The sequence below is a fragment of the Taudactylus pleione genome, unplaced genomic scaffold (genome assembly GCF_031769625.1).
Source record: "Taudactylus pleione unplaced genomic scaffold, aTauple2 ptg000407l, whole genome shotgun sequence".
NCBI lineage: Eukaryota > Metazoa > Chordata > Amphibia > Anura > Myobatrachidae > Taudactylus > Taudactylus pleione.
Genome location: NW_028284809.1, coordinates 361,281 through 505,459, shown reverse-complemented (window position 1 = coordinate 505,459; position 144,179 = coordinate 361,281). Strand labels below are relative to the sequence as shown.

Here is a 144,179-nt window from a genome sequence, read left to right as displayed (position 1 = left end):
ATGCCTGTTACTGACTGTCTGCTGCTCTTCCTGATCTCATCCTGTTACTGACTGTCTGCTGCTCTTCCTGATCTCTGCCTGTTACTGACTGTCTGCTGCTCTCTGTCTGTTAATGACTAGCCCTGTCTGCTGCTCTTCCTGATCTCTGCCTGTTACTGACTGTCTGCTGCTCTTCCTGATATCTGCCTGTTACTGACTGTCTGCTGCTCTTCCTGATATCTGCCTGTTACCGACTGTCTGCTGCTCTTCCTGATATCTGCCTGTTACTGACTGTCTGCTGCTCTTCCTTATCTCTGCCTGTAGCTGACTGTCTGCTGCTCTTCCTGATATCTGCCTGTTACTGACTGTCTGCTGGTCTTCCTGATCTCTGCCTGTTACTGACTGTCTGCTGCTCTTCCTGATCTCTGCCTGTTACTGACTGTCTGCTGTTCTCTGTCTGTTAATGACTAGCCCTGTCTGCTGCTCTTCCTGATCTCTGCCTGTTACTGACTGTCTGCTGCTTTTCCTGATATCTGCCTGTTACTGACTGTCTGCTGCTCTTCCTAATATCTGCCTGTTACTGACTGTCTGCTGCTCTTCCTGATATCTGCCTGTTACCGACTGTCTGCTGCTCTTCCTGATATCTGCCTGTTACTGACTGTCTGCTGCTCTTCCTTATCTCTGCCTGTAGCTGACTAGCCTTGTCTGCTGCTTTTCCTGATCTCTGTCTGTTACTGACTAGCCATGTCTATTGCTCTTCCTGGTCTATGCCTGTTACTGACTATCTGCTGCTCTTCCTGATCTCTGCCTGCTACTGACTAGCCCTGTCTGCTGCTATTTCTGATCTCTGCCTGTTACTGACTGTCTCTGCTCTTCCTGATCCCTGCCTATTAATGACTGTATGCTGAACTTCATGATCTTTGCCTATTACTGTCTACTGCTCTTCCTTATCTCTGTCGCTCTTTCTGATCTCTGCCTGTTACTGACTAGCCTTGTCTGCTGCTCTTCCTGATCTCTGCCTGTTACTGACTAGCCTTGTCTGCTGCTCTTTCTGATCTCTGCGTGTTACTGACTAGCCTTGTCTGCTGCTCTTCCTGATCTCTGCCTGTTACTGACTAGCCTTGTCTGCTGCTCTTCCTGATCTCTGCCTGTTACTGACTAGCCTTGTCTGCTGCTCTTTCTGATCTCTGCGTGTTACTGACTAGCCTTGTCTGCTGCTCTTCCTGATCTCTGCCTGTTACTGACTAGCCTTGTCTGCTGCTCTTTCTGATCTCTGCGTGTTACCGACAGTCTGCTGCTCTTCCTGATCTCTGCCTGTTACTGACTGTCTGCTGCTCTTCCTGATCTCTGCCTGTTACTGACTGTCTGCTGCTCTTCCTGATCTCTGCCTGTTACCGACTGTCTGCTGCTCTTCCTGATCTCTGCCTGTTACTGACTGTCTGCTGCTCTTCCTGATCTCTGCCTGTTAATGACTGTCTGCTGCTCTTTCTGATCTCTGCGTGTTACCGACTGTCTGCTGCTCTTCCTGATCTCTGCCTGTTACCGACTGTCTGCTGCTCTTCCTGATCTCTGCCTGTTACTGACTGTCTGCTGCTCTTCCTGATCTCTGCCTGTTACTGACTGTATGCTGCTCTTCCTGATCTCTGCCTGTTACTGACTGTCTGCTGCTCTTCCTGATCTCTGCCTGTTACTGACTGTCTGCTGCTCTTCCTGATATCTGCCTGTTACTGACTGTCTGCTGCTCTTCCTGATATCTGCCTGTTACCGACTGTCTGCTGCTCTTCCTGATATCTGCCTGTTACTGACTGTCTGCTGCTCTTCCTTATCTCTGCCTGTAGCTGACTGTCTGCTGCTCTTCCTGATCTCTGCCTGTTACTGACTGTCTGCTGGTCTTCCTGATCTCTGCCTGTTACTGACTGTCTGCTGCTCTTACTGATCGCTGCCTGTTACTGACTGTCTGCTGCTCTTCCTGATCTCTGCCTGTTACTGACTGTTTGCTGCTCTTCCGAATATCTGTCTGTTACAGACTGTCTGCTGCTCTTACTGATCGCTGCCTGTTACCGACTAGTCCTGTCTGCCACTCTTCCTGATCTCTACCTATTACGACTGTCTGCTGCTCTTCCTGATCTCTGCCTGTTACTGACTGTCTGCTGCTCTTCCTGATCTCAGCCTGTTACTGACTGTCTGCTGCTCTTACTGATCTCTGCCTGTTACTGACTGTCTGCTGCTCTCTGCCTGTTAATGACTAGCCCTGTCTGCTGCTCTTCCTGATCTCTGCCTATTAATGACTGTCTGCTGTACTTCCTGATCTCTGCCTATTACTGTCTGCTGCTCTTCCTGATATCTGCCTGTTACTGACTGTCTGCTGCTCTTCCTTAAATATGCCTGTAGCTGACTAGCCCTGTCTGCTGCTCTTCCTGATCTCTGCCTGTTACTGACTGCTGCTCTTCCTGATCTCTGCCTGTTACCAACTGTCTGCTGCTCTTCCTGATATCTGCCTGTTACTGACTGTCTGCTGCTCTTCCTTAAATATGCCTGTAGCTGACTAGCCCTGTCTGCTGCTCTTCCTGATCTCTGCCTGTTACTGACTGTCTGCTGCTCTTCCTGATATCTGCCTGTTACTGACTGTCTGCTGCTCTTCCTGATATCTGCCTGTTACCGACTGTCTGCTGCTCTTCCTGATATCTGCCTGTTACTGACTGTCTGCTGCTCTTCCTGATATCTGCCTGTTACTGACTGTCTGCTGCTCTTCCTGATATCTGCCTGTTACCGACTGTCTGCTGCTCTTCCTGATATCTGCCTGTTACCGACTGTCTGCTGCTCTTCCTGATATCTGCCTGTTACCGACTGTCTGCTGCTCTTCCTGATATCTGCCTGTTACTGACTGTCTGCTGCTCTTCCTTATCTCTGCCTGTAGCTGACTAGCCCTGTCTGCTGCTTTTCCTGATCTCTGCCTGTTACTGACTAGCCATGTCTATTGCTCTTCCTGGTCTATGCCTGTTACTGACTGTCTGCTGCTCTTCCTGATCTCATCCTGTTACTGACTGTCTGCTGCTCTTCCTGATCTCTGCCTGTTACTGACTGTCTGCTGCTCTCTGTCTGTTAATGACTAGCCCTGTCTGCTGCTCTTCCTGATCTCTGCCTGTTACTGACTGTCTGCTGCTCTTCCTGATATCTGCCTGTTACTGACTGTCTGCTGCTCTTCCTGATATCTGCCTGTTACTGACTGTCTGCTGCTCTTTCTGATATCTGCCTGTTACTGACTGTCTGCTGCTCTTCCTGATATCTGCCTGTTACTGACTATCTGCTGCCTTTCCTGATATCTGCCTGTTACCGACTGTCTGCTGCTCTTCCTGATATCTGCCTGTTACCGACTGTCTGCTGCTCTTCCTGATATCTGCCTGTTACCGACTGTCTGCTGCTCTTCCTGATATCTGCCTGTTACTGACTGTCTGCTGCTCTTCCTTATCTCTGCCTGTAGCTGACTAGCCCTGTCTGCTGCTTTTCCTGATCTCTGCCTGTTACTGACTAGCCATGTCTATTGCTCTTCCTGGTCTATGCCTGTTACTGACTGTCTGCTGCTCTTCCTGATCTCATCCTGTTACTGACTGTCTGCTGCTCTTCCTGATATCTGCCTGTTACTGACTGTCTGCTGCTCTTCCTGATCTCATCCTGTTAATGACTGTCTGCTGCTCTTCCTGATATCTGCCTGTTACCGACTGTCTGCTGCTCTTCCTGATATCTGCCTGTTACTGACTGTCTGCTGCTCTTCCTTATCTCTGCCTGTAGCTGACTAGCCTTGTCTGCTGCTTTTCCTGATCTCTGTCTGTTACTGACTAGCCATGTCTATTGCTCTTCCTGGTCTATGCCTGTTACTGACTATCTGCTGCTCTTCCTGATCTCTGCCTGCTACTGACTAGCCCTGTCTGCTGCTATTTCTGATCTCTGCCTGTTACTGACTGTCTCTGCTCTTCCTGATCCCTGCCTATTAATGACTGTATGCTGAACTTCATGATCTTTGCCTATTACTGTCTGCTGCTCTTCCTGATATCTGCCTGTTACTGACTGTCTACTGCTCTTCCTTATCTCTGTCGCTCTTTCTGATCTCTGCCTGCTACTGACTAGCCTTGTCTGCTGCTCTTCCTGATCTCTGCCTGTTACTGACTGTCTGCTGCTCTTCCTGATATCTGCCTGTTACTGACTGTCTGTTGCTCTTCCTGATATCTGCCTGTTACCGACTGTCTGCTGCTCTTCCTGATATCTGCCTGTTACTGACTGTCTGCTGCTCTTCCTTATCTCTGCCTGTAGCTGACAGTCTGCTGCTCTTCCTGATCTCTGCCTGTTACTGACTGTCTGCTGGTCTTCCTGATCTCTGCCTGTTACTGACTGTCTGCTGCTCTTACTGATCGCTGCCTGTTACTGACTGTCTGCTGCTCTTCCTGATCTCTGCCTGTTACTGACTGTCTGCTGCTCTCTGTCTGTTAATGACTAGCCCTGTCTGCTGCTCTTCCTGATCTCTGCCTGTTACTGACTGTCTGCTGCTTTTCCTGATATCTGCCTGTTACTGACTGTCTGCTGCTCTTCCTGATATCTGCCTGTTACTGACTGTCTGCTGCTCTTCCTGATATCTGCCTGTTACCGACTGTCTGCTGCTCTTCCTGATATCTGCCTGTTACTGACTGTCTGCTGCTCTTCCTTATCTCTGCCTGTAGCTGACTAGCCTTGTCTGCTGCTTTTCCTGATCTCTGTCTGTTACTGACTAGCCATGTCTATTGCTCTTCCTGGTCTATGCCTGTTACTGACTATCTGCTGCTCTTCCTGATCTCTGCCTGCTACTGACTAGCCCTGTCTGCTGCTATTTCTGATCTCTGCCTGTTACTGACTGTATGCTGAACTTCATGATCTTTGCCTATTACTGTCTGCTGCTCTTCCTGATATCTGCCTGTTACTGACTGTCTACTGCTCTTCCTTATCTCTGTCGCTCTTTCTGATCTCTGCCTGTTACTGACTAGCCTTGTCTGCTACTCTTCCTGATCTCTGCCTGTTACTGACTAGCCTTGTCTGCTGCTCTTTCTGATCTCTGCGTGTTACTGACTAGCCTTGTCTGCTGCTCTTCCTGATCTCTGCCTGTTACTGACTAGCCTTGTCTGCTGCTCTTCCTGATCTCTGCCTGTTACTGACTAGCCTTGTCTGCTGCTCTTTCTGATCTCTGCGTGTTACTGACTAGCCTTGTCTGCTGCTCTTCCTGATCTCTGCCTGTTACTGACTAGCCTTGTCTGCTGCTCTTTCTGATCTCTGCGTGTTACCGACTGTCTGCTGCTCTTCCTGATCTCTGCCTGTTACTGACTGTCTGCTGCTCTTCCTGATCTCTGCCTGTTACTGACTGTCTGCTGCTCTTCCTGATCTCTGCCTGTTACCGACTGTCTGCTGCTCTTCCTGATCTCTGCCTGTTACTGACTGTCTGCTGCTCTTCCTGATCTCTGCCTGTTAATGACTGTCTGCTGCTCTTTCTGATCTCTGCGTGTTACCGACTGTCTGCTGCTCTTCCTGATCTCTGCCTGTTACCGACTGTCTGCTGCTCTTCCTGATCTCTGCCTGTTACTGACTGTCTGCTGCTCTTCCTGATCTCTGCCTGTTACTGACTGTATGCTGCTCTTCCTGATCTCTGCCTGTTACTGACTGTCTGCTGCTCTTCCTGATCTCTGCCTGTTACTGACTGTCTGCTGCTCTTCCTGATCTCTGCCTGTTACTGACTGTCTGCTGCTCTTACTGATCGCTGCCTGTTACTAACTGTCTGCTGCTCTTCCTGATCTCTGCCTGTTACTGACTGTCTGCTGCTCTTCCTGATCTCTGCCTGTTACTGACTGCTGGTCTTCCTGATCTCTGCCTGTTACTGACTGTCTGCTTCTCTTCCTCATCTCTGCCTGTTACTGACTGTCTGCTGCTCTTACTGATCTCTGCCTGTTACTGACTGTCTGCTGCTCTCTGCCTGTTAATGACTAGCCCTGTCTGCTGCTCTTCCTGATCTCTGCCTATTACTGTCTGCTGCTCTTCCTGATATCTGTCTGTTACTGACTGTCTGCTGCTCTTCCTTAAATATGCCTGTAGCTGACTAGCCCTGTCTGCTGCTCTTCCTGATCTCTGCCTGTTACTGACTGTCTGCTGTTGTTCCTGATCTCTGCCTGTTACTGACTAGCCCTGTCTGCTGCTCTTCCTGATCTCTGTCTGTTACCGACTGTTTGCTGCTCTTCCGAATATCTGTCTGTTACAGACTGTCTGCTGCTCTTCCTGATCGCTGCCTGTTACCGACTAGTCCTGTCTGCCACTCTTCCTGATCTCTACCTATTACGACTGTCTGCTGCTCTTCCTGATCTCTGCCTGTTACTGACTGTCTGCTGCTCTTCCTGATCTCAGCCTGTTACTGACTGTCTGCTGCTCTCTGCCTGTTAATGACTAGCCCTGTCTGCTGCTCTTCCTGATCTCTGCCTATTAATGACTGTCTGCTGTACTTCCTGATCTCTGCCTATTACTGTCTGCTGCTCTTCCTGATATCTGCCTGTTACTGACTGTCTGCTGCTCTTCCTTAAATATGCCTGTAGCTGACTAGCCCTGTCTGCTGCTCTTCCTGATCTCTGCCTGTTACCAACTGTCTGCTGCTCTTCCTGATATCTGCCTGTTACTGACTATCTGCTGCTCTTCCTTAAATATGCCTGTAGCTGACTAGCCCTGTCTGCTGCTCTTCCTGATCTCTGCCTGTTACTGACTGTCTGCTGTTGTTCCTGATCTCTGCCTGTTACTGACTAGTCCTGTGTGCTGCTCTTCCTGATCTCTGTCTGTTACCGACTGTTTGCTGCTCTTCCGAATATCTGTCTGTTACAGACTGTCTGCTGCTCTTACTGATCGCTGCCTGTTACCGACTAGTCCTGTCTGCCACTCTTCCTGATCTCTACCTATTACGACTGTCTGCTGCTTTTCCTGATCTCTGCCTGTTACTGACTGTCTGCTGCTCTTCCTGATCTCAGCCTGTTACTGACTGTCTGCTGCTCTTCCTGATCTCTGCCTGTTACTGACTGTCTGCTGCTCTCTGTCTGTTAATGACTAGCCCTGTCTGCTGCTCTTCCTGATCTCTGCCTGTTACTGACTGTCTACTGCTCTTCCTGATATCTGCCTGTTACTATCTGTCTGCTGCTCTTCCTGATATCTGCCTGTTACCGACTGTCTGCTGCTCTTCCTAATATCTGCCTGTTACTGACTGTCTGCTGCTCTTCCTGATATCTGCCTGTTACTGACTGTCTGCTGCTCTTCCTGATATCTGCCTGTTACCGACTGTCTGCTGCTCTTCCTGATATCTGCCTGTTACCGACTGTCTGCTGCTCTTCCTGATATCTGCCTGTTACCGACTGTCTGCTGCTCTTCCTGATATCTGCCTGTTACTGACTGTCTGCTGCTCTTCCTTATCTCTGCCTGTAGCTGACTAGCCTTGTCTGCTGCTTTTCCTGATCTCTGTCTGTTACTAACTAGCCATGTCTATTGCTCTTCCTGGTCTATGCCTGTTACTGACTATCTGCTGCTCTTCCTGATCTCTGCCTGCTACTGACTAGCCCTGTCTGCTGCTATTTCTGATCTCTGCCTGTTACTGACTGTCTCTGCTCTTCCTGATCCCTGCCTATTAATGACTGTATGCTGAACTTCATGATCTTTGCCTATTACTGTCTGCTGCTCTTCCTGATATCTGCCTGTTACTGACTGTCTACTGCTCTTCCTTATCTCTGTCGCTCTTTCTGATCTCTGCCTGTTACTGACTAGCCTTGTCTGCTGCTCTTCCTGATCTCTGCCTGTTACTGACTAGCCTTGTCTGCTGCTCTTTCTGATCTCTGCGTGTTACTGACTAGCCTTGTCTGCTGCTCTTCCTGATCTCTGCGTGTTACTGACTAGCCTTGTCTGCTGCTCTTCCTGATCTCTGCCTGTTACTGACTAGCCTTGTCTGCTGCTCTTTCTGATCTCTGCGTGTTACTGACTAGCCTTGTCTGCTGCTCTTCCTGATCTCTGCCTGTTACTGACTAGCCTTGTCTGCTGCTCTTTCTGATCTCTGCGTGTTACCGACTGTCTGCTGCTCTTCCTGATCTCTGCCTGTTACTGACTGTCTGCTGCTCTTCCTGATCTCTGCCTGTTACTGACTGTCTGCTGCTCTTCCTGATCTCTGCCTGTTACCGACTGTCTGCTGCTCTTCCTGATCTCTGCCTGTTACAGACTGTCTGCTGCTCTTCCTGATCTCTGCCTGTTAATGACTGTCTGCTGCTCTTTCTGATCTCTGCGTGTTACCGACTGTCTGCTGCTCTTCCTGATCTCTGCCTGTTACCGACTGTCTGCTGCTCTTCCTGATCTCTGCCTGTTACTGACTGTCTGCTGCTCTTCCTGATCTCTGCCTGTTACTGACTGTATGCTGCTCTTCCTGATCTCTGCCTGTTACTGACTGCTGCTCTTCCTGATCTCTGCCTGTTACCGACTGTCTGCTGCTCTTCCTGATATCTGCCTGTTACCGACTGTCTGCTGCTCTTCCTGATATCTGCCTGTTACTGACTGTCTGCTGCTCTTCCTTATCTCTGCCTGTAGCTGACTAGCCCTGTCTGCTGCTTTTCCTGATCTCTGCCTGTTACTGACTAGCCATGTCTATTGCTCTTCCTGGTCTATGCCTGTTACTGACTGTCTGCTGCTCTTCCTGATCTCATCCTGTTACTGACTGTCTGCTGCTCTTCCTGATCTCTGCCTGTTACTGACTGTCTGCTGCTCTCTGCCTGTTACTGACTAGCCCTGTCTGCTGCTCTTCCTGATCTCTGCCTGTTACTGACTGTCTGCTGCTCTTCCTGATATCTTTCTGTTACTGACTGTCTGCTGCTCTTCCTGATATCTGCCTGTTACTGACTGTCTGCTGCTCTTCCTGATATCTGCCTGTTACTGACTGTCTGCTGCTCTTCCTTATCTCTGCCTGTAGCTGACTGTCTGCTGCTCTTCCTGATCTCTGCCTGTTACTAACTGTCTGCTGGTCTTCCTGATCTCTGCCTGTTACTGACTGTCTGCTGCTCTTACTGATCGCTGCCTGTTACTGACTGTCTGCTGCTCTTCCTGATCTCTGCCTGTTACTGACTGTCTGCTGCTCTCTGTCTGTTAATGACTAGCCCTGTCTGCTGCTCTTCCTGATCTCTGCCTGTTACTGACTGTCTGCTGCTTTTCCTGATATCTGCCTGTTACTGACTGTCTGCTGCTCTTCCTGATATCTGCCTGTTACTGACTGTCTGCTGCTCTTCCTGATATCTGCCTGTTACCGACTGTCTGCTGCTCTTCCTGATATCTGCCTGTTACTGACTATCTGCTGCTCTTTCTGATCTCTGCCTGCTACTGACTAGCCCTGTCTGCTGCTATTTCTGATCTCTGCCTGTTACTGACTGTCTCTGCTCTTCCTGATCCCTGCCTATTAATGACTGTATGCTGAACTTCATGATCTTTGCCTATTACTGTCTGCTGCTCTTCCTGATATCTGCCTGTTACTGACTGTCTACTGCTCTTCCTTATCTCTGTCGCTCTTTCTGATCTCTGCCTGTTACTGACTAGCCTTGTCTGCTGTTCTTCCTGATCTCTGCCTGTTACTGACTAGCCTTGTCTGCTGCTCTTTCTGATCTCTGCGTGTTACTGACTAGCCTTGTCTGCTGCTCTTCCTGATCTCTGCCTGTTACTGACTAGCCTTGTCTGCTGCTCTTCCTGATCTCTGCCTGTTACTGACTAGCCTTGTCTGCTGCTCTTTCTGATCTCTGCGTGTTACTGACTAGCCTTGTCTGCTGCTCTTCCTGATCTCTGCCTGTTACTGACTAGCCTTGTCTGCTGCTCTTTCTGATCTCTGCGTGTTACCGACTGTCTGCTGCTCTTCCTGATCTCTGCCTGTTACTGACTGTCTGCTGCTCTTCCTGATCTCTGCCTGTTACTGACTGTCTGCTGCTCTTCCTGATCTCTGCCTGTTACCGACTGTCTGCTGCTCTTCCTGATCTCTGCCTGTTACTGACTGTCTGCTGCTCTTCCTGATCTCTGCCTGTTAATGAATGTCTGCTGCTCTTTCTGATCTCTGCGTGTTACCGACTGTCTGCTGCTCTTCCTGATCTCTGCCTGTTACTGACTGTATGCTGCTCTTCCTGATCTCTGCCTGTTACTGACTGTCTGCTGCTCTTCCTTATCTCTGCCTGTTACTGACTGTCTGCTGCTCTTCCTGATCTCTGCCTGTTACTGACTGTCTGCTGCTCTTACTGATCGCTGCCTGTTACTGACTGTCTGCTGCTCTTCCTGATCTCTGCCTGTTACTGACTGTCTGCTGCTCTTCCTGATCTCTGCGTGTTACCGACTGTCTGCTGCTCTTCCTGATCTCTGCCTGTTACCGACTGTCTGCTGCTCTTCCTGATCTCTGCCTGTTACTGACTGTCTGCTGCTCTTCCTGATCTCTGCCTGTTACTGACTGTATGCTGCTCTTCCTGATCTCTGCCTGTTACTGACTGCTGCTCTTCCTGATCTCTGCCTGTTACCGACTGTCTGCTGCTCTTCCTGATATCTGCCTGTTACCGACTGTCTGCTGCTCTTCCTGATATCTGCCTGTTACTGACTGTCTGCTGCTCTTCCTTATCTCTGCCTGTAGCTGACTAGCCCTGTCTGCTGCTTTTCCTGATCTCTGCCTGTTACTGACTAGCCATGTCTATTGCTCTTCCTGGTCTATGCCTGTTACTGACTGTCTGCTGCTCTTCCTGTTCTCATCCTGTTACTGACTGTCTGCTGCTCTTCCTGATCTCTGCCTGTTACTGACTGTCTGCTGCTCTCTGTCTGTTAATGACTAGCCCTGTCTGCTGCTCTTCCTGATCTCTGCCTGTTACTGACTGTCTGCTGCTCTTCCTGATATCTTTCTGTTACTGACTGTCTGCTGCACTTCCTGATATCTGCCTGTTACTGACTGTCTGCTGCTCTTCCTGATATCTGCCTGTTACTGACTGTCTGCTGCTCTTCCTTATCTCTGCCTGTAGCTGACTGTCTGCTGCTCTTCCTGATCTCTGCCTGTTACTGACTGTCTGCTGGTCTTCCTGATCTCTGCCTGTTACTGACTGTCTGCTGCTCTTACTGATCGCTGCCTGTTACTGACTGTCTGCTGCTCTTCCTGATCTCTGCCTGTTACTGACTGTCTGCTGCTCTCTGTCTGTTAATGACTAGCCCTGTCTGCTGCTCTTCCTGATCTCTGCCTGTTACTGACTGTCTGCTGCTTTTCCTGATATCTGCCCGTTACTGACTGTCTGCTGCTCTTCCTGATATCTGCCTGTTACTGACTGTCTGCTGCTCTTCCTGATATCTGCCTGTTACCGACTGTCTGCTGCTCTTCCTGATATCTGCCTGTTACTGACTATCTGCTGCTCTTTCTGATCTCTGCCTGCTACTGACTAGCCCTGTCTGCTGCTATTTCTGATCTCTGCCTGTTACTGACTGTCTCTGCTCTTCCTGATCCCTGCCTATTAATGACTGTATGCTGAACTTCATGATCTTTGCCTATTACTGTCTGCTGCTCTTCCTGATATCTGCCTGTTACTGACTGTCTACTGCTCTTCCTTATCTCTGTCGCTCTTTCTGATCTCTGCCTGTTACTGACTAGCCTTGTCTGCTGTTCTTCCTGATCTCTGCCTGTTACTGACTAGCCTTGTCTGCTGCTCTTTCTGATCTCTGCGTGTTACTGACTAGCCTTGTCTGCTGCTCTTCCTGATCTCTGCCTGTTACTGACTAGCCTTGTCTGCTGCTCTTCCTGATCTCTGCCTGTTACTGACTAGCCTTGTCTGCTGCTCTTTCTGATCTCTGCGTGTTACCGACTGTCTGCTGCTCTTCCTGATCTCTGCCTGTTACTGACTGTCTGCTGCTCTTCCTGATCTCTGCCTGTTACTGACTGTCTGCTGCTCTTCCTGATCTCTGCCTGTTACCGACTGTCTGCTGCTCTTCCTGATCTCTGCCTGTTACTGACTGTCTGCTGCTCTTCCTGATCTCTGCCTGTTAATGAATGTCTGCTGCTCTTTCTGATCTCTGCGTGTTACCGACTGTCTGCTGCTCTTCCTGATCTCTGCCTGTTACCGACTGTCTGCTGCTCTTCCTGATCTCTGCCTGTTACTGACTGTCTGCTGCTCTTCCTGATCTCTGCCTGTTACTGACTGTATGCTGCTCTTCCTGATCTCTGCCTGTTACTGACTGTCTGCTGCTCTTCCTTATCTCTGCCTGTTACTGACTGTCTGCTGCTCTTCCTGATCTCTGCCTGTTACTGACTGTCTGCTGCTCTTACTGATCGCTGCCTGTTACTGACTGTCTGCTGCTCTTCCTGATCTCTGCCTGTTACTGACTGTCTGCTGCTCTTCCTGATCTCTGCCTGGTACTGACTGCTGGTCTTCCTGATCTCTGCCTGTTACTGACTGTCTGCTTCTCTTCCTCATCTCTGCCTGTTACTGACTGTCTGCTGCTCTTACTGATCTCTGCCTGTTACTGACTGTCTGCTGCTCTCTGCCTGTTAATGACTAGCCCTGTCTGCTGCTCTTCCTGATCTCTGCCTATTACTGTCTGCTGCTCTTCCTGATATCTGTCTGTTACTGACTGTCTGCTGCTCTTCCTTAAATATGCCTGTAGCTGACTAGCCCTGTCTGCTGCTCTTCCTGATCTCTGCCTGTTACTGACTGTCTGCTGTTGTTCCTGATCTCTGCCTGTTACTGACTAGCCCTGTCTGCTGCTCTTCCTGATCTCTGTCTGTTACCGACTGTTTGCTGCTCTTCCGAATATCTGTCTGTTACAGACTGTCTGCTGCTCTTCCTGATCGCTGCCTGTTACCGACTAGTCCTGTCTGCCACTCTTCCTGATCTCTACCTATTACGACTGTCTGCTGCTCTTCCTGATCTCTGCCTGTTACTGACTGTCTGCTGCTCTTCCTGATCTCAGCCTGTTACTGACTGTCTGCTGCTCTCTGCTTGTTAATGACTAGCCCTGTCTGCTGCTCTTCCTGATCTCTGCCTATTAATGACTGTCTGCTGTACTTCCTGATCTCTGCCTATTACTGTCTGCTGCTCTTCCTGATATCTGCCTGTTACTGACTGTCTGCTGCTCTTCCTTAAATATGCCTGTAGCTGACTAGCCCTGTCTGCTGCTCTTCCTGATCTCTGCCTGTTACCAACTGTCTGCTGCTCTTCCTGATATCTGCCTGTTACTGACTATCTGCTGCTCTTCCTTAAATATGCCTGTAGCTGACTAGCCCTGTCTGCTGCTCTTCCTGATCTCTGCCTGTTACTGACTGTCTGCTGTTGTTCCTGATCTCTGCCTGTTACTGACTAGCCCTGTGTGCTGCTCTTCCTGATCTCTGTCTGTTACCGACTGTTTGCTGCTCTTCCGAATATCTGTCTGTTACAGACTGTCTGCTGCTCTAACTGATCGCTGCCTGTTACCGACTAGTCCTGTCTGCCACTCTTCCTGATCTCTACCTATTACGACTGTCTGCTGCTTTTCCTGATCTCTGCCTGTTACTGACTGTCTGCTGCTCTTCCTGATCTCAGCCTGTTACTGACTGTCTGCTGCTCTTCCTGATCTCTGCCTGTTACTGACTGTCTGCTGCTCTCTGTCTGTTAATGACTAGCCCTGTCTGCTGCTCTTCCTGATCTCTGCCTGTTACTGACTGTCTGCTGCTCTTCCTGATATCTGCCTGTTACTGACTGTCTGCTGCTCTTCCTGATATCTGCTTGTTACCGACTGTCTGCTGCTCTTCCTGATATCTGCCTGTTACTGACTGTCTGCTGCTCTTCCTGATATCTGCCTGTTACTGACTGTCTGCTGCTCTTCCTGATATCTGCCTGTTACCGACTGTCTGCTGCTCTTCCTGATATCTGCCTGTTACCGACTGTCTGCTGCTCTTCCTGATATCTGCCTGTTACTGACTGTCTGCTGCTCTTCCTTATCTCTGCCTGTAGCTGACTAGCCCTTTCTGCTGCTTTTCCTGATCTCTGCCTATTACTGACTAGCCATGTCTATTGCTCTTCCTGGTCTATGCCTGTTACTGACTGTCTGCTGCTCTTCCTGATCTCATCCTGTTACTGACTGTCTGCTGCTCTTCCTGATCTCTGCCTGTTACTGACTGTCTGCTGCTCTCTGTCTGTTAATGACTAGCCCTGTCTGCTGCTCTTCCTGATCTCTGCCTGTTACTGACTGTCTGCTGCTCTTCCTGATATCTGCCTGTTACTGACTGTCTGCTGCTCTTCCTGATATCTGCCTGTTACCGACTGTCTGCTGCTCTTCCTGATATCTGCCTGTTACTGACTGTCTGCTGCTCTTCCTTATCTCTGCCTGTAGCTGACTGTCTGCTGCTCTTCCTGATCTCTGCCTGTTACTGACTGTCTGCTGGTCTTCCTGATCTCTGCCTGTTACTGACTGTCTGCTGCTCTTACTGATCGCTGCCTGTTACTGACTGTCTGCTGCTCTTCCTGATCTCTGCCTGTTACTGACTGTCTGCTGCTCTCTGTCTGTTAATGACTAGCCCTGTCTGCTGCTCTTCCTGATCTCTGCCTGTTACTGACTGTCTGCTGCTCTTCCTGATATCTGCCTGTTACTGACTGTCTGCTGCTCTTCCTGATATCTGCCTGTTACTGACTGTCTGCTGCTCTTCCTGATATCTGCCTGTTACCGACTGTCTGCTGCTCTTCCTGATATCTGCCTGTTACTGACTATCTGCTGCTCTTCCTGATCTCTGCCTGCTACTGACTAGCCCTGTCTGCTGCTCTTCCTGATCCCTGCCTATTAATGACTGTATGCTGAACTTCATGATCTTTGCCTATTACTGTCTGCTGCTCTTCCTGATATCTGCCTGTTACTGACTGTCTACTGCTCTTCCCTATCTCTGTCGCTCTTTCTGATCTCTGCCTGTTACTGACTAGCCTTGTCTGCTGTTCTTCCTGATCTCTGCCTGTTACTGACTAGCCTTGTCTGCTGCTCTTTCTGATCTCTGCGTGTTACTGACTAGCCTTGTCTGCTGCTCTTCCTGATCTCTGCCTGTTACTGACTAGCCTTGTCTGCTGCTCTTCCTGATCTCTGCCTGTTACTGACTAGCCTTGTCTGCTGCTCTTTCTGATCTCTGCGTGTTACTGACTAGCCTTGTCTGCTGCTCTTCCTGATCTCTGCCTGTTACTGACTAGCCTTGTCTGCTGCTCTTTCTGATCTCTGCGTGTTACCGACTGTCTGCTGCTCTTCCTGATCTCTGCCTGTTACTGACTGTCTGCTGCTCTTCCTGATCTCTGCCTGTTACTGACTGTCTGCTGCTCTTCCTGATCTCTGCCTGTTACCGACTGTCTGCTGCTCTTCCTGGTCTCTGCCTGTTACTGACTGTCTGCTGCTCTTCTTGATCTCTGCCTGTTAATGACTGTCTGCTGCTCTTTCTGATCTCTGCGTGTTACCGACTGTCTGCTGCTCTTCCTGATCTCTGCCTGTTACCGACTGTCTGCTGCTCTTCCTGATCTCTGCCTGTTACTGACTGTCTGCTGCTCTTCCTGATCTCTGCCTGTTACTGACTGTATGCTGCTCTTCCTGATCTCTGCCTGTTACTGACTGTCTGCTGCTCTTCCTGATCTCTGCCTGTTACTGACTGTCTGCTGGTCTTCCTGATCTCTGCCTGTTACTGACTGTCTGCTGCTCTTACTGATCGCTGCCTGTTACTGACTGTCTGCTGCTCTTCCTGATCTCTGCCTGTTACTGACTGTCTGCTGCTCTTCCTGATCTCTGCCTGTTACTGACTGCTGGTCTTCCTGATCTCTGCCTGTTACTGACTGTCTGCTTCTCTTCCTCATCTCTGCCTGTTACTGACTGCTGCTCTTACTGATCTCTGCCTGTTACTGACTGTCTGCTGCTCTCTGCCTGTTAATGACTAGCCCTGTCTGCTGCTCTTCCTGATCTCTGCCTATTAATGACTGTCTGCTGTACTTCCTGATCTCTGCCTATTACTGTCTGCTGCTCTTCCTGATATCTGCCTGTTACTGACTGTCTGCTGCTCTTCCTTAAATATGCCTGTAGCTGACTAGCCCTGTCTGCTGCTCTTCCTGATCTCTGCCTGTTACTGACTGTCTGCTGTTGTTCCTGATCTCTGCCTGTTACTGACTAGCCCTGTCTGCTGCTCTTCCTGATCTCTGTCTGTTACCGACTGTTTGCTGCTCTTCCGAATATCTGTCTGTTACAGACTGTCTGCTGCTCTTACTGATCGCTGCCTGTTACCGACTAGTCCTGTCTGCCACTCTTCCTGATCTCTACCTATTACGACGGTCTGCTGCTCTTCCTGATCTCTGCCTGTTACTGACTGTCTGCTGCTCTTCCTGATCTCAGCCTGTTACTGACTGTCTGCTGCTCTTACTGATCTCTGCCTGTTACTGACTGTCTGCTGCTCTCTGCCTGTTAATGACTAGCCCTGTCTGCTGCTCTTCCTGATCTCTGCCTATTAATGACTGTCTGCTGTACTTCCTGATCTCTGCCTATTACTGTCTGCTGCTCTTCCTGATATCTGCCTGTTACTGACTGTCTGCTGCTCTTCCTTAAATATGCCTGTAGCTGACTAGCCCTGTCTGCTGCTCTTCCTGATCTCTGCCTGTTACCAACTGTCTGCTGCTCTTCCTGATATCTGCCTGTTACTGACTGTCTGCTGCTCTTCCTTAAATATGCCTGTAGCTGACTAGCCCTGTCTGCTGCTCTTCCTGATCTCTGCCTGTTACTGACTGTCTGCTGTTGTTCCTGATCTCTGCCTGTTACTGACTTGCCCTGTCTGCTGCTCTTCCTGATCTCTGTCTGTTACCGACTGTTTGCTGCTCTTCCGAATATCTGTCTGTTACAGACTGTCTGCTGCTCTTACTGATCGCTGCCTGTTACCGACTAGTCCTGTCTGCCACTCTTCCTGATCTCTACCTATTACGACTGTCTGCTGCTCTTCCTGATCTCTGCCTGTTACTGACTGTCTGCTGCTCTTCCTGATCTCAGCCTGTTACTGACTGTCTGCTGCTCTTCCTGATCTCTGCCTGTTACTGACTGTCTGCTGCTCTCTGTCTGTTAATGACTAGCCCTGTCTGCTGCTCTTCCTGATCTCTGCCTGTTACTGACTGTCTGCTGCTCTTCCTGATATCTGCCTGTTACTGACTGTCTGCTGCTCTTCCTGATATCTGCCAGTTACCGACTGTCTGCTGCTCTTCCTGATATCTGCCTGTTACTGACTGTCTGCTGCTCTTCCTGATATCTGCCTGTTACTGACTGTCTGCTGCTCTTCCTGATATCTGCCTGTTACCGACTGTCTGCTGCTCTTCCTGATATCTGCCTGTTACCGACTGTCTGCTGCTCTTCCTGATATCTGCCTGTTACCGACTGTCTGCTGCTCTTCCTGATATCTGCCTGTTACTGACTGTCTGCTGCTCTTCCTTATCTCTGCCTGTAGCTGACTAGCCCTGTCTGCTGCTTTTCCTGATCTCTGCCTGTTACTGACTAGCCATGTCTATTGCTCTTCCTGGTCTATGCCTGTTACTGACTGTCTGCTGCTCTTCCTGATCTCATCCTGTTACTGACTGTCTGCTGCTCTTCCTGATCTCTGCCTGTTACTGACTGTCTGCTGCTCTCTGTCTGTTAATGACTAGCCCTGTCTGCTGCTCTTCCTGATCTCTGCCTGTTACTGACTGTCTGCTGCTCTTCCTGATATCTGCCTGTTACTGACTGTCTGCTGCTCTTCCTGATATCTGCCTGTTACCGACTGTCTGCTGCTCTTCCTGATATCTGCCTGTTACTGACTGTCTGCTGCTCTTCCTGATATCTGCCTGTTACTGACTGTCTGCTGCTCTTCCTGATATCTGCCTGTTACCGACTGTCTGCTGCTCTTCCTGATATCTGCCTGTTACCGACTGTCTGCTGCTCTTCCTGATATCTGCCTGTTACCGACTGTCTGCTGCTCTTCCTGATATCTGCCTGTTACTGACTGTCTGCTGCTCTTCCTTATCTCTGCCTGTAGCTGACTAGCCCTGTCTGCTGCTTTTCCTGATCTCTGCCTGTTACTGACTAGCCATGTCTATTGCTCTTCCTGGTCTATGCCTGTTACTGACTGTCTGCTGCTCTTCCTGATCTCATCCAGTTACTGACTGTCTGCTGCTCTTCCTGATCTCTGCCTGTTACTGACTGTCTGCTGCTCTCTGTCTGTTAATGACTAGCCCTGTCTGCTGCTCTTCCTGATCTCTGTCTGTTACTGACTGTCTGCTGCTCTTCCTGATATCTGCCTGTTACCGACTGTCTGCTGCTCTTCCTGATATCTGCCTGTTACCGACTGTCTGCTGCTCTTCCTGATATCTGCCTGTTACTGACTGTCTGCTGCTCTTCCTTATCTCTGCCTGTAGCTGACTAGCCTTGTCTGCTGCTTTTCCTGATCTCTGCCTGTTACTGACTAGCCATGTCTATTGCTCTTCCTGGTCTATGCCTGTTACTGACTATCTGCTGCTCTTCCTGATCTCTGCCTGCTACTGACTATCCATGTCTGCTGCTATTTCTGATCTCTGCCTGTTACTGACTGTCTCTGCTCTTCCTGATCCCTGCCTATTAATGACTGTATGCTGAACTTCATGATCTTTGCCTATTACTGTCTGCTGCTCTTCCTGATATCTGCCTGTTACTGACTGTCTACTGCTCTTCCTTATCTCTGTCGCTCTTTCTGATCTCTGCCTGTTACTGACTAGCCTTGTCTGCTGCTCTTCCTGATCTCTGCCTGTTACTGACTAGCCTTGTCTGCTGCTCTTCCTGATCTCTGCCTGTTACTGACTAGCCTTGTCTGCTGCTCTTTCTGATCTCTGCGTGTTACTGACTAGCCTTGTCTGCTGCTCTTCCTGATCTCTGCCTGTTACTGACTAGCCTTGTCTGCTGCTCTTCCTGATCTCTGCCTGTTACTGACTAGCCTTGTCTGCTGCTCTTTCTGATCTCTGCGTGTTACTGACTAGCCTTGTCTGCTGCTCTTCCTGATCTCTGCCTGTTACTGACTAGCCTTGTCTGCTGCTCTTTCTGATCTCTGCGTGTTACCGACTGTCTGCTGCTCTTCCTGATCTCTGCCTGTTACTGACTGTCTGCTGCTCTTCCTGATCTATGCCTGTTACCGACTGTCTGCTGCTCTTCCTGATCTCTGCCTGTTACCGACTGTCTGCTGCTCTTCCTGATCTCTGCCTGTTACCGACTGTCTGCTGCTCTTCCTGATCTGTGCCTGTTAATGACTGTCTGCTGCTCTTTCTGATCTCTGCGTGTTACCGACTGTCTGCTGCTCTTCCTGATCTCTGCCTGTTACCGACTGTCTGCTGCTCTTCCTGATCTCTGCCTGTTACTGACTGTCTGCTGCTCTTCCTGATCTCTGCCTGTTACTGACTGTATGCTGCTCTTTCTGATCTCTGCCTGTTACTGACTGTCTGCTGCTCTTCCTGATCTCTGCCTGTTACTGACTGTCTGCTGCTCTTCCTGATCTCTGCCTGTTACTGACTGTCTGCTGCTCTTACTGATCGCTGCCTGTTACTGACTGTCTGCTGCTCTTCCTGATCTCTGCCTGTTACTGACTGTCTGCTGCTCTTCCTGATCTCTGCCTGTTACTGACTGCTGGTCTTCCTGATCTCTGCCTGTTACTGACTGTCTGCTTCTCTTCCTCATCTCTGCCTGTTACTGACTGCTGGTCTTCCTGATCTCTGCCTGTTACTCACTGTCGGCTGCTCTTCCTGTTCTCTGCCTGTTACTGACTGTCTGCTGCTCTTCCTGATCTCTGCCTGTTACTGACTGTCTGCTGCTCTTCCTGATCTCTGCCTGTTACTGACTGCTGGTCTTCCTGATCTCTGCCTGTTACTGACTGTCTGCTTCTCTTCCTGATCTCTGCCTGTTACTGACTGCTGGTCTTCCTGATCTCTGCCTGTTACTGACTGCTGGTCTTCCTGTTCTCTGCCTGTTACTGACTGTCTGCTGCTCTTCCTGATCTCTGTCTGTTACTGACTGTCTGCTGCTCTTCCTGATCTCTGTCTGTTACTGACTGTCTGCTGCTCTTCCTGTTCTCTGCCTGTGGGTGTATCTGCAAGTGAAATGCTACGCTACAGTGTCAGCGGCTGTAAGACTGTAACGTAGTGTTTAGCATGCATATACACCCGCAGACGCACAGAGAACATAGACATGCAGCATATCATTTCACTCAGCAGAAGCTACTTGTGCTAGATATTCACATCACTGTGAATAAGACGCATTTGAAAGTAAGAAGTCGCACAAAAGATTAGAAGGGCTGTTTAATGCGCAAGAAAGCTAGATGTATAAGGACTAGGGATGTGCGCCGGAGCATTTTTGCTGGATTTGGATTTGGTTCTAATTCGTCGTCCGGCTTTGGATTTGGATTTGCCAAACTGCGGTGACTGGCTTTGGATTTGGATTTTTTTACAAAAATTTACAAAAAAAGCTAAAATACATAAATTGGTCTTTTTTTTCTTCCTAGAGTATTATTAAGCTCAATAACAGGCAGTCTGGCAGATAACTTCTTGAAGTTTACTCTTGAAAATCTGCATGAGACTCTCAAATCAGGAATTGCTAGGAAAGCCTGAGCACACGAGGCGGCAGAAACTCCCGATTCCGGCTCGTCACATAGAGCCAGGGAGAAAGTACAGCCCGGACCAGCAGAAGCAGGATGTTCATAGCGCACAGCTGAATGAACCTGCTCCGAAAGCTGCCAGGACACCTCAGCCCTTGCTGCCGTTAGGGTAAGATAGGGTGAGTAAACCGGTGCTCCGGATCCAGTCTAAAGTTTACAGATGCGGGACTCCAGAAGTGACACTTGCATCTATCTAAGGAGCTATAAACATCTTTTGATTTTATGTTTCACATTTAGTCCACAGTTGGTCAGACATTGCCGGTCTTTAATTTTTATCACTGTATTCGTTTTAATTATTGTTTCATTATCATCTCTAATTTATTATCTCTAATTAAATTTTATATGCATTATTTTGAACCATATTTTATTGAACAATTAAGGATATTCTCTCAAAAGGTATATTTTTACTATACTGGTAAATACAAGAGCGTCTATTCACACACAAAAATGCTCCCATTAGCAGGCCCCCCAGTAGTATGCCCCCAGTAGTATGCCCCCCCCAGTAGTATGCCCCCCCAGTAGCAGGACCCCTGTAGTATGCCCCCCCAGTAGTAAGCCCCCCATTAGCAGGCCCCCCCCAGTAGGATGCCCCCCATTAGCAGGCCCCCAGTAGTATGCCCCCCCAGTAGGATGCCCCCCCAGTAGTATGCCCCCCAGTAGCAGGCCCCTTGTAGTATGCCCCCACAGTAGTAGGCCCCCCAGTAGTAAGCCCCCCATTAGCAGGCCCCCCCCAGTAGGATGCCCCCCATTAGCAGGCCCCCAGTAGTATGCCCCCCCAGTAGTATGCCCCCCAGTAGCAGGCCCCTTGTAGTATGCCCCCCCAGTAGTAGGCCCTTCATTAGCAGGCCCCCATACACACATAAAAAAAAAACTTACCTGTATCCCCGCTCCCGCGCCGTCCGCTCTGCTGCCACGCGGCGAGGAGGGAGCCGGAAGACGGAGCTCATGAGTGAGCTACAGTCAGCTCCCTCCGTGCAGCAGCCAATGAGAGTCTGTGTGACTCTTATTGGCTGCTGTAACAAACACACAGCTGCCGCTGGCGGCTGTGTGTTTGTATCTGTGTAGGGCAGAGCGCTATCACTGCGCTCTGCCCTACACAATAGGAGCCCTGATGTCGGATTCTCTAGCGAGAATCCGACATCAGGCGGCCGCCGTTCGGCCCCGAACGGGGATCCAAGTCAGGTGGGGGTGGACTCGGATCCCCTATGTTCGGAGCGGTTCGGATTCCACAGAATCCGAACCGCTCATCTGTAATAAGGACGCATCTGTATATTTACAATTGTTTGCTAAACTGTATTTCACACTTTCACTGCTGCTGCCATTGTTAGATGTTGCATGACTGTGGCCTATAAGTTCTCCTATGAGGTTTTTAATGAATTGATATTTGCCGTTCCGTCGCCTTTGAACTTAATAATGAAAACATTACATGTGCTGCAGCTTCATAGCCTATGAGCGTAATGCAGATATTCACCTGGGATGTTTGCTTATTGTTCACTAACAAGTAGTACAATAAATTATTATTATGACACATTTGTAATGTTTTTATTTACTTTTTACTCATAGAATGGGGATTTATTAACCATACTTTTTATAAATTATCATAAACACGAGAATGGTCCCTGTATTGTATACCAGTCACTGCAATAGTCCCTTATATTATATACCTGGTACTATAATTGTGCCTGTATTATATATTGGTCACTAGAATGGTCCATGCACTATATGTCGGTTACTAAAATGGTCTCTGTATTCTATACCAGTCCCTAGACTGTCCCCTATTTTGCATATCAGTGACTAGAATGATCCCTGCATTCTATATTAGTCACTAGAATGGTCCCTCTATTGTACATCTGTCACAAGAATTGTCCCTGTATTGTACAGTATATTGGTCACGAGAATAATCCCTGTATTGTAGAATGGTCACAGGAATGGTCCCTGTATTGTATATTGGTAAGTAAAATGGTTCCTGCATTGTTTATGCGTTACTAGGGTGCTGTGAGCATTTTGTAAGGGGTCACTAAAATGGTTTCTGATTTGGGATGGGGCTGGTCATTGTATTTGTTTATAGCTCTTTGACATAACAATTTTTCATATATTTCATTGGCTATTTAAAGCAAACCTTACCGACAGAGGCTATTATCATGTGTCTTTTCCCCATTGCAATGCACTGGTGAAGAAACCGGGCCACTTACTTGTGTCTGGCTAAAATTTGCCAGGCAGCCCCTGGACCGTAAACAGTGCAGTCCAACAATGCGAACTAAACAACCAAACACTGCATTGCTGTACTGCAAAATTTTCTTCAGGAAATTTGCCTAAAGCCTGCAATCTAGAGCTTAAGTAAACTCTGCAAAAACCACACCCCTAGCTGTCTGATAGGTTAACTGAACTGCATGTGATCACCACCCAGGCCAGCCCCCAGGGCCTCCCTTTCTTTCTCCACATTCAGGGTCAACTCTATCCATCTCATCTACCCCATTCACCTCTGTGTTGCAGTCATCTATCGTTCCCCTGGCTCCTCCTCACAATCCTCGACAACTTCGCTGCCTGGCTTCCTCACTTCCTCTCCGCTGACCTCCCCTCTATCATCCTTGGCAACTTTAACATCCCTATTGACATCACTAATCCCGCATCCACCAATCTTCTTGCCCTTTCCTCCTCCTTTGGATTTTCTCCATGGAACCCCCACCCACTGTCTCGGCCACTCCCTTGACCTTGTCTTCACCCATCCGTGTGCTCTCTCTGATTTCTCCAACTCTCCCTTCAACCTCTCTGACCATCATCTACTCTCCTTCACTCTCTGATCTCCTCCACTCCTCCCCTCGCCCAAAGCCACAGTCACCAGGCCGCAATCTCGAGACTCTCGACCTTGTTGTCCTCTCCTCCTCACTTGATACTCTCCTCACATACAAGGCCCTCTCTGACTCCACTGCTCCCTACATCTCCAACCTAATCTAACATACTCCCTCCAGCCCTCTCCGATCGGCCAATGTCCAATGCTTCTCCTCTACCCTGGTTATACACCTCACGCTTAAATCCAAGATTTTGCCTGTGCGGCCCCCCTTCACTGGAATGAGTTCCCTCGCTATGTCAGGCTCTCCCCGTCCTTGCATAGCTTCAAACATGCACTGAAAACCCACCTGTTCATCAAAGCATACCCTTCCACCACAAACTTGTCACCAAGCCGCTGAAACCCCCCTCCTACCCCATCCACATGCTCACACCTCATGTCATCTGCCTGTCTCCCCTAGATTGTAAGCTCTTAGGAGCAGGGTCCTCCTCCCTCCTGTTCTCACAGCCCTATTTTCTAGCACTTCGAGGACAGTATTCACCTACTCATTGGCCATTTAGCCCAGTATTCCTCTTGCTCATAGCCGTTTGTCTGTTCCAGCAGCTCTACTCCTGCTAGTCGTGCCGTCACTATTGGAGACAGGTTCCACCCCTCACAGATTACTCCCTCGCTCACCTTGCTTCCCAGCTGCATTGTGTACTGAGAATTGTGGTGCTAACTGGTACTTGTGTTCTCCTTATATTTCGGTTACTGTATTGTAATGTAATGTTCTGTGTACCCTGCACTGTCCTAGTGTTGCCAGAAGTACGGCGCTGCGAACCACTTGTGGCGCCTTATAAATAAAATGTAATAATATTCTATTAGCCACCTGCCCCGACTTTGGATTGTTACATATCCATTTCTTGCCATTCTTTGGGTTTGCTGCTGTTGTCCCTGCCAGTATACCTTGTTATACACCATGTTATACTTCTCAGGCTCATAATTATATATATCCCTGTATGGACCACTCCCTATGTCATTGATACTACCACACACATAGACCCTGGGAGCAACGGAGTACTGTACCAGTGAGCACACATTACTCTATGAGAAAGGGGAAAGCTATAGGGAGAAACTGGAAACAGGTTCTATAGGTTTACTAGAAGGCTGGAGACAAATGGGAATATGAACCCTCTTTTTAAATCTCCGCGGAATTTAATCTCGTACATTTCAGTATAAATTGTGTATTTATTAAATGTATATTTATATATATATATATATTTTATATATATATATATATATATATATATAAATAAAAATACCAAAAATTCTCAGCTGGGTTTCTGATCATGTCAGAAGTACAAAAATACCTGGTATGAAAACTTTTGAAAAAGAGAGCAGATAATATTTCCCTCATTCCACATTTGGCCTTAAAATGTTCCCAGTCTTACCTCAAACTTTGCAGAATGAACTGACCATCGTTGATCCGACACAAAATGCAAATTTGCAAACACGCTGTGGATTGGCCATTCCATGGGAGAACTAAACAAAACAGGGAATTAGAAAACTGTGCCACCGAAACTTCGCACCTCCACGAAACACAGATGTGTTCTGCTGTGATGTAATTTGCACTAGATTTTACACAGCTGTACTATGCTGATTCCTGTACTAAGACACATCAGGTGATATATGCTATATCGTCCATATTGCTCAGTGCATACCCTCGGTGCGTACCCTCAATCGAGCGTTCACATGTGTCGTCAGCGGGGTCGGCCCATCTGATGTGCTGCAAGACCGCATGCAGGTAAATGCGGGATGGAAGGGTATATCGCATGGTCGTACACCGGATCGTGAAGTGTGTGAGGCGGCCCGATATATCCTTCGGGCGTCAGGTCGGCTGGGATACACGACTGTCTGATGTGGTACCTAGCCTTAGAGGTGTATTTATGGGACCACTGCCCCAATGCCATCACAATATACACTGACATGGCAGGTTACAAGGGTTTTATAGCCTTGCCCACAAAGTTTTCTTTTCACTCCAGACCAAATTACCTTCCATCAACACACACAGAGGCAAAGCTACAAAAACAGGGATATTTATTCACAAGACTTATGTAAAAGGTAGGGAGCGTGACCCAGAGGGGGTCCTATTCACTGCTAGATTCGCTACAGAGTGCAGCTTGAGATGTTTGGTAGTGTATATGGCTTCTGCAGTCGGGGGGGTCCTCGCTTATCATCGGATGTCAAGTGGAGAGACGCCAGGGGTCAGCGTGACATCATTCGCACAAACTCTGCAGAGAAAGAGGGGGTGGATGTATTCTGAGAGATACAGTGTAACAGGGCAGTAGGGGACAGGTCTCAGGTCAGTGGTGAGCATGGCATCGTAACATAGGTAAGATCTTACCTTCAAAGTCCACAGTCCCATCCCCATTCATATCGGCCTCCCGCACTACGTCAGCAATCTCGCTGTTGGTCAGTTTCTCTCCCAGAAGCCTTTGCATGGCCTGCTGCAGTTCATCCAGAGTGATCTCGCCATCACCATTGGCATCAAACTGTGAAGTCACCATAGAGACAGAAGTGAACAATTGCGTTTTCAGCTCACACTATAAAGACCAGTGTTGTCCAATCAGTGGCCTCCAAGGCCGACCGTGACCCTCCTGTTCCATTTCCCACAACTTTCATGAGAGCTGTAACTCTCTGGGGCCCAAAGTGATCCCCAGCCCACATTTCATGGCATAAGCAGCCTAATGGGTGACACAGTAGCACATTCCAGGCCTACTAAGTTTCATCTGCAACTCAATAAATGTATTTTACTGTAATACGATTTATTTAGTGTCTACAGTGATCATCTTCATTGTTATCATGTTTAAAAATATTGTAATATAATAGCTACAATTATTTTATCTCTCACCGGTGTTCTATAAACTGCACTCCATTCACTATGGGGTCTATTTACTAAGCCTTGGCTAGAGATAAAAGTGCCAACCAACCAGCTCCTAACTGTCACTTTTCAAACACAGCCTGCGACATGGCAGTTAGGAGCTGATTGGCTGGTACTTTATCTCCATCCAAGGCTTAGTAACTAGACCCCATAGTGTCTCTGGATGAATTATTCCAACTTGGTTTCTCTCCATGGAGTCCTCTAACCTCTTTGAAGGCATCTCTGAGTTCTTTCACCCCGATCATCCCGGCCGTCTCTTCCAGCAGCTTTGGAGTCATCAGGTCGACAAAGTCCTGGAAATCCACCCGACCTCCAACTGGAGCAGAAAGGGGGTAAAGAAGAGAGATCACTATGGGGAGAGAACAGAGCGTACAGAAGAGAGGTACGGAAGAGAGGAACGAGCATAAGCTGGCATAAAGTAATAAAGTCAAACGCAATGAAATATAAAGAACCAGCCCTCGTTACCCACTTCATCCCACTGAACACCATTAATATATATGACTTTCTTCTACAATCAATACCCAGGATCTTTCTGCTGCAATGGGTCATTCTGGACCTGGCCGAATGCTCTGCCGCTTGGCGCATACAGTACTCACGGTTCATGTTGATCTGCTGAGACAGCTCTATCAGTTCCATCTCGGTGGGCATGTAGCCCATGATCCGCATCAGGTTTCCCAGGTCCTTGCAGGTGATGTACCCATCCTTGTCCTTGTCAAACTCCACAAAGGCATCGCGTAACTCTACAGGGAGCAGATGGCCGTACAAGACACAGATATTAGTGACCATAATGAAATAGAGCAGATACGCACGCTACGAAGTCTGTCTATTATATTTCTTACTCCTACACTGCCTATCCTCCCAGTGTGGTCACCTATATGCGAGCACAGACATATGTTGGGACAGGCACCCCCTACTGGTCAGCATAGGGATATTAGAAAGTACTGATTAGTTTTGTGCCTATTTAAAAGTTAGAGGCCACGTGCTTTTATTACACGTAGCACAGATGGTGATGAAGACGAGGGTATCCATCAAGGCTGTCTATACAAGCAGTCCCAGCACTCACGTGTTACACAATATGTGTCTGACATATTGTAGGATTATGGACATGTGTTTCCAAGATGGAAAGTCTGTATCGTACCATCGAAAATACTCCTTATTGAGGTTGACACGTGTCTATAAACAACTGACGCATTCAGCTGGGAAGACTCAATAATCAGCAGCTTGTTGAGTACACAGCCAGCAGTTAGTAATAGGATGACTGGCAAATATTCTGTATAATGTTTATGTTGCATTTTTAGGCTTAAAAAGAGACATATTTCAATCGGCAGCAAAAAACTAACAGTAGTTAGGAGCCGACGTTACGTTGTAGTAAATTCGAAAATGACCTCTGGCTACTGTATTTACAAACTTATTTGATACAGGTTGACTGAATTCCCTGACTCACAAGTACATAGGTCAAAAATAACTTTAATATGTTCTCATCTTCCACCAGAAGGCCGTAGAAACTTTGGTACAGTGCCGTTAATCTGCAAACCATTTGGATATGATATAAAGAACGACTGGAGCTTCATTGGAGACAATGGCTGGCACACAGGGCGAGTTACAAGTCACTGTGCACCCACCAACCTCTTACACAAACCATTATTTCTCATAAATGGATAATTGGCCCCATATTCTTCTGTAACACCATAGATGCGGAACCTTATAGTGACGCGAGAGTGAACCCTATCATAGGTCATATAACTGAGAATTATGTTTTCTGAGGCTATGTCCAGCAGGATACAGCTCGTAACTCCATGGTGCTATCGCGCTGTGCTCGGAGACAGATTACTCTTAAAGCACATATGGCCAACACACCCGCACAATCTCGCACCCCACAGATTATTCTCCTACAAGCAGAGGTGGCAGCTGCAGCAAAGTCCACTATTCAAACAGTAGAGCCACACCAACTGCCACCCCAAGCACTGCCAAGCATCGCAGTCAGAACTCGCTGGCAGTTGGTGTGGCTCCCTTCTATAAATGTTGGGCTTTGCTGCAGTCCAACCTCTGGAGCCGCCACTGCCTACAAGGACAACCCTCACACACTGTCCCTGACCTTCAGGAAGCAATCACATCATCCGTACACTGGGCCTGATTCAGAGCCGCTCGTAAGCGGCCGCTCGTTCGCTCCGAGCGATGTTCGCACATATGAGTATGGGTCGTAATACGCATGCGCCAACCAGTCATTGCGGTCGGAAATCGTGCGCTCGTAAAACAGCGAGGGGCTGCTAATTTGAGTGACAGAATGAAGCGTTTGTGGGTGGCAACAGGGGAAGGTGCTTGAAAACGGGGAGTGGAGATCCGAACGCAGGCGTGCCTAACGGTCAAAACGGGCGTTTAATGGGTGTGCATAATTAACAAAGCAGCGTCATCGACCACGTCACTTGGTTGTCTTTTAGGCTGAACTGCTCGCAGTGATTGCGGGAAGTAAATCCTACCACAAGCACTGCGAGCAGTTCAGACGCCTTTCGATGTACTCGATTAATCTAATAAATAGCGGAGATGACGTATGATGCGAACGGCCAAGGGGCGTCTTTACAAAATAGCGAGCGCATGTTTTGGACGCTCGCTCAGGCATAGAGGAGGCGTCCACAGACCGCAAAGAGCGAGCGCTCAATTTAAATATCCGGACCCTTTTTCTGAACGAGCATCTGCAAATAGCGTCCGGCTCTGAATCAGGCCCACAGTGCCCCCCTCCCCGCTTGCACAATCCTAGGTCTTTGACAATAATATAAAACGTTAAATGCATGTCTACCAGCACACGGGGACTGCCAACATATCCTGTAACAGGTAACAATGTAGCTACTGTATGTATATTGGCATCACTGGGGGCAAGTTGACTTCTGGTTCACTCAGTATAGTACATATACAATGAATGTTTAATAAAAAAATATACTTTATCTAACGTACACTGATATACAGTAAACGCTATATAGCTCTACGTGTGTGTATATATATATATATATATATATATATATATATATAGTCTGTCTCCCTCTCTACAGAACAGTAATATTTACCTTCAATCTCATCAGTTCCCAGTTCCCGGTACTGTGTAAAGAAAACAGAAGAGATAATGAGAAGTTTCACTCCAGTATAACTAGTTTTATGACCAGCAACATCCCACACCCTTCATGTGCTGCTCCCATTATATATCTCTCACCTCTGCTCTGCTCAGTACTGTGTACAGGTAACATTATTGGGATATTCTTACGTAGCATGATGTCTCATTAGCATACCAAGAGGTTCAGTGCCATGCAAGCTATATCTTACACAGGGACGTGCGGTCAGGGGAGGCAGAGCTGTCATACCTCCTCCCCTATCATACTCCCTGTCATGCTCCAGGGTTTTGATATAAAAACTGTGTTTTTATACGTGTACCTCCCAGCCATTGACCACACCGCACATCACTGATCTTAAAGTATCCTCAAACAAGGCGTATCATATATCCCGAGTAATAATATTCTTTAGTCAGACAGAGACATGTACAAATGGATCTTTTTATGCCCTCATGTGTCTACTTTTGCGCAATTTCACTTTTGTTTAACAGAGAATAGCATGGATTTGAGAGCCAGGGCGTGAAATTTGCAATGGCAGATGGGACGCTACTCAAGTTGCGAATTGCGGTGAATTTTACTTGGATTGGGAAATGGCTCCTAAACAGCAATGCTTGGGCTCTCTCATAAGGAAACTCTGCCAGCTCTGGTCCATTGTGCAATTTAATGAGCTGAATGTTATAAAATAAATGCACGAAAGTGCTCCCAATCTTATCTTGACTTTGACATGGGGTGGTGCCATTCCTTATACCCATTACTGAATACTGATGTAACTATATTGTAAAAGTAATCTTAAACACATATTATGTATAACATAGGAAATCTTTAGTCCCAGGATCACGGGGGCGGATTGCCCTACTTACCCCCTGCTTCTCGGCAATGCCCTTGCGCAGAAAGATACAGGCTGGACCCAAACCCTGCATGCCAGGACTGACAGTGAGAACTGGTAATGCCAGCTCGGGATCTGTTACTGTCAATTTCCGGCGAAACCGTGACACCGCGCCCACCGCCTTGTGGAAAAGACAGGAAAATCTAAAATTTAATCTGCATTTCAAAATATAACTATTAAAATGTAAAGAACAGACCAGGAATCTGTTACATGTGAGATACCGCTAACAAGAGTAACAATTATTGGCGCAGGTTTATACTAGCAGAATCTGACAAAATACACAATTATAAATATATATATATTTATATAAATTAACAATTTCTAAGAACGTTGTTGGTATTTACTTAGTTATCACGTATCCCAAATTTATTTGTGAAAAATTAAAATACCCCTAGTTAACGATACTGACCAAATGCATCATACAATTTTGCAGAGTATATTTATGATAAGTTATTAGTAAATAAACCAGAATTATTATTTAGCCATCGTCAGCCAGGTTTCCCTATATAACATTATGGTTGTCTGACGAATGTTTCACTATTCCAGGGTGACACATCTTTCATATATCTGCATTATAAGTTACAGTCTAAGCTTCCAGCCAGGATCATTTCTACGTGCAGCCCACAAACTTTGCACCCACCTTTCTGTAGAAGCGTGACACTTCTCCCCTGGACGGGACCCCCAAATAATCCGCCTGAGAGAAACCAGAAACTGGACTGTGTGGCCCAGAGAGAGGCCAGAAGGAATGACTGCAGACTGGGCGAGGGGGGGGCTCAGTGCTAGGGAATCGGGGTCACAGACTGAGTAGTGAGGAGGGAAGGTGGGGAATGAGATACTGAAGGGGGATGATGATGGGGGACAGCTATGTAGGTGGTGAGCAGAGAAGGAACTAGTACAAGGAGGCTATCGTACTCTGGAGGTCAGAATGGAGAGCAGAGGAGGCTGAGAGAACCTGCAGGTGACTGATGCCAGAGGAGGGATGGGATCAGCACTGGGTATCACAGATCATCAGACAGAGGATAATACAGATTATATCACATGTCTCATTCCTGACTCTAAACATCTGCTGAATTAATACCCCCTCCCCTCCTTTGCTCATGTTTATCTGTGAATTTATAGCCCCCTTCCTCCTGGGCATCTGTGAATTAATAGACCCTTCCTTTGTTGTTAAAAGCCCTCCTTCCTGGACATGTACAGTATAAGACATGCATAGGGGTACAGTAGGTATAATTCCTGTATATGACATGTACAGTATAAGACATGCATAGGGGTACAGTAGGTATAATTCCTGTATATGACATGTAGAGTATAAGACATGCATAGGGGTACAGTAGGTATAATTCCTGTATATGACATGTACAGTATAAGAAATGCATAGGGGTACAGTAGGTCTAATTCCTGTATAGGACATGTAGAGTATAAGACATGCATAGGGGTACAGTAGGTCTAATTCCTGAATAGGACATGTAGAGTATAAGACATGCATAGGGGTACAGTAGGTCTAATTCCTGCATGGGACATGTACAGTATAAGACATGCATAGGGGTACAGTAGGTCTAATTCCTGTATAGGACATGTACAGTATAAGACATGCATAGGGGTACAGTAGCTCTAATTCCTGAATAGGACATGTACAGTATAAGACATGCATAGGGGTACAGTAGGTCTAATTCCTGAATAGGACATGTACAGTATAAGACATGCATAGGGGTACAGTAGGTCTAATTCCTGCATGGGACATGTACAGTATAGGACATGCATAGGGGTACAGTAGGTCTAATTCCTGTATAGGACATGTACAGTATAGGACATGCATAGGGGTACAGTAGGTCTAATTCCTGAATAGGACATGTAGAGTATAAGACATGCATAGGGGTACAGTAGGTCTAATTCCTGCATGGGACATGTACAGTATAGGACATGCATAGGGGTACAGTAGGTGTAATTCCTGTATAGGACATGTACAGTATAGGACATGCATAGGGGTACAGTAGGTCTAATTCCTGTATATGACATGTAGAGTATAAGACATGCATAGGGGTACAGTAGGTCTAATTCCTGTATAGGACATGTACAGTATAATACAAGCATATGGGTACAGTAGGTCTAATTCCTGAATAGGACATGTACAGTAAGACATGCATAGAAGTACAGTAGGTGTAATTCATGTATAGGACATGTACAGTATAAGACATGCATAGGGGTACAGTAGGTTTAATCCCTGCATGGGACATGTACAGTATAGGACATGCATAGGGGTACAGTAGGTCTAATTCCTGTATAGGACATGTACAGTATAAGACATGCATAGGGGTACAGTAGGCATAATTCCTGTATAGGACATGCATAGGGGTACAGAAGGTCTAATTCCTGTATAGGACATGTACAGTATAGGACATGTATAGGGGTACAGTTGGTCTAATTCCTGTATAGGACATGTACAGTATAGGACATGCATAGGGGTACAGTAAGCGTAATTCCTGTATAAGACATACATAGGAGTACAGTAGGTCTGATTCCTGTAAAGGACATGTACAGTATAGGACATGTATAGGGGTACAGTAAGCGTAATTCCTGTATAGGACATGTATAGGGGTACAGTAAGTGTAATTCCTGTATAGGAATTGTACAGTATAGGTCATGCATAGGGGTACAGTAGGTCTAATTCCTGAATAGGACATGTACAGTAAGACATTCATAAAAGTACAGTAGGCATAATTCCTGTATAGGACATGCATAGGGGTACAGAAGGTCTAATTCCTGTATAGGACATGTACAGTATAGGACATGTATAGGGGTACAGTAGGTCTAATTCCTGTATAGGACATGTACAGTATAGGACATGTATAGGGGTACAGTAAGCGCAATTCCTGTATAAGACATACATAGGAGTACAGTAGGTCTGATTCCTGTATAGGACATGTACAGTATAGGACATGTATAGGGGTACAGTAAGCGTAATTCCTGTATAGGACATGTATAGGGGTACAGTAAGTGTAATTCCTGTATAGGAATTGTACAGTATAGGTCATGCATAGGGGTACAGTTGCTGTAAATCCAGTATAGGACATCTAAATTATAAGACATACATAGGGGTACATTAGGTGTAATTCCTGTATAGGACATGTATAAGGGTACAGTAGTGTAAATCCTGTACATATATGACATGTATAGGAGTGCAATAGATGCAATTCTTGTATAGGACATGCATAGGGGTACAGTAAGCGTAATTCCTGTATAGTACATGTATAGGGGTACAGTAGGTGTAATTCCTGTACATATATGACATATATATGTGTGTGCAATAGGTGTAGTGGCTGTATAGGACATATACAGTATAGAACATGTATGGGGGTATGACCTGGAGTAGGTACCAGACTAGATGACCAGAGGCACAGACATAGGGGAAGCAGAGTCCAGTCCTCAGTTCCTATGAAGGAATGAGCGGATGTCACTCATGTATAAGCAGCTGGAAGGTCCCGGTACATGACACGGGAGGTGCTGAAGACCAGCAAGGGGCACATGCTGCATATTCCTATTCATGTGCCCCGGCGTAAGGTGATATGCAGAGCACTGCTAGTAACTGCTGCCTTATGGTGGGCGGGCAGGCGGGCAGACATTAGGGGGTCTATGTACTAAGCCTTGGAGAGAGATAAAGTGGACAGAGATAAAGTACCAAACAATCAGCTCCTAAATGTCACTTTACAGGCTGTGTTTGAAAAATGGCAGTTTGGAGCTGATTGGTTGGTACTTTATCTCCATCCACGGCTTAGTACATAGACCCCTCGAGCTGACATTGATCAGTGTGACAAGTCCCTGACATCCAGCTCCTTCTATAATCACCACAATAACCAGTTACACTAAGGGCTCATTCATATACATGCAGAATAGAAGGGGGTACAAATACTGTACCCCATTCTATGTATATATTTAGTAATGTGGTTTATATGCCTTATACCAATCTACTGTACTGGCAGCATGGATTAACGCATGGGCAAAGGGTGCGCTGGGGTGTTTATGACACAGTGGTGGGAACGCCAGCATCAACTCTGAATGCGCTTTTCATTCGCTTAGTAATGTCTGGAAGAAGTAACAATGTCGGAGAAGTGTGAATGAGCAACGGGTGCAGCAGGGAAGGGGTCTGGCCAAATGTACTAAATTGCCTGCCAGGTCCGCCAAGTGTCAAGATTTCGTCTATTTAGCTGTGAGTATCAAAAGTTGCAATTTTAAATCTCACGGCAAATTTGCCAGAAATTATCAATTAACTACAGGTGAAACGGATCACTTTATAATACACTAGATAACATAAACGTCTCCGCTCATAAGGACCTACAGGACAGATGAAGACCTGATGTGGATGCGGAAAAGGCAAAAAGTTTCAGTAGAGTCTATGGGCCTATTCATGATGTTAATTATCGGGGTCCGAAACAGACCCTGATAATCAACAGTTTAACTCGCTGCGGCTGCTGGAGCAATTCATCATTGCTCCGACACAGAGACAGCTGAAGAGAAATCAGCTGTCCCCGCGAAGCGGCTTCACTGCTCCTTTTCGGAGCAGTGAATCTTTTAACTGCTCCTATCGGAGCAGTGACGGAAGTGCGCAATCGCGCAGAAGACCCCCAGACGGCCGGACAGGGGTGGAGGGATCCAAAAGGATCCCTCATCGCAACCTGGACCTCCTTCCCATAGGGAAGGAGCAGGTTGTGATCCCGAAGCAGGAGCATTCGCCAGCTGAAAATGTGGAATGCTCCCGCAGTCAAGCTCCAAAAATATATTTTCGGAGCTTGATTAATTCTGTCCCCATACATACTTCCGCAAAAGGAAGGTAAGTAGGAGATATCTGTGATACTAGTGTATGGGGACAGCGGGCCATTCCGGGAGAGGAAGGTAAGCAGGAAATATCTGTGATACTAGAGTATGGGGACAGTGGGCCATTCCGGGAGAGGAAGGTAAGCAGGAGATATCTGTGATACTAGTGTATGGGGACAGCGGGCCATTCCGGGAGAGGAAGGTAAGCAGGAGGTATCTGTGATACTAGAGTATGGGGACAGCGGGCCATTCCGGGAGAGGAAGGTAAGCAGGAGATATTTGTGATACTAGAGTATAGGGACAGCGGGCCATTCCACAAAAGGAAGGTAAGTAGGAGATATCTGTGATACTAGAGTATGGGGACAGCGGGCCATTCCGGGAGAGGAAGGTAAGTAGAAGATATCTGTGATACTAGTGTATGGGGACAGCGGGCCATTCCGGGAGAGGAAGGTAAGCAGGAGATATTTGTGATACTAGAGTATGGGGACAGCGGGCCATTCCACAAAAGGAAGGTAAGTAGGAGATATCTGTGATACTAGAGTATGGGGACAGCGGGCCATTCCGGGAGAGGAAGGTAAGCAGGAGATATTTGTGATACTAGAGTATAGGGACAGCGGGCCATTCCGGGGGAGAGAAAGGTAAGCAGGAGATATCTGTGATACGAGTGTATGGGGACAGCGGGCCATTCCACAAAAGGAAGGTAAGTAGGAGATATCTGTGATACTAGTGTATGGGGACAGCGGGCCATTCCGGGAGAGGAAGGTAAGTGGGAGATATCTGTGATACTAGTGTATGGGGACAGCAGGCCATTCCGGGAGAGAAAGGTAAGCAGGAGATATATGTGATACTAGTGTATGGGGACAGCGGGCCATTCCGGGAGAGGAAGGTAAGCAGGAGATATCTGTGATACTCGTGTATGGGGACAGCGGGCCATTCCAGGAGAGGAAGGTAAGTAGGAGATATCTGTGATACTAGAGTATAGGGACAGCGGGCCATTCCACAAAAGGAAGGTAAGTAGGAGATATCTGTGATACTAGAGTATGGGGACAGCGGGCCAGTCCACAAAAGGAAGGTAAGTAGGAGATATCTGTGATACTAGTGTATGGGGACAGCGGGCCATTCCGGGAGAGGAAGGTAAGTGGGAGATATCTGTGATACTAGTGTATGGGGACAGCAGGCCATTCCGGGAGAGAAAGGTAAGCAGGAGATATATGTGATACTAGTGTATGGGGACAGCGGGCCATTCCGGGAGAGAAAGGTAAGCAGGAGATATCTGTGATATTAGTGTATAGGGACAGCAGGCCATTCCGCAAGAGGAAGGTAAGTAGGAGATATCTGTGATACTAGTGTATGGGGACAGTGGGCCATTCCGGGAGAGAAAGGTAAGCAGGAGATATTTGTGATACTAGAGTATGGGGACAGCGGGCCATTCCGGGAGAGAAAGGTAAGCCGGAGATATTTGTGATACTAGAGTATGGGGACAGCGGGCCATTCCACAAAAGGAAGGTAAGTAGGAGATATCTGTGATACTAGTGTATGGGGACAGTGGGCCATTCCACAAAAGGAAGGCAAGTAGGAGATATCTGTAATACTAGTGTATGGGGACAGCGGGCCATTCTGCAAGAGGAAGGTAAGAAGGAGATATCTGTGATACTAGTGTATGGGGACAGAGGGCTATTCCGGGAGAGGAAGGTAAGTAGGAAATATCTGTGATACTAGTGTATGGGGACAGCGGGCTATTCCGGGAGAGGAAGGTAGGAGATATCTGTGATACTAGTATATGGGGACAGCGGGCCATTACGGGAGAGGAAGGTAAGTAGGAGATATCTGTGATAATAGTGTATGGGGACAGCGGGCCATTACGGGAGAGGAAGGTAAGTAGGAGATATCTGTGATACTAGTGTATGGGGACAGCGGGCAATTCTGCAAGAGGAAGGTAAGTAGGAGATATATGTGATATCTCCTGCTTTACCTTCTTCATGAATGGCCCAATAACTTAGGGCCTGATTCAGAGCCGGACGCAATTAGCGCTCGCTCGTCCTGAAAATAGGGGTGGCTATTCAAATGAACCGTTCGCTGTTTGCGGTCTGTTCACACCTTTAGGTCTGAACGAACGAACAAAACTTGCGATCGTTTTTTGTGAAACTACGCCCCCTGGCCGCTCGCATCCTACGTCATGTCCGCGATTTATTAGATTAATCGAGTACATCGACCAGGGTATGAGCTGCTCGCTATTCTTGTGGTTGGTTTTTCCTACCACAATTTTGCGAGCAGTTCTGGCTATAAAATAACCCAGTGACGTGGTCAATGACGCTGCTGTTTTAATTATGCACACCCATAAAACGCCCGTTTTGACCTTTAAGCATGCCTGCGATCGGATCTCCACTCCCCGTTTTCAAGCACCTTCCCCTGTTACCACCCACATACGCCTCTTTCTGTCACTCAAATTATCAGGCATTCGATATTTTGCGAGCACATGAATTTCGGCCGCACTGACTGGTTCGCGCATGCGTATAACGATCCGTACGCATGCGCAGTTGGGCAAACATCGCTCGGAGCGAACGAGCGGCTGCTTACGAGTGGCTCTGAATCAGGCCCTTAATTTTTACAATTGCAGGTGAAAATGTGCATTTTAACCTGCTTTTGTAAAAATTAAGTGACGATGAATAGGCCCCTATGTAACTTAAATAATTGATAATAGTTGCTATAGCTTCAAGTAAAGTGCTCATTATATAGAGTCCAAAAGAGATGATGAAAGGTGACATAATTGGTATGTTCTATAATATATTATATAGAATTTTGTATACTTGGATGACACATTGGACCTGATTCAGAGCCGCTCGCAAGCAAGCGGTCGCTCATTGCAGACGATGTTCACTAATGTGTGCATGTGTGTAGTTCGCAGTGTGCGTGTGCAAACTAGTACCAGCGATCGGAATGTGCTCGCTCGACCTGCCATGATTTTTACACTGAACTGATCGCAGTGCTTGCGGTAGGGTACAGTCAAACGCAAGCGCTGTGGTCTGTTCCGATGGTTCCCGAAGTACCGATGGTTGTATATACTTCCTGGAGTTGACGTACGCTAGTGGGCGGCTTAAGGCAGGCTGGTGGGCGTCTATAAACACAGAGTGATCGCTCGCCAAGACATATTGGGCGTGCTTATACCTTGCCGTGTGAGCGGCTGACTTGACATCACTTAGCTGAATTACCATACGCTGGGAGCGGGCGGCCGCATCTAGCGAGCGGGCCTGAATCAGGTCCATTGTGAGAATACGTGTCTTGTTTATGAGACCTATAGAATATAATGTTCCGTTTGTTACACTCCTGTATTGGAGATTATATTGCATATATTATGTCGAGCTACGGATACTTGTGATGTGTCTTGTTTATGAGACCTACAGTATAGGATATAAGGTTCCATTTATGACACCCCTGTATCTCAGGTTATATGATGTGACCTCAGATACAGGGGTGTAATAAGTGCAGGATCTCTAATGAACAGGTCCTGGAGGACGATACATATGGCATAGTTTGGTGGGGCAGAAATATACAAAACAAATACATGCTAGATTGCCAGCTTCTTGGCAAGCTACAACACTTACGTTTGGCATCCCCTCCATGTTAGTGCATTGGCTGTGGTTCCCTGTATTTCCCATTCCGGCACTATCAGTCTTCACCCCATTGGATGGTTTGTTTCCTGGAAGCAAGGCATGCTGGTCTTCTATCTAAGCCCCAACGAGTGAGTCTCCACTACACTCCTGCACGCTTGGCTGAAGGCATGGGAGAGTGGGCTAATGAACGTCACCACTAGAGAGTGTGAGGGGACATCTGCTGGGGTCCGCATCTGCTAGTCTATGACATTCACCCTGGGACAAAGATGAGGCAGAAAGTAGGGGAGGGTATAGTGAGAGTGACAGATGGACAGCCAAAAGCTAATGCAAGCGCCGTGAGGATAAGAGGATAACTGTTCACAGCTTCATATAATAACCTGGCTTGGTCAAACCAATTAACTTATTTGGACCGTGCATTGCATGCTACAGTCAACAGCTGGTAACCTTGCTCCAGCTGGAGCTTCTGCTGGTGTAAGAATTAATGAGGTCACTCAGCTAGCAGGTAACCAAAGGGCGATCACTCTCTGTAGAAACCTAGCCTGGGATTATTTCAGTCTATTCCAGTTACCTGATTTTTACAGAAGTGACACTTTCACTTCCAGGACACAGGAACCTGTCCGAGGCTTCTCCCTCTCTCAGGGTCAATATTGTCCCAAAACCATATGGAGGATGTACAATCACTAGTTAGCAGACTATGACGCCTCAGTGATTGGGCTGGATTTTTATTTTTAATCACTTATAGTGGCAATGAAAAAAAACCCCAACTGACGCAATTAATCAAAAATGTATATAAAGTCTGAAGCACAACGGAACTTGGAGTGAAATAAAAAAAAAAAGCCACTGCAGCATAGCACTTTGTATACAGATTCAGACTCAGCCGCACACAGATATACAATGTAGCAGAGGATTTGGCACACTGAGAGGATCTGTTTGCCAAGACTGAACAACAGTGTATGAGGACACATCTGTAGGAGTGCTTGCAAAAAAATGTGTGAATCCTATCCAAAGCAAGAAATGCAATGATAAAGATGAGTCAGCATTGAGTGGTAAGATTACCACAGAAAAGACTGTTGGTATACTGATTCAAGTGCATCAAGGCATTTCAGCTGCAATGAGGAGTGGTTCACAAAGTTTACCAAATGTGACCCTATAGCAATCAAAAGGAATTGGTAATGCTCACAACTACAAAAGTTGGAACAATTAAAGCCTGCCTAAAAGTTGAGACAAGATTTAAAGTAAAAAAATTACAAGGTGTGCTTTATGTACAAAAATGGAAAAAAAAATCTTATAGCCATCAGTGTCACTGAACAGAGAGGTCACAGAGTTCACTTCACTAAAACAGAGGCCCTGATTCAGAGCCGGACGCTCTGACAGAGTGCTCGCTCTGAATCAGGGCCGTCCCTCTTAGTTTTTAGAGCGGCCTCCTGGCCGCTCGCATAGCTGTGGGTGACCACCCACAGCTATAGCGAGCAGCCAAAAAGATGGTCGCGATGGTCAAGACCATCGAGACCATCGGGCTTGCGAAGAGACCCTTGTGGTAGGGTCTCGTTGCCGCAAGCCCTGGAGTGCCAAAAGCACTCCCACTGACATCACTTGTGATGTCAGTGGGGCCAGCCCCAGACAGTAGGCGTTCCCATGGGAACGCCTCCATCTGGGCAGCAACGCCCCCGGCACGCCCACCAAAGGGGACATGCTGTCACTCACCATCGACAGCACGCCCCCTTTGGTGCGAGACCCATAGCGACGGCTTGCCCGTCGCTAAACGTGGCTCGCGCAGGCGCACGACAGAGCCGGCTCCCTCGTGCGCATGCGCACTGGTCCAACATCGACCCGCTCAGCGCTCACGAGCGGGTCTGAATTAGGCCCAGAGTGCATTGTGAGAAACAGAAGAGGGACAGTAATAGTTGCAGACCCAAGATGTCAGCAATTGTACATTCCTAGATATGCAGCCTTTTTACGCAATGATGACAACTGAGTCACAGGGCCTGGTTCAGCAAGGATCGCTGATGTGACCGCGTACGCATACTGCTGATTGTTGCGTACTGTGCATGCGTATGTATCGCAGTGCGCATATACGTAAATGCCTAATTGCGGTTGTGCTGCGATCATGGAGACCATGCAGAGCAATCGCAGAGTGATTGACAGGAAGTGAGCGTTTGGGGGTGGTGACGGGGGTGGTCGGAGGACCGCAGGCATGCCAGTGCGTTTGAACGCCGTTACAGGGGCATGCATAAATTAGCCACTACGATGGCATACGCAACTTGAGTGCTCACTGCGTGCAGGAAAGTTAGTAATTTATAAGTGAGGTCTGACTTGCTGTAAATGTGCGAGTGACTCCGATGTACTTCGATGTTACCGATGTTTTGGCTGGAATTCAAGTTATGTGCGAAAGGGGAAGTGGGTGTCTGCATGTTGTCCGTGCGAGTGCTTTCCGATTGCATATATTAGCATACTTTCGCATCAGACCTGCATACGCGATTGCAGCCGCAATCGCATCAGCGATCCATGCTGAATCAGGCCCACAGTCACTAGGAGTTATATTTACTATGCAGGTTTTTAGAAGTGGAGTTGTTGCAGATAGCAACCAATCAGATTCTACTTATTTATCTAGCACCTTCTAGAAGATAATAGCTAGAATCTGATTGGTTTCTATGGGCAACAACACCACTTCAAAAACCCACACTTTAGTAAATATATCCCTAGAACTCTGGCATAATAGATTTGGTCACCTTTGATAAGACTGTGTTCAAAAGCTACATAATAGTATGGTCACAGGAATGTCAGTGACTAACGCAGATAAATCCGTATGTAAGAGTCATTTCCAAAGTCAGCAAGTAGAGTTCCAAAACCACTTGGGATAATACATTCAGTACATATGTGGTCCAATGGAAGTAAATTCAGAAAGTGGGTACAGATACTTTGTGACATTCTTTAATTACTTCACAAGAATTACACATTTCTTTCATAAGAGAAAAATCTGCAGTAGCAAATAAAATTGTAGAATACAAAAGACTTAAAGGAAATCAAACTGGTCACAAGACACTGAAATCTGACACAGACACAGGTGAAGAATACCTAAACAAAGAGGTGGAATCTTTCTTGAGAAAATATGGAATAGAGCATCAATTGACCATTGCCTATATTCCTGAGCAAAATGGTGTGTGAATGAGCAAACCATACACTAGTGGAGAAAGCAGGATGTATGCTGAAGGATGCATCCCTGGCAAACAGTTTTGGGCAGAAGCTGTGTCCACAGCAGTTTATCTCAAACATTGTTCTACCACAGTTGCCCTAAAGGAAATAACACCTATTGAGGTCTGGTCAAAGAGAAAACCAATTGTAACACATCTCAGCACTTTTGGTTTGGGTTTAAAAGTTAGTAAAGTGCATCATTCTTAGCCAATGCCATGAAAACAAAGGCTACAGATTATGGAATCCAAGTACCAAAATGCTTGTCAAGTCTAGAGATGTTATATTAAAGGAAACAATTGAATTTGCAGAAAAGCTGGAAGTTGATGTGCAGAACAAGCATGTGTCACTGGACATACCAGCAGCTGGAGATGGATCAGAAGCTACCAGCATGGAAGTTCAGCCACAGAAAAGATCTTCTGCAAGATCCAATATCAGCAGACCACCTAAGAGGTATGATCAGGAATTAGCAAGTATTGCATTCAGTGAGTCTCAGGATATCCAGAAGCCAAAGTCAAGATCCAATTGATTCAGACCCGCTCGTGAGCGTTCGCAAGCGGGTCGATGTTGCCCAAGTGCGCATGCGCACGACGGAGGCTGCTCCGTCGTGCGGATGCGCGAGACCCGGTTTGTGACGGGGTAGCCGTCGCTCCAGGTCTCGCACCAAAGGGGGCGTGCTGTCGATGTTGAGTGACAGCATGCCCCCTTTGATGGGTGTGCCGGGGGCGTGGCTGCCCAGACGGAGGCGTTCCCATGGGAACGCCTACAGTCTGGGTCCGGCCCCACTGACATCACTAGTGATGTCAGTGGGAGTGTTTTCGGCTCTGATAGAGCCAAAAGCACTCCAGGGCTTGCGGCAGACGAGACCCTACCACAAGGGTCTCGTCGCAAGCCTGATGGTCGCGATGGTCTTGACCATCGCGACCATCTTTTTGGACGCTCGCATAAGCTGTGGGTGGTCACCCACAGCTATGCGTGCGGCCAGGAGGCCGCTCCAATATTTGGTAGGACGGCCCTGATTCAGAGCAAGCGCTCTTGTCAGAGCGTCCGGCTCTGAATCAGGCCCTTTGCCAGATCTAACAGTCACAAGTGAATCATGAATCGTGACAGTGAAAGCAGGGTAGCATCCAGATGCCCTTCACCGAACGGACCTTGACGTCATCAGTTACTATCCAGGTGGGCATAGAGGGGGAATATAAACCTGTGGCAAGGGTACAAATTTCCACTATCAGGGGTCAGATACTCTAGCTGAGACAAGATAACAGCGCTGTGAGGGCATGCAACCGCACTTCCGCCCTCACTCCACGTCACGTCCAGGTCCATAGGATGGAGGGGAAATAGAACCAACCGTGACAAGCGTCCTGAGTTTGTGAGTGGAAAGACTGTTGTTATGGCCCAGGCTGTCATTGAGGGGACTCTTGCTGATAAATCTACCAAGAAGGCCAAATTAAAGTCACGTGATATGTGGACGCCTTTGTATGTGTTTAACCGAATAACCCTTTCAAGTTGCTACAGAAAAGCTGAAATTGAATGTTTGTGAAATTTGGAGAACTTTGTAGTGAGGAAGGGTGTTGATAAGGGAGTGAGATACTGCGCGGGCTCCATGCCTAAAGAACCTCCAGGGAGGATTAATTTCCTGATCCAAGATGGCCGCAGAGGTCAGTACTTGCCATGCGTGGCGCCATCTTGTTACTGTGAGGGAGTGACACAGTGGGAGACGGACTTAGCTCTGAGAGACCCGGTGTATTAACCAGCAATTACCGATGTTCCAGCATCTTGCACCGCTACCCACAAGCTGTATACAGTCACCGGCTGGTGATCTATATCATACACCTCGCGGCTCAAGCTTCGCTCCATCACAACCAGTGTATCACAGTGAGTACACATCACATATCTTCAAATAGACCATCTTACTGGTTCAGCAGCTGGGCTGTCTGTAGTGATATGGCATCCGCTGGCATGTACATATCTCTGCCGTACCACCGCACCTGTACACAATTTCCACCCATATACACAGATATCTGCGCTGGTCGGCAACAGCAGAATATGTGTCTGCGTTACGCCAGGCACAGGCCTACATGTCCCACTTTCACACATGTTTTAAATACCAGTGGTATGTCAAGCAAGGCTAGGTGGTACTATGCATACTGGATGGCCGTGCAGCTGCCTGGGGCGCCTATCACAAGTGGGCAACACCCAGTGGCACCAAACTGTGAGCAACAGTCTCTACGCTGAATCCCATCCACTAGCAGACATGAAAACGACTGCATGATTATGACATTGTAATCGTGCAGTGGTTTGTCAGTCTGTGATGAGCCTGCACTGAACGAGTAGCCGGTCAGTGCAGGCTCATCAATCATCTGCAAACATGCTCAACCTGACGTTATCGTCAGGTTGACCAGCATGTTTGCACGATGACAGATGTCTAAACGACCAGCGGGCACGTGCATCGATTTGCAAATTATTTGTGAACGATTGAACAATCGTTATCGTTCAATCGCTCAACTTAATCGTCTGTACGCCTATTGATTTTCCATCAATGCCGTTGCTTGTTAATAAGCAGCCACCAACTCCTCTCTAAAGGTGCCCATCCTGCAGAGTCACTAAAGAGCAGTCAGGTAGGTGGTGGTCAGTTATCTCTGTGACTGCCACATATTTTGCATGAAAAGATTGACATATTTACTGAGGGAGCATGTAAGGGGCATTATATGGTATAGAAATGGCATTTGGTGGAGGCTGGTGGCATAAAATGGGCATGTGGAGGAATTTGGCAGATAGATAGATAGATAGATAGATAGATAGATAGATAGATAGATAGATAGATAATGAGTTAGATAGATATGAGATAGATAGATATGAAATAGATAGATATGAGATAGGATATGAGATAGATAGATAGATAGATAGATAGATAGATAGATAGATAGATAGATAGATAGATATGAAATAGATAGAAATATATTTTTAATGGATAGCATGGTAAGCCTCTCTCCCTCTACCTTATATATTATACTGTATAACCTGCATGTTTTGACTCTAAAGTGACAGAGAAACAACCTGGCAACACCTCATGTCCCACTAACAGTGACAGTGTCACACAGAGCCCTGGGAGAGGGAAGAGCTCAGCACACAGCACAGAGAGCTCCCACTGACAGTCACTACCACCAATACACACACACAGTGACCTAGGTTACATCTAATGCTCCCAGAGACCACGCCCTGGCTCCGCCCCCAAATGTCTGACCTCACTTCCCCCTTGTTTCCTAGGTGATGACCAGACGCTGCAGGGGGAGAGACCTGGATCCACAGCCTGGTATATATATATCCCCCTGTCCTGTAATACACATGTATACTCTGCCAACCCACTGTTACTGTAACGTACATGTACTGTGTGTGATCCCAGTGTACACGCTCTGCCCCCTCACCGTCTCTGTACTGTAATATACATGTATGTGATCCCAGTGTACACGCTCTGCCCCCTCACCGTCCCTGTACTGTAATATACATGTATGTGATCCCAGTGTACACGCTCTGCCCCCTCACCGTCTCTGTACTGTAATATACATGTATGTGATCCCAGTGCCCACGCTCTGCCCCCTCACCTTTCCTGTACTGTAATATACATGTATGTGATCCCAGTGTACACGCTCTGCCCCCTCACCGTCCCTGTACTGTAATATACATGTATGTGATCCCAGTGTACACGCTCTGCCCCCTCACCGTCTCTGTACTGTAATATACATGTATGTGATCCCAGTGCCCACGCTCTGCCCCCTCACCGTCCCTGTACTGTAATATACATGTATGTGATCCCAGTGTACACGCTCTGCCCCCTCACCGTCCCTGTACTGTACTATACATGTATGTGATCCCAGTGCCCACGCTCTGCCCCCTCACCGTCCCTGTACTGTAATATACATGTATGTGATCCCAGTGTACACGCTCTGCCCCCTCACCATCTCTGTACTGTAATATACATGTATGTGATCCCAGTGTACACGCTCTGCCCCCTCACCGTCCCTGTACTGTAATATACATGTATGTGATCCCAGTGTACACGCTCTGCCCCCTCACCGTCTCTGTACTGTACTATACATGTATGTGATCCCAGTGTACACGCTCTGCCCCCTCACCGTCTCTGTACTGTACTATACATGTATGTGATCCCAGTATACACGCTCTGCCCCCTCACCGTCCCTGTACTGTAATATACATGTATGTGATCCCAGTGTACACGCTCTGCCCCCTCACCGTCGCTGTACTGTAACATACATGTGTGTGATCCCAGTGTACACGCTCTGCCCCCTCACCATCTCTGTACTGTACTATACATGTATGTGATCCCAGTGTACACGCTCTGCCCCCTCACCGTCTCTGTACTGTACTATACATGTGTGTGATCCCAGTGTACACGCTCTGCCCCCTCACCTTTCCTGTACTGTAATATACATGTATGTGATCCCAGTGTACACGCTCTGCCCCCTCACCGTCCCTGTACTGTAATATACATGTATGTGATCCCAGTGTACACGCTCTGCCCCCTCACCGTCTCTGTACTGTAATATACATGTATGTGATCCCAGTGCCCACGCTCTGCCCCCTCACCGTCCCTGTACTGTAATATACATGTATGTGATCCCAGTGTACACGCTCTGCCCCCTCACCGTCCCTGTACTGTACTATACATGTATGTGATCCCAGTGCCCACGCTCTGCCCCCTCACCGTCCCTGTACTGTAATATACATGTATGTGATCCCAGTGTACACGCTCTGCCCCCTCACCGTCTCTGTACTGTAATATACATGTATGTGATCCCAGTGTACACGCTCTGCCCCCTCACCGTCCCTGTACTGTAATATACATGTATGTGATCCCAGTGTACACGCTCTGCCCCCTCACCGTCTCTGTACTGTACTATACATGTATGTGATCCCAGTGTACACGCTCTGCCCCCTCACCGTCTCTGTACTGTACTATACATGTATGTGATCCCAGTATACACGCTCTGCCCCCTCACCGTCCCTGTACTGTACTATACATGTATGTGATCCCAGTATACACGCTCTGCCCCCTCACCGTCGCTGTACTGTAACATACATGTATGTGATCCCAGTGTACACGCTCTGCCCCCTCACCGTCGCTGTACTGTAACATACATGTGTGTGATCCCAGTGTACACGCTCTGCCCCCTCACCGTCTCTGTACTGTACTATACATGTATGTGATCCCAGTGTACACGCTCTGCCCCCTCACCTTTCCTGTACTGTACTATACATGTATGTGATCCCAGTGTACACGCTCTTCCCCCTCACTGTCCCTGTACTGTACTATACATGTATGTGATCCCAGTGTACACGCTCTGCCCCCTCACCGTCTCTGTACTGTAATATACATGTATGTGATCCCAGTGCCCACGCTTTGCCCCCTCACCGTCCCTGTACTGTAATATACATGTATGTGATCCCAGTGTACACGCTCTGCCCCCTCACCGTCTCTGTACTGTACTATACATGTATGTGATCCCAGTATACACGCTCTGCCCCCTCACCGTCCCTGTACTGTAATATACATGTATGTGATCCCAGTGTACACGCTCTGCCCCCTCACCGTCCCTGTACTGTACTATACATGTATGTGATCCCAGTATACACGCTCTGCCCCCTCACCGTCGCTGTACTGTAACATACATGTGTGTGATCCCAGTGTACACGCTCTGCCCCCTCACCGTCGCTGTACTGTAACATACATGTGTGTGATCCCAGTGTACACGCTCTGCCCCCTCACCGTCTCTGTACTGTACTATACATGTATGTGATCCCAGTGTACACGCTCTGCCCCCTCACCGTCTCTGTACTGTACTATACATGTATGTGATCCCAGTGTACACGCTCTGCCCCCTCACCGTCCCTGTACTGTACTATACATGTATGTGATCCCAGTGTACACGCTCTGCCCCCTCACCTTTCCTGTACTGTAATATACATGTATGTGATCCCAGTGTACATGCTCTGCCCCCTCACCGTCTCTGTACTGTACTATACATGTATGTGATCCCAGTATACACGCTCTGCCCCCTCACCGTCCCTGTACTGTACTATACATGTATGTGATCCCAGTGTACACGCTCTGCCCCCTCACCGTCCCTGTACTGTAATATACATGTATGTGATCCCAGTGTACACGCTCTGCCCCCTCACCGTCTCTGTACTGTACTATACATGTATGTGATCCCAGTATACACGCTCTGCCCCCTCACCGTCCCTGTACTGTAATATACATGTATGTGATCCCAGTGTACACGCTCTGCCCCCTCACCGTCCCTGTACTGTAATATACATGTATGTGATCCCAGTGTACATGCTCTGCCCCTTCACCGTCTCTGTACTGCACTATACATGTATGTGATCCCAGTGTACACGCTCTGCCCCCTCACCGTCGCTGTACTGTAACATACATGTATGTGATCCCAGTGTACACGCTCTGCCCCCTCACCGTCCCTGTACTGTAATATACATGTATGTGATCCCAGTGTACATGCTCTGCCCCCTCACCGTCTCTGTACTGTACTATACATGTATGTGATCCCAGTATACACGCTCTGCCCCCTCACCGTCCCTGTACTGTAATATACATGTATGTGATCCCAGTGTACACGCTCTGCCCCCTCACCGTCCCTGTACTGTAATATACATGTATGTGATCCCAGTGTACACGCTCTGCCCCCTCACCGTCTCTGTACTGTACTATACATGTATGTGATCCCAGTATACACGCTCTGCCCCCTCACCGTCGCTGTACTGTAACATACATGTATGTGATCCCAGTGTACACGCTCTGCCCCCTCACCGTCGCTGTACTGTAACATACATGTGTGTGATCCCAGTGTACACGCTCTGCCCCCTCACCGTCTCTGTACTGTACTATACATGTATGTGATCCCAGTGTACACGCTCTGCCCCCTCACCTTTCCTGTACTGTAATATACATGTATGTGATCCCAGTGTACACGCTCTGCCCCCTCACCTTTCCTGTACTGTAATATACATGTGTGTGATCCCAGTGTACACGCTCTGCCCCCTCACCTTTCCTGTACTGTAATATACATGTATGTGATCCCAGTGTACACGCTCTGCCCCCTCACCGTCCCTGTACTGTAATATACATGTATGTGATCCCAGTGTACATGCTCTGCCCCCTCACCTTTCCTGTACTGTAATATACATGTATGTGATCCCAGTGTACACGCTCTACCCCCTCACCGTCGCTGTACTGTAACATACATGTGTGTGATCCCAGTGTACACGCTGTGCCCCCTCACCTTTCCTGTACTGTAATATACATGTATGTGATCCCAGTGCCCACGCTCTGCCCCCTCACCGTCCCTGTACTGTAATATACATGTATGTGATCCCAGTGCCCACGCTCTGCCCCCTCACCGTCCATGTACTGTAACAACCATGTGCTGTATGTGATCCCAGTGCCCACGCTCTGCCCCCTCACTGTCTCTGTACTGTACTATACATGTGTGTGATTCCAGTGCCCACGCTCTGCCCCCTCACCTTCCCTGTACTGTACTATACATGTATGTGATCCCAGTGTACACGCTCTGCCCCTCACCGTCCCTGTACTGTAACATACATGTGTGTGATCCCAGTGTACACGCTCTACCCCCTCACCTTTCCTGTACTGTAATATACATGTATGTGATCCCAGTGTACACGCTCTGCCCCCTCACCGTCGCTGTACTGTAACATACATGTGTGTGATCCCAGTGTACACGCTCTGCCCCCTCACCGTCTCTGTACTGTACTATACATGTATGTGATCCCAGTGTACACGCTCTGCCCCCTCACCTTTCCTGTACTGTAATATACATGTATGTGATCCCAGTGTACACGCTCTGCCCCCTCACCGTCGCTGTACTGTAACATACATGTGTGTGATCCCAGTATACACGCTCTGCCCCCTCACCTTTCCTGTACTGTAATATACATGTATGTGATCCCAGTGTACACGCTCTGCCCCCTCACCGTTGCTGTACTGTAACATACATGTGTGTGATCCCAGTGTACACGCTCTGCCCCCTCACCGTCTCTGTACTGTACTATACATGTATGTGATCCCAGTGTACACGCTCTGCCCCCTCATCGTCCCTGTACTGTACTATACATGTATGTGATCCCAGTGTACACGCTCTTCCCCCTCACTGTCCCTGTACTGTACTATACATGTATGTGATCCCAGTGTACACGCTCTGCCCCCTCACCGTCCCTGTACTGTAATATACATGTATGTGATCCCAGTGTACATGCTCTGCCCCCTCACCTTTCCCGTACTGTAATATACATGTATGTGATCCCAGTGTACACGCTCTGCCCCCTCACCATCGCTGTACTGTAACATACATGTGTGTGATCCCAGTGTACACGCTCTGCCCCCTCACCGTCTCTGTACTGTACTATACATGTATGTGATCCCAGTGTACACACTCTGCCCCCTCACCGTCTCTGTACTGTACTATACATGTGTGTGATCCCAGTGCCTACGCTCTGCCCCCTCACTGTCCCTGTACTGTACTATACATGTATGTGATCCCAGTGTACACGCTCTGCCCCCTCACCTTCCCTGTACTGTACTATACATGTATGTGATCCCAGTGTACACGCTCTGCCCCCTCACCGTCTCTGTACTGTACTATACATGTGTTTGATCCCAGTGTACACGCTCTGCCCCCTCACCGTCCCTGTACTGTAACATACATGTGTGTGATCCCAGTGCCCAGGCTCTGCCCCCTCACCTTCCCTGTACTGTAACATACATGTGTGTGATCCCAGTGCCCAGGCTCTGCCCCCTCACCTTCCCTGTACTGTACTATACATGTGTGTGATCCCAGTGTACACGCTCTGCCCCCTCACCGTCTCTGTACTGTACTATACATGTGTGTGATCCCAGTGCCCACACTCTGCCCCTCACCATCCCTGTACTGTAATATACATGTGTGTGATCCCAGTGCCCAGGCTCTGCCCCCTCACCGTCCCTGTACTGTAACATACATGTGTGTGATCCCAGTGCCCAGGCTCTGCCCCCTCACCTTCCCTGTACTGTACTATACACGTATGTGATCCCAGTGTACACGCTCTGCCCCCTCACCGTCTCTGTACTGTACTATATATGTATGTGATCCCAGTATACACGCTCTGCCCCCTCACCGTCGCTGTACTGTAACATACATGTGTGTGATCCCAGTGTACACGCTCTGCCCCCTCACCGTCGCTGTACTGTAACATACATGTGCTGTATGTGATCCCAGTATACACACTCTGCCCCCTCACCGTCTCTGTACTGTACTATACATGTGCTGTATGTGATCCCAGTATACACACTCTGCCCCCTCACCGTCTCTGTACTGTACTATACATGTATGTGATCCCAGTATACACGCTCTGCCCCCTCACCGTCCCTGTACTGTAACATACATGTGTGTGATCCCAGTGCCCACGCTCTGCCCCCTCACCGTCCCTGTACTGTAATATACATGTGTGTGATCCCAGTGTACACGCTCTGCCCCCTCACCGTCTCTGTACTGTACTATACATGTGTGTGATCCCAGTGCACACGCTCTGCCCCCTCACCGTCCCTGTACTGTAACATACATGTGTGTGATCCCAGTGCCCAGGCTCTGCCCCCTCACCTTCCCTGTACTGTAACATACATGTGTGTGATCCCAGTGCCCAGGCTCTGCCCCCTCACCTTCCCTGTACTGTACTATACATGTGTGTGATCCCAGTGTACACGCTCTGCCCCCTCACCGTCTCTGTACTGTACTATACATGTGTGTGATCCCAGTGCCCACACTCTGCCCCTCACCATCCCTGTACTGTAATATACATGTTTGTGATCCCAGTGCCCAGGCTCTGCCCTCTCACCGTCCCTGTACTGTAACATACATGTGTGTGATCCCAGTGCCCAGGCTCTGCCCCCTCACCTTCCCTGTACTGTACTATACATGTATGTAATCCCAGTATACACACTCTGCCCCCTCACCGTCTCTGTACTGTACTATACATGTGTGTGATCCCAGTGTACACTCTGCCCCCTCACCATCACTGTACTGTAACATACATGTGTGTGATCCCAGTGCCCACGCTCTGCCCCCTCACCTTCCCTGTACTGTAATATACATGTATGTGATCCCAGTGCCCACACTCTGCCCCCTCACCGTCCATGTACTGTAACAACCATGTGCTGTATGTGATCCCAGTGCCCATGCTCTGCCCCCTCACCTTCCCTGTACTGTACTATACATGTGTGTGATCCCAGTGTACACTGTGCCCCCTCACCGTCCCTGTACTGTAACATACATGTGTGTGATCCCAGTGCCCACGCTCTGCCCCTCACCATCCCTGTACTGTAATATACATGTATGTGATCCCAGTGCCCACGCTCTGCCCCCTCACCGTCCATGTACTGTAATATACATGTATGTGATCCCAGTGCCCACGCTCTGCCCCCTCACCGTCCATGTACTGTAATATACATGTATGTGATCCCAGTGCCCACGCTCTGCCCCCTCACCGTCCATGTACTGTAACAACCATGTGTTGTATGTGATCCCAGTGCCCACGCTCTGCCCCCTCACTGTCTCTGTACTATACATGTGTGTGATTCCAGTGCCCACGCTCTGCCCCCTCACCTTCCCTGTACTGTACTATACATGTATGTGATCCCAGTGTACACGCTCTGCCCCTCACCGTCCATGTACTGTAACATACATGTGTGTGATCCCTGTGCCCACACTCTGCCCCCTCACCGCCCCTGTACTGTTATATACATGTATGTGATCCCAGTATACACGCTCTGCCCCCTCACCGTCCCTGTACTGTAACATACATGTGTGTGATCCCAGTGTACACGCTCTGCCCCCTCACCGTCTCTGTACTGTACTATACATGTGCTGTATGTGATCCCAGTATACACACTCTGCCCCCTCACCGTCTCTGTACTGTACTATACATGTGCTGTATGTGATCCCAGTATACACACTCTGCCCCCTCACCGTCTCTGTACTGTACTATAGATGTATGTGATCCCAGTATACACGCTCTGCCCCCTCACCTTCCCTGTACTGTACTATACATGTATGTGATCCCAGTGTACACGCTCTGCCCCCTCACCTTCCCTGTACTGTACTATACATGTATGTGATCCCAGTGTACACGCTCTGCCCCCTCACTGTCCCTGTACTGTACTATACATGTATGTGATCCCAGTGTACACGCTCTGCCCCCTCACCGTCCCTGTACTGTAATATACATGTATGTGATCCCAGTGTACATGCTCTGCCCCCTCACCGTCTCTGTACTGTACTATACATGTATGTGATCCCAGTATACACGCTCTGCCCCCTCACCGTCGCTGTACTGTAACATACATGTATGTGATCCCAGTGTACACGCTCTGCCCCCTCACCGTCGCTGTACTGTAACATACATGTGTGTGATCCCAGTGTACACGCTCTGCCCCCTCACCGTCTCTGTACTGTACTATACATGTATGTGATCCCAGTGTACACGCTCTGCCCCCTCACCGTCCCTGTACTGTACTATACATGTATGTGATCCCAGTGTACACGCTCTGCCCCCTCACCTTTCCTGTACTGTAATATACATGTATGTGATCCCAGTGTACACGCTCTGCCCCCTCACCGTCCCTGTACTGTAATATACATGTATGTGATCCCAGTGTACATGCTCTGCCCCCTCACCTTTCCTGTACTGTAATATACATGTATGTGATCCCAGTGTACACGCTCTGCCCCCTCACCGTTGCTGTACTGTAACATACATGTGTGTGATCCCAGTGTACACGCTCTGCCCCCTCACCTTTCCTGTACTGTAATATACATGTATGTGATCCCAGTGTACACGCTCTGCCCCCTCACCGTCGCTGTACTGTAACATACATGTGTGTGATCCCAGTGTACACGCTCTGCCCCCTCACCGTCTCTGTACTGTACTATACATGTATGTGATCCCAGTGTACACGCTCTGCCCCCTCACCTTTCCTGTACTGTAATATACATGTATGTGATCCCAGTGTACACGCTCTGCCCCCTCACCTTTCCTGTACTGTAATATACATGTATGTGATCCCAGTGTACACGCTCTGCCCCCTCACCGTCGCTGTACTGTAACATACATGTGTGTGATCCCAGTGTACACGCTCTGCCCCCTCACCGTCTCTGTACTGTACTATACATGTATGTGATCCCAGTGTACACGCTCTGCCCCCTCACCGTCCCTGTACTGTACTATACATGTATGTGATCCCAGTGTACACGCTCTGCCCCCTCACTGTCCCTGTACTGTACTATACATGTGTGTGATCCCAGTGCCTACGCTCTGCCCCCTCACTGTCCCTGTACTGTACTATACATGTATGTGATCCCAGTGTACACGCTCTGCCCCCTCACCTCCCCTGTACTGTACTATACATGTATGTGATCCCAGTGTACACGCTCTGCCCCCTCACCGTCTCTGTACTGTACTATACATGTGTGTGATCCCAGTGTACACACTCTGCCCCCTCACCGTCCCTGTACTGTAACATACATGTGTGTGATCCCAGTGCCCAGGCTCTGCCCCCTCACCTTCCCTGTACTGTAACATACATGTGTGTGATCCCAGTGCCCAGGCTCTGCCCCCTCACCTTCCCTGTACTGTACTATACATGTGTGTGATCCCAGTGTACACGCTCTGCCCCCTCACCGTCTCTGTACTGTACTATACATGTGTGTGATCCCAGTGCCCAAACTCTGCCCCTCACCATCCCTGTACTGTAATATACATGTGTGTGATCCCAGTGCCCAGGCTCTGCCCCCTCACCGTCCCTGTACTGTAACATACATGTGTGTGATCCCAGTGCCCAGGCTCTGCCCCCTCACCTTCCCTGTACTGTACTATACACGTATGTGATCCCAGTGTACACGCTCTGCCCCCTCACCGTCTCTGTACTGTACTATATATGTATGTGATCCCAGTATACACGCTCTGCCCCCTCACCGTCGCTGTACTGTAACATACATGTGTGTGATCCCAGTGTACACGCTCTGCCCCCTCACCGTCGCTGTACTGTAACATACATGTGCTGTATGTGATCCCAGTATACACACTCTGCCCCCTCACCATCTCTGTACTGTACTATACATGTGCTGTATGTGATCCCAGTATACACACTCTGCCCCCTCACCGTCTCTGTACTGTACTATACATGTATGTGATCCCAGTATACACGCTCTGCCCCCTCACCGTCTCTGTACTGTACTATACATGTGTGTGATCCCAGTATACACGCTCTGCCCCCTCACCGTCCCTGTACTGTAACATACATGTGTGTGATCCCAGTGCCCACGCTCTGCCCTCTCACCGTCCCTGTACTGTAATATACATGTGTGTGATCCAAGTGTACACGCTCTGCCCCCTCACCGTCTCTGTACTGTACTATACATGTGTGTGATCCCAGTGCACACGCTCTGCCCCCTCACCGTCCCTGTACTGTAACATACATGTGTGTGATCCCAGTGCCCAGGCTCTGCCCCCTCACCTTCCCTGTACTGTAACATACATGTGTGTGATCCCAGTGCCCAGGCTCTGCCCCCTCACCTTCCCTGTACTGTACTATACATGTGTGTGATCCCAGTGTACACGCTCTGCCCCCTCACCGTCTCTGTACTGTACTATACATGTGTGTGATCCCAGTGCCCACACTCTGCCCCTCACCATCCCTGTACTGTAATATACATGTTTGTGATCCCAGTGCCCAGGCTCTGCCCCCTCACCGTCCCTGTACTGTAACATACATGTGTGTGATCCCAGTGCCCAGGCTCTGCCCCCTCACCTTCCCTGTACTGTACTATACATGTATGTAATCCCAGTATACACGCTCTGCCCCCTCACCGTCTCTGTACTGTACTATACATGTGTGTGATCCCAGTGTACACTCTGCCCCCTCACCATCACTGTACTGTAACATACATGTGTGTGATCCCAGTGCCCACGCTCTGCCCCCTCACCATCCCTGTACTGTAATATACATGTATGTGATCCCAGTGCCCACGCTCTGCCCCCTCACCGTCCATGTACTGTAACAACCATGTGCTGTATGTGATCCCAGTGCCCATGCTCTGCCCCCTCACCTTCCCTGTACTGTACTATACATGTGTGTGATCCCAGTGTACACTGTGCCCCCTCACCGTCCCTGTACTGTAACATACATGTGTGTGATCCCAGTGCCCACGCTCTGCCCCTCACCATCCCTGTACTGTAATTTACATGTATGTGATCCCAGTGCCCACGCTCTGCCCCCTCACCGTCCATGTACTGTAATATACATGTATGTGATCCCAGTGCCCACGCTCTGCCCCCTCACCGTCCATGTACTGTAACAACCATGTGTTGTATGTGATCCCAGTGCCCACGCTCTGCCCCCTCACTGTCTCTGTACTGTACTATACATGTGTGTGATTCCAGTGCCCACGCTCTGCCCCCTCACCTTCCATGTACTGTACTATACATGTATGTGATCCCAGTGTACACGCTCTGCCCCTCACCGTCCATGTACTGTAACATACATGTGTGTGATCCCTGTGCCCACACTCTGCCCCCTCACCGCCCCTGTACTGTTATATACATGTATGTGATCCCAGTATACACGCTCTGCCCCCTCACCGTCCCTGTACTGTAACATACATGTGTGTGATCCCAGTGTACACGCTCTGCCCCCTCACCGTCTCTGTACTGTACTATACATGTGCTGTATGTGATCCCAGTATACACACTCTGCCCCCTCACCGTCTCTGTACTGTACTATACATGTGCTGTATGTGATCCCAGTATACACACTCTGCCCCCTCACCGTCTCTGTACTGTACTATAGATGTATGTGATCCCAGTATACGCGTTCTGCCCCCTCACCGTCTCTGTACTGTACTATACATGTGTGTGATCCCAGTATACACGCTCTGCCCCCTCACCGTCCCTGTACTGTAACATACATGTGTGTGATCCCAGTGCCCACGCTCTGCCCCCTCACCGTCCCTGTACTGTAATATACATGTATGTGATCCCAGTGCCCACGCTCTGCCCCCTCACCGTCCATGTACTGTAACAACCATGTGCTGTATGTGATCCCAGTGCCCACGCTCTGCCCCCTCACTGTCTCTGTACTGTACTATACATGTGTGTGATTCCAGTGCCCACGCTCTGCCCCCTCACCTTCCCTGTACTGTACTATACATGTATGTGATCCCAGTGTACACGCTCTGCCCCTCACCGTCCATGTACTGTAACATACATGTGTGTGATCCCTGTGCCCACACTCTGCCCCCTCACCTTCCCTGTACTGTACTATACATGTGTGTGATCTCAGTGTACACGCCCTGCCCCCTCACCTTCCCTGTACTGTACTATACATGTGTGTGATCCCAGTGTACACTGTGCCCCCTCACCATCCCTGTACTGTAACATACATGTGTGTGATTCCAGTGCCCATGCTCTGCCCCCTCACCATCCCTGTACTGTAATATACATGTATGTGATCCCAGTGCCCACGCTCTGCCCCCTCACCGTCCATGTACTGTAATATACATGTATGTGATCCCAGTGCCCACGCTCTGCCCCCTCACCGTCCATGTACTGTAACAACCATGTGCTGTATGTGATCCCAGTGCCCACGCTCTGCCCCCTCACCTTCCCTGTACTGTACTATACATGTATGTGATCCCAGTGTACACGCTCTGCCCCTCACCGTCCATGTACTGTAACATACATGTGTGTGATCCCTGTGCCCACACTCTGCCCCCTCACCTTCCCTGTACTGTACTATACATGTGTGTGATCTCAGTGTACACGCCCTGCCCCCTCACCGTCCCTGTACTGTACTATACTTATTATTATTATTATAATTTATTTATATGGCGCCACAAGTGTTCCGCAGCGCCTTTCAAAGTACTTAAACAAATTGTAGACAAGCAACGTACAGAACAATACAATACAGGACCAGGACATGGATAATATATATTGCTACATTAGCGACCATAGCACCCAGATAAGCAACAGAGCATAAGCAGCCAAGTGTTAGGTGCCCTAGTGGGGAGTAAGAGGTAAATGACACTATAGTAAGGAGAAGCACAAGAGGGTAGAGGGCCCTGCTCGTAAGAGCTTAGATTCTAAAAGGGAGGGGAAGACAAACAGGGGTGACACAGATGGGGAGGAAATTGTATGTATCAGTGAGTTAGGATGATAGCTGGAAGGCTTTGATGAAGTAGTGGGTCTTGAGAGCCATACATGTATGTGATCCCAGTGTACACACTTTGTCCCCTCACCATCCGTGTACTGTATGTAATACAGATGACATGTAGAACAATATGTTTCATGTTGATACATGAGCACACACCTGGCAGATAGCTATATACTAATACCTGCTTCTTACTGGATGTTGCTGTTGCAGATATCACACAATACTGAGAGATGTCTGGTCTACTGGTGACACCACGACCGAGGGTCTCACAATCCTATCCCTCCCCCCAACCACTAATCCCAGACGGAAGCGGACACTTTGAGGAACCGCGTCCTGATCCCAGCACAGAGGGGGAGGTACAGCTGCAGTTGGAGATGTAAGTGTGGAGCGAGGGGTATGGGGGTAATTACACAGATGGCTGTATTCTCTGTCAGTCATTCCCAGTACTCCCGCACCAGTAAGCCTGTCCCTCCTTCTGCAGCGACTGCGGCGAGGAGGTGATGAGCTGCCGATTCAACCCATCGGGGACCCTGCTGGCTGCCGGACTGGTCAATGGAACCATTAAGGTAATGTCAGAAAGCTAATGGAATGGTGCAATCATCTGCACAGGTGCCTGATAGCGGGTGTAAGATCTATAGTCTCATGTACCAGCATGTGTGATATGTGTATGTTACTGGGTATGACAGTGTACAGCTCACGGTTATTAGAGCGTGATTCAGAGTCGCATACTGTGCTGACATTCACGCTAACAGCTGACTTTCTCTCTGCGTGTGCGTTTGAGTCGTGCTACGGATGTGTCCCGAGGGCGTTCGTACAGAGATGTAGCACTGATTTGGGCGCATGCACACAGAACTGTATAATAGGCACTGGGCAGTGTGTGCAGCGGCAAATGGGAGGTAACGGGGGTGGCTACGGTAATGGTGCCTATTATGGGCGTGTCGCTGAGGCCACATTCAGGCGGAGTGCCTGCCCCGGCTATAGGGCTGTGCAAGTTACGTTGGTGCCCCTAGAGATGCACCAGCCTGTAATGCAGCATATGCTGCAAGTTGGCATCTCAGCCCATGCACATTCGGGTGCCCGCTTGTCAGCATGTATATATCACTGCAGGTATACACAGTGTCTGACGGAGGCTGCCTGTATATAGTGTCAGCATGTATATATCACTGCATGTATACACAGTGTCTGATGGAGGCTGCCTGTATATAGTGTCAGCATGTATATATCACTGCAGGTATACACTGAGTCTGACGGAGGCTGCCTGTATATAGTGCCAGTGTGTATATATCACTGCAGGTATACACGGTGTCTGACGGAGGCTGCCTGTATATAGTGTCAGTGTGTATATATCACTGCAGGTATACACGGTGTCTGACGGAGGCTCCCTGTATATAGTGTCAGTGTGTATATATCACTGCAGGTATACACAGTGTCTGACGGAGGCTGCCTGTATATAGTGTCAGCGTGTATATATCACTGCAGGTATACACAGTGTCTGACGGAGGCTCCCTGTATATAGTGTCAGTGTGTATATATCACTGCAGGTATACACTGTGTCTGACGGAGGCTCCCTGTATATAGTGTCAGTGTGTATATATCACTGCAGGTATACACTGAGTCTGACGGAGGCTCCCTGTATATAGTGTCAGTGTGTATATATCACTGCAGGTATACACTGTGTCTGACGGAGGCTCCCTGTATATAGTGTCAGTGTGTATATATCACTGCAGGTATACACGGTGTCTGACGGAGGCTCCCTGTATATAGTGTCAGTGTGTATATATCACTGCAGGTATACACTGAGTCTGACGGAGGCTCCCTGTATATAGTGTCAGTGTGTATATATCACTGCAGGTATACACTGAGTCTGACGGAGGCTCCCTGTATATAGTGTCAGTGTGTATATATCACTGCAGGTATACACGGTGTCTGACGGAGGCTTCCTGTATATAGTGTCAGTGTGTATATATCACTGCAGGTATACACAGTATCTGACGGAGGCCCACTGTATATAGTGTCAGTGTGTATATATCACTGCAGGTATACACTGTGTCTGACGGAGGCTGCCTGTATATAGTGTCAGTGTGTATATATCACTGCAGGTATATTGTGTCTGACGGAGGCTGCCTGTATATAGTGCCAGCGTGTATATATCACTGCAGGTATACACTGTGTCTGAAGGAGGCTCCCTGTATATAGTGTCAGCGTGTATATATCACTGCAGGTATACACTGTGTCTGACGGAGGCTCCCTGTATATAGTGTCAGTGTGTATATATCACTGCAGGTATACACGGTGTCTGACGGAGGCTCCCTGTATATAGTGTCAGTGTGTATATATCACTGCAGGTATACACGGTGTCTGACGGAGGCTCCCTGTATATAGTGTCAGTGTGTATATATCACTGCAGGTATACACTGTGTCTGAAGGAGGCTCCCTGTATATAGTGTCAGTGTGTATATATCACTGCAGGTATACACGGTGTCTGACGGAGGCTGTCTGTATATAGTGTCAGCGTGTATATATCACTGCAGGTATACACGGTGTCTGACGGAGGCTCCCTGTATATAGTGTCAGTGTGTATATATCACTGCAGGTATACACTGTGTCTGAAGGAGGCTCCCTGTATATAGTGTCAGTGTGTATATATCACTGCAGGTATACACTGTGTCTGACGGAGGCTGCCTGTATATAGTGTCAGCGTGTATATATCACTGCAGGTATACACTGTGTCTGACGGAGGCTGCCTGTATATAGTGTCAGTGTGTATATATCACTGCAGGTATACACGGTGTCTGACGGAGGCTCCCTGTATATAGTGTCAGTGTGTATATATCACTGCAGGTATACACGGAGTCTGACGGAGGCTGCCTGTATATAGTGTCAGTGTGTATATATCACTGCAGGTATACACGGTGTCTGACGGAGGCTGTCTGTATATAGTGTCAGCGTGTATATATCACTGCAGGTATACACGGTGTCTGACGGAGGCTCTCTGTATATAGTGTCAGCGTGTATATATCACTGCAGGTATACACTGTGTCTGACGGAGGCTGCCTGTATATAGTGTCAGCGTGTATATATCACTGCAGGTATACACGGTGTCTGACGGAGGCTGCCTGTATATAGTGTCAGCGTGTATATATCACTGCAGGTATACACGGTGTCTGACGGAGGCTGCCTGTATATAGTGTCAGCGTGTATATATCACTGCAGGTATACACGGTGTCTGACGGAGGCTGCCTGTATATAGTGTCAGCGTGTATATATCACTGCAGGTATACACGGTGTCTGACGGAGGCTGCCTGTATATAGTGTCAGCGTGTATATATCACTGCAGGTATACACGATGTCTGACGGAGGCTGCCTGTATATAGTGTCAGTGTGTATATATCACTGCAGGTAAACACGGTGTCTGACGGAGGCTGCCTGTATATAGTGTCAGTGTGTATATATCACTGCAGGTATACACGGTGTCTGACGGAGGCTGCCTGTATATAGTGTCAGTGTGTATATATCACTGCAGGTATACACGGTGTCTGACGGAGGCTGCCTGTATATAGTGTCAGTGTGTATATATCACTGCAGGTATACACGGTGTCTGACGGAGGCTTCCTGTATGTAGTGTCAGTATGTATATATCACTGCAGGTATACACGGTGTCTGACGGAGGCTGCCTGTATATAGTGTCAGTGTGTATATATCACTGCAGGTATACACTGTGTCTGACGGAGGCTGCCTGTATATAGTGTCAGCGTGTATATATCACTGCAGGTATACACGGTGTCTGACGGAGGCTCCCTGTATATAGTGTCAGAGTGTATATATCACTGCAGGTATACACGGTGTCTGACGGAGGCTCCCTGTATATAGTGTCAGTGTGTATATATCACTGCAGGTATACACTGTGTCTGACGGAGGCTCCCTGTATATAGTGTCAGTGTGTATATATCACTGCAGGTATATTGTGTCTGACGGAGGCTGCCTGTATATAGTGTCAGTGTGTATATATCACTGCAGGTATACACTGTGTCTGACGGAGGCTGCCTGTATATAGTGCCAGCGTGTATATATCACTGCAGGTATACACTGTGTCTGAAGGAGGCTCCCTGTATATAGTGTCAGTGTGTATATATCACTGCAGGTATACACTGTGTCTGACGGAGGCTGCCTGTATATAGTGTCAGTGTGTATATATCACTGCAGGTATACACGGTGTCTGACGGAGGCTCCCTGTATATAGTGTCAGTGTGTATATATCACTGCAGGTATACACTGAGTCTGACGGAGGCTGCCTGTATATAGTGTCAGTGTGTATATATCACTGCAGGTATACACAGTGTCTGACGGAGGCTGCCTGTATATAGTGTCAGCGTGTATATATCACTGCAGGTATACACGGTGTCTGACGGAGGCTCCCTGTATATAGTGTCAGCGTGTATATATCACTGCAGGTATACACTGTGTCTGACGGAGGCTGCCTGTATATAGTGTCAGCGTGTATATATCACTGCAGGTATACACGGTGTCTGACGGAGGCTGCCTGTATATAGTGTCAGTGTGTATATATCACTGCAGGTATACACGGTGTCTGACGGAGGCTGCCTGTATATAGTGTCAGTGTGTATATATCACTGCAGGTATACACGGTGTCTGACGGAGGCTGCCTGTATATAGTGTCAGTGTGTATATATCACTGCAGGTATACACGGTGTCTGACGGAGGCTGCCTGTATATAGTGTCAGTGTGTATATATCACTGCAGGTAAACACGGTGTCTGACGGAGGCTGTCTGTATATAGTGTCAGTGTGTATATATCACTGCAGGTATACACGGTGTCTGACGGAGGCTGCCTGTATATAGTGTCAGTGTGTATATATCACTGCAGGTATACACGGTGTCTGACGGAGTCTGCCTGTATATAGTGTCAGTGTGTATATATCACTGCAGGTATACACTGTGTCTGACGGAGGCTGCCTGTATATAGTGTCAGTGTGTATATATCACTGCAGGTATACACTGTGTCTGACGGAGGCTCCCTGTATATAGTGTCAGTGTGTATATATCACTGCAGGTATACACGGTGTCTGACGGAGGCTCCCTGTATATAGTGTCAGTGTGTATATATCACTGCAGGTATACACTGTGTCTGACGGAGGCTGCCTGTATATAGTGTCAGCGTGTATATATCACTGCAGGTATACACTGTGTCTGACGGAGGCTCCCTGTATATAGTGTCAGTGTGTATATATCACTGCAGGTATACACTGTGTCTGACGGAGGCTGCCTGTATATAGTGTCAGTGTGTATATATCACTGCAGGTATACACTGTGTCTGACGGAGGCTGCCTGTATATAGTGTCAGTGTGTATATATCACTGCAGGTATACACGGTGTCTGACGGAGGCTCCCTGTATATAGTGTCAGTGTGTATATACCACTGCAGGTATACACTGTGTCCGACGGAGGCTGCCTGTATATAGTGTCAGTGTGTATATATCACTGCAGGTATACACTGTGTCTGACGGAAGCTGCCTGTATATAGTGTCAGTGTGTATATATCACTGCAGGTATACACTGTGTCTGACGGAGGCTGCCTGTATATAGTGTCAGTGTGTATATATCACTGCAGGTATACACTGTGTCTGACGGAGGCTGCCTGCACACTCTGAGGGATGAGCAGTCGATTGCGTCCTGTCTTCCGGTGACTGCGCTTAGGTTTCACCCCACAGCACCTGACTCCATGGGGGACCTGCTCCTGGCAACATGTAAGAGACCAAATACTCCGGCTTCCATACTGCTATCTAGTAATGGCTCCTCCTCCTATCTAGTAATGGCTCCTCCGCCTAACTAGTAATGGCTCCTCCTATAATGGCTCCTCCTATCTAGTAATGGCTCCTCCTCCTCCTATAATGGCTCCTCCTGTCTAGTAATTGCTCCTCCTCCTATCTAGCAATGACTCTTCTTCTTATCTAGTAATGACTCTTCTTATCTAGTAATGGCTCCTCCTCTTATCTAGTAATGACTCTTCCTCCTATCTAGTAATGACTCTTCTTATCTAGTAATGGCTCCTCCTCCTATCTAGTAATGGCTCCTCCTCTTATCTAGTAATGACTCTTCTTATCTAGTAATGGCTCCTCCTCTTATCTAGTAATGACTCTTCTTCTTATCTAGTAATGGTTCCTCCTCCTCTTATCTAGCAATGACTCTTCTTCTTATCTAGTAATGACTCCTCCTATCTAGTAATGGCTCCTCTTCTTATCTAGTAATGGCTCCTCCTCTTATCTAGTAATGACTCTTCCTCCTATCTAGTAATGACTCTTCTTCTTATCTAGTAATTGCTTCTCCTCCTATCTAGTAATGGCTCCTCCTCCTATCTAGTAATTGCTCCTCCTATCTAGTAATGGCTCCTCCATCTATCTAGTAATGGCTCCTCCTCCTGTCTAGTAATGGCTCCTCCTTCTATTTAGTAATGGCTACTCTTATCTAGTAATGGCTCCTCCTCTTATTTAGTAATGACTCATCTTCTTATCTAGTAATGGCTCCTCCTCTTGTCTAGTAATTACTCTTCTTTTTATCTAGTAATGGCTCCTCCTCTTATCTAGTAATGACTCTTCTTATCTAGTAATGGCTCCTCCTCTTATCTAGTAATGATTCTTCTTCTTATCTAGTAATGGCTCCTCCTCTTATCTAGTAATGACTCTTCTTATCTAGTAATGGCTCCTCCTCTTATCTAGTAATGACTCTTCTTATCTAGTAATGGCTCCTCCTCTTATCTAGTAATGGCTCCTCCTCTTATCTAGTAATGACTCTTCTTATCTAGTAATGGCTCCTCCTCTTATCTAGTAATGACTCTTCTTCTTATCTAGTAATGGCTCCTCCTATCCAGTAATGGCTCCTCCTCTTATCTAGTAATGACTCTTCTTCTTATCTAGTAATGGCTCCTCCTCTAATCTAGTAATGACTCTTCTTATCTAGTAATGGCTCCTCCTCCTCTTATCTAGTAATGGCTCCTCTTCTTATCTAGTAATGGCTCCTCCTCTTATCTAGTAATGACTCTTCTTATCTAGTAATGGCTCCTCCTCTTATTTAGTAATGACTCATCTTCTTATCTAGTAATGGCTCCTCCTCTTGTCTAGTAATTACTCTTCTTTTTATCTAGTAATGGCTCCTCCTCTTATCTAGTAATGACTCTTCTTCTTATCTAGTAATGACTCTTCTTTTTATCTAGTAATGTCTCCTCCTCTTGTCTAGTAATGACTCTTCTTATCTAGTAATGGCTCCTCCTCTTATCTAGTAATGACTCTTCTTATCTAGTACTGGCTCCTCCTCTTATCTAGTAATGGCTCCTCCTCTTATCTAGTAATGACTCTTCTTATCTAGTAATGGCTCCTCCTCCTATCTAGTAATGACTCCTCTTATCTAGTAATGACTCTTCTTATCTAGTAATGGCTCCTCCTCTTATCTAGTAATGACTCTTATCTAGTAATGGTTCCTCCTCTTATCTAGTAATGACTCTTCTTATCTAGTAATGGTTCCTCCTCCTCTTATCTAGTAACGGCTCCTCCTCTTATCTAGTAATGACTCTTCTTCTTATCTAGTAATGGCTCCTCCTCTTATCTAGTAATGACTTCTTCTTATCTAGTAATGGCTCCTCCTATTTAGTAAGACTCTTCTTCTTATCTAGTAATGGCTCCTCCTCTTATCTAGTAATGACTCCTCTTCTTATCTAGTAATGGCTCCTCCTCTTATCTAGTAATGACTCTTCTTCTTATCTAGTAATGACTCCTCCTTTTATCTAGTAATGGCTCCTCCTCCTATCTAGTAATGACTCTTCTTATCTAGTAATGGCTCCTCCTCTTATCTAGTAATGACTCTTCTTCTTATCTAGTAATGGCTCTTCCTCCTATCTAGTAATGGCTCCTCCTATCTAGTAATGACTCTTCTTCTTACCAATAATGGCTCCTCCTCTTGTCTAGTAATGACTCTTCTTCTTATCTAGTAATGGCTCCTACTCTTATCTAGTAATGACTTCTTATCTAGTAATGGCTCCTCCTCTTATTTAATAATGACTCTTCTTATCTAGTACTGGCTCCTCCTCTTATCTAGTAATGGCTCCTCCTCTTATCTAGTAATGACTCTTCTTATCTAGTAATGGCTCCTCCTCCTATCTAGTAATGACTCCTCCTCTTATCTAGTAATGACTCTTCTTATCTAGTAATGGCTCCTCCTCCTATCTAGTAATGGCTCCTCCTCTTATCTAGTAATGACTCTTATCTAGTAATGGCTCCTCCTCTTATCTAGTAATGACTTCTTCTTAACTGGTAATGACTCTTCTTCTTATCTAGTAATGGTTCCTCCTCCTCTTTTCTAGTAATGGCTCCTCCTCTTATCTAGTAATGACTCTTCTTCTTATCTAGTAATGGCTCCTCCTCTTATCTAGTAATGACTTCTTCTTATCTAGTAATGGCTCCTCCTCTTATCTAGTAATGACTCTTCTTCTTATCTAGTAATGGCTCCTCCTCTTATCTAGTAATGACTCTTCTTCTTATCTAGTAATGGCTCCTCTTGTCTAGTAATGACTCTTCTTATCTAGTAATAACTCCTCCTCTTATCTAGTAATGACTCTTCTTCTTATCTAGTAATGGCTCCTCCTCTTGTCTAGTAATGACTCTTCTTATCTAGTAATGACTCCTCCTCTTATCTAGTAATGACTCTTCTTCTTATCTAGTAATGGCTCCTCCTCCTTATCTAGTAATGGCTCCTCCTCTTATCTAGTAATGACTCTTCTTATCTAGTAATGACTCCTCCTCTTATCTAGTAATGACTCTTCTTATCTAGTAATGGCTCCTCCTCCTTATCTAGTAATGGCTCCTCCTCCTATCTAGTAATGACTCTTCTTATCTAGTAATGGCTCCTCCTCTTATCTAGTAATGACTCTTCTTCTTATCTAGTAATGGCTCTTCCTCGTATCTAGTAATGGCTCCTCCTCCTATCTAGTAATGACTCTTCTTCTTATCTAGTAATGGCTCCTCCTCTTGTCTAGTAATGACTCTTCTTCTTATCTAGTAATAGCTCCTCCTCTTGTCTAGTAATGACTCTTCTTCTTATCTAGTAATGGCTCCTCCTCTTATCTAGTAATGACTCTTCTTTTCTAGTACTGGCTCCTCCTTATCTAGTACTGGCTCCTCCTCTTATCTAGTAATGACTCTTCTTATCTAGTAATGGCTCCTCCTCTTATCTAGTAATGACTCTTCTTATCTAGTAATGGCTCCTCCTCCGATCTAGTAATGGCTCCTCCTCTTATCTAGTAATGACTCTTCTTATCTAGTAATGGCTCCTCCTCTTATCTAGTAATGACTCTTCTTCTTATCTGGTAATGACTCTTCTTCTTATCTAGTAATGGTTCCTCCTCCTCTTATCTAGTAATGGCTCCTCCTCTTATCTAGTAATGACTCTTCTTATCTAGTAATGACTTCTTTTTATCTAGTAATGGCTCCTCCTCTTATCTAGTAATGACTCTTCTTCTTATCTAGTAATGGCTCTTCCTCCTATCTAGTAATGGCTCCTCCTATCTAGTAATGGCTCCTCCTCTTGTCTAGTAATGACTCTTCTTATCTAGTAATGACTCCTCCTCTTATCTAGTAATGACTCTTCTTCTTATCTAGTAATGGCTCCTCCTCCTTATCTAGTAATGGCTCCTCCTCTTATCTAGTAATAACTCTTCTTCTTATCTAGTAATGGCTCCTCCTCCTTATCTAGTAATGGCTCCTCCTCCTATCTAGTAATGACTCTTCTTATCTAGTAATGACTCTTCTTCTTATCTAGTAATGGCTCTTCCTCCTATCTAGTAATTGCTTCTCCTCCTATCTAGTACTGGCTCTTCCTCCTATCTAGTAATGGCTCCTCCTTTTATCTAGTAATGACTCTTCTTCTTATCTAGTAATGGCTCCTCCTCTTGTCTAGTAATGACTCTTCTTATCTAGTAATGGCTCCTCCTCCTATCTAGTAATGACTCCTCCTCTTATCTAGTAATGACTCTTCTTATCTAGTAATGGCTCCTCCTCTTATCTAGTAATGACTTATCTAGTAATGGTTCCTCCTCTTATCTAGTAATGACTCTTCTTATCTAGTAATGGTTCCTCCTCCTCTTATCTAGTAACGGCTCCTCCTCTTATCTAGTAATGACTCTTCTTCTTATCTAGTAATGGCTCCTCCTCTTATCTAGTAATGACTTCTTCTTATCTAGTAATGGCTCCTCCTATTTAGTAATGACTCTTCTTCTTATCTAGTAATGGCTCCTCCTCTTATCTAGTAATGACTCCTCTTCTTATCTAGTAATGGCTCCTCCTCTTATCTAGTAATGACTCTTCTTCTTATCTAGTAATGACTCCTCCTCTTATCTAGTAATGGCTCCTCCTCCTATCTAGTAATGACTCTTCTTATCTAGTAATGGCTCCTCCTCTTATCTAGTAATGACTCTTCTTCTTATCTAGTAATGGCTCTTCCTCCTATCTAGTAATGGCTCCTCCTCCTATCTAGTAATGACTCTTCTTCTTATCTAGTAATGGCTCCTCCTCTTGTCTAGTAATGACTCTTCTTCTTATCTAGTAATGGCTCCTCCTCTTATCTAGTAATGACTTCTTATCTAGTAATGGCTCCTCCTCTTATTTAGTAATGACTCTTCTTATCTAGTACTGGCTCCTCCTCTTAACTAGTAATGGCTCCTCCTCTTATCTAGTAATGACTCTTCTTATCTAGTAATGGCTCCTCCTCCTATCTAGTAATGACTCCTCCTCTTATCTAGTAATGACTCTTCTTATCTAGTAATGGCTCCTCCTCCTATCTAGTAATGGCTCCTCCTTTTATCTAGTAATGACTCTTCTTATCTAATAATGGCTCCTCCTCTTATCTAGTAATGACTTCTTCTTAACTGGTAATGACTCTTCTTCTTATCTAGTAATGGTTCCTCCTCCTCTTTTCTAGTAATGGCTCCTCCTCTTATCTAGTAATGACTCTTCTTCTTATCTAGTAATGGCTCCTCCTCTTATCTAGTAATGACTTCTTCTTATCTAGTAATGGCTCCTCCTCTTATCTAGTAATGACTCTTCTTCTTATCTAGTAATGGCTCCTCCTCTTATCTAGTAATGACTCTTCTTCTTATCTAGTAATGGCTCCTCTTGTCTAGTAATGACTCTTCTTATCTAGTAATAACTCCTCCTCTTATCTAGTAATGACTCCTCCTCTTATCTAGTAATGACTCTTCTTCTTATCTAGTAATGGCTCCTCCTCCTTATCTAGTAATGGCTCCTCCTCTTATCTAGTAATGACTCTTCTTATCTAGTAATGACTCCTCCTCTTATCTAGTAATGACTCTTCTTATCTAGTAATGACTCCTCCTCTTATCTAGTAATGACTCTTCTTATCTAGTAATGGCTCCTCCTCCTTATCTAGTAATGGCTCCTCCTCTTGTCTAGTAATGACTCTTCTTATCTAGTAATGGCTCCTCCTCCTATCTAGTAATGACTCCTCCTCTTATCTAGTAATGACTCTTCTTATCTAGTAATGGCTCCTCCTCTTATCTAGTAATGACTTATCTAGTAATGGTTCCTCCTCTTATCTAGTAATGACTCTTCTTATCTAGTAATGGTTCCTCCTCCTCTTATCTAGCAATGACTCTTCTTCTTATCTAGTAATGACTCCTCCTATCTAGTAATGGCTCCTCTTCTTATCTAGTAATGGCTCCTCCTCTTATCTAGTAATGACTCTTCCTCCTATCTAGTAATGACTCTTCTTCTTATCTAGTAATTGCTTCTCCTCCTATCTAGTAATGGCTCCTCCTCCTATCTAGTAATTGCTCCTCCTATCTAGTAATGGCTCCTCCATCTATCTAGTAATGGCTCCTCCTCCTGTCTAGTAATGGCTCCTCCTTCTATTTAGTAATGGCTACTCTTATCTAGTAATGGCTCCTCCTCTTATTTAGTAATGACTCATCTTCTTATCTAGTAATGGCTCCTCCTCTTGTCTAGTAATTACTCTTCTTTTTATCTAGTAATGGCTCCTCCTCTTATCTAGTAATGACTCTTCTTCTTATCTAGTAATGGCTCCTCCTCTTATCTAGTAATGATTCTTCTTCTTATCTAGTAATGGCTCCTCCTCTTATCTAGTAATGACTCTTCTTATCTAGTAATGGCTCCTCCTCTTATCTAGTAATGACTCTTCTTATCTAGTAATGGCTCCTCCTCTTATCTAGTAATGACTCTTCTTATCTAGTAATGGCTCCTCCTCTTATCTAGTAATGACTCTTCTTCTTATCTAGTAATGGCTCCTCCTATCCAGTAATGGCTCCTCCTCTTATCTAGTAATGACTCTTCTTCTTATCTAGTAATGGCTCCTCCTCTAATCTAGTAATGACTCTTCTTATCTAGTAATGGCTCCTCCTCCTCTTATCTAGTAATGGCTCCTCTTCTTATCTAGTAATGGCTCCTCCTCTTATCTAGTAATGACTCTTCTTATCTAGTAATGGCTCCTCCTCTTATTTAGTAATGACTCATCTTCTTATCTAGTAATGGCTCCTCCTCTTGTCTAGTAATTACTCTTCTTTTTATCTAGTAATGGCTCCTCCTCTTATCTAGTAATGACTCTTCTTCTTATCTAGTAATGACTCTTCTTTTTATCTAGTAATGGCTCCTCCTCTTGTCTAGTAATGACTCTTCTTATCTAGTAATGGCTCCTCCTCTTATCTAGTAATGACTCTTCTTATCTAGTACTGGCTCCTCCTCTTATCTAGTAATGGCTCCTCCTCTTATCTAGTAATGACTCTTCTTATCTAGTAATGGCTCCTCCTCCTATCTAGTAATGACTCCTCCTCTTATCTAGTAATGACTCTTCTTATCTAGTAATGGCTCCTCCTCTTATCTAGTAATGACTCTTATCTAGTAATGGTTCCTCCTCTTATCTAGTAATGACTCTTCTTATCTAGTAATGGTTCCTCCTCCTCTTATCTAGTAACGGCTCCTCCTCTTATCTAGTAATGACTCTTCTTCTTATCTAGTAATGGCTCCTCCTCTTATCTAGTAATGACTTCTTCTTATCTAGTAATGGCTCCTCCTATTTAGTAAGACTCTTCTTCTTATCTAGTAATGGCTCCTCCTCTTATCTAGTAATGACTCCTCTTCTTATCTAGTAATGGCTCCTCCTCTTATCTAGTAATGACTCTTCTTCTTATCTAGTAATGACTCCTCCTTTTATCTAGTAATGGCTCCTCCTCCTATCTAGTAATGACTCTTCTTATCTAGTAATGGCTCCTCCTCTTATCTAGTAATGACTCTTCTTCTTATCTAGTAATGGCTCTTCCTCCTATCTAGTAATGGCTCCTCCTATCTAGTAATGACTCTTCTTCTTATCTAGTAATGGCTCCTCCTCTTGTCTAGTAATGACTCTTCTTCTTATCTAGTAATGGCTCCTACTCTTATCTAGTAATGACTTCTTATCTAGTAATGGCTCCTCCTCTTATTTAGTAATGACTCTTCTTATCTAGTACTGGCTCCTCCTCTTATCTAGTAATGGCTCCTCCTCTTATCTAGTAATGACTCTTCTTATCTAGTAATGGCTCCTCCTCCTATCTAGTAATGACTCCTCTTATCTAGTAATGACTCTTCTTATCTAGTAATGGCTCCTCCTCCTATCTAGTAATGGCTCCTCCTCTTATCTAGTAATGACTCTTCTTATCTAGTAATGGCTCCTCCTCTTATCTAGTAATGACTTCTTCTTAACTGGTAATGACTCTTCTTCTTATCTAGTAATGGTTCCTCCTCCTCTTTTCTAGTAATGGCTCCTCCACTTATCTAGTAATGACTCTTCTTCTTATCTAGTAATGGCTCCTCCTCTTATCTAGTAATGACTTCTTCTTATCTAGTAATGGCTCCTCCTCTTATCTAGTAATGACTCTTCTTCTTATCTAGTAATGGCTCCTCCTCTTATCTAGTAATGACTCTTCTTCTTATCTAGTAATGGCTCCTCTTGTCTAGTAATGACTCTTCTTATCTAGTAATAACTCCTCCTCTTATCTAGTAATGACTCTTCTTCTTATCTAGTAATGGCTCCTCCTCTTGTCTAGTAATGACTCTTCTTATCTAGTAATGACTCCTCCTCTTATCTAGTAATGACTCTTCTTCTTATCTAGTAATGGCTCCTCCTCCTTATCTAGTATTGGCTCCTCCTCTTATCTAGTAATGACTCTTCTTATCTAGTAATGACTCCTCCTCTTATCTAGTAATGACTCTTCTTTTCTAGTAATGACTCTTCTTATCTAGTAATGACTCCTCCTCTTATCTAGTAATGACTCTTCTTATCTAGTAATGGCTCCTCCTCCTTATCTAGTAATGGCTCCTCCTCCTATCTAGTAATGACTCTTCTTATCTAGTAATGGCTCCTCCTCTTATCTAGTAATGACTCTTCTTCTTATCTAGTAATGGCTCTTCCTCGTATCTAGTAATGGCTCCTCCTCCTATCTAGTAATGACTCTTCTTCTTATCTAGTAATGGCTCCTCCTCTTGTCTAGTAATGACTCTTCTTCTTATCTAGTAATAGCTCCTCCTCTTGTCTAGTAATGACTCTTCTTCTTATCTAGTAATGGCTCCTCCTCTTATCTAGTAATGACTCTTCTTTTCTAGTACTGGCTCCTCCTTATCTAGTACTGGCTCCTCCTCTTATCTAGTAATGACTCTTCTTATCTAGTAATGGCTCCTCCTCTTATCTAGTAATGACTCTTCTTATCTAGTAATGGCTCCTCCTCCGATCTAGTAATGGCTCCTCCTCTTATCTAGTAATGACTCTTCTTATCTAGTAATGGCTCCTCCTCTTATCTAGTAATGACTCTTCTTCTTATCTGGTAATGACTCTTCTTATCTAGTAATGGTTCCTCCTCCTCTTATCTAGTAATGGCTCCTCCTCTTATCTAGTAATGACTCTTCTTATCTAGTAATGACTTCTTTTTATCTAGTAATGGCTCCTCCTCTTATCTAGTAATGACTCTTCTTCTTATCTAGTAATGGCTCTTTCTCCTATCTAGTAATGGCTCCTCCTATCTAGTAATGGCTCCTCCTCTTGTCTAGTAATGACTCTTCTTATCTAGTAATGACTCCTCCTCTTATCTAGTAATGACTCTTCTTCTTATCTAGTAATGGCTCCTCCTCCTTATCTAGTAATGGCTCCTCCTCTTATCTAGTAATAACTCTTCTTCTTATCTAGTAATGGCTCCTCCTCCTTATCTAGTAATGGCTCCTCCTCCTATCTAGTAATGACTCTTCTTATCTAGTAATGACTCTTCTTCTTATCTAGTAATGGCTCTTCCTCCTATCTAGTAATTGCTTCTCCTCCTATCTAGTACTGGCTCTTCCTCCTATCTAGTAATGGCTCCTCCTTTTATCTAGTAATGACTCTTCTTCTTATCTAGTAATGGCTCCTCCTCTTGTCTAGTAATGACTCTTCTTATCTAGTAATGGCTCCTCCTCCTATCTAGTAATGACTCCTCCTCTTATCTAGTAATGACTCTTCTTATCTAGTAATGGCTCCTCCTCTTATCTAGTAATGACTTATCTAGTAATGGTTCCTCCTCTTATCTAGTAATGACTCTTCTTATCTAGTAATGGTTCCTCCTCCTCTTATCTAGTAATGACTCTTCTTCTTATCTAGTAATGGCTCCTCCTCTTATCTAGTAATGACTTCTTCTTATCTAGTAATGGCTCCTCCTATTTAGTAATGACTCTTCTTCTTATCTAGTAATGGCTCCTCCTCTTATCTAGTAATGACTTCTTTTTATCTAGTAATGGCTCCTCCTCTTATCTAGTAATGACTCTTCTTCTTATCTAGTAATGGCTCTTCCTCTTATCTAGTAATGACTCTTCTTATCTAGTAATGGCTCCTCCTCTTATCTAGTAATGACTCTTCTTATCTAGTAATGGCTCCTCCTCCGATCTAGTAATGGCTCCTCCTCTTATCTAGTAATGACTCTTCTTATCTAGTAATGGCTCCTCCTCTTATCTAGTAATGACTCTTCTTCTTATCTGGTAATGACTCTTCTTCTTATCTAGTAATGGTTCCTCCTCCTCTTATCTAGTAATGGCTCCTCCTCTTATCTAGTAATGACTCTTCTTATCTAGTAATGACTTCTTTTTATCTAGTAATGGCTCCTCCTCTTATCTAGTAATGACTCTTCTTCTTATCTAGTAATGGCTCTTCCTCCTATCTAGTAATGGCTCCTCCTATCTAGTAATGGCTCCTCCTCTTGTCTAGTAATGACTCTTCTTATCTAGTAATGACTCCTCCTCTTATCTAGTAATGACTCTTCTTCTTATCTAGTAATGGCTCCTCCTCCTTATCTAGTAATGGCTCCTCCTCTTATCTAGTAATAACTCTTCTTCTTATCTAGTAATGGCTCCTCCTCCTTATCTAGTAATGGCTCCTCCTCCTATCTAGTAATGACTCTTCTTATCTAGTAATGACTCTTCTTCTTATCTAGTAATGGCTCTTCCTCCTATCTAGTAATTGCTTCTCCTCCTATCTAGTACTTGCTCTTCCTCCTATCTAGTAATGGCTCCTCCTTTTATCTAGTAATGACTCTTCTTCTTATCTAGTAATGGCTCCTCCTCTTATCTAGTAATGACTTCTTCTTATCTAGTAATGGCTCCTCCTATTTAGTAATGACTCTTCTTCTTATCTAGTAATGGCTCCTCCTCTTATCTAGTAATGACTTCTTTTTATCTAGTAATGGCTCCTCCTCTTATCTAGTAATGACTCTTCTTCTTATCTAGTAATGGCTCTTCCTCTTATCTAGTAATGACTCTTCTTATCTAGTAATGGCTCCTCCTCTTATCTAGTAATGACTCTTCTTATCTAGTAATGGCTCCTCCTCCGATCTAGTAATGGCTCCTCCTCTTATCTAGTAATGACTCTTCTTATCTAGTAATGGCTCCTCCTCTTATCTAGTAATGACTCTTCTTCTTATCTGGTAATGACTCTTCTTCTTATCTAGTAATGGTTCCTCCTCCTCTTATCTAGTAATGGCTCCTCCTCTTATCTAGTAATGACTCTTCTTATCTAGTAATGACTTCTTTTTATCTAGTAATGGCTCCTCCTCTTATCTAGTAATGACTCTTCTTCTTATCTAGTAATGGCTCTTCCTCCTATCTAGTAATGGCTCCTCCTATCTAGTAATGGCTCCTCCTCTTGTCTAGTAATGACTCTTCTTATCTAGTAATGACTCCTCCTCTTATCTAGTAATGACTCTTCTTCTTATCTAGTAATGGCTCCTCCTCCTTATCTAGTAATGGCTCCTCCTCTTATCTAGTAATAACTCTTCTTCTTATCTAGTAATGGCTCCTCCTCCTTATCTAGTAATGGCTCCTCCTCCTATCTAGTAATGACTCTTCTTATCTAGTAATGACTCTTCTTCTTATCTAGTAATGGCTCTTCCTCCTATCTAGTAATTGCTTCTCCTCCTATCTAGTACTTGCTCTTCCTCCTATCTAGTAATGGCTCCTCCTTTTATCTAGTAATGACTCTTCTTCTTATCTAGTAATGGCTCCTCCTCTTGTCTAGTAATGACTCTTCTAATCTAGTAATGGCTCCTCCTCCTATCTAGTAATGACTCCTCCTCTTATCTAGTAATGACTCTTCTTATCTAGTAATTTCTCCTCCTCCTTATCTAGTAATGGCTCCTCCTCTTGTCTAGTAATGACTCTTCTTATCTAGTAATGGCTCCTCCTCCTATCTAGTAATGACTCCTCCTCTTATCTAGTAATGACTCTTCTTATCTAGTAATGGCTCCTCCTCTTATCTAGTAATGACTTATCTAGTAATGGTTCCTCCTCTTATCTAGTAATGACTCTTCTTATCTAGTAATGGTTCCTCCTCCTCTTATCTAGTAACGGCTCCTCCTCTTATCTAGTAATGACTCTTCTTCTTATCTAGTAATGGCTCCTCCTCTTATCTAGTAATGACTTCTTCTTATCTAGTAATGGCTCCTCCTATTTAGTAATGACTCTTCTTCTTATCTAGTAATGGCTCCTCCTCTTATCTAGTAATGACTTCTTTTTATCTAGTAATGGCTCCTCCTCTTATCTAGTAATGACTCTTCTTCTTATCTAGTAATGGCTCTTCCTCCTATCTAGTAATGGCTCCTCCTCTTGTCTAGTAATGACTCTTCTTATCTAGTAATGACTCTTCTTCTTATCTAGTAATGGCTCTTCCTCCTATCTAGTAATGGCTCCTCCTATCTAGTAATGGCTCCTCCTCTTGTCTAGTAATGACTCTTCTTATCTAGTAATGACTCCTCCTCTTATCTAGTAATGACTCTTCTTCTTATCTAGTAATGGCTCCTCCTCCTTATCTAGTAATGGCTCCTCCTCTTATCTAGTAATAACTCTTCTTCTTATCTAGTAATGGCTCCTCCTCCTTATCTAGTAATGGCTCCTCCTCCTATCTAGTAATGACTCTTCTTATCTAGTAATGACTCTTCTTCTTATCTAGTAATGGCTCTTCCTCCTATCTAGTAATTGCTTCTCCTCCTATCTAGTACTGGCTCTTCCTCCTATCTAGTAATGGCTCCTCCTTTTATCTAGTAATGACTCTTCTTCTTATCTAGTAATGGCTCCTCCTCTTGTCTAGTAATGACTCTTCTTATCTAGTAATGGCTCCTCCTCCTATCTAGTAATGACTCCTCCTCTTATCTAGTAATGACTCTTCTTATCTAGTAATGGCTCCTCCTCTTATCTAGTAATGACTTATCTAGTAATGGTTCCTCCTCTTATCTAGTAATGACTCTTCTTATCTAGTAATGGTTCCTCCTCCTCTTATCTAGTAACGGCTCCTCCTCTTATCTAGTAATGACTCTTCTTCTTATCTAGTAATGGCTCCTCCTCTTATCTAGTAATGACTTCTTCTTATCTAGTAATGGCTCCTCCTATTTAGTAATGACTCTTCTTATCTAGTAATGGCTCCTCCTCTTATCTAGTAATGACTCCTCTTCTTATCTAGTAATGGCTCCTCCTCTTATCTAGTAATGACTCTTCTTCTTATCTAGTAATGACTCCTCCTCTTATCTAGTAATGGCTCCTCCTCCTATCTAGTAATGACTCTTCTTATCTAGTAATGGCTCCTCCTCTTATCTAGTAATGACTCTTCTTCTTATCTAGTAATGGCTCTTCCTCCTATCTAGTAATGGCTCCTCCTCCTATCTAGTAATGACTCTTCTTCTTATCTAGTAATGGCTCCTCCTCTTGTCTAGTAATGACTCTTCTTATCTAGTAATGGCTCCTCCTCTTATCTAGTAATGACTTCTTATCTAGTAATGGCTCCTCCTCTTATTTAGTAATGACTCTTCTTATCTAGTACTGGCTCCTCCTCTTAACTAGTAATGGCTCCTCCTCTTATCTAGTAATGACTCTTCTTATCTAGTAATGGCTCCTCCTCCTATCTAGTAATGACTCCTCCTCTTATCTAGTAATGGCTCCTCCTCCTATCTAGTAATGGCTCCTCCTCTTATCTAGTAATGACTCTTCTTATCTAATAATGGCTCCTCCTCTTATCTAGTAATGACTTCTTCTTAACTGGTAATGACTCTTCTTCTTATCTAGTAATGGTTCCTCCTCCTCTTTTCTAGTAATGGCTCCTCCTCTTATCTAGTAATGACTCTTCTTCTTATCTAGTAATGGCTCCTCCTCTTATCTAGTAATGACTTCTTCTTATCTAGTAATGGCTCCTCCTCTTATCTAGTAATGACTCTTCTTCTTATCTAGTAATGGCTCCTCCTCTTATCTAATAATGACTCTTCTTCTTATCTAGTAATGGCTCCTCTTGTCTAGTAATGACTCTTCTTATCTAGTAATAACTCCTCCTCTTATCTAGTAATGACTCCTCCTCTTATCTAGTAATGACTCTTCTTCTTATCTAGTAATGGCTCCTCCTCCTTATCTAGTAATGGCTCCTCCTCTTATCTAGTAATGACTCTTCTTATCTAGTAATGACTCCTCCTCTTATCTAGTAATGACTCTTCTTATCTAGTAATGACTCTTCTTATCTAGTAATGACTCCTCCTCTTATCTAGTAATGACTCTTCTTATCTAGTAATGGCTCCTCCTCCTTATCTAGTAATGGCTCCTCCTCTTGTCTAGTAATGACTCTTCTTATCTAGTAATGGCTCCTCCTCCTATCTAGTAATGACTCCTCCTCTTATCTAGTAATGACTCTTCTTATCTAGTAATGGCTCCTCCTCTTATCTAGTAATGACTTATCTAGTAATGGTTCCTCCTCTTATCTAGTAATGACTCTTCTTATCTAGTAATGGTTCCTCCTCCTCTTATCTAGTAACGGCTCCTCCTCTTATCTAGTAATGACTCTTCTTCTTATCTAGTAATGGCTCCTCCTCTTATCTAGTAATGACTTCTTATCTAGTATTGGCTCCTCCTATTTAGTAATGACTCTTCTTCTTATCTAGTAATGGCTCCTCCTCTTATCTAGTAATGACTCCTCTTCTTATCTAGTAATGGCTCCTCCTCTTATCTAGTAATGACTCTTCTTCTTATCTAGTAATGACTCCTCCTCTTATCTAGTAATGGCTCCTCCTCCTATCTAGTAATGACTCTTCTTATCTAGTAATGGCTCCTCCTCTTATCTAGTAATGACTCTTCTTCTTATCTAGTAATGGCTCTTCCTCCTATCTAGTAATGGCTCCTCCTCCTATCTAGTAATGACTCTTCTTCTTATCTAGTAATGGCTCCTCCTCTTGTCTAGTAATGACTCTTCTTCTTATCTAGTAATGGCTCCTCCTCTTATCTAGTAATGACTTCTTATCTAGTAATGGCTCCTCCTCTTATTTAGTAATGACTCTTCTTATCTAGTACTGGCTCCTCCTCTTATCTAGTAATGGCTCCTCCTCTTATCTAGTAATGACTCTTCTTATCTAGTAATGGCTCCTCCTCCTATCTAGTAATGACTCCTCCTCTTATCTAGTAATGACTCTTCTTATCTAGTAATGGCTCCTCCTCCTATCTAGTAATGGCTCCTCCTCTTATCTAGTAATGACTCTTCTTATCTAATAATGGCTCCTCCTATCTAGTAATGACTTCTTCTTAACTGGTAATGACTCTTCTTCTTATCTAGTAATGGTTCCTCCTCCTCTTTTCTAGTAATGGCTCCTCCTCTTATCTAGTAATGACTCTTCTTCTTATCTAGTAATGGCTCCTCCTCTTATCTAGTAATGACTTCTTCTTATCTAGTAATGGCTCCTCCTCTTATCTAGTAATGACTCTTCTTCTTATCTAGTAATGGCTCCTCCTCTTATCTAGTAATGACTCTTCTTCTTATCTAGTAATGGCTCCTCTTGTCTAGTAATGACTCTTCTTATCTAGTAATAACTCCTCCTCTTATCTAGTAATGACTCCTCCTCTTATCTAGTAATGACTCTTCTTCTTATCTAGTAATGGCTCCTCCTCCTTATCTAGTAATGGCTCCTCCTCTTATCTAGTAATGACTCTTCTTATCTAGTAATGACTCCTCCTCTTATCTAGTAATGACTCTTCTTATCTAGTAATGACTCTTCTTATCTAGTAATGACTCCTCCTCTTATCTAGTAATGACTCTTCTTATCTAGTAATGGCTCCTCCTCCTTATCTAGTAATGGCTCCTCCTCCTATCTAGTAATGACTCTTCTTATCTAGTAATGGCTCCTCCTCTTATCTAGTAATGACTCTTCTTCTTATCTAGTAATGGCTCTTCCTCCTATCTAGTAATGGCTCCTCCTCCTATCTAGTAATGACTCTTCTTCTTATCTAGTAATGGCTCCTCCTCTTGTCTAGTAATGACTCTTCTTCTTATCTAGTAATAGCTCCTCCTCTTGTCTAGTAATGACTCTTCTTCTTATCTAGTAATGGCTCCTCCTCTTATCTAGTAATGACTCTTCTTATCTAGTACTGGCTCCTCCTTATCTAGTACTGGCTCCTCCTCTTATCTAGTAATGACTCTTCTTATCTAGTAATGGCTCCTCCTCTTATCTAGTAATGACTCTTCTTATCTAGTAATGGCTCCTCCTCCTATCTAGTAATGGCTCCTCCTCTTATCTAGTAATGACTCTTCTTATCTAGTAATGGCTCCTCCTCTTATCTAGTAATGACTCTTCTTCTTATCTGGTAATGACTCTTCTTCTTATCTAGTAATGGTTCCTCCTCCTCTTATCTAGTAATGGCTCCTCCTCTTATCTAGTAATGACTTCTTTTTATCTAGTAATGGCTCCTCCTCTTATCTAGTAATGACTCTTCTTCTTATCTAGTAATGGCTCTTCCTCCTATCTAGTAATGGCTCCTCCTATCTAGTAATGGCTCCTCCTCTTGTCTAGTAATGACTCTTCTTATCTAGTAATGACTCCTCCTCTTATCTAGTAATGACTCTTCTTCTTATCTAGTAATGGCTCCTCCTCCTTATCTAGTAATGGCTCCTCCTCTTATCTAGTAATGACTCTTCTTCTTATCTAGTAATGGCTCCTCCTCCTTATCTAGTAATGGCTCCTCCTCCTATCTAGTAATGACTCTTCTTATCTAGTAATGACTCTTCTTCTTATCTAGTAATGGCTCTTCCTCCTATCTAGTAATTGCTTCTCCTCCTATCTAGTACTGGCTCTTCCTCCTATCTAGTAATGGCTCCTCCTTTTATCTAGTAATGACTCTTCTTCTTATCTAGTAATGGCTCCTCCTCTTGTCTAGTAATGACTCTTCTTATCTAGTAATGGCTCCTCCTTATCTAGTAATGACTCTTCTTATCTAGTACTGGCTCCTCCTCTTATCTAGTAATGGCTCCTCCTCTTATCTAGTAATGACTCTTCTTATCTAGTATTGGCTCCTCCTATCTAGTAATGACTCCTCCTCCTATCTAGTAATGACTCTTCTTATCTAGTAATGGCTCCTCCTCTTATCTAGTAATGACTCTTCTTATCTAGTAATGGCTCCTCCTCTTATCTAGTAATGACTCTTCTTATCTAGTAATGGTTCCTCCTATTTAGTAATGACTCTTCTTCTTATCTAGTAATGGCTCCTCCTCTTATCTAGTAATGACTCCTCTTCTTATCTAGTAATGGCTCCTCCTCTTATCTAGTAATGACTCTTCTTCTTATCTAGTAATGACTCCTCCTCTTATCTAGTAATGGCTCCTCCTCCTATCTAGTAATGACTCTTCTTATCTAGTAATGGCTCCTCCTCTTATCTAGTAATGACTCTTCTTCTTATCTAGTAATGGCTCTTCCTCCTATCTAGTAATGGCTCCTCCTATCTAGTAATGACTCTTCTTCTTATCTAGTAATGGCTCCTCCTCTTGTCTAGTAATGACTCTTCTTCTAATCTAGTAATGGCTCCTCCTCTTATCTAGTAATGACTTCTTATCTAGTAATGGCTCCTCCTCTTATTTAGTAATGACTCTTCTTATCTAGTAGTGGCTCCTCCTCTTATCTAGTAATGACTCTTCTTATCTAGTAATGGCTCCTCCTCCTATCTAGTAATGACTCTTCTTATCTAGTAATGGCTCCTCCTCTTATCTAGTAATGACTCTTCTTATCTAGTAATGGCTCCTCCTCTTATCTAGTAATGACTTCTTCTTAACTGGTAATGACTCTTCTTCTTATCTAGTAATGGTTCCTCCTCCTCTTTTCTAGTAATGGCTCCTCCTCTTATCTAGTAATGACTCTTCTTCTTATCTAGTAATGGCTCCTCCTCTTATCTAGTAATGACTTCTTCTTATCTAGTAATGGCTCCTCCTCTTATCTAGTAATGACTCTTCTTATCTAGTAATGGCTCCTCCTCTTATCTAGTAATGACTCTTCTTCTTATCTGGTAATGGCTCCTCTTGTCTAGTAATGACTCTTCTTATCTAGTAATAACTCCTCCTCTTATCTAGTAATGACTCTTCTTCTTATCTAGTAATGGCTCCTCCTCTTGTCTAGTAATGACTCTTCTTATCTAGTAATGACTCTTCTTATCTAGTAATGACTCCTCCTCTTATCTAGTAATGACTCTTCTTATCTAGTAATGACTCCTCCTCTTATCTAGTAATGACTCTTCTTATCTAGTAATGACTCTTCTTATCTAGTAATGGCTCCTCCTCCTTATCTAGTAATGGTTCCTCCTCCTATCTAGTAATGACTCCTCCTCTTATCTAGTAATTACTCTTCTTCTTATCTAGTAATGGCTCTTCCTCCTATCTAGTAATGGCTCCTCCTCCTATCTAGTAATGACTCTTCTTCTTATCTAGTAATGACTCTTCTTATCTAGTAATGACTCCTCCTCTTATCTAGTAATGACTCTTCTTATCTAGTAATGACTCTCCTTATCTAGTAATGGCTCCTCCTCCTTATCTAGTAATGGTTCCTCCTCCTATCTAGTAATGACTCCTCCTCTTATCTAGTAATTACTCTTCTTCTTATCTAGTAATGGCTCTTCCTCCTATCTAGTAATGACTCCTCCTCTTATCTAGTAATGACTCTTCTTATCTAGTAATGGCTCCTCCTCCTTATCTAGTAATGGTTCCTCCTCCTATCTAGTAATGACTCCTCCTCTTATCTAGTAATTACTCTTCTTCTTATCTAGTAATGGCTCTTCCTCCTATCTAGTAATGGCTCCTCCTCCTATCTAGTAATGACTCTTCTTCTTATTTAGTAATGGCTCCTCCTCTTATCTAGTAATGACTCTTCTTATCTAGTAATGGCTCCTCCTCCTATCTAGTAATGGCTCCTCCTCTTATCTAGTAATGACTCTTCTTATCTAGTAATGGCTCCTCCTCTTATCTAGTAATGACTCTTCTTCTTATCTAGTAATGGTTCCTCCTCCTCTTATCTAGTAATGGCTCCTCCTCTTATCTAGTAATGACTTCTTTTTATCTAGTAATGGCTCCTCCTCTTATCTAGTAATGACTCTTCTTCTTATCTAGTAATGGCTCTTCCTCCTATCTAGTAATGGCTCCTCCTCTTGTCTAGTAATGACTCTTCTTATCTAGTAATGACTCCTCCTCTTATCTAGTAATGACTCTTCTTCTTATCTAGTAATGGCTCCTCCTCCTTATCTAGTAATGGCTCCTCCTCTTATCTAGTAATGACTCTTCTTCTTATCTAGTAATGGCTCCTCCTCTTATCTAGTAATGACTCTTCTTCTTATCTAGTAATGGCTCTTCCTCCTATCTAGTAATGGCTCCTCCTATCTAGTAATGACTCTTCTTCTTATCTAGTAATGGCTCCTCCTCTTGTCTAGTAATGACTCTTCTTCTTATCTAGTAATGGCTCCTCCTCTTATCTAGTAATGACTTCTTATCTAGTAATGGCTCCTCCTCTTATTTAGTAATGACTCTTCTTATCTAGTACTGGCTCCTCCTCTTATCTAGTAATGGCTCCTCCTCTTATCTAGTAATGACTCTTCTTATCTTGTAATGGCTCCTCCTCTAATCTAGTAATGACTCTTCTTCTTATCTAGTAATGGCTCCTCCTCTTATCTAGTAATGACTCTTCTTCTTATCTAGTAATGGCTCCTCTTGTCTAGTAATGACTCTTCTTATCTAGTAATAACTCCTCCTCTTATCTAGTAATGACTCTTCTTCTTATCTAGTAATGGCTCCTCCTCTTGTCTAGTAATGACTCTTCTTATCTAGTAATGACTCCTCCTCTTATCTAGTAATGACTCTTCTTCTTATCTAGTAATGGCTCCTCCTCCTTATCTAGTAATGGCTCCTCCTCTTATCTAGTAATGACTCTTCTTATCTAGTAATGACTCCTCCTCTTATCTAGTAATGACTCTTCTTTTCTAGTAATGACTCTTCTTATCTAGTAATGACTCCTCCTCTTATCTAGTAATGACTCTTCTTATCTAGTAATGGCTCCTCCTCCTTATCTAGTAATGGCTCCTCCTCCTATCTAGTAATGACTCTTCTTATCTAGTAATGGCTCCTCCTCTTATCTAGTAATGACTCTTCTTCTTATCTAGTAATGGCTCTTCCTCGTATCTAGTAATGGCTCCTCCTCCTATCTAGTAATGACTCTTCTTCTTATCTAGTAATGGCTCCTCCTCTTGTCTAGTAATGACTCTTCTTCTTATCTAGTACTAGCTCCTCCTCTTGTCTAGTAATGACTCTTCTTCTTATCTAGTAATGGCTACTCCTCTTATCTAGTAATGACTCTTCTTTTCTAGTACTGGCTCCTCCTTATCTAGTACTGGCTCCTCCTCTTATCTAGTAATGACTCTTCTTATCTAGTAATGGCTCCTCCTCTTATCTAGTAATGACTCTTCTTATCTAGTAATGGCTCCTCCTCCGATCTAGTAATGGCTCCTCCTCTTAATTAGTAATGACTCTTCTTATCTAGTAATGGCTCCTCCTCTTATCTAGTAATGACTCTTCTTCTTATCTGGTAATGACTCTTCTTCTTATCTAGTAATGGTTCCTCCTCCTCTAATCTAGTAATGGCTCCTCCTCTTATCTAGTAATGACTCTTCTTATCTAGTAATGACTTCTTTTTATCTAGTAATGGCTCCTCCTCTTATCTAGTAATGACTCTTCTTCTTATCTAGTAATGGCTCTTCCTCCTATCTAGTAATGGCTCCTCCTATCTAGTAATGGCTCCTCCTCTTGTCTAGTAATGACTCTTCTTATCTAGTAATGACTCCTCCTCTTATCTAGTAATGACTCTTCTTCTTATCTAGTAATGGCTCCTCCTCCTTATCTAGTAATGGCTCCTCTTATCTAGTAATGGCTCCTCCTCCTTATCTAGTAATGGCTCCTCCTCCTATCTAGTAATGACTCTTCTTATCTAGTAATTACTCTTCTTCTTATCTAGTAATGGCTCTTCCTCCTATCTAGTAATTGCTTCTCCTCCTATCTAGTACTGGCTCTTCCTCCTATCTAGTAATGGCTCCTCCTTTTATCTAGTAATGACTCTTCTTCTTATCTAGTAATGGCTCCTCCTCTTGTCTAGTAATGACTCTTCTTATCTAGTAATGGCTCCTCCTCCTATCTAGTAATGACTCCTCCTCTTATCTAGTAATGACTCTTCTTATCTAGTAATGGCTCCTCCTCTTATCTAGTAATGACTTATCTAGTAATGGTTCCTCCTCTTATCTAGTAATGACTCTTCTTATCTAGTAATGGTTCCTCCTCCTCTTATCTAGTAACGGCTCCTCCTCTTATCTAGTAATGACTCTTCTTCTTATCTAGTAATGGCTCCTCCTCTTATCTAGTAATGACTTCTTCTTATCTAGTAATGGCTCCTCCTATTTAGTAATGACTCTTCTTCTTATCTAGTAATGGCTCCTCCTCTTATCTAGTAATGACTCCTCTTCTTATCTAGTAATGGCTCCTCCTCTTATCTAGTAATGACTCTTCTTCTTATCTAGTAATGACTCCTCCTCTTATCTAGTAATGGCTCCTCCTCCTATCTATCTAGTAATGACTCTTCTTATCTAGTAATGGCTCCTCCTCTTATCTAGTAATGACTCTTCTTCTTATCTAGTAATGGCTCTTCCTCCTATCTAGTAATGGCTCCTCCTCCTATCTAGTAATGACTCTTCTTCTTATCTAGTAATGGCTCCTCCTCTTGTCTAGTAATGACTCTTCTTCTTATCTAGTAATGGCTCCTCCTCTTATCTAGTAATGACTTCTTATCTAGTAATGGCTCCTCCTCTTATTTAGTAATGACTCTTCTTATCTAGTACTGGCTCCTCCTCTTATCTAGTAATGGCTCCTCCTCTTATCTAGTAATGACTCTTCTTATCTAGTAATGGCTCCTCCTCCTATCTAGTAATGACTCCTCCTCTTATCTAGTAATGACTCTTCTTATCTAGTAATGGCTCCTCCTCCTATCTAGTAATGGCTCCTCCTCTTATCTAGTAATGACTCTTCTTATCTAATAATGGCTCCTCCTCTTATCTAGTAATGACTTCTTCTTAACTGGTAATGACTCTTCTTCTTATCTAGTAATGGTTCCTCCTCCTCTTTTCTAGTAATGGCTCCTCCTCTTATCTAGTAATGACTCTTCTTCTTATCTAGTAATGGCTCCTCCTCTTATCTAGTAATGACTTCTTCTTATCTAGTAATGGCTCCTCCTCTTATCTAGTAATGACTCTTCTTCTTATCTAGTAATGGCTCCTCCTCTTATCTAGTAATGACTCTTCTTCTTATCTAGTAATGGCTCCTCTTGTCTAGTAATGACTTCTTATCTAGTAATAACTCCTCCTCTTATCTAGTAATGACTCCTCCTCTTATCTAGTAATGACTCTTCTTCTTATCTAGTAATGGCTCCTCCTCCTTATCTAGTAATGGCTCCTCCTCTTATCTAGTAATGACTCTTCTTATCTAGTAATGACTCCTCCTCTTATCTAGTAATGACTCTTCTTATCTAGTAATGACTCTTCTTATCTAGTAATGACTCCTCCTCTTATCTAGTAATGACTCTTCTTATCTAGTAATGGCTCCTCCTCCTTATCTAGTAATGGCTCCTCCTCCTTATCTAGTAATGACTCTTCTTATCTAGTAATGGCTCCTCCTCCTATCTAGTAATGACTCCTCCTCTTATCTAGTAATGACTCTTCTTATCTAGTAATGGCTCCTCCTCTTATCTAGTAATGACTTATCTAGTAATGGTTCCTCCTCTTATCTAGTAATGACTCTTCTTATCTAGTAATGGTTCCTCCTCCTCTTATCTAGTAACGGCTCCTCCTCTTATCTAGTAATGACTCTTCTTCTTATCTAGTAATGGCTCCTCCTCTTATCTAGTAATGACTTCTTATCTAGTAATGGCTCCTCCTATTTAGTAATGACTCTACTTCTTATCTAGTAATGGCTCCTCCTCTTATCTAGTAATGACTCCTCTTCTTATCTAGTAATGGCTCCTCCTCTTATCTAGTAATGACTCTTCTTCTTATCTAGTAATGACTCCTCCTCTTATCTAGTAATGGCTCCTCCTCCTATCTAGTAATGACTCTTCTTATCTAGTAATGGCTCCTCCTCTTATCTAGTAATGACTCTTCTTCTTATCTAGTAATGGCTCTTCCTCCTATCTAGTAATGGCTCCTCCTCCTATCTAGTAATGACTCTTCTTCTTATCTAGTAATGGCTCCTCCTCTTGTCTAGTAATGACTCTTCTTCTTATCTAGTAATGGCTCCTCCTCTTATCTAGTAATGACTTCTTATCTAGTAATGGCTCCTCCTCTTATTTAGTAATGACTCTTCTTATCTAGTACTGGCTCCTCCTCTTATCTAGTAATGGCTCCTCCTCTTATCTAGTAATGACTCTTCTTATCTAGTAATGGCTCCTCCTCCTATCTAGTAATGACTCCTCCTCTTATCTAGTAATGACTCTTCTTATCTAGTAATGGCTCCTCCTCCTATCTAGTAATGGCTCCTCCTCTTATCTAGTAATGACTCTTCTTATCTAATAATGGCTCCTCCTATCTAGTAATGACTTCTTCTTAACTGGTAATGACTCTTCTTCTTATCTAGTAATGGTTCCTCCTCCTCTTTTCTAGTAATGGCTCCTCCTCTTATCTAGTAATGACTCTTCTTCTTATCTAGTAATGGCTCCTCCTCTTATCTAGTAATGACTTCTTCTTATCTAGTAATGGCTCCTCCTCTTATCTAGTAATGACTCTTCTTCTTATCTAGTAATGGCTCCTCCTCTTATCTAGTAATGACTCTTCTTCTTATCTAGTAATGGCTCCTCTTGTCTAGTAATGACTCTTCTTATCTAGTAATAACTCCTCCTCTTATCTAGTAATGACTCCTCCTCTTATCTAGTAATGACTCTTCTTCTTATCTAGTAATGGCTCCTCCTCCTTATCTAGTAATGGCTCCTCCTCTTATCTAGTAATGACTCTTCTTATCTAGTAATGACTCCTCCTCTTATCTAGTAATGACTTCTTCTTATCTAGTAATGGCTCCTCCTCTTATCTAGTAATGACTCTTCTTCTTATCTAGTAATGGCTCCTCCTCTTATCTAGTAATGACTCTTCTTCTTATCTAGTAATGGCTCCTCTTGTCTAGTAATGACTCTTCTTATCTAGTAATAACTCCTCCTCTTATCTAGTAATGACTCCTCCTCTTATCTAGTAATGACTCTTCTTCTTATCTAGTAATGGCTCCTCCTCCTTATCTAGTAATGGCTCCTCCTCCTATCTAGTAATGACTCTTCTTATCTAGTAATGGCTCCTCCTCTTATCTAGTAATGACTCTTCTTCTTATCTAGTAATGGCTCTTCCTCCTATCTAGTAATGGCTCCTCCTCCTATCTAGTAATGACTCTTCTTCTTATCTAGTAATGGCTCCTCCTCTTGTCTAGTAATGACTCTTCTTCTTATCTAGTAATAGCTCCTCCTCTTGTCTAGTAATGACTCTTCTTCTTATCTAGTAATGGCTCCTCCTCTTATCTAGTAATGACTCTTCTTATCTAGTACTGGCTCCTCCTTATCTAGTACTGGCTCCTCCTCCTATCTAGTAATGACTCTTCTTCTTATCTAGTAATGGCTCCTCCTCTTATCTAGTAATGACTCTTCTTATCTAGTAATGGCTCCTCCTCCTATCTAGTAATGGCTCCTCCTCTTATCTAGTAATGACTCTTCTTATCTAGTAATGGCTCCTCCTCTTATCTAGTAATGACTCTTCTTCTTATCTGGTAATGACTCTTCTTCTTATCTAGTAATGGTTCCTCCTCCTCTTATCTAGTAATGGCTCCTCCTCTTATCTAGTAATGACTTCTTTTTATCTAGTAATGGCTCCTCCTCTTATCTAGTAATGACTCTTCTTCTTATCTAGTAATGTCTCTTCCTCCTATCTAGTAATGGCTCCTCCTATCTAGTAATGGCTCCTCCTCTTGTCTAGTAATGACTCTTCTTATCTAGTAATGACTCCTCCTCTTATCTAGTAATGACTCTTCTTATCTAGTAATGACTCCTCCTCTTATCTAGTAATGACTCTTATCTAGTAATGACTCTTCTTATCTAGTAATGGCTCCTCCTCCTTATCTAGTAATGGTTCCTCCTCCTATCTAGTAATGACTCCTCCTCTTATCTAGTAATTACTCTTCTTCTTATCTAGTAATGGCTCTTCCTCCTATCTAGTAATGGCTCCTCCTCCTATCTAGTAATGACTCCTCCTCTTATCTAGTAATGACTCTTCTTATCTAGTAATGACTCTTCTTATCTAGTAATGGCTCCTCCTCCTTATCTAGTAATGGTTCCTCCTCCTATCTAGTAATGACTCCTCCTCTTATCTAGTAATTACTCTTCTTCTTATCTAGTAATGGCTCTTCCTCCTATCTAGTAATGGCTCCTCCTCCTATCTAGTAATGACTCTTCTTCTTATCTAGTAATGACTCTTCTTATCTAGTAATGACTCCTCCTCTTATCAAGTAATGACTCTTCTTATCTAGTAATGACTCTTCTTATCTAGTAATGGCTCCTCCTCCTTATCTAGTAATGGTTCCTCCTCCTATCTAGTAATGACTCCTCCTCTTATCTAGTAATTACTCTTCTTCTTTTCTAGTAATGGCTCTTCCTCCTATCTAGTAATGACTCCTCCTCTTATCTAGTAATGACTCTTCTTATCTAGTAATGGCTCCTCCTCCTTATCTAGTAATGGTTCCTCCTCCTATCTAGTAATGACTCCTCCTCTTATCTAGTAATTACTCTTCTTCTTATCTAGTAATGGCTCTTCCTCCTATCTAGTAATGGCTCCTCCTCCTATCTAGTAATGACTCTTCTTCTTATCTAGTAATGGCTCCTCCTCTTGTCTAGTAATGACTCTTCTTCTTATCTAGTAATAGCTCCTCCTCTTGTCTAGTAATGACTCTTCTTCTTATCTAGTAATGGCTCCTCCTCTTATCTAGTAATGACTCTTCTTATCTAGTACTGGCTCCTCCTTATCTAGTACTGGCTCCTCCTCCTATCTAGTAATGACTCTTCTTCTTATCTAGTAATGGCTCCTCCTCTTATCTAGTAATGACTCTTCTTATCTAGTAATGGCTCCTCCTCCTATCTAGTAATGGCTCCTCCTCTTATCTAGTAATGACTCTTCTTATCTAGTAATGGCTCCTCCTCTTATCTAGTAATGACTCTTCTTCTTATCTGGTAATGACTCTTCTTCTTATCTAGTAATGGTTCCTCCTCCTCTTATCTAGTAATGGCTCCTCCTCTTATCTAGTAATGACTTCTTTTTATCTAGTAATGGCTCCTCCTCTTATCTAGTAATGACTCTTCTTCTTATCTAGTAATGTCTCTTCCTCCTATCTAGTAATGGCTCCTCCTATCTAGTAATGGCTCCTCCTCTTGTCTAGTAATGACTCCTCCTCTTATCTAGTAATGACTCTTCTTATCTAGTAATGACTCTTCTTATCTAGTAATGACTCTTCTTATCTAGTAATGGCTCCTCCTCCTTATCTAGTAATGGTTCCTCCTCCTATCTAGTAATGACTCCTCCTCTTATCTAGTAATTACTCTTCTTCTTATCTAGTAATGGCTCTTCCTCCTATCTAGTAATGGCTCCTCCTCCTATCTAGTAATGACTCCTCCTCTTATCTAGTAATGACTCTTCTTATCTAGTAATGACTCTTCTTATCTAGTAATGGCTCCTCCTCCTTATCTAGTAATGGTTCCTCCTCCTATCTAGTAATGACTCCTCCTCTTATCTAGTAATTACTCTTCTTCTTATCTAGTAATGGCTCTTCCTCCTATCTAGTAATGGCTCCTCCTCCTATCTAGTAATGACTCCTCCTCTTATCAAGTAATGACTCTTCTTATCTAGTAATGACTCTTCTTATCTAGTAATGGCTCCTCCTCCTTATCTAGTAATGGTTCCTCCTATCTAGTAATGACTCCTCCTCTTATCTAGTAATTACTCTTCTTCTTATCTAGTAATGGCTCTTCCTCCTATCTAGTAATGACTCCTCCTCTTATCTAGTAATGACTCTTCTTATCTAGTAATGGCTCCTCCTCCTTATCTAGTAATGGTTCCTCCTCCTATCTAGTAATGACTCCTCCTCTTATCTAGTAATTACTCTTCTTCTTATCTAGTAATGGCTCTTCCTCCTATCTAGTAATGGCTCCTCCTCCTATCTAGTAATGACTCTTCTTCTTATCTAGTAATGGCTCCTCCTCTTATCTAGTAATGACTCTTCTTATCTAGTAATGGCTCCTCCTCCTATCTAGTAATGGCTCCTCCTCTTATCTAGTAATGACTCTTCTTATCTAGTAATGGCTCCTCCTCTTATCTAGTAATGACTCTTCTTATCTAGTAATGGTTCCTCCTCCTCTTATCTAGTAATGGCTCCTCCTCTTATCTAGTAATGACTCTTCTTCTTATCTAGTAATGACTCTTCTTCTTATCTAGTAATGGCTCCTCCTCTTGTCTAGTAATGACTCTTCTTATCTAGTAATGACTCTTCTTATCTAGTAATGACTCCTCCTCTTATCTAGTAATGACTCTTCTTATCTAGTAATGACTCCTCCTCTTATCTAGTAATGACTCTTCTTATCTAGTAATGACTCTTCTTATCTAGTAATGGCTCCTCCTCCTTATCTAGTAATGGTTCCTCCTCCTATCTAGTAATGACTCCTCCTCTTATCTAGTAATTACTCTTCTTCTTATCTAGTAATGGCTCTTCCTCCTATCTAGTAATGGCTCCTCCTCCTATCTAGTAATGACTCTTCTTCTTATCTAGTAATGACTCTTCTTATCTAGTAATGACTCCTCCTCTTATCTAGTAATGACTCTTCTTATCTAGTAATGACTCTTCTTATCTAGTAATGGCTCCTCCTCCTTATCTAGTAATGGTTCCTCCTCCTATCTAGTAATGACTCCTCCTCTTATCTAGTAATTACTCTTCTTCTTATCTAGTAATGGCTCTTCCTCCTATCTAGTAATGACTCCTCCTCTTATCTAATAATGACTCTTCTTATCTAGTAATGGCTCCTCCTCCTTATCTAGTAATGGTTCCTCCTCCTATCTAGTAATGACTCCTCCTCTTATCTAGTAATTACTCTTCTTCTTATCTAGTAATGGCTCTTCCTCCTATCTAGTAATGGCTCCTCCTCCTATCTAGTAATGACTCTTCTTCTTATCTAGTAATGGCTCCTCCTCTTATCTAGTAATGACTCTTCTTATCTAGTAATGGCTCCTCCTCCTATCTAGTAATGGCTCCTCCTCTTATCTAGTAATGACTCTTCTTATCTAGTAATGGCTCCTCCTCTTATCTAGTAATGACTCTTCTTCTTATCTAGTAATGGCTCCTCCTCCTTATCTAGTAATGGCTCCTCCTCTTATCTAGTAATGACTCTTCTTCTTATCTAGTAATGGCTCCTCCTCCTTATCTAGTAATGGCTCCTCCTCCTATCTAGTAATGACTCTTCTTATCTAGTAATGACTCTTCTTCTTATCTAGTAATGGCTCTTCCTCCTATCTAGTAATTGCTTCTCCTCCTATCTAGTACTGGCTCTTCCTCCTATCTAGTAATGGCTCCTCCTTTTATCTAGTAATGACTCTTCTTCTTATCTAGTAATGGCTCCTCCTCTTGTCTAGTAATGACTCTTCTTATCTAGTAATGGCTCCTCCTTATCTAGTAATGACTCTTCTTATCTAGTACTGGCTCCTCCTCTTATCTAGTAATGGCTCCTCCTCTTATCTAGTAATGACTCTTCTTATCTAGTAATGGCTCCTCCTCCTATCTAGTAATGACTCCTCCTCCTATCTAGTAATGACTCTTCTTATCTAGTAATGGCTCCTCCTCTTATCTAGTAATGACTCTTCTTATCTAGTAATGGCTCCTCCTCTTATCTAGTAATGACTCTTCTTATCTAGTAATGGTTCCTCCTATTTAGTAATGACTCTTCTTCTTATCTAGTAATGGCTCCTCCTCTTATCTAGTAATGACTCCTCTTCTTATCTAGTAATGGCTCCTCCTCTTATCTAGTAATGACTCTTCTTCTTATCTAGTAATGACTCCTCCTCTTATCTAGTAATGGCTCCTCCTCCTATCTAGTAATGACTCTTCTTATCTAGTAATGGCTCCTCCTCTTATCTAGTAATGACTCTTCTTCTTATCTAGTAATGGCTCTTCCTCCTATCTAGTAATGGCTCCTCCTATCTAGTAATGACTCTTCTTCTTATCTAGTAATGGCTCCTCCTCTTGTCTAGTAATGACTCTTCTTCTTATCTAGTAATGGCTCCTCCTCTTATCTAGTAATGACTTCTTATCTAGTAATGGCTCCTCCTCTTATTTAGTAATGACTCTTCTTATCTAGTACTGGCTCCTCCTCTTATCTAGTAATGACTCTTCTTATCTAGTAATGGCTCCTCCTCCTATCTAGTAATGACTCCTCCTCTTATCTAGTACTCTTCTTATCTAGTAATGGCTCCTCCTCCTATCTAGTAATGGCTCCTCCTCTTATCTAGTAATGACTCTTCTTATCTAGTAATGGCTCCTCCTCTTATCTAGTAATGACTTCTTCTTAACTGGTAATGACTCTTCTTCTTATCTAGTAATGGTTCCTCCTCCTCTTTTCTAGTAATGGCTCCTCCTCTTATCTAGTAATTACTCTTCTTCTTATCTAGTAATGGCTCCTCCTCTTATCTAGTAATGACTTCTTCTTATCTAGTAATGGCTCCTCCTCTTATCTAGTAATGACTCTTCTTCTTATCGAGTAATGGCTCCTCCTCTTATCTAGTAATGACTCTTCTTCTTATCTAGTAATGGCTCCTCTTGTCTAGTAATGACTCTTCTTATCTAGTAATAACTCCTCCTCTTATCTAGTAATGACTCTTCTTCTTATCTAGTAATGGCTCCTCCTCTTGTCTAGTAATGACTCTTCTTATCTAGTAATGACTCTTCTTATCTAGTAATGACTCCTCCTCTTATCTAGTAATGACTCTTCTTATCTAGTAATGACTCCTCCTCTTATCTAGTAATGACTCTTCTTATCTAGTAATGACTCTTCTTATCTAGTAATGGCTCCTCCTCCTTATCTAGTAATGGTTCCTCCTCCTATCTAGTAATGACTCCTCCTCTTATCTAGTAATTACTCTTCTTCTTATCTAGTAATGGCTCTTCCTCCTATCTAGTAATGGCTCCTCCTCCTATCTAGTAATGACTCTTCTTCTTATCTAGTAATGACTCTTATCTAGTAATGACTCCTCCTTTTATCTAGTAATGACTCTTCTTATCTAGTAATGACTCTTCTTATCTAGTAATGGCTCCTCCTCCTTATCTAGTAATGGTTCCTCCTCCTATCTAGTAATGACTCCTCCTCTTATCTAGTAATTACTCTTCTTATCTAGTAATGGCTCTTCCTCCTATCTAGTAATGACTCCTCCTCTTATCTAGTAATGACTCTTCTTATCTAGTAATGGCTCCTCCTCCTTATCTAGTAATGGTTCCTCCTCCTATCTAGTAATGACTCCTCCTCTTATCTAGTAATTACTCTTCTTCTTATCTAGTAATGGCTCTTCCTCCTATCTAGTAATGGCTCCTCCTCCTATCTAGTAATGACTCTTCTTCTTATCTAGTAATGGCTCCTCCTCTTATCTAGTAATGACTCTTCTTATCTAGTAATGGCTCCTCCTCCTATCTAGTAATGGCTCCTCCTCCTATCTAGTAATGACTCTTCTTATCTAGTAATGGCTCCTCCTCTTATCTAGTAATGACTCTTCTTCTTATCTAGTAATGGTTCCTCCTCCTCTTATCTAGTAATGGCTCCTCCTCTTATCTAGTAATGACTCTTCTTCTTATCTAGTAATGACTTCTTTTTATCTAGTAATGGCTCCTCCTCTTATCTAGTAATGACTCTTCTTCTTATCTAGTAATGGCTCTTCCTCCTATCTAGTAATGGCTCCTCCTCTTGTCTAGTAATGACTCTTCTTATCTAGTAATGACTCCTCCTCTTATCTAGTAATGACTCTTCTTCTTATCTAGTAATGGCTCCTCCTCCTTATCTAGTAATGGCTCCTCCTCTTATCTAGTAATGACTCTTCTTCTTATCTAGTAATGGCTCCTCCTCCTTATCTAGTAATGGCTCCTCCTATCTAGTAATGACTCTTCTTATCTAGTAATGACTCTTCTTCTTATCTAGTAATGGCTCTTCCTCCTATCTAGTAATTGCTTCTCCTCCTATCTAGTACTGGCTCTTCCTCCTATCTAGTAATGGCTCCTCCTTTTATCTAGTAATGGCTCCTCCTCCCTCTGTCTCAGCTGACTTTATATGGACATCACAGGCCCGTTTCCTCTTTACTTTGCATCCCTTCTTTCTCTCGTCACCTCCACCCTTCTCCCTCACTTCTGTCTCATGTCATTGTTCCATCAGACGCCGGCGGCCAGGCGAAGTTCTGGCACTTGTCCACTCAGAGCTGCGTCCGCTACCTGCGAGAAGACAGACAGATCCTGGCAGTGACCTTCAGCCCGTCCGGCAGCCACTTCCTCACTGCAGGATCCAGTCACGATATCCTTGTGTACGACACCAAGAACATGACATGCGTGAACGTCTGCCAGCCCAGGTCTGTTTCCCCCCCTCTCCTGCCATTATAGCTAAGCTTCATCCCCGCAATGTACACGATATGTGAACAGGTGAATAAATCAGCCAATGATTGTTTGTGGTACGTCCACGTGTGGTCACGTGACTGGTCAATGTCACCAGTGAAGACCACATTGTGTGGAACTTCAGTAACAGCTGCGTCATGTGATCACGTTCCATCACTGAGGAGAGATAGTTTGATAAGTTGAGGGACATGTTGTGAGATAGTAACGTATCTACAATAGGAGCAAGGTCCGAAGGGGTAGCAGCAGTGCGGGGCTAGTATTGCTTACTGCCGGAAGCCACCGCCGACTGGCACTGCTGAACCTGATAAGTCACTGCTAGACTTACCAGGAACCTGGGATGTTTTGGCAACATTCAAATTATGTCAACATTTTATCAGTGTCGACATGATGTCTGCAAAATACATCAAACCCCTTTCTTTATATATGTCAGTCTGTACTATACAGTATATGCATACATAGCACTCTGGCTGTGAGCTAATCGCTAGCAATCTGTATAATATAATACACCCATCGTCACGTTGCTTACACTACCCTTCCACCATTTATGTTATAATAATGAGCATGGTCTGTCCCGCAGCCCTTCCCTGTCTGTGATGGACGGGCACCGCTCACGTGTCTTCGGACTGACCTTCCACCCCGGCAGTGAGGAAAGCTTTATCTCCGGAGGCTGGGATGACACGGTGCAGGTGAGAGTACAGGGTCTGCATGCACACAAGTGTATGGATGAATGTCATTATACAGCAGTACGGTGTTACAATGAGGACTAATGTAATGTTATGATATAATATAATCGCAGAGAAAGGTGGGCGGCTTACATTACCAGTGAGTTTAGCTCGTAGTGTCTGGTTATAATCACTTCCCTGAGTCTGTACATTACTGAAGGTGTCTCTTTATATCTCCTCTGCCAGTTCTGGGACATCAGACAGAAGCACTCCCTGAGGTAATAATCTGCAGCAGTGACACCTCTATGTCCCTGACGTTAGGTGTGTATCTGACGGCTGTGATTGTCCCCTTGGCAGGAAGATCTCCGGCCCCCATGTCTGTGGGGATGCGCTGGACATTGATCCAGGTACGGAGCAGATTCTGATCGGGTCCTGGAGGAAGCAGGAGAGTCTGCAGGTGAGACAGGGAGAGGACACAATAGGGTTCAGATATTGGGGCTGATTCTCAGTGGCACGGATCTCTGTTCATGGACGGCGATTTTGTGCACACAGCGAATGTGCAGACGGAACTGGTCGATGACCGTGCGATGGCACAGAACCGCCCTGACTTGTGGGAGTGTGGTGTATACAGTGCGACGGGCAATAGAAGAATGTTTCTCCTGTATTTCGCATGGGGCTGGTGCAAGTGCAAATACAGTACAGGGTGTTTCACTCGCTATTCGCCCCAAGTTTTTCTTATAACTTGATCTATGAGAAAAATGAGGAAATCACAGCAAGTGGTGAAACTTAGCATCCAAGCCAGCTGGTCACGTATTCGCGAAGTGAAGGCCAGCTGTTCTCCACCCTAGTCAGCAGCGCAGTCCAAACTTAAATAAGGGAGCCACACCAACTGCCAGTGAGGATGGCAGTTGGTGTGATACCAGTAAGGATATTACCAGTGAGTATATAACCAGTGAGGATGGCAGTTGGTGTGATACCAGTGAGTATATAACCAGTGAGGATGGCAGTTGGTGTGATGCCAGTGAGGATATAAGCAGTGAAGATGGCAGTTGGTGTGATACCAGTGAGGATGGCAGTTGGTGTGATGCCAGTGATATAACTAGTGAGGATGACAGTTGGTGTGGATGCCAGTGATATAACCAGTGAGGATGGCAGTTGGTGTGATACCAGTGAGGATATTACCAGTGAGGATGACAGTTGGTGTGATGCCCGTGAGTATATAACCAGTGAGGATTGCAGTTGGTGTGATGCCAGTGAGGATATAACCAGTGAGGATGACAGTTGGTGTGATGCCAGTGAGGATATAACCAGTGAAGATGACAGTTGGTGTGATGCCAGTGAGGATATTACCAGTGAGGATGACAGTTGGTGTGATGCCAGTGAGTATATAACCAGTGAGGATATTACCAGTGAGGATGACAGTTGGTGTGATGCCAGTGAGTATTTAACCAGTGAGGATGGCAGTTGGTGTGATGCCAGTGAGGATATAACCAGTGAAGATGACAGTTGGTGTGATGCCAGTGAGGATATAACCAGTGAGGATGGCAGTTGGTGTGATGCCAGTGAGGATATAACCAGTGAAGATGACAGTTGGTGTGATGCCAGTGAGGATGGCAGTTGGTGTGATGCCAGTGAGGATATAACCAGTGAAGATGCCAGTGAGGATATAACCAGTGAGGATGGCAGTTGGTGTGATGCCAGTGAGGATATAACCAGTGAGGATGATAGTTGGTGTGATGCCAGTGAGTATATAACCAGTGAGGATGGCAATTGGCTTGGTTCCATTTGAATTTTGGACTGTGCTGCAGCGCCACTGCTAGTCAGTAGGTCTTCCTGCTCCTGACAGTGGTGTTGTATACTGTGGCGTCCACATTCAACGTGTCTGTGTGTTACGTGCCGATATGAACCGGTACACAGCTGAACAGTGCGTATTTCTTCCTAAGGGGCACGTTATGTTACTGTGATGGCGGCGAGAACGCACTGATGCTGGGAATATAATGGCCGATAAGATACTTCTTGTTGTTCATGCTGACAGTGATTGGAGATCCGCTCTTACTACCAATTCCTCTCTTCCTGCTGCCAGGTTTGGGATTCTCAGACCAGACAAAAGATACGTACGGTGCCCGATGACTTCCGCGGCCCATCCAGGGTGAGTACGGCTCAGGCACAAGTAGCAGAGGGGACATTGGAGCCCCAGTTTCAGGCTAAGCATGTTGCACCTCTCCTGAAGTCTATGTGTAGTTGTTAACCAGCACTATCCGCTATAAATGTCTCTGTCTCTCAGGTGTACAGCTGCCGTTGGTTGGGCACAGGTCACATGGTCGCAGCAGGAAGTGACATCAACATGTGCCGGATTGTTGATCGCAACTCACTGCTGGTAGGTGAACTCTATGGTATATTTTCACCCTTCGTCCCTGATCTCTCTATCACATATTGCTCTGACTATTGTATCTTCTGTAATGATACATTTAGCTTGTTAAAGACTTTTATTATTATTATAGTGACCTCTACTGGTGGCTCTTTACGCACACCCACTCCTTTGTTCTTCCCACAGACTCGCGGGAGCCTGGTTGACCTCCCCTGTGGCGTATACAGTCTTGACATCTCTTCCAAGCCATCTGCTGCCTCTCTTATTGCTGTGACCTCAGGACACAGACTGTTCTTGCTGCGCCCTACTGGAATAGCATTTTCCTAAATATAGGGCTGGTCTTTGGCTGAAATTCTGGCATATATATATTGTATGAAGGTGGGGAACAGCTGCCCGGTGCCACTGTGTGTGCCTGCTGATTTCTCCTGTTACAAGCCAAACTATAATACTAAGGTCAGACATCTCCGCTTTTAGGTACACTCAGGGTCCAACATGTAATCACACTGTCATCTAAATAGCCATCATTTAACCTCCCGTAGATTATGGGGTACAGTCACAGGCTAGAGAGGCATGCCCACCTGTGTGAGATTCTCCCCAGAGGACACATACTGTGCCACTCTCACCCTCTACAACCAGCCAAGAAGCCTCAAAGTACTGGATTTATGGCTCAGAACATACCATCCTCATAGTAATGACACTGCTAAATACACAATATAACTGAGGGGGTAGGAGTGTATAACGCTAAGTGCCGTTTTATCTTTACAACTATCCACATTGTAGTTTGTTTATTTGGATATAAAGTCTTTAATAAACTGTAGTAATTTATCAATGTACAGTTCCTCAGGACAGTTATTTTATCATTTTCTGTGCAGTTTACATTTTCGCCACAAGGTGGTGCTAGTGAATACTGCATGGGATACTAGCAAAGGTCGGGACGCCTCTTACTTAAGAAAAATTTAGAAGAGGAAAAATGCAGATATGATGTATTTCCAAGGTGGATGCAACAGATCAGGCACCCGTACAACACTCATGTCTGCGTCTCCCGTATAACTTGGTCACGTCCGTATCTTCTGTTTAATGAGAGTCTGTGAAGGAATACAGGGCCGCTGTGGAATTATACAGCCACTACATCATTTGACTTCTAAGGGGGAAGAGACACTTCTTTGGGTGCATGTAGTGAAAGTTCTATAATTATTGGGATAGAAATCGGTATCTGACAGGACCAGGACTGGTCCCATCAATGTCCTCCCCAGGCCAGATTGTGCAGGCACCGAGCGACGCTCTCCAGCCGCGCTCTGTACTCAAGCTCACTGTAGTTCCCCGTCGGTACTCTGGATAATCCGTGAACAGCTCCCCAGCAGCAGCCGGCAATCACCCCTGTGGAGTCGCTATCACCTGGACGGGAAGAAGGAAAGGACAGAGTAAGGTTATAGCAGAAATCAGACGACTAAGCGGCCATTGCCACGGGTGTGGGGACGGCGTATAACGGGGAGTCTCTGCAATACACTAAATATAGGGGCACAAGTCATCCTGCACACAGCAATCCACGTATCTGCATTTTACTGTAAGGGTCCATTACACTGTACAACAAATTAATACTTTTAATTTGTTTCCTTTCTAAAAATAGTCATACATCACTAATAGTCATACATCACTAATAGTCATACATCACTAATAGTCAGACATCACTAATAGTCAGACATTACTAACAGTCATACATTACTAATAGTCAGACATCACTAATTTGAGGTCAAGAAAAACTAAAATGATTTCAGAATGTTTTTACTAGATCTATTTTTTGAGCTACACTACTTGCACTATACTGTATGTACATCAGTAATATAGTCATAGTGAAAAGCTATTTTAAAATAATCTGATATTTTCTTGATAGAAAATAAACAGTTGTTTTAATTCAATCAATCACAAATAAGAGCACAAAAAACAAACAAACATACAGCACAGGAGACCGACATACAGCACAGGAGACCGACATACAGCATATGAAAGTACTATGTAATATAGTGGCCTATACATGGGGGTGCTTTCTCTTTGCTTGTGGCTTGTACTCCTCCTCTGGGGCCTCTCTTGTCACTGTCACCTACCCTGATATCTTTGTACCATTGCTGAGATGTCTTGGTGGAATCGCTCCCTATGCTGTCACTCAGTGCACCACAGTTATCTTGTGTGGGTAATCCCGTGAATCGCATATATTTGAATAGGGGAGGGGACAAATAACTGATTAATTTAATTGGGTCATTAGGCCCCGCCCCCTCTGCGCGGAACGCAGATTGCTGGTAAGATTCTCTCCATTCTGCCCACTTCACTAGGAATACCCCTACATCGTCATAAATGGGCTATATCTCAGAACTCAGAGCTAACAGAGTTTTCAATGTCAGATTCATTCTTTGCATTCTGAAATCAAATAGAACTATTTTCACATCGGAAACATTTTCATTGTTGTGCAGTGTTATATGTGAAGTATTAGGGTTCGTTCCCTGCACCCCTCATCAAGTATATACCCCCTCCCCTCTCCCCACAGCCTCAGTGAGGCACTCATCTGGATTCAGACTGTTCCTCCATATAATGGACACCCATTGGCTGAGCTTGTACTAAATGTTGGCCGCCTCCTGGTTTTAAGTCCACATTGAGAGGACCAGGACCCCACCAGACTACACTAATATCAGTCGCAGAGTAAATATTTATTGGTTGTTGGCAATTGCTCCACCAATGTAGTCCTGGAGGGTTGTGGTCTCTCTCTGGTCCTCGTAGGAGACCGGTAAATGCAGAGGAGACTCACCTCCATGGAACATAGATCTGCTGCACAGCTCGTCCCAGGAGTCCCCAGCACCCAAGAGAGCATCATATGCAATCATTGGGGCATCGTGACCGCTCCTCCCCGGCCAGCCATCCAGACTCCACCGGCCGTACTCTGCGTCCCTCTCCGCGGCGCCATAGAGAGATGGAAATACCACAGGGCCGGACCCCTGTGACAGACCCCTCTCTGCCAGGTATCTGAGGAGGAAGAGAAGGCAATGATTCCATATAGCAGAAGCCCCCATGGCCAGCCCCTGCCCGCTCACCTCTCCCAGCACTCGCGGAAATAATCCCATGCCGCCAAGTGAGGCCCCATGTCCGTCTCTGTAGAACACACGTAGTCCCGGGCCAGAGGAAGGGTCTCCAGGAGGCGGACCCCCCATTGTTCTAGAGGGACCCTTTGTACAGACAGGGATGTGAAGAGAGCCGAAGCAAGTGATCCGAGATAGCCTGCAGGGAGGGGAGGGGGCGGACAAGGCAGAGCACACGTATTAGGACAGTGCGCAGGTGGAGTAGACTTTAGTGAGTAAGGTAAAAGCCTACACCATATGGATAGATTATATAAGGATACGGTTATAATGGACGCTATGAGTAAAATGCCATAAGAGCCTGTCAGATCAACATACATCAATGTAAATCGGATCTATAATAAATACTCTGCGTAGATAACAGACATACTGATGAAGGTAAATAAGAGAGTTTGTATTTGTACAATAATATTCCTATAGTCTGTAATAGATACTGGGGCAAATGAGTGCGAGCGAGACGCTGACCTGTGGGATGGTTGTGAGTCATTTTCCCGCTCTCCACACTGACAGCGACCAGGAGAGACAGCTCAGACGGCCGGGGGAACCTGGAGAGAGAGAGAGCGCGCCCATCACTGCGGGAGAGAGAGCTCCATCACACCGAATACAATGACTGTGCTCAATGTCTCACACACACAACGCCTCAAGAGTTCTCTTCCACACTGTGGAGGCCGCCATTTTGTGTCGGGACTATGAGAACCAGTGACATGACTGAGGCACACCCTTAACTCACCTCAGTCCTATACACATAGACCTCATTGCTGCCCCACAGCCGGTCGCTGAGGGGTTAAAGGGGATCTTGTACCCGCCAGGATCCCCGGGGTGCAGCTGCGAAGTTCCTAAATAGAATAGTGGGGATTACTATGTGGTAATGAAGAGATGGGTACCCAGGGCCTGATTCAGACCCCCTCGCTAGATGCGTTCGCACGCAGCCAAAGAATGCAAATCCCGTGATCACACGGCAAGGCATTAGCACGCGCACTATGTCTTGGCGTGCGATCGCGGTGTGTATGTAGATACCCACCAGCCTGTCTTTAGACGCCCACTTATATAAGTCATCTCCAGGAATTGTATGCAACATCGAGTACCATCGGAAGCGTACGCAGCACTTGTGGCTGACCATACCCTACCGCAAGGACTGCGAGTGCTTCAGTGTGTAATTCAACCATGTGACGTGTACTATGACGCTGCGTCTTAATTATGCACGCCTCCGAAACAGCATTAAGACGGTCAGACACGCCGGCGTTCGCACCACCTCTCCCCCGTTTCCATCGACCAACCCATCACCACCCACAAACGGCTCGTCCTGTCACTCAAGCTAGCGAGGCGTCTATGCACAAGGGGCGAACGCATGGACCGGTTCGCGCACTGCGATGCGTATGCATGCGCACATTGCAAACATCGGCCGGCTACGTGCGAGCGCAGCCTAGCAAACGAGTCTGAATTGGGCCCCCAATACCTAGCAGTAGTGCAATTGGAAAATGTACCGTATAGCTCAATAACCATGCAAAGCGAGGTCTGATCCATCTGTATGTACGCAAGAACCAGGCCCCTCCCAGATGTATGACATCACTAGATCAGGAAGTGCCCCATGATGCAATGCAGCATAGGTCAGTGAAGACGAAACACATCCACATATAAGGAATCCCTGACACAATACTTCTGCTGCTACTTCATGTTTTACCACATTCCTTGTGTGTTATATATAAATATATACAATGATCTATAGTAAAATGTTTTAATAAAGCACATTATTAATTATCCTTCAGCATTTGTAGTAGAAGATGACACGTTTCCCTCCTCAGCGAGGGTTACAGGAAGTGCTCGCTTACCCAGAATGCTGGTGGGCCCAGGTTTCCGCCCTTCCATGTCGGACATGGCGGTCACGTATCTCCTCGCCAGCTCATGATACAGATCCTCATTCATCTTCCCTTCACCCAGCGATGGCAGGAGGCGACGGCAAAGCGAAATGTGTGAGAAACGGTTTCCAAGAACGTTAATGAGACCCTCTAAATATAATCCTTTTGCCAATTAAAGTTATTTCTGCTTCATACATTAGTTTAAAAATAAATTTTTAAGGTAAAAAAAATTTGCTAGTAATGAAAATGTGTTTTTAGATTTTAACGCATTTTCATCACCACCTTCCATAAGGGGCACAAGGACTACGCTAGGGTATAGGCTGGCAGATGCAGTCTGGGCACTAAACATTTAAATTCTTACCACTTGAGCAGCCCCGGCTTCTCCCACTATACCCCAGGCCTCAGGCCAGTCTTAGTTTGGTGCCGCAGGAGCGGGCACGATACAGCCTTATTTTTTTTTCTTCACTTTTTCCTTGTGAACAGTACACTATTCTTTTAACAAACTTAGGCCCTTATTCAATTTGGAGCGAAAAGCCGTTTTCGCGTGTTTTGGGCGAAAACTTTTTGCCGATGACATCATTTCGCCAGGCAGAAAAGTATCGCCGTATTCAATTTGAAAGACTTTCCGCCTCAATACAATGTAATAGGCGAAAAAGATTCGCCTATGAATAGCAGGCGGAAAAAAGTGCAGAATTGGGGTTTTGGGGTGCAACCTTCAGACAGTCCCCCAAATGTACTCTGTCAAAAAAAATAAAAAAAACACTTAAGGACATCCCAAAAAATGACTGAATTTGGGGGGCGAAAAAAAAAATGTTGGGGGACAAAGAAAAACTTTCGAACTTGACTCTAGGGGGTCCACAAGTATGCCCCAGGTGTTTTTTTCATTGCAGGGGCTTGCGGCAGGTGGATTTTTCACGATTTTTTTCAACTTCACTTTAGAAACTTTTAAAAATGCTGTCCCCCATTTTCATGTACCCCCAAATTTGCTGGGATAAGTTATTTTCTGCAAAAAAACCCTCCTGAATACTATTCTGCACCACATATAGAAAAACGCTATTTAGCAGCTAATGGGCCCATTTAAAAACACCAAATACCTTCAGCACGCCAAATCGGGGGGTACCTTAGGGAACCCCCATGTCAGAGCATCTTTTGGGCAGTGCCAGGCTGATTTCCTCAAATCTGACAGGACTTTCCGCTTGTTTAAGTTTCGCCGGGTCACGTCTTCGAATACTTTCAAATTGAATACGGCGATACGCGGGCAATACTTTTCCGCCTGCAAAACAGGTAAAAAGTCCGGGAGGCAAAAAAGTATCGCGGCTCGGCTCAAATTGAATATGGGCCTTGAAGCGCTTTGGTATAGGAATGGATTTGTGATACCCAGACTAGTCAAATCTAGACTAATACTGACACGTTTCACACAGGCCCACCTATGTCTTCTAATTTCCGCCCCTGTCAGTAATGCCCTTTTCCTGATCAGTTCCATAAATCCCTGTTAGTAACCTTGATAGGGCGTCCCAGGGCACCGGCTGCTCTTCTATCTCTGTACCTTATATCACAGAGTGCTGCACCATACCCATCACCCACCTGTTGCCAGGCTCTCGCCCGTTGCCAGGTGCAGAACTGTGTCATCGCTGACCGGCCAGTCCGGCAGGGCCGCTCGTATGTTCCGTAGGCCACCTAGCTCCTCCAGCTCTCTGTGTATCTGTGGTCCGGATTTGCAGTATTCCCAGAGCTGATTCCTGTAGCCCAGAGCATCTCCGGCAGCGCTCAGCAGCATCGCCGACATGTACAGGTCGCAGGACGGCGCGCTGGGGGACAGGGGAGATGGAGGTTACTGGCTCTACTTACTGTGCTCGTTTCTGAGCAAGGCAAATGTTATATTATTTATAATAGGATATAATATATGGGATAATACATTCCCTGCTGTACATTATATGGATATTAGAAGTCACAGACGCGTTCTAAGACCATATAATTGGCTGCAGGCCTTTATACAGGTCACAGGAATCCGATGACTTCTCATATCTGTAAGGGGACAATCATTCCTTATAATACACAAGTATATAGTGACGACATTATAAGCAATTACACTACATGTAGCCATGTATACAGATATTATTTACAGACGGCTAAATGTACTAGTCTACGTAACCCCCAATTCAGTCATCGCACCCTCAGTGAATGTAGCCTACATGAGAACGTCAGGTGCGAGTGGGGATGCGCTCGATTTGCCTAGGACTCTTGCTTACCCTCAATTGTAGGAACAAGCGTGCGAGATATGCTCCGAAAACAGAATTGCGATCAGTTCTGCATCAGCCCCACAGGTTGGTGAATAGAGATGTTGAAACTAACATAGAACATGACATGCCATAGAACCAGTGATGCCATGGGAGGCACAGCTGTAGCTATAGTATCACAGAGCAATGCAGTGGGAGGAACCGCAGGATAGGACAATACAGTGGGAGGCACCGCAGGAGTTCTAGTATCACAGGGCAATGCAGTGAGAGGCACCACAGGAGTTCTAGTATCACAGGGCAATGCAGTGAGAGGCACCACACACAGGAGTTCTAGTATCACAGGGCAATGCAGTGAGAGGCACCACAGGAGTTCTAGTATCACAGGGCAATGCAGTGAGAGGCACCACAGGAGTTCTAGTATCACAGGGCAATGCAGTGAGAGGCATCACAGGAGTTCTAGTATCACAGGACAATGCAGTGAGAGGCACCGCACACAGGAGTTCTAGTATCACAGGGCAATGCAGTGAGAGGCATCACAGGAGTTCTAGTATCACAGGGCAGTGCAGTGAGAGGCACCACACACAGGAGTTCTAGTATCACAGGGCAATGCAGTGAGAGGCACCACACACAGGAGTTCTAGTATCACAGGGCAATGCAGTGAGAGGCACCGCACACAGGAGTTCTAGTATCACAGGGCAATGCAGTGAGAGGCATCACAGGAGTTCTAGTATCACAGGGCAATGCAGTGAGAGGCACCGCACACAGGAGTTCTAGTATCACAGGGCAATGCAGTGAGAGGCACCGCACACAGGAGTTCTAGTATCACAGGGCAATGCAGTGAGAGGCATCACAGGAGTTCTAGTATCACAGGGCAATGCAGTGAGAGGCATCACAGGAGTTTTAGTATCACAGGGCAATGCAGTGAGAGGCACCTCAGGAGTTCTAGTATCACAGGGCAATGCAGTGAGAGGCACCGCACACAGGAGTTCTAGTACCACAGGGCAATGCAGTGAGAGGCACCGCACACAGGAGTTGTAGTATCACAGGGCAATGCAGTGAGAGGCACCGCACACAGGAGTTCTAGTATCACAGGGCAATGCAGTGAGAGGCACCACAGGAGTTCTAGTATCACAGGGCAATGCAGTGAGAGGCACCACAGGAGTTCTAGTATCACAGGGCAATGCAGTGAGAGGCACCGCAGGAGTTCTAGTATCACAGGGCAATGCAGTGAGAGGCACCGCACACAGGAGTTCTAGTATCACAGGGCAATGCAGTGAGAAGCACCGCACACAGGAGTTCTAGTATCACAGGGCAATGCAGTGAGAGGCATCACAGGAGTTCTAGTATCACAGGGCAATGCAGTGAGAGGCACCACAGGATATATAGTATCACAGGGCAATGCAGTGAGAGGCACCACAGGATATATAGTATCACAGGGCAATGCAGTGAGAGGCACCACCGAAGTTCTAGTATCACAGGGCAATGCAGTGAGAGGCACCGCAGGATATATAGTATCACAGGGCAAGGCAGTGAGAGGCACCACAGGAGTTCTAGTATCACAGGGCAATGCAGTGAGAGGCACCGCAGGCTATATAGTATCACAGGGCAATGCAGTGAGAGGCACCGCACACAGGAGTTCTAGTATCACAGGGCAATGCAGTGAGAGGCACCGCACACAGGAGTTCTAGTACCACATGGCAATGCAGTGAGAGGCACCGCACACAGGAGTTCTAGTATCACAGGGCAATGCAGTGAGAGGCACCACAGGAGTTCTAGTATCACAGGGCAATGCAGTGAGAGGCACCACAGGAGTTCTAGTATCACAGGGCAATGCAGTGAGAGGCACAGCACACAGGAGTTCTAGTATCACAGGGCAATGCAGTGAGAGGCACCGCACACAGGAGTTCTATTATCACAGGGCAATGCAGTGAGAGGCACCGCACACAGGAGTTCTAGTATCACAGGGCAATGCAGTGAGAGGCACCGCACACAGGAGTTCTAGTATCACAGGGCAATGCAGTGAGAGGCACCACAGGAGTTCTAGTATCACAGGGCAATGCAGTGAGAGGCACCGCAGGAGTTCTAGTATCACAGGGCAATGCAGTGAGAGGCACCGCAGGAGTTCTAGTATCACAGGGCAATGCAGTGAGAGGCACCGCAGGAGTTCTAGTATCACAGGGCAATGCAGTGAGAGGCACCGCAGGAGTTCTAGTTTCACAGGGCAATGCAGTGAGAGGCACCGCACACAGGAGTTCTAGTTTCACAGGGCAATGCAGTGAGAGGCACCGCACACAGGAGTTCTAGTATCACAGGGCAATGTAGTGAGAGGCACCACAGCAGTTCTAGTATCACAGGGCAATGCAGTGAGAGGCACCGCAGGCTATATAGTATCACAGGGCAATGCAGTGAGAGGCACCGCACACAGGAGTTCTAGTATCACAGGGCAATGCAGTGAGAGGCACCGCACACAGGAGTTCTAGTACCACAGGGCAATGCAGTGAGAGGCACCGCACACAGGAGTTCTAGTATCACAGGTCAATGCAGTGAGAGGCACCACAGGAGTTCTAGTATCACAGGGCAATGCAGTGAGAGGCACCACAGGAGTTCTAGTATCACAGGGCAATGCAGTGAGAGGCACCGCAGGATATATAGTATCACAGGGCAAGGCAGTGAGAGGCACCACAGGAGTTCTAGTATCACAGGGCAATGCAGTGAGAGGCACCACCGAAGTTCTAGTATCACAGGGCAAGGCAGTGAGAGGCACCGCAGGATATATAGTATCACAGGGCAATGCAGTGAGAGGCACCGCACACAGGAGTTCTAGTATCACAGGGCAATGCAGTGAGAGGCACCGCAGGAGTTCTAGTATCACAGGGCAATGCAGTGAGAGGCACCACACACAGGAGTTCTAGTTTCACAGGGCAATGCAGTGAGAGGCACCGCACACAGGAGTTCTAGTATCACAGGGCAATGCAGTGAGAGGCATCACAGGAGTTCTAGTATCACAGGGCAATGCAGTGAGAGGCACCGCAGGAGTTCTAGTATCACAGGGCAATGCAGTGAGAGGCACCACAGGAGTTCTAGTATCACAGGGCAATGCAGTGAGAGGCACCGCAGGAGTTCTAGTATCACAGGGCAATGCAGTGAGAGGCACCGCACACAGGAGTTCTAGTTTCACAGGGCAATGCAGTGAGAGGCACCGCACACAGGAGTTCTAGTATCACAGGGCAATGTAGTGAGAGGCACCACAGCAGTTCTAGTATCACAGGGCAATGCAGTGAGAGGCACCGCAGGCTATATAGTATCACAGGGCAATGCAGTGAGAGGCACCGCACACAGGAGTTCTAGTATCACAGGGCAATGCAGTGAGAGGCACCGCACACAGGAGTTCTAGTACCACAGGGCAATGCAGTGAGAGGCACCGCACACAGGAGTTCTAGTATCACAGGGCAATGCAGTGAGAGGCACCACAGGAGTTCTAGTATCACAGGGCAATGCAGTGAGAGGCACCGCACACAGGAGTTCTAGTATCACAGGGCAATGCAGTGAGAGGCACCGCAGGATATATAGTATCACAGGGCAAGGCAGTGAGAGGCACCACAGGAGTTCTAGTATCACAGGGCAATGCAGTGAGAGGCACCACCGAAGTTCTAGTATCACAGGGCAAGGCAGTGAGAGGCACCGCAGGATATATAGTATCACAGGGCAATGCAATGAGAGGCACCGCACACAGGAATTCTAGTATCACAGGGCAATGCAGTGAGAGGCACCGCAGGAGTTCTAGTATCACAGGGCAATGCACTGAGAGGCACCGCACACAGGAGTTCTAGTATCACAGGGCAATGCAGTGAGAGGCACCGCAGGAGTTCTAGTATCACAGGGCAATGCACTGAGAGGCACCACACACAGGAGTTCTAGTATCACAGGGCAATGCAGTGAGAGGCACCACAGGAGTTCTAGTATCACAGGGCAATGCAGTGAGAGGCACCGCACACAGGAGTTCTAGTATCACAGGGCAATGCAGTGAGAGGCACCGCAGGATATATAGTATCACAGGGCAAGGCAGTGAGAGGCACCACAGGAGTTCTAGTATCACAGGGCAATGCAGTGAGAGGCACCACCGAAGTTCTAGTATCACAGGGCAAGGCAGTGAGAGGCACCGCAGGATATATAGTATCACAGGGCAATGCAATGAGAGGCACCGCACACAGGAATTCTAGTATCACAGGGCAATGCAGTGAGAGGCACCGCAGGAGTTCTAGTATCACAGGGCAATGCACTGAGAGGCACCGCACACAGGAGTTCTAGTATCACAGGGCAATGCAGTGAGAGGCACCGCAGGAGTTCTAGTATCACAGGGCAATGCAGTGAGAGGCACCGCACACAGGAGTTCTAGTATCACAGGGCAATGCAGTGAGAGTTACAGTCTCTTACTTGCTGTCCATGATGAGTCTGCAGTCAGTATGTTCCTCTAGATTGAAGTGTAACAGTCACCAGCTAATAATAACACAGTGCTCAGTTATGTCACTCCCTCCACCTTCCCCTCTCTATACAGTGTGTCTGTGTCTCCTCTCAGTCATGTGCTTCTTCTGCTCCAGCTCCACCTATACAAGTGCAGCCTCCTCTCTGTTCCCCCTATACAAGTGCAGCCTCCTCTCTGTTCCCCCTATACAAGTGCAGCCTCCTCTCTGTTCCCCCTATACAAGTGCAGCCTCCTCTCTGTTCCCCCTATACAAGTGCAGCCTCCTCTCTGTTCCCCCTATACAAGTGCAACCTCCTCTCTGTTCCCCCTATACAAGTGCAGCCTCCTCTCTGTTCCTCCTATACAAGTGCAGCCTCCTCTCTGTTCCCCCTATACAAGTGCAACCTCCTCTCTGTTCCTCCTATACAAGTGCAGCCTCCTCTCTGTTCCCCCTATACAAGTGCAGCCTCCTCTCTGTTCCCCCTATACAAGTGCAGCCTCCTCTCTGTTCCTCCTATACAAGTGCAACCTCCTCTCTGTTCCCCCTATACAAGTGCAACCTCCTCTCTGTTCCCCCTATACAAGTGCAGCCTCCTCTCTGTTCCCCCTATACAAGTGCAGCCTCCTCTCTGTTCCCCCCATATATCAGTGCAGCCTCCTCTCTGTTCCCCCCATATATCAGTGCAGCCTCCTCCCTGTTCCCCCCATATATCAGTGCAGCCTCCTCTCTGTTCCCCCCATATATCAGTGCAGCCTCCTCCCTGTTCCCCCTATATCAGTGCAGCCTCCTCTGTTCCCCCTATACAAGTGCAGCCTCCTCTCTGTTCCCCCTATACAAGTGCAACCTCCTCTGTTCCCCCTATACAAGTGCAGCCTCCTCTCTGTTCCCCCTATACAAGTGCAACCTCCTCTGTTCCCCCTATACAAGTGCAGCCTCCTCTCTGTTCCCCCTATACAAGTGCAGCCTCCTCTCTGTTTCCCCTATACAAGTGCAGCCTCCTCTCTGTTCCCCCCATATATCAATGCAGCCTCCTCCCTGTTCCCCCTATACAAGTGCAGCCTCCTCTCTGTTCCCCCCATATATCAATGCAGACTCCTCCCTGTTCCCCCATATATCAGTTCAGCCTCCTCCCTGTTCCCCCCATATATCAGTGCTAGCAGCCTCCTCTCTGTGCTTGCTGTATCATCCTAGCAGCCTCCTCTCTGTTCCCCCCATATATCAGTGCTAGCAGTCTCCTCTCTGTGCTTGCTGTATCATCCTAGCAGCCTCCTCTCTGTTCCCCCCATATATCAGTGCAGCCTCCTCTCTGTTCCCCCTGTATCAGTGCTAGCAGCCTCCTCTCTGTTCCCCCCATATATCAGTGCAGCCTCCTCTCTGTCCCCCAGTTTGGGCTATAGTGTGTCCTGAATGTAACTCCTGGGCTCTCTGTGTCATGTATACGAGGCTGAGTGAGGTCAGCACATTCTGTGTCTATATCAGGCCGCTGCCAGTGGGCACTCAGCCATCACACAGGCAAAGTTCGCAGAACACATGAGAGCTGCTTATTTATTAACCCAATTTGCTTTACTTTTATTGAACATTCCCACTGGCATTATCTGCAGAACCCGTATATCCCATATATATGGAAGCCGAGCGCACGCAACTACGGCTGATTGACATCAGCATCTCCACGGGCGACTGAAGGGACGTAACTGGGCAGGAATGGGCGCTGGCATGGAGGCTAGTTTAGTGAGGGCATGCAAACAGAACTGTGCGCTATGCGGAGTTGTGCGTACACGGTTACGCCTGTTATTTCTGACGCAATTCCCGCACCAGCGATAGGGCTGATGTAAGTGGTAATGATGGCGGTTATGTAACCGAGCGTACGATAGGGGCGGCCACATAGATGCGCACAAAACTGCATACAGGTGAATAGCCGCAGTTTTCTCCGTGCCCAGAATGCGAGTGTGATCACGACCGACTTGTGTGCCACTCTGTACCGGCCCCTGTGGGCAAATATCTCATGTTGATTACAATTAGTAACATTATAATGAAATATGAAAATATATATTACACCACATAGCAGATCACAATAAGCCACGTTATCAAGCCTGCTAATGAGGACAACGGGAGGTGTTGCCCATAGCAACCAACTATCATTTTATAGAATGTACTAGATACATGATAGCTAGATTCTTATTGGTTGTCCTCTTTAGAAGGGTTGATACATCTCCCCCATACTGCCTGATTTATATAAGCAGCATATACTGCGATCCTGTGGTGGTAGTGCACTGGCATGGTACAAGTGATATAGGGCATGGTTATATACCAGGCTAGCCATAATGTAATGCTACGTACATGGGTAATCAGTGATAGGTAACCTTATCATTGTATACCAGCCAGCCCCTATAGTGGTATACAGGCCACAGGTGAATATAAATAATAAAATCTATGATTTTTGTTAATAAAAAATAAATAAATCACTTTTATGTAATATTTCATTAAGAGGCTGATTATTATTTATTTGTTATTTTGCATGTAGAAAAAAGAACAAAAAGCAAACAGGAATAATAAATGCAGAATTCCCCAAAAATATAAACGCTGGGAATCTGAGCACCTAATAATATACCACCCAGAGACACCTCCGTAATTATAATCATTGACCTCTCTGACATCATCATATCTAATCTACGGGCTACAACGTATCTGGTGGTCTTGCCCTTAAGCAGTGTCACTATTGTTGTTCCCAAATACTGTCCAAACCGGTGTGATGGGCACCTGCGCGCTAATTTTCAGTCATCTTATTTTCACCTTCGGCTCCTGGAAACCTGCGGATATTAGGAATGTGGGACACGCCACTGGCAGAGACAATACGATTTTATAAAGTGGAATAATATACTCCCAAAGGAGAGGTCTACAAAGCCAGCATGTGCTGAATGTCATGTACCCATCTGTATTGGCTCTAAAAAGTGTCTTCCTTCTACATTCAGTATAAAAGTCTCCAGCCTGCGGGTTAGATGCATCTTGTGATTAATTGTATCCAACCTGCACCTGAAACCCACATAATCCTGAGTATTGTTTGGTTATTTGAGGTACAAGGAGACGTGTAATAGCCCATAACCACCAGAGCTTTCCACAACACTGTTCTGGTATCTCAAGATTGTCCTACGGAGGTGAGGAAGCCTTCCTGTCCTGGCACCTGGATTATACCATATTCACCCGCTGGCGTCTGTACAGCTTTTTCCTTATAATCCGTATAATGGACCAGGATCCAGTCTCTTTAGTCTCATCACAGATGGTCCTAGCTCTGGCCCAGCAGGCGTCTTCTCAGCTCTTGGCGCAGGAGGTCTCTCTCCTTGCGGATCCCTTGCAGGACGCTCTGGTTCTCCTGGGCCCGTCGTACGAGGTAGGGCAGGACTGAATCCACCGATCCATATGGAATGGATTTATACACCAAGAATCCCGCCTGACCTGGGGGGGACCAGGAAGACAAACACTCAGTACGAAAACCTTGTCAGGAAAGGAAAACACTTATGAAAGGGTTAATCATGTATATGACAAATGGTTGGATTGGGAAATGTTTTGCTCAGTTGGAATCATTTGGAATTGGTTTGCCCTCTCACCGCCGGGGGTTTGGGCGAAAGGCGTTCGTGTAGATGTGTCCACAATCAGGCCCATCTATTGTTGGGTGCATTGTGCGTTCTAGAGATACAACATGGAGGCGAAACCTACCCAGAGTGAGAGAGACGTGGTCGCACATTCCTAGTAGCTGCCCGAAACACAGCGTCCCGCTGCTCCTGTCAATACCGAGATCCGCCATCCTGTAAAGGGGTAACATGGGTTGGAGATTCAACTGGTTTCATAGCAATAAAAATAAGAGCTGTGCTTTGCAGATGTCTTACGTTAGACCCTTACATTGAATGTTTTACAAACAATAACTGTGCAAGGTGCTTATTAGTGCCAGGACCTCGGGGTACAGTGTATGATCTCTCCGTGTCCATGGGGAGTTTCCTCACACAATCCAAATACATACTGGTAAGGAAATTAGACTGTTAGCACAGATGGTGCAGGGACTGATGTGCCTCAATATACTGCATTGCTACTATATTAATAAAGAATAATTAATTTTATTCTTTTTATTGCTGATGACAATTATACTATGAGAAAATGTTGTTCCATTTATTCCCAGATGGTGGCGCTGTTGCTAGCAGTGGATATTTTTCTTTTCTTCCTCCTGACAGACCCAATATTGCCATTTCCAGTAAACTTTGTTAACATCTAAGTGAGAGAGATTATAGTCCCTACTAGAAGATAAAGCAGTCATTTTTGAGACTTAAGTCTGGAAACTAACCCTTTTAAATACAAATGAGACCAGTCCAAATTGGACTACTGTAACCTCCTCCTATCTGGCCTAACTGTCTCCCATCTCTCTCCACGCCAATCTGTCCTCAATGCTGCTGCCCGGCTCATCTTCCTCTCCAAACGCTCTACATCTGCCTCCCCTCTCCTACAAGCCCTACACTGGCTCCCTTTCCCCTTCAGATTCCAATTCAAGCTTCTGACACTCACAAAGCCCTCAGCCATCCCTCTCCCATTTGCATCTCTGACCTCATCTCCCTTCACCCTCCTGCCCTCTCCGCTCTGCTAATACACGCCGTCTCTTCTGCCAACTGATTACTTCCTCCGGTTCCTACCTCCAAGATTTTACCCGTGCTGCTCCCTACCTCTGGAACTCTCTCCCTATCAGGCTCTCCACCTCTCTACAAATGGGCTCCCAAGACCCACTACTTCATCAAAGCCTTCCAGCTCTCATCCTATCCCGCTGCTCCATGCTTCTTCCTCACTGTCTACACCATCTGTATCATCCCTGTCTGTCTGCCTCCCCTCCTCTTTAGAATGCAAACTCTCATGAGCAGGGCCCTCCTCCCTCATGTGCTTCTCCTTCCCCTACTTACACTATCATCCACTCCTTACTCCCCACAACGGCACCTAACACTTGGTCGCTTACGCCCTGCTGCTTATTGTGAGTGCTATGATCGCTAATGCAGCAGTGTGTATAAACTATGTCCTTGTCCTGCACTGTACTGTACAGTAAGACGCTGTTTTCTTGATCCCTCATTGGTTTGTGTACTCTGTAAGGCACTGCGGAACCCTTGTGGTGCCAAGTAAATGAAGGATAATAATAATGATAATCTCAACACCCACCTGTGAACGGCGTGAAGGATGGACACCTCGTTGTGGCTCGCAATTATAAGGTTGTAGCACTGGCCTCCCTGTCCGATCAAATCCAACATCTTATCCAGAGAACGCTGGTAGCTGGCGAGGTTAGAACAGCGCAAGTTAAGGCATTGCCACACATTCACATGGTGAGCAGGAAACAGAGCTGTAACCCATAGCAACCAACCAGATCTTATAACTACTGTACGTTATGTTCTAAGAAAATGAAAGCACGTGTTCAGTTATAACACGGTTTTTCCTGTGCACTGGTTCCCATACTTGTTCCCAAATATATCATACATAGGGGGAGAAGTATCAACCCTTGGAGAGAGAGATAAAGTGGAGGTTGCTCATAGTCCAGTCAGTGTGTAACTGTTATGAAGCTAGCACAGTCTATGAAATGACAGATGCTGATTGGTTGCTATGGGCATCTTCTCCATTTCATCTCTCCAAGGCTTGATACATCTCCCCTATAGTCACATTTATTGTGGGCCCTTCACCTTCTATTGGTGGCTTCCCAGTCAGGTTGTATGGGGTCACTGTACCCCTTCTCTTTCGCCAGCTTCCGCTCCTTGTCCATGTACGCCCCACGTACCAGCTTCACCCCAAAACAAAGGTTCAGGCTCTCCGCGGTGCCCAAGTCCTGGGACAGGTTCTGGAAGGAGTCCTAGACATGGAGAGGTAACAAAATGACAGCTGAGCAAAGGCCCAAACATTTATCACTCCGTATTCATATTGCTGTTATTCGGAATGTTTTTTTGGGGGGCAATTTATCAAGGGGCAGACACCGAGACGTGGGTTCCAATACGAGTCCTTTCCCAGTGAATGGCATCACTTTACTTCTGGTGTCGGACCCGTCCTCTTTAATGTGCACACATCGAGGGATCCTTCAACTATCTCTCCACTCGATGATGTGTACATGTAGCCGATAGGTTAAAAAGGACAACGCCATCAGCTGTAACCTGAGCTCTTCGGATCATGATAAATTGGGAATTTCGCAGTTTCCATAGAAAGATCCAAGCTATGGGGATCTATGCTGGTGCCAACTTGTTTTATTTTTTTTTATGGGTGACTGTAACAAATAAAAGGGGGTGTTGCCCCTGGCAGGCAATCAGACATTTGCTTTCATTTTCTAACACACACTAGAAAAAAAGATAGGCAGAATCTGATTGGTTGCTAAAACCAACTCCAGGTATCTGTGGAACATCTCACATACATAATCCCCTTATTGGTTTATGTCCTTACATATCATACCTTTAAATAACACTGGTAGGTATTCCAGATCCAGGGCTCGTCCTGGTTGCACTGCGCCATCATCCCCATGGTAACCAGGCTGAGGGCCGGGTTCATGTACGTATATTCTGCGTCCACTAGGACGTGCACGCCTTTAGCTTTTGCATGCTGGAAGAGAAGTCAGTAGGCGCCATCAGCTGTATTGAGCACCAGCATTCTATATTACATAGATAATAATACTACTGCCATGCAATATATCATTCTAAATGGACTAGACTGCAAGCTCTTTGGGACAGGGGCCTCACTTAGGGCTAGACTGAGAGGTGGGCTAAGGCCTTTTGCGGTGCCTCAGCGGCGATGATATGCCAATGCTCTTTTCAGCCTTTTCCTTGTGTATTAGAGAGGAACGGAATGTATAAGCCCTGAGACGTCCGCTATCAGTGCCCGTGGGTGCTGCGACACCGCCGGTGGTTCTGAACACTGCACTACCAAGCCTTGCATCAGCCCACCTGAACAATGTCTAAACATAGCCACTGTGGCGCTGCATCTGAGGACGCAGCCGCTTTCACCGATGCCCATGAGACGGCCTTTATTTGCCCTCATTTCAGGTCACCACCCAGGAACGCCCATGGTTCTGCCTCTCCATTTCTAATGCCAGTGCACGTACAGAACAGCGCATTAGTGCGTGCACGCAGGGTAACGCATGTGCCGTAGGGGCTTTCAGAATATTTTGCGCAAATAATTTGTCAACTGCACATTAGTCGGCATTGCGTGCACCCTCTGTAGCAGGCCCTAAATGTTTGCAGTTAGGTATATCCGATGTATTGGTCTTCGGTACATTTGGGTTATGTGTATTACAGGTATATCAGAACTTATAAATAAAACGATTACTGTAATCAGTTATCAGAGCCGTAACTAGACTTTTTGGTGCCCTGTGCCAGAAAGAGCAATGATGCGCCCCTCATTTTTCAAAGGGACATAATGCACCCAAAAAAGGGGAATGGCCTCATGGGGAAGGGCCAGGGAAGAGATAGGAGAGGCCAGGAGATGCTGGGGATGAAATAAGAGGCAGCTACAAGCAAGAATGATATTAAATAGAAATTTGACAGGCCCAAACAGCGCCCCCTGCCCTGCGGTGCCCTGTGCCATGGCACCTGCCGCACTACCCTAGCTACGGCCCTGTCAGTTATAATCATACAGCTATGACATCATCACCACTGAAATATAAAAAACGCCTCCTGGAATATAAAGCCCTTACTGTATATTATACATAGATAGTTCTCACCTTCCCCACGCGGCTGAGTCTCCGCACAGAGCTCTGCAGGTGCTGGTTCTGCTGCTCCGACAGAAAGGAAAAGGCTGAATCCTGTTAGGTTATTATGTAGAAAAGGATTATGGGTAAAGATGAAAAGTAGACAACAGGTACCAGCGACAGACGTTACAATTACCGTACCTTCCCTTCCATGATGGAGACTATTCCCCGAGGACTGAGCTCTGCACTCTGGGACGGGTTGGACAGACACACGGACAGCTCCTTCTGATAACACCAATGGGAGAGGAGTGAGATCATTATAGCAGAGAGAGAGAGTGATGTCATGGTGGGTGTGGCTTTCATAACTTATGCAACTGATGTCACTGTTATCCAAGTGTCTTATTTCATTGGTTAATAAAAATATTGGTTATTAGTGTAGCACCAATCCTATTACGCAGGGCTCTTCAAAGATTAAAATAATTTAATTATTTACTCAGGATGGTCCTTTCTCTGTTAGCTCTCTTAGTAACAAAGTCATGACAGGTAATAGTGACTTTGGAGAGTATTTACGCAGGTATAGGGGAAACACAGAGCCCTATGTACAGCTGGTGCTGCCGTTACTGGGAAGATGGGGTTAAGTTAAGAATGGCTATTATTTTTACATGGCTGTGTTTATTACACTCCCCAGCGCACACGTCTATATAATAAAATCGACTGCTGATAAAAATGATGTCATCACATTGGCATGTAATGACGGTTGTTGGGAACTCTGGCTTTTTTCCTAAGAGACGTAGGCCTGTATATGCATGGCTGGAGCACTGGTTATCCCAGGGAGAATGTGTGTGTCTGTGGTGGTCTCTGTTTGTTTCTGCCCATCCCGGACTGTCTCTTTCACTCACACAGAGGTCAGCGCTCATAAGGGCGGTGATTTTCAGTTGCATCATGGGCCGGTCGCCCCCAGCGGCCGAGAGGTCAACACAGTTCAGCATTATCTCTTCATTCTGCTGGTACCAGCGCTCCCTGCCAGACAGCGGAAGCAGAAATCAGGCCCCCAACAATAGTTCTGTCCACACGAAGAACAGGCGTGTGCTCTACCACAGATACACCTGATATGCTAATGTACTCATTCTAATTGATGGGCTGCAGTACCTATCTTTGTATACAGGTGGCAGTGTTTCTATCGCGGTCTATGAAAAGCTCTTTTACATTGTTTATTTTCTCTCCTTTAAAAGGGTATGCAAGGCCAGCACAGGAATTGTGAAATCGACACAACAGAGTAACATAATGTAGTATTAGACGGGACACAGCCTCATGGCCAGTATGGGGTTATAAAAGTTTAGGCAGGCATGGGTTACGAAAAGATTATCCATAGAACATTGCCCCCTAGTGGCCACATATGTCTGAAACATTTGCATTTATGCCATTTCATAAGCTGTAACAATGGGAGACAATGGGACACACACACACATGGTCATATTGTCCAGCTCACCCGCTTTTACTCTCACCCAGGTCCTCCTCGATGGGCACTGCCAACATGGGCCGAATGCCCAACTTCCCCAGCCTGTCCACACACGCCCGTATCTCAGGCAGGCTCTCCCCGGCAACAAACTGCCCGTATACCGAGCCCCTCATAACCCGTTCAAAGAGCCAGCGGCCCAGGATCCTGCGAGAGACAGAGAGCAGCTGGGGAAGGGGAGATGTAGGGGGTTACATGGGGTTACACATCCCATCACCATTCGTGTTAGTATAATTACACCACCGAGCAGGTAACAAAAAGAAAGAAAGATAGATAGATCCTCTTTTCAGATTCACTAAAAAGGACTGAAGCATCTATCTCACAAGTAGATAGGTTAGAAACAAGATCACTTTTTGTAACAATCCACCTACAAATTATCTCCTTTTCGAAATCTTTTCCACATGTTCCAAAGACATATGGCACCCCCAAAAAACATCTGTATAGACCTATGGGGTATACTTACTAAGTGCGGGTTTTATACAGATGTTTTTGGGGTGCGATATATCTTTGGAACATGTGGAAAAGATTTCGAAAAGAAGATAATTTGTAGCTGGATTGTTACAAAAAGTGATCTTGTTTCTAACCTATCTACTTGTGAGATAGATGCTTCAGTTCTTTTAGTGAATCTGAAGAGGATCTATCTCACAAGTAGATAGGTTAGAAACAAGATCACTTTTTGTAACAATCCACCTACAAATTATCTCCTTTTCTAAATCTTTTCCACATGGTTCCAAAGACATATCGCACCCCAAAAACATCTGTATAAAACCTGCACTTAGTAAGTATACCCCTAGGTCTATACAGATGTTTTGGGGGTGCCATATGTCTTTGGAACATGTGAAAATCACTGAAAACATGGAGACGACACAGACTCCATTCTGGGAGCACCTTGGTGTTTTTTTAACAACATGGTGGCAGAAATCTTAACAAGGCTGAATTACAAATCATCATATTATCAATTAGAGGATACAGGGAAAATATGTGGACTTTACTTTTAATAAAACCAACAGCTACGAACAGTTTATTTAGCACCTTTTTTTTTTTTTTTAAACTAGCCTCAGATATCCTGGAATGTGAGTTCAAAAACTGATGGCGGGGGGAATACATAACTATGAGAAGAGCGTACCGGATAGGCCACAAATAAACAGAAGAGCTTACAATCTACGTAGCTGATGAGAGACGGAGACAGGAGTTAAGAGTCCACAGGATGAGTGCTTTGCATAGTGATCTCCTGGGTTTGCTATTAAGAAGATTTCTATTAAAAGTGGAGTTGGGGTGATCTGGGGAGACTTAAAGCTAATGGTTTTATGGGCGAATAAGACAACGAGAATGATCTACCTGAAGGTACAGCATTACATAAGAAGCCCCTCGCTCACCTTCTCAGAATTCCTCACCAGAGTCGGCATAGAGCACATGCGAAATATAAGGAGTCCTCGAACCACTTCCCACCTGCTTTTCAGTCTAAAGACTCCTCCATCAGAGAAGTTGAGTGATGCCTCCTGAGATAGCACTCGATGCGAAGACATTGCTCTACAGGACAGCGACAGGGTCCAGGATGCTGGCGATAAAGAGGACCCTGCACGAGCACACCGGCTAAGCCACCACATGTTGAGTGCTGGTCTTCTCAAGCACCTAAAGGGATAAAGTTACAGACAGGAAGCAGGGGACAGCAGGCGACCAGCGACCAATGACAGCAGAAAGCCCAGGACAGGAGAGCGAGGGAAGAGGCCAACTGATGGCTGTGTACATACATGTGTGACAGATTAACCTAGACCAGCCAACTGATAATGCAGAACGAGAGGAAGCCTGAAAGAAAAGGTTAACAAATCAATAGTCTACAACCTGTATACACCAGACGTGCTTCAGCAAAACGTAAAATGCTCTGCAAGGAAAACAGTCTAAAGAGCTCTGCAAACATCCACCGTGGGGCTTTATATTAACTTCCCAGGATAAATTAACTCGTTGCTGTGCTGAGCCATGAAAACTTAGTTTAACATGTCACCAAATATACTGGTTATTCTGTAAATTAGCATCTAGCACCCAGTGAGAATTCCCAGTATCAAAATGTGTAATGGGCAAAAGAGCATTTTTCCATACCTGCGTTAAACCCATTTCTCCGAATCCCTCTGGGGTGTACTGCTACCTCGGACTTGTGTGCGAGAGCGCAGAAGCTGGATATTACTAGTTATCTTCTGAAGACTGAGACTCCTCCACTCTCCAGTCCATACATTGTAAAGACCCAAAGGATGGGGCAAATAGAGGAACACAGAACAAACGCACAGTCCAAACAAGCAGCAGAACTGAGCAATGAACGTACGGGTGGATGCGTAAAACACCCTGCAAGAAGGTTTGAACCTCTGGAACCAGGGCCAACTCTGATTGGAAAGTATACCAACAGAGCCGAAACCTAAATCCTCAGAGAACTAAGTCTAAGGACACGATCTAGTCTATTCTGGAGAAAGGAAAGAAGACCGGAAAGCCTGAAGGAAGATGAGTGGAGTTCGCACCAAACCACATAAGTCTTCTACCCCCTATGGTAGTTTCTTCCAGAATCTAGATTTCTACATTGCCGGTATAACATCTTTTCACAATCCCTTGACTCTCGAGACCCTGCCTCCAACAGTCACTCTGTTAGAGCCATCCAATGAGGGTCCTCATCTAGAAACAGACTATGTGACCGAACATCAACTTGGGCCTATTGCCATCCTTAGAACATTGGCATACCAGGCCCTTCTTGGCCAACCTGGAACTTTCTGGGATCACAAACTCTTCCCCTATAGTCTTTTTGAGGAAGCAGGGGATTTGGTTGTGGGGAAAGAGGGATAGACCAACGTCAAGTTTCATGGAGCAGTCATGCCATACTCTATGGATGTAAACAAATCTCTGGTCCTGGAGCAGAACCTTTGTACCTTGCTGTTGTACATATCGAACTCCTGCTGACCCAATTTCTACACTAGCAGGCTGAATACCTCCAGATGAAGAAACCATTATCCTATAAGAATGGATTGTCTGCTCAAAAGGTCAGCCTTCAGCACCAGCTGGGTCACTGTCAAAGTATTCATGTGGAGCTTTGCTTTATCTGTGAACCAAAGACCTATTAAGCAAAGTTGCAACATCACCGCTGCCCATCCTTTAAAGTCGAAATATGGAAAATATGCAGCCTTTAAGTTGCCTGCACTCAACTACCACCTGAGAGACAAGAGGACCGGTGACTGTGTGAGGAGCCAGAAAAGTCCATAGATGATTGGACCTCAACCACTTTCCCAAGGTGCCTAGCTGAAATGTACAGGAGCGGAACCTTGCCTAAAAAACACTTTGAGGGAGATCAACTTCCCGAAATCTTTATGCAGAGAAGAATTGATCCAAGACTCACCACATCTACAAAGTTTGGATCTGCACTTTGGTATTGAAGACTATTCTCTAAAAACTCATTCATCTTTACTTTGAGAAGATCATCCAAGTAAGATACAATGTTGGTATCTTGAGATGTCAACAGAGTGGCCCTTACTGCCATGACCTTCACCGTTCTCAGACAGTTTCCTAGACCTTAGCAGTAAGTCAGACCTCAGATGTTTCAGGTGTGTCTGCTCCTTGGCCAAAGCATCAGTTTCAAGAATTCTAGGACCGGTTGGTATAACTGATGTAAAAGATCTGAGCTATTTGGGGATCTCATGTCTGTTCATATTGTATTTATTTACCTGAGGATGAATGTAACTACACTAAGCCATCTCCCTGTCACCACCCAGGAACACCAACTACATTTTCAATACACTTCTCCATGCCTGCGTCTGAAATCAAAAACTGCGACCGTGTACTGAAAACCATCAAAAGTGTAATACACATGCACAGTGGCAAAAAGAAACACTTCTCCACTGCGTCCGCCATTGGCAGTGCCAGTCCCAATAGGTGCAGACTTTACGTGGAAGCTCTTCCCCACCATATTGTGACCAGGAGACTAGGGGCTAAGTTTAATAAAGTGAGAGTTTTTAGAAATGGAGGTATTGCCCATAGCAACCAATCAGATTCTACTTAGCATTCAACTAGCACCTACTAAAAGATAATAGCTAGAATCTGATTGGTTGCTATGGGCAACATCTACATTTCTACAAACTCTCACTTTAGTAAATATACCTCTCGGTGTCCATAAAAGGAAGTCTGTGTTATCACATAATTTATTTATCTCCAAATATTCCTAGGAGCAAAGGGGTAGATTTACTAAATTGCGGGTTTATAGAGTGGAGATGTTGCCCATAGCAACCATTCAGATTCTACATTGAATGTATCTAGCGCCTTCTAGAAGAGAATAGCTAGAATCTTATTGCTATGGGCAACACCTCCACTTCCATAAACCCGCACTTTAGTAAATATACCTCAAAGTCTCCAGCGTTTTTGTTGTTACCCTAAACCAGGGGTGGGGAACCTTTTTTCTGCCGAGGGCCATTTTGACATTACTTGCGGGCCCGGTGCAGGCCATGCCCCCTCCGTGTGATGTCACATGGGGCAGGGCCACAATCTCTGGTGATTACAGCAATGCCCGCAGCATCCTAGGGATGCTGCGGGTAGCTCTAAGGGCAGTGGTGTGACCATCCGAAGCATCCTAAGGATGCATCAGGCGGCGCTGCTGCATAGATTCTGGCTACAGGGTGCCATTCTAGGCACCCTGCTAGCCAGATGAGGCTAGCAGAAAAAAGCTTAGAGGGCCAGACTAAATGATTCTGGGGGCCTTATACGGCCCCCGGTCCTGAGGTTCCCCATCCCTGCCCTAAACTGTTATGCTGATATGGAGTAGGGTGTAGGTAATGTCCACTCATGAATCAGAATATAGTTATTTATCACGGCTTTCATAGAGGTATTGTTCCTCGGTCACAAACCATCTTATCCAGCGGGTAGCGTCTCGTGTCTGAATGAGGCCGTTTGTTGCTAGGAACATTTGGGGAGAAATATAATATGCGATAACACAGGCCCTGATTCAGAGCTGAACGCTCGCTCTGAATCAGGGCCCTCCTCCATGAAAATGGAGCGTCCTCCTTGACGCTCGTATAGCTGTGGGTGACCATCCACAGCTATAGCGAGCGTCCATGATGATGGTTGCGATGGTCAAAGATTACTGAGGGGTCCTCACAGCAGCCCAGCACACAGCGTGTGTAAGAAGTATAAGTATATACATAGTATAAGAATTATTTTAATACTTTAATTGTCTATTATATGTCTAAGTAGAGTCAGAGTAACAAAAATAAAAATAAAAAAAACACACATCGGTAAACATTGGTTCCAGGGAACCAATGTTTATATCTAAATAATGTTTTGGATTCAATGTTAAAAACATTGGTACTTCCAATGTTTTCTTTCGATGTCCCATCCCTACCACGTGGCTGCCTTGCACAATTGATCAACAGAGGCACCACAACCAAATGACAGTGGGCCTGATTCAGAGCCGCTCGTAAGAGGCCGCTCGTTCGCGCCGAGCGATGTTCGCACAACTGCGCATGCGTACGGGTTTTAGTACGCATGCGCGAACCAGTCAGTGCGGTCGAAAATCGTGTGATCGCAAAATAGCGAATGCCTGCTATTTTGAGTGACAGGATGAGGCGTTTGTGGGTGGTAACAGGGGAAGGTGCTTGAAAACGGGGAGTGGAGATCAGAACGCAGGCGTGCTTAAAGGTCAAAACGGGCGTTTTAAGGGTGTGCATAATTAACAAAGCAGCGTCATCGACCACGTCAGTTGGGTGTCTTAGAGCCAGAACTGCTCGCATGATTGCGGTAGGAAAATGCAACCACAAGAATAGCGAGCAGTTCATTCGCCTTTCGATGTACTCGATTAATCAAATAAATAGCGGAGATGACGTATGATGCGAGCGGCCAGGGGGGGTTTTTTCAAAATTACGACCGCATGTTTTGTTCGTTCGTTCAGACATGGAGGCGTCAACAGACCGCAAAGAGCGAACGGTCAATTTAAATAGCCTGCCCCTTTTTATGAACGAGCGTCCGCAAATAGCGTCCGGCTCTGAATCAGACCCTGTGTCCATACAGCAGCTAGCAAACAGTCACATACAATGCATATGTGATATAATTACAATCAACTCTAAATCAACTACACAAACACAAAGGAATGATAGGATTATTGAGTACTATATACTATAACCAAGGAAGAGGTATACGGGGAGACTAACCCAAACTCTCCTGAGACCAACAGCTACAGGGCGCACTGAGCGTGGACGGTGGAGAGTAGGCAGAGAAACCCAGACGCGCGAAACCCTTCATAGGGACTGCGTCTGGGTCGGAGCGCCTACCTCCCCTAAGGGCTGGGTATGCAGGCTTCGTGGCAGCAGAAGCGTCTGCTGCCAAACCCCGACGTCCGATAAGGCCCTGGTGGTGTAGTGAGGACGCGGACAATCCCGGGCCCTGACAGTAGCGGCTTCTGGTGTGTCTCCAACACCAGAAGCAAGGACTGCAGCGCGCAATTCCCCGTAAGCGAGGAATCGCCTTACCTGACATCTCCGTGCATCCGGTTGCACTCCAGGTCGCAGCATTGCGGCTAGCAAGCTCAGCCGCGTCCTGCCGAAATCACTAGCCCAGTTACTGGTGTTGCGGCACGGCGGAGGTAGATGGAGTCGCAGTATATGCGTCTTAATTCAGACGCTTAGTACTGCCAACCCAAAAACATAAAAATATAAAATACAGAATTATGGTATAACATACCTTTTGATAATTACTTTTCTTCGAGGTCCATAGGGTCCACAGGAATTACCTTGGGATATATAGTTGGACAGCGTCCAATGCAGCAAACAGCAAAGCTTTGGAGCTCCCAGCATGCACTGGTCCTCCACCCTATATAGCCCGCCCCCAGCCATTCAGTTCATAACCAAGCCTTGCGGCAAGAGACAGAGGACCTCATTCAGAGTCGGTCGACGCGGCCGCACAGTCGTACGCAGCCGATGTTCGCTTAACTGCGCATGCGTACAGCTCGCAATGAGCGTGCGCAAACTAGCGGCTATGATCAGAAATTTCTCTCTCCTTGAACACAGCCAGGTCGGTAGTTTGATTGACAGGATGAGGCGTTTGTGGGTGGTAACAGGGGAAGGTGTTTGAAACCGGGGGAGTGGAGATCCGAATGCAGGCGTGCCTAATTATGCGAATGGCGTTTTCTGGGAGTGCATAAATTACAAAGTACTGTCATGGCACACGTAACATGGGAGGTTTTACACTGACATGGTCATAGAGCTTAAGAGAGGGTATGGTCAACCTTAAGCTCTACGACCAGTTCCGATGGTCGCGATTAATCCTTATATGGCCGGAGATGACGTGTAATGCGTACGAGAAGAAGGCGCATTTTTTGCGTTCTGACCGCTTCCTCCCCTTGGTCGGCCAGCTAACGATCCGACCTTAGGGACGCAACATGCGAGTGCATCATTTGCATATCCGGCCCCTTTTCCAGTATGACCGTGCAGCCGCAACGACCGACTCTGAATGAAGTCCAGAGAGTGGAGAAGGAAATGTCATGTACACAGGAAACACTCAACAAGCGAAGAGGAAATCTGTGACAAAAAAGTTTAGGAACAGATCCCATCTGAGGCCAGGGTGGGCGCCCTGTGGACCGTATAGACCTTGAAGAAAAAGAATTATCAAAAAGGTATGTTATACCATAATTCTATATTTCTTCTTTAGGTTCCATAGAGTCCACAGGAATTACCTTGGGAACGTCCTAAAGCAGTTCCTTTAAGGATGGGGACAGTCCTGAGCAGATAGGAGAATCCGCCACCCAAAGGAATCATCCAGGGAGGCAAACGTATCAAAAGCATAAAACTTTATGAACGTACTCACTGAAGACCAGGTGGCTGCCTTCCAGAGCTGTTCAACAGAGGCGCCCTGTCTTACCGCCCACACTGGTCCCATGGACCGAGTGGAATGTGCTGTCCCCTTGTTAAGAACAGGGGGATCAGCCTGCGTATAGACCTGAGAAATGGCCATACAGGGCCAGTGAGCCAAGTCTGTTTGTTCGCTGGCCAACCTCTCTTGTGAAAATCATATAACACAAAGAGAGAATCCGATTCCCTGATGGAACTGGTCTGCTCCCTGTAGATACGAAGAGCTCGAACCTCATCCAGGGAAGCTTCATCTGTAGACAGGTCTGAAGCATCAAAGGCCGGGACTACCATTTCCACATTTATATGAAAACGGGGAAACAACCCTTGGGAGGTAGCCCACCTTGATACAGAGGACAGCTCTATTCTGATGAAATACCAGATATGAACGACATGACAAAGCTGCCAGGTCAGACACCCTGCGAGCTGAAGAAATGATCAGGAGAAAAAGCCTCTCACCGCCAGCCATCTCAAGTCCACCTTATCCAAGGGTTCAAAGAGATGCGTCTGCAGTGCCCTGAGAACCAAAGACAAATCCCACGGTGCTATCGGTGGGAGGAATGGAGGTCGCACTACCCCCTGCATGAATGTTCTAACATCCGTCAGAGGAGCATCTTGCGCTGAAACCAAAACAGTCAAAGTCAAAACTTGGATTCTCAAGGAAGCCAGACAAAGACCTAAGTGTAATTCAGCCTGGAAAAAACCAAGTACCCTTGATATCTTGAATATTTTAGGGTCATATTTCCTATGGGAACACCAAAGAAAAAATGACCCCAAATCCTTTGATAGATGCGATCAGAAGCAGGCTTCCTTGCTCTCAGCCTCACCTGTATCACTGAAGGAGAAAACCCCTTGGCATTTAAGATGGAAGACCCAAGAGCCCTGCCGTCAAAGCCAGCAGAGATAAACTCTGGTATAGGCCAGGACCCTGTATTAGCAGATCCTGCCGTAGAGGCAGTGGAAATGTACTGTCTACGGATAGATGAGTTGGATCTGAGAACCACTGCCTCCTGCCCAGGCAGGGACTATTAGTATGATTCTGCCGCCCCTTCCGCTTGAATTTTCTGACAACTCTTGAGAGGAGGGAAATCGGAGGAAACAGGTAAAGTTCCATCTCACCGCCAGAGCATCCACGAAGGCGGCTGAGGGTTCCCTTGTCCTGGACCCATACCTAGGGACCTTGTGGGTGTGACGTAATGCCATGAGGTCTACGTCTGGTATCCCACACCTGTCCACCAGGAGTTGAAACACCTCCAGATGAAGAGCCCATTCTTCGGTCTGTCTGTCTTGATGACCTAGGAAGTCCCCTCCCCAGTTGAGAACACCTGGGAAGAATATCGCAGAGACTGCTGGAAGATGGCATTCTGCCCACAGCAGAATCCAATGAGACTATGAAATCTCCAGGTTCCATTGCCAGCCCAATTGACCATAGAGTGGAATTTAGACACCTCGATGAATCAGTTACCTTAGATTCAGTATAGGGCGGTGTGATCCATTGGGTTTTCAATTCAAACACAAATCCAAATAATAGCCCCGTCCCTGTTGCGTCAGAGGGACTATAACTCCTGATCCCAGGAGGGCCCAAATAAACTCCAGGTAGGTCGAGGCTCTGACCAAGTCGGCCTCCATCCAGCAGGAGGTCCGCTGCTACCTGCCTGTGGAGAGGCTGTAGACAGTGGCCTACTCTGACTAGAGTGAGTAGCTGCTGGAAGATGGCATTCTGCCCACAGCAGAATCCCTGCCTTTTCTTCCATGGCTGACAGATGGACCAATGCTGTGCACACCTCGTATTATGAGGCACTGCAGCCGGAGCCCGTCCTTCTGTGACTTTTGTCCACAAAGTGCGACAAAATCTGAGACCAAGCGGCCACACAGGTGGCTCTAGTGCCGTACAGGTGTACTGGAGACATGAATCCACTAGTTACCAACCTGCTCAGACAAGCATGCAGCACAGGACCTACAACCCATCAGACAGCAGAGCTGTAACTAGACTTTTTGGTGCCCTGTGCCAGAAAGAGCATTGGCGCCCCCCTCATTTTTCATAGAGACATAATGCACCCAAAAAAGGGCCAGGGCTTCATGGGGAAGGGCCAGGGAAGAGATAGGAGAGGCCAGGAGATGCTGGGGATGAAATAAGAGGAAGCTACAAGCAAGAATGATAATAAACAGAAATTTGACAGGCCCAAACAGCGCCCCCTGACCTGTGGTGCCCTGTGAGATGGCACCGGCCGCCCTAACCTAGCTACGGCCCTGTCAGACAGTACCATCTGGCTTGAAAGCAGGGCGTTTGAACAACCAAGATTTCTTGGGCTGCACCAGAGCCTTTTAAACCCCGCATCTGCCTGCCAGAACCTTTAGCCATAGTGGTCTCTAGAAGCCAGAAAACCAGCGTAAATAACCGCTTCCCCCATATACACAGTTACGTTCTCATCCACTGAGAGACAACTGCTCCCAGACGCTTGTCCAATCCTCCATAGCTCTGGCCACCCAGGCTACAGCCGCAGCTGGTCTGGTAGTAGCTCTAGCTAATGAAAACCCTTCAGTCTTCTATATGTAACCTTTTAAAAAAAAAAAAAGAGGATACAGCAGGAATGGATATTATAGTGCACCTGCGCTACATGAGCATCTTTGGGGATCTCTCATTTGTTACCCTGGTGAAACAACATGGGTACCGAGAAGGTTATATTCCTGATAGCCTAAAAAATGTTTCAGCCCTGAGATTCGTCAGCACCCAGACTTAGAACAATAATTATTTTCCCTTCTGACGTCTACAGATTGGCTCCCTAGACGTCAATGAAACTTCCTCTTCCTCCGTACTGAGGACAGTCTCCGCTCTTTCAGAGAGGGGACATCCACTAGGAACTAATGGTCTTCTTTCACCAAGACAGACCAATTACTCCCCATACCGAAGTCTGATGAGGAGGCAGAGTCAGACTCTAAAGGCCATGGTGACGAACACTATGCCCCTGCTCCCCCGCTACTGATCTAACTGCCTGCGGAGAGGCTATAGACCATGGCATATTCTACCATGGGCAGTAGAATAAACCCAACAGGAATTCATGGGGGGCATATACATAGGAGGATACAAATGCTATGAACACCTCGTAGCATGAGGTACTGCAGCCAGAGTCCATGCTTTTGCGGCTTCTGTCCACCAAGTGCGACAAAATCTGAGACCAAGCGGCCACACAGGTGGCTCTAGTGCTGGTGCAGGTGTACCGGAGACAAAACAAGAGATATTTTAAGAACTTACCTTTGTTATCTCTGTTTCTACGAGGTCCTTAGGGTCCACAGGCCCTTGACCTTGGGGTATAGGTAGGCTGGGCAACCAGTGCAGGCACCACACAGTTAATCTCTGAGCCTCCCAGGATGCAGCAGGCTCCCCTCCTATACCCTGGCCCAGGCACCTTCAGTTACGTTACCTAGCCAGAGGTCGGAGGAGGAGAAAATATAAAGGAGAAAGTCCGGTACACACAAGAATTCCATACTCACAGACAAGAGACAGAAAACTGGCGACCAGAACCAGACCCTTCTGAAGCACAGGGCGGGCGCCCTGTGGACCTTAAGGACCTCGTAGAAACAGAGATAACAAAGGTAAGTTCTTACCATATCTCTTGTTTTCTACATCAGGGTCCTTAGGGTCCACAGGGCCTTGACATTGGGGATGTCCCAAAGCAGTACCCTTCAAGGGCGGGGACGCTCCTGTGCAGAAAGGAGAATCCGCCGCCCGAAGGAAGAATCCTGAGAGGCGAAGGTATCGAAAGCATAATACTTCACAAAGGTCTGAACCGTAGACCACGTGGCTGCCTTACATAGCTGAACAGCCGAGGTGCCACGCCGAGCTGCCCACGAGGGAGCTACAGACATTGTAGAATGAGCAGTGACCGAGAGCGGAACAGGAATGCTCTCATGAACATAGGCCTCGGAAATTGCCAAACAAATCCAACGGGTCACAATTTGCTTATTGGCCGACCAAAGGTGAAGAGAACATTCCCCTGGATGCACGTCGTGACGGCTGAGGAAGTCCGCTTCCCAATTGAGTACTCCTAGAATAAAGACTGCCGAGATGGCCGGTAGATTGTTTTCCTCCCAAGTCAGAATGCGAGACACCTCTATAGAGCTGCCTGACTTTGAGTTACTCCTTGATGAGTTATATAAGCCACCGTCGCGGCGTTATCTGACTGAATCTGTACGGGATGACCCTGTAGAAACAGTCTCGCCTGTTATAAGGCCCGAAGAACTGCCCGAAGTTCCAAGATGTTGATCGGAAGAGCAGACTCCACCAAGGTCCACCGGCCCTGAAACACATGTGGACCCGACACAGTGCCCCAGCCGCTGAGACAGGCATCCGTCGTCGGGAGAGTCCAATCCGATGTCCTGCCAGGAGTAGCAGATTGTCCAGGTAAGGTAGGAGGCGTACCTCCTGCAGGCGCAGGTGTGTTGCCATTACCACCATGACCTTGGTAAACACCCTCGGGGCTGTAGAAAGGCTAAACGGTAAAGCCTGAAACTGATAATGGCGATTTGCTACCGCAAATCGGAGAAAGTGCTGATGAGAAACCACTATTGGGACATGAAGATAGGCATCCTGGATGTCCAGAGACACCATAAAGTCCCCAGGTTCCATAGCCAAGATAATGGAACGCAGGGTCTCCACCCTGAACCGAGGCACCCTCAGATATTTGTTGAGAGCCTTCAAGTTGAGGATAGGTCTGTATGATCCATTTGGTTTTTGCACCAGGAAGAGTTTGGAGTAATAACCCATCCCCCTCTGGGGTAGCGGGACCGGCACAATAACCCCCTCCTGGAGCATGGATTGTACAATCTTGTGAATTTCCAGAGCCTTCTCCGGATTTGAATGCAGATCCGTGGAAAAAAAATTGATGAGGTGGTCTTTTCCGAAAGGAGAGGGCGTACCCGCGAGAGACCACTTCCCTTACCCAAGTGTCCGAGTTGGTCTGACACCAACACTGGGCAAACTGAAGAAGTCGGCCTCCCACCTTGGGGTCCCCCAAGAGGAGGCCTGTCCCGTCAGGCTGTGGGTTTGTCGTCAGGCTTGGTAGTCAGACATCTGATGCTCCAAGCCTGTTTCCTAGGCTTAGAGGGCTTCTTGTTTCCTGATGGCCTCGGGAAGGATTGGACCCTTGACTTACCCGGAGGCCTATAGGACCGAAAGGACGATGTCCCCAACCCAGAGGTGGACGGAGCCGAAGGCAAGCATGCAGATTTTGCCGCTGCCAGCGTATCCACAATTTTGTCCAGAGCCAGCCCAAACAGTACCTGTCCATTGTACGGGAGACAAACCAGACCCCTCTTGGAATCCGCATCTGCTCTCCAATATCTGTGCCACAAGGATCGACGTGCAGACACCGCTGCTGTAGAAATCCTGGAAGTAAGTAGACTTACATCCAATGCTGCCTCATTTACATAAGCAGCCGAATCCCTGAGGTTGCCTATCAGAATGATCTGTCCGCTGGTAGCCCCGGAAGATAGCGAGGCTTCCAAAGCATCGGCCCATTTTTCCATGGCTCTAGCCACCCAGCACACTGCCATTGCAGGTCTGGCGACCCCTCCAGCGAGAGAATAAATAGATTTCAGACATGCCTCCACTTTGCGGTCCGTAGGATCCTTTAGAGAAGACATTGACGGCATAGGCAGAGTCGCACTCTTCACTAACCGTGTCACATGGGAATCCACCTGAGGAGACTCCCATTTAGAAAAATAATTGTCCGCAAAAGGGTATGCAGAAGCCAAACGTTTTTGCGGCTGAAACCTTTTACCAGGAGCCTTCCACGCTTCCTCTAGGTGATGAACTAACTGACCAGATAAAGGAAACACCGCATTAGTGTTCTTAACACTTCTGAAATAAGCATGCGTAAGCTCGGTATCTGCAGACGTCTTGTCCTCAATCACCATGATCTCCCAGACCGCCCGTATAAGTCCCGGGATATATATATAGACGACTTAGCTTCCGTCTCCTTGGCGGGAGCTTCAGTGTCAGACAAATCTAGTATTTCTCCATCATCTGAGGTAACATCATCCTCGTCACACTGAGGCTGGGATGATAATAATGGCCTCTTTGCGGGCCTAAGCGGGGTTTCCTCCGTAAGGAAATTAACCGCCTTGGGAAATTTGTCCACCCAACTAGGGGCAGGGGACACCTGAGGCACAGGTACCGGCTGGCTCTGTGCCACTACCATCTGACCAGGGCTCCCCTGAGAAGGTCCCGGTACCATCGGCTGCTGTGTGAACCCCATAGAGGGGTACGCAAGCGGAGCCGCTAATCGTCCTGCCAGTATGGACATAGCCTGAGACAGGATTTTCACCCAAGGAGGCTCTTGCAGCAAGCCGGCGCCCTGAGAAGGGCTAGGAAGCATACATGTAGTACATAGGCCCCCCTCTCTGCTTCTTCCTCCCCAATATCTGCCTTACTGCCTTGCAAGCTGCACAGTTTCGTCATCACCTGACATCATAACGGTAAATAGACCCAATGTATGTGACTATTAAACACAGACCTAGGCCCTCATTCAGAGCCACTTGCTATTTGCGGTCGTTCGTTCTAAAACAAGGGGTGGCTATTCAAATGAACCGTTCGCTGTTTGCGGTCTGTTCACGCCTCTAGGTCTGAACGAGCGAACAAAACTTGCATTCGTTTTTTGGAAATATACGCCCCCTGGCCGCTCGCATCCTACGTCATGTCCGCTATTTATTAGATTAATCGAGTACATCGAACAGGGTATGAAGTGCTCGCTATTCTTGTGGTTGGTTTTTGCTACCACAATTTTGCGAGCAGTTCTGGCTATAAAATAACCCAGTGACGTGGTCAATAACGCTGCTGTAATAATTATGCACACCCATAAAACGCCCGTTTTGACCTTTAAGCACGCCTGAGATCGGATCTCCACTCCCCGTTTTCACGCACCTTCCCCTGTTACCACCCACATACGCCTCCTCCTGTCACTCAAATTATCAGGCATTCACTATTTTGCGAGCACATGAATTTCGGCCGCACTGAGTGGTTCGCGCATGCGTATAACGATCCGTACACATGCGCAGTTGGGCAAACATTGCTCGAAGCGAACGAGCAGCCACTTGCGTCCGGCTCTGAATCAGGGCCCTGGTCTAAATACAAACCATCCCACCCCTATCTGTACTATAAGGGTCAATATTTTGGGAGAAAGAGAAAAACAGGGATAGCTAAAATGGCTGACAGTAAGAGAAAGGATAGACACAGGCAACAGCACTCAGCAGAAACAGTGTCTATCAGCGCTTCCAGTCAACTATCCAGGCACTGGACCTGGTAGGACCGCGCTGTTACCTGCACCTCTCAGATCCAGAGGGAGAGGTGGCTCCACCGCTGACTGTGGCTCCTGTTGTTAAAATGGCCGCCGGAGCTCAGTCAGAAGGAGGAGCCCAGCAAAGAGCGCACTTCTGGCGCTCAGGAGCGGGGGAGGAGCCGGCTGTAAACAGGGAAGGCATCCTCCCCCGGCCTGCAATTAACCCCAGGGACGGCAGAACGGTACCACTACTGCTCTGTTCCGCTGTCCCTGGAGGCTAGGTGGAGTCCAGGACTCAGTGCCTGGCTCCACCAGCAGACCCACACCCCTAGAGCCCCCAGCCCTGAGTGGAATAATGACTGCGACGGCGGACGTCCGCCGTAACTTACCCGTCCCCCGTAGACCCGGCCACAGTCAGGGATCCCCCGGGGTCCCCGTCAGCAGAAAAAGAAAACCCCGGAGGCCCGCCGAGATCCCCAGATCAGTACTGGGGTCTCGTCACCTGCGGGGCGGTGATGTGGACATCCGCCGGACTGTCCACATTACCTGCTCTAAGAAGTCTTCAGGGGCTGTGAACAGCTCCCCTTGCGTGGTACACCCGACTCCGGCCGAGAACCGACGAAACTGAAGGTGCCTTGGCCGGGGGGCGGGGTATAGGAGGGGAGCCTGCTGCATCCTGGGAGGCTCAAAGAGATTAATTCTGTGGTGCCCGGACTGGTTGCCCAGCCTACCTATACCCCAAGGTCAAGGCCCTGTGGACCCTAAGGACCCTGATGTAGAAAGTAGCTGTTACAACAGTACTACACAATCCATTCTGGTTAACAACCTACTCAGGCAAGCCAGCAGCACAGGACTTACCTGGCCCTTCTTAGCTGTACCTTTAAACATGACAAATGTATAAATGGTACAAGGTATACAGTATAAATGCAATGTGACTTACATGAAACACCCCACACACCTTCACAGTGATAATGCACCTGACAGTTTTGCAAACAGGCAGTGTACACACAGCAGCTAGCGTGTATAGTCACACAGGCAGTGTACACACAGCAGCTAGCGTGTATAGTCACATACAGGCAGTGTACACACAGCAGCTAGCGTGTATAGTCACATACAGGCAGTGTACACACAGCAGCTAGCGTGTATAGTCACATACAGGCAGTGTACACACAGCAGCTAGCGTGTATAGTCACATACAGGCAGTGTACACACAGCAGCTAGCGTGTATAGTCACATACAGGCAGTGTACACACAGCAGCTAGCGTGTATAGTCACATACAGGCAGTGTGCACACAGCAGCTAGCGTGTATAGTCACATACAGGCAGCGTACACACAGCAGCTAGCGTGTATAGTCACATACAGGCAGTGTACACACAGCAGCTAGCGTGTATAGTCACATACAGGCAGTGTGCACACAGCAGCTAGCGTGTATAGTCACATACAGGCAGCGTACACACAGCAGCTAGCGTGTATAGTCACATACAGGCAGTGTACACACAGCAGCTAGCGTGTATAGTCACATACAGGCAGTGTACACACAGCAGCTAGCGTGTATAGTCACATACAGGCAGTGTACACACAGCAGCTAGCGTGTATAGTCACATACAGGCAGTGTACACACAGCAGCTAGCGTGTATAGTCACATACAGGCAGTGTACACACAGCAGCTAGCCTTTATAGGTCACATATAATGCACAAATAAGCACATTTGCTAAAGCAATGTGGACTCTGAATCAACTGATCAGCCCCCGGAGGGGTGATGGTAGGATGTAGAGTGCGCTATATGCCAAACCCAAGGGAAAAGTATATAGAGAGACAGACCAAACCTCTGAGACCAACTGCTACAGCCGCGGACAGACGCTAAACTGCGCGGGTCTCACACATGAGGGGGTCAATTGTACCAGACGCGGGAATCCATACCCGGAATTTGGCATCTGGGGTGAGTAGCGGCCGGGGGGAGTGCCTTATCTCCCCTAAGCTGCGATTCTGACGTCCAGGTATGCTGCACTACAAGGTAATAAGACGTTGACTAGTGCGCTCTAGTGCGTCTTACCACCCGTCCCCGGCAACAGACGATTAGGCCCCGGCCACCAAAGAGCCGTATTAAATTTGAGCGGACCCGCAATACTTCTTTGCCTCCCGGACTTTTCACCTACTTCACCTGTTTTGCAGGTGGAAGAGTATCGTGCGCGTGCCCGCGTATCGCCATATTCAATTTGAAAACTGCACCCGGCAAAACTTGAACAGGTGGAAAGTACTGTCAGATTTGGGGAAATCAGCCTGACACCCTCCAAGATGCTCTGACATGGGGGTTCCCTATGGTACCCCCCAATTTGGCTTGCTGAAGGTATTTGGTGTTTTTAAACGGGCTCAATAGCTGCTAAATAGCGTTTTTGTATAAGTGATGCAGAATAGTATTCAGGGTTTTTTTTTGCAGAAAATAACTTATCCCAGTAAATTTGGGGTACTTGAAAATGGGGGTCAGCATATTTTAAAAGTTGCTAAAGTGAAGGTGAATCCACCTGCCGCAAGACCCTGCAATGAAAAAAACACTTGGGGCATACTTAGGGATGCCCCCCCCAGAGTCAAGTTTGCTAGTTTGTAACTTTGTCCCCCAACATTTTTTTTTTTTGCCCCCTAATTCAAAGTGATTTTTTTGGGTGTTCTTAAGTCTTTTTTAAACATTTTTGACAGTTTACCTTTGGGGGACTGTCTGAAGGCTGCACGGGGGTTCCCGCAACGTTGCACCCCAAAACCCCAATTCTGCACTTTTTTCCACCTGCTATTCATAGGCGAATCTTTTACGCCTATTACAGTGCATTGACTTTCCGCCTAGGCAAAAAGTCTTCCAAATTGAATACGGAGTAAAGTCAAAACAGGTGAAAAGTTTCCGCCAAAAACACACGAAACTGAATACGGCCCTTAGTGAGGAATCGCAGAGTGTCTTTCACCAGCAGCGGCCTCTGGTGAGTCTCAACACCAGAGGTAAGTGACTGCTTTGCGCATGATTCCCTGAGAGGAATCCTTACCCGACATCTCCGTTTACTAGACCGCAGTCCCGGACCTCAGCGTCTCTAGGCCGCCTGCTAAGTCACGCTGAGGCCTGCCGGAAAAAAACAATGCACAAAGCGGGCTGCTATTTCGTCATCGGTAGATAGAGCCGCAGTAGAGCGTCATTACTGGAGCTGGTACCGCTAAACTCTGAAGTTTCGTAAACTTAAGGTAAAAACATAAAAGAAAAAACTGCCTAGCAGTCCAGCCGCACACCAAACAAAAATACTGAATTGCCTGTGGCTGGGGTATATAGGGAGGAGGACCAGTGCATGATGGGAGCTCCAAAGCTTTGCCGTTTTGCGCAATGGAGGCTGTCCAACTATATATCCCAAGGTAATTCCTGTGGACCCTATGGAACCCGAAGAAGAAACACAAAATAAAAGCTTAGGACTGCCAGAACAGTCCCGTTACAAAGGTGCGTCTTGATCCTTTTGCACCAAACTAACTGAAGTCCTATGGCTAGGGGCGGGGTATATATGGAGGACCACCCCGAGGAATCCTGGGAGCTGAAGCTTTAACTGTTTGGTGCCTGGTCTCCGAACATAATATCCCCATGGTATCCCTATGGACCCTGAAGAAGAAAACTCACTTACAATCTTAGCATCAGTGGGGAGTTGTGCACCAATAATTACTCAGCCTCCAGCCTGGATGTATAAAGGAGAGTCCCAAGAACCTGTTACAATCCGTTTGCTCTGGTTGGATATTTTGTACCAGCACCTGAGACAGCGTTTCCAGCATTAAAACTCACAAAATGATCGGCGCTTAGACCACTTGATCTGGGACATAAATAGTCTTCTAATGAAATATACAAATCTATCCAATACTGTTGTTAGAAAAAACACATTTTAATCAACACAGTAAAAACAAAAACACATAATACATAAAATCTAATAAAAAAAATATTTTTTCTGATGCTTAATGGTGATAATCTCTATTTTTCAAAAAACAGTGTCCAGTCACAGTCATTTGTGATACATACTGACCATTTGGAATATAATGGTTAAAAACAATGTATCCTCCAGTGGTTAAATATTAGCAATACCTAGAATTGCACTTGGGATAAAGGCTTCCTTACATCAGAGATTGATTGCAGCAATCGTGCAATTTGCAATCGATTGAAAAAGGGAAAGATTTTTATACACAATCGATTGTGGCAATTCTGCAATCGATTGAAAAAGGGAAAGATTTTTAAACACAATTGATTGCAAATTGCACGTTTGCTGCAATCAATCTCTGATGTACTGTATGGGGACCTTAAGATGTTGCAACTTGAAGTTTGTTGAAAAGATAGTCACAGCAGCACCTGTTACTGCGTGTAATTAAATCACACACACGAGTTTATATTCAGAGTGTTTGATCCTGAGGAAGCCGATGATTTTGTGTAGGTGGAGAAACATGTAGAGGGGATCAGTGCAGGACTACACCAACTAGCATAAGAAGACCAGCTGCGTTGTCAGGCGACTGAAGTCCCGTCCGGTGACACGGATGCACAGGAGCCAAGTGTAAATATCACACACAGATTGTGTGACTCACGGAACGCACGGGGACGCCCAGCGTATAGGGACAGCTAGCCAGCAGCAATAAGGACAATCGTGCTATTGTGTGAGTTACACTCCTGCACATTATTGCTGTTCTAAAAAGACAAATCTGCACACTCTAACCCTGCTATTTGGTCCGCAGTCCGTACTGATATTAGTGACTTTCTTGATTCCAATGAGACATGATTATAGGAATAACTATCCTGAATATAAGCCTATAATTATGTGACTAAATTGCATATGGAAACAGCACCAATTTCTATTTTAATGAGACATGAATACGTGGATCAAACACTGAATATAAACTCGTGTGTGTGATATAATTACACACAGTAACAGGTGCTGCTGTGACTATGGGCCTGATTCAGACCCACTCGCGAGCGGCTGTCCGCTCGCAAGTGGGTCGATGGTCTGCACTGAGCATGCGCACGACGGAGGGAGCTCCGTCGTGCGCATGCGCCAGACACGACGAGCGAAGGACTTTCCTTCGCTCGTTGTGTCCGATCAAAGGGGGTGTGCTGTCAATGTTGATTGACAGCACGCCCCCTTTGGTGGGCGTGCCGGGGGCGTGCCTCCCTGACGGGGGCGTTCCCACGGGAACGCCTCCCATCAGAAGCCGGCCCACTGACATCACTAGTGATGTCAGTGGGCGTGATTTTTTGCTCTGATAGAGCCAAAATCACTCCGGAGCTTGCGGTTGAAAACCTCAACCGCAGGCTCCGGCTCGCAATTTCGATGGTCGCGATGGTCACGACCATCGCAGCCATCAAAATGCACGCTCGTATAGCCTGTGGGTGGTGACCCACAGCTATACGAGCGTCCAGGAGGACGCTCCATGAAAATGGAGGCCGGCCCTCATTCAGAGCGTGCGCTCTGCTCAGAGCGTACGGCTCTGAATGAGGGCCTATATCTTATCCCCAGTGCAATTCTAGGTATTGCTAATATTTGACCACTGGAGGATACATTGTTTTTAACCATTATATTCCAAATGGTCAGTATGTATCACAATGACTGTGACTGGACATTCTTTTTTGAAAAATAGAGATCATCACTATTAAGCATCAGAAAAAAGATTTTTTTATTATATTTTATGTATTATGTGTTTTTACTGTGTTGATTAAAATGTGTTTTTTCTAACAACAGTATTGGATAGATTTGTATATTTCATTAGAAGACTATTTATGTCCCAGATCAAGTGCTCTAAGCGCCGATCATTTGGTGAGTTTCTTTCTGGTAATTTATGGTGAGGGGAGATCCAGTTTCCCCTGACATTATCGGCTGCTGGTAGCAACTTGTTCTAAGAGTGAGAAGAGATTATCTCTGAGTTAAAGGGCCTTAAGGATCAGCGCCTATCTGTTGTGTTATTTCCAGCATTAGCCAGTGGTCAGCAGCGGTGACTTTCCTTGGGGGGGGGGGTCATCAGTAGAGTCAATGCCGCAGGTCTCCTGTATGTCACCAGCCACAAGGTAGCAGCAGGGAAACTGGATCATTCTCATGGATTTTCCCGAGTGAATGCATCTGAACGTCACGAGACAGCAACAGACTTGTTACACACATCACCAGGGGGAACCCTCTGCCAGCTGAACCCGCAATGTGTAGCCCATAGGGAGCTGCGGGGGCCAATCTCTGGAATTCTTCTACGGGTGATGCGGTTGCCGACGGAAATGGAGAGCACGGAGCAGGGGTGCAGGTATTCACAGGTATCTGCTGCCGTCCCTACTTCATACATCTGGGGGAAACTTAATATTTGCGGGGTATTCAATTAGAGGCGAAATCGGCCGCTTTCGCCGTCGTTTGCAAATTGTCCGTCCAATCGGCCAATATCTCGTCCGCGATCCGCCAATCTACGGCCGATTTCGCCAAAGAACTGGAAAAAAACTTTTCTCCAGCCTAGGGAAGGCGAAAAAAATTACAAAATCCCTATTTTTGTGTCAAAATGTGAGGATTTCTTACAGAACCCTTTGGACAGCCCCCCTAAAGATACTTTAGTGATACTTTGGTGAAAAAAGGCCGCTGAAATTTCGGTCCAAATTTCTTTATTTTTTCGTGAAAAATGCGTTTAACTTATTGGGTCTGGTATTTCAGAGGGCCTGTACGGATGCGCCAAGTGTTTTAAACATCGCACGTGGCTGGCGCAGGTGGTTTTTTAAAACCGCTAAAAAAAACGCCTGCGCCAGCCACGTGCAATGTTTAAAACACTTGGCGCATCTTTATGTCACTCCGAAATATCAGCCCCAATACATTAAATGCACTTTTTACTAAAAAAAAAAAAAAATTGACCAAAATTTCAGGAGTCGTTTTTCGCCAAAGTACGCAATTTACGATTTTTTTTTTCCCCTAAAGTATCATTAGTGGGGCTGTCCAAAAGAAATCCCCACATTTTTACACGAAAATAGGGATTTGGCGGATTTTCCCCTTTTTAAAATGGCGAAAAGTTCTCAACATTTTTACATGAAAAATCAACGTTAAATTATCGTAGCCCACATACACGGCATTGTTTGTAAGGATCTATAAAAAAAACTACAAAACTCAGACGGGGGGTGCACAATGGAAGCCAGCTCTCAGTGACTGGATAGATTACCGTCGCAAATATTGGCTCTGTACACAAATAGCTGCCCCCTCCTCTGATTGTGAGCAGGAACAGTCCCACCTGTCTGACCCCATCCAAGGTCCTGCCTGCGGATTTTGGGCAGGTGACAAATTTCTCACAAGATAAGGGGGGGAAAAAACAGGATTTTGGTACTTACCAATAAAGCCCTTTCTCCGATTCCACAGGAGTCTCAGTACAGTGGGGATATAGATGTGTGCTAACCGGGAGCTGGCACTTTAAGAATTTAGAAGTGAGAGTAGCTCCTCCCCATCTATACTCCCCCCAAGCCTCAGTCTTAAGACAACTGTGCCCGAGGAGAGCTGGAAATAGATCACTGCAAAGGAGAAGGAGAAGCAAAGTACACAACTAAAAACAGACAAACACAGTATGCGTGTAAAAGACAAACAAGAGAAACAGTCAGTTATTACATAGAACTGACAATCAAACCTGGCAGGCAAGAACAGCGCCGGGTGGGCGTCCAGTGTCCCCTGTGGAATCGGAGAAAGGGATTTATCGGTAAGTACCAAAATCCTGTTTTCTCCTTCATCCACTAGGGGACACTGGAGTCGCATTACAGTGGGGACGTCCCAGAGCTCCCATCCCGGGCGGGAGAGCGCTGAGAACCCTGCAGAAACGCACAGCCAAAGTGCGAGGCAGAAGGCCGCAAGAGAGTCAAAACTGTAAGGTTGACAAAAGGTATGTCGGTCCGACTAAGAGGCCGCGCTACAAAGCAGAGCCATAGAAAAACCCATAGGCCAGCTGCCTAGGGAGAATCCACCAAGCGCATGGAATGCGCCCTGATGGGAACAAAAGGCTCCTGAGATGAGGCCAAAAGGCCAGACTGATGGTCAGACTAATGCAGCCTACAATAGGCTGCTGCGTGGCCAACAATGAAGACAAGCAAAATATACCGGACCAACCGAAAACACGTCTACATGAGAGATGCCATCCCTTTCACGTAGACCCTGATGGCTCTGATAACATCCAGGGATCAAGAGGACCGAGAATCCCCTATAAACATTGGAAACACAATAGGCTGAAGAATGAGGAACGCAGACATCACCTTAAGAAAGAAAGACGTGCAACAAAACTCAAACCTGTCCTTACGGAAATACAAGTAGGAAGGACAATGGGAGAGAACCCCAAAACCAAGAATCTCAAATCGACAATCTGTAATGCTTCAAACAGAGGAGGAGAGTGTAAGAGAAAAATAACTAATTCCAATCTCCACGGAGCCGTGGAAGGAATAAAAAAAGTGGTAGTAATGTGATAACTCCCTGGAGGAAAGTGTGAACCTCTGGAAGCAAAACCAGATTCCTCTGAATGAAAATAGTGTTGAGACCAGAACTGTCAGAGTTTCCAGATGAAGGACCACGAGAACCTGCCTGCAGGAAAAGAGGAGCCTATACACCTTACACTATGTAGGAGGTGAGCCCTGGCGTTTACACCAAAATACCTACACCTCTCCAATGCGGTAGCAGTGCTTTAAAGGAATGTCCTTCCTAGCTCGGAGCATGGAAAGATCAGTAGAAGGCGTAGGATGCAAACAGCACCCCTTTCGGGGCCAATGTGAAGTCGTGTCCTGCTGCCGAGAGGTCGACTTGCGGAAGACCCCACGGGCGAACCAGCTGTTAGATCCCTAGAGGGATGTCCATTCTTCTGGATCAACATCCTGATAACCGAGGTAGACGGCCTCTCCATCTTCTACTCCTGGGAATAATCTTGCTGAAATCAGCACTGCAAATACCTCTGTCCAGAGCAGAGAACGGCTTGCCTCTTTTCATGGACTTTTAATCTATCCGCCCTGAATTCCCAGCTGTTTATCAGCCATACTGCTTCCAGAGAAGTCCAGGGCCCTGTAAGTGTCTCACTAGAGTCACTGCCCCGCCCTTCTCTCAGACAACTTTTGTGAAGAGAAACTAATCTTACACTGAGAAAAAAAGTCAACCACAAGAACAAAGGCGTCTTGAGTACTAGAGCCCAACCTCACTTGTTGGTGAAGTAAAAAAAGGTGATCCCGACCACTGAGAGAGGAGGCCCCATTGAACCGGTCTGGAGTGGATGATGGAAAGGCCTCAAAAATCTCA

General features: G+C 46.0%; 4 protein-coding genes across 5 annotated transcripts; 1 reads left to right on the top strand and 3 right to left on the bottom strand.

Annotated features, from left to right (window-relative positions):
* Positions 1-25,549: 25,549 nt before the first annotated feature.
* LOC148506339 (calcium-binding protein 5-like) lies at positions 25,550-38,986 on the bottom strand. 2 transcript variants are annotated; one of them, XM_088446829.1, is made up of 7 exons: positions 38,778-38,986; positions 30,341-30,487; positions 29,442-29,472; positions 26,979-27,122; positions 26,589-26,698; positions 25,846-25,993; positions 25,550-25,732 (listed from the first exon to the last, which is right to left on the bottom strand). In XM_088446829.1, the coding sequence occupies exons 1-7, from the start codon at positions 38,829-38,831 to the stop codon at positions 25,707-25,709; spliced, it is 660 nt and encodes a 219-aa protein (XP_088302955.1). In that variant the 5' UTR covers positions 38,832-38,986; the 3' UTR covers positions 25,550-25,706. The 2 variants fall into 2 exon arrangements, with proteins under 2 accessions (XP_088302955.1, XP_088302956.1); XM_088446830.1 differs by lacking the exon at positions 38,778-38,986 and adding an exon at positions 31,007-31,342.
* A 6,221-nt stretch (positions 38,987-45,207) lies between these two features.
* Positions 45,208-99,707, top strand: LOC148506338 (small ribosomal subunit protein RACK1-like). The gene is made up of 11 exons (XM_088446881.1): positions 45,208-45,288; positions 58,483-58,648; positions 58,754-58,838; positions 63,902-64,037; positions 95,633-95,822; positions 96,443-96,551; positions 96,774-96,805; positions 96,885-96,984; positions 98,611-98,676; positions 98,812-98,904; positions 99,082-99,707. The coding sequence occupies exons 2-11, from the start codon at positions 58,503-58,505 to the stop codon at positions 99,220-99,222; spliced, it is 1,098 nt and encodes a 365-aa protein (XP_088303007.1). The 5' UTR covers positions 45,208-45,288; positions 58,483-58,502; the 3' UTR covers positions 99,223-99,707.
* LOC148506337 (ADP-ribosylhydrolase ARH1-like) lies at positions 99,666-111,050 on the bottom strand. The gene is made up of 8 exons (XM_088446882.1): positions 110,545-111,050; positions 105,458-105,681; positions 103,847-103,945; positions 102,748-102,853; positions 102,483-102,562; positions 101,976-102,159; positions 101,693-101,907; positions 99,666-100,290 (listed from the first exon to the last, which is right to left on the bottom strand). The coding sequence occupies exons 1-8, from the start codon at positions 110,553-110,555 to the stop codon at positions 100,133-100,135; spliced, it is 1,077 nt and encodes a 358-aa protein (XP_088303008.1). The 5' UTR covers positions 110,556-111,050; the 3' UTR covers positions 99,666-100,132.
* Positions 111,051-113,157: 2,107 nt separating this feature from the next.
* PRODH2 (proline dehydrogenase 2) lies at positions 113,158-121,392 on the bottom strand. The gene is made up of 10 exons (XM_088446828.1): positions 121,147-121,392; positions 119,744-119,937; positions 119,154-119,274; positions 118,456-118,539; positions 118,288-118,368; positions 117,024-117,170; positions 116,270-116,436; positions 115,758-115,868; positions 114,285-114,373; positions 113,158-114,023 (listed from the first exon to the last, which is right to left on the bottom strand). Exons 1-10 carry the CDS (start codon positions 121,375-121,377, stop codon positions 113,854-113,856), a joined length of 1,395 nt encoding a protein of 464 aa, XP_088302954.1. The 5' UTR covers positions 121,378-121,392; the 3' UTR covers positions 113,158-113,853.
* Positions 121,393-144,179: the final 22,787 nt, after the last annotated feature.

What these genes read in the sequence shown, in the direction of transcription:
- PRODH2 (XM_088446828.1), bottom strand. Translation starts at nt 121,377, where the DNA reads ATGTGGTGGCTTAGCCGGTGTGCTCGTGCAGGGTCCTCTTTATCGCCA. An exon ending in TCTCCATCATGGAAGGGAAG is followed by an intron (nt 118,369 to 118,455) that starts GTACGGTAATTG and finishes ATAACCTAACAG; the next exon opens with GATTCAGCCTTTTCCTTTCT. An exon ending in CCACGTCTCTCTCACTCTGG is followed by an intron (nt 114,024 to 114,284) that starts GTAGGTTTCGCC and finishes GGTCCCCCCCAG; the next exon opens with GTCAGGCGGGATTCTTGGTG.
- LOC148506339 (XM_088446829.1), bottom strand. Translation starts at nt 38,831, where the DNA reads ATGGGAAATACAGGGAACCACAGCCAATGCACTAACATGGAGGGGATG. An exon ending in GCATTGCCGAGAAGCAGGGG is followed by an intron (nt 29,473 to 30,340) that starts GTAAGTAGGGCA and finishes TTCTTTACACAG; the next exon opens with TACCGGGAACTGGGAACTGA. An exon ending in GGGAACTGATGAGATTGAAG is followed by an intron (nt 27,123 to 29,441) that starts GTAAATATTACT and finishes TGCTCCCTGTAG; the next exon opens with AGTTACGCGATGCCTTTGTG.
- LOC148506337 (XM_088446882.1), bottom strand. An exon ending in TCTATGTGTATAGGACTGAG is followed by an intron (nt 102,563 to 102,747) that starts GTGAGTTAAGGG and finishes CTCTCTCTCCAG; the next exon opens with GTTCCCCCGGCCGTCTGAGC. An exon ending in TTCCGCGAGTGCTGGGAGAG is followed by an intron (nt 101,908 to 101,975) that starts GTGAGCGGGCAG and finishes CTTCCTCCTCAG; the next exon opens with ATACCTGGCAGAGAGGGGTC.
- LOC148506338 (XM_088446881.1), top strand. Translation starts at nt 58,503, where the DNA reads ATGTCTGGTCTACTGGTGACACCACGACCGAGGGTCTCACAATCCTAT. An exon ending in GTACAGCTGCAGTTGGAGAT is followed by an intron (nt 58,649 to 58,753) that starts GTAAGTGTGGAG and finishes CTCCTTCTGCAG; the next exon opens with CGACTGCGGCGAGGAGGTGA. An exon ending in AGACAGAAGCACTCCCTGAG is followed by an intron (nt 96,806 to 96,884) that starts GTAATAATCTGC and finishes TCCCCTTGGCAG; the next exon opens with GAAGATCTCCGGCCCCCATG.